The following is a 110,455-nucleotide window of genomic DNA, read 5'->3' as shown; positions in this document are numbered from 1 at the left end:
AATTGACAAGACAAGACAAATGGAATGTTGATATATGGAGCGGCAGTGGCTAGTAAGCCAGTGACGATGAACGCCGAAGCCTGCCCGAACAAGGAGGGGAGGCAGCCTCGGCGGAAGTCGTGACAACGATACCATGGCAAATAAAAGAAATTACATTCATTAGAACTATGATTCTTTATCCATTACAGCTAAATTATTTAATAGTTTAGTTCCAAAACTACATAAAAAACACTTTGACGCTAATTTCAGAATTTTACCCCTTGACATCCAAATGTTGTTGTGTTACAGCCTGAATTCAAAATTGATTACATTGATTTTTTTTCTCACCCATCTACACATAATACCCCATAAAGACAAAGTGAAAACATGTTTTTAGAAATTTTTGCAAATGTATAAATAAAAAAAACAGAAATAACTTATTTAATAAGTATTCAGACCCTTTGCTATGAGACTCAAAATTGAGCTCAGGTGCATCCTGTTTCCATCTTCCGGAACAGCTGGTGCTCTCATGCATGGTTCAGTGTTGCTTGCCTCGAAGCGAGCATAGAAGGAATTTAGCTCGTCTGGTAGGCTTGCATCACTGGGAAGCTCACGGCTGGGTTTCCCTTTATAACATTCCATCATTGGTTACTCTGAGAGTTACTCATATTGACATTGGCTGCGACCTTGGGCCCTATGGTGCTAACCTTGGAAAAGTCATTCCAATTTCTACTCCTTCCTCTATTACTAATAGAGATAGACCAAATGGTGCAGTTATATGCAATCTTATAGCCATACAAACTATATAAATATCAACCATCAGACAGGACCTGCAAATGCCTATTGAACATGGCCTGTTTGAGTTGGAGACTCCATGTGTCTTAAAAAATCATAAAGGACTTGGGTTGATGCTTCGGAACATTAGGAGCTTACTTCCTAAACTGGATTACATCAAGATCTGGGCTATGCAGACAAACGCAGACATTCTGGTATTGACTGAAACTTGGGTCTCTGGGGACATTCTGGACTCTGATATTAATATTGAGGGTTATAATGTGTTCAGAGATGAGGGTAGAGGTGTTCAGAGATGAGGGTAGAGGTGGTGGAGTGGCCATTCTTATTTTGGGACCTGTTCGCTTCACTATTTATATAAATACCATTGGTCAATCTGTTAAAAATTGTAAACTTCATCTATATGCAGATGATACTATACTGAACAAAAATATAAACGCAACATGTAAAGTGTTGGTCCCATGTTTCATGAGCTGAAATAAAACATCCCAGAAATGTTCCCTAAGCACAAAAACCTTATTTCTCTAAAATGTTGTGCACAAATTTGTATACATCCCTGTTAGTGAGCATTTCTCCTTTGTCAAGATAATCCATCCACCCAACAGGTGTAGCATATCAAGAAGTTGTCAGAAACCGTCTCAGGGAAGCTTATCTGCATGTTCGTCGTTCTCACCAGGGTCTTGACCTGACTGCAGTTCGGAGTCGTAACAAATGCAGACATTCAGGAATTGATTGAAACGTGGATCTCTGGGGACATTCTAGATTCTGATATGAATATTGAGCATTACTGTATAATGTGTTCAGAGATGACAGACAGGGAAGAGGTGGTGGCCATTCTTATTAAGATTAATTTCTTTACCAGAAATCAATTTCTCTTGCCCAATTTCTTTTGCTACTATCTTTAAGCCTTTGTCTGGGGAAAATGTATCCATAACTGTTATAGGGGTATTCCATCCTCCCTCATCTAACCTGAGCGCACTCGAGGAGTTAACTAGTTTGTTGTCTTCTTTTATTAAATCAGAAGCTGTTATCCTGGGTGACCTAAATTACGATTGGGAAATGCAGGCTTCGGACAATCTAAAAGACGTGTAATGATCTAAACCTAACCCAGCTGGTGTCTAAGCCTACACGGCCCAACCCTAAAGATCCTTCAGTCAACCCTGTTCGCTTCACTATTTATGTAAATAGCATTGGTCAATCTGTTAAAAATGGTAAACTTCATCTATATGTGGATGATACTATGCTGAACAAAAATATAAAAGCAGCATGTAAAGTGTTGGTCCCATTTTTCATGAGCTGAAATAAAATATCCCAGAAATGTTCTGTAAGCATAAAAACGTATTTCTGTAAAATGTTGTGCACAAATTTGTATACATCCCTGTTAGTGAGCATTTCTCCTTTGTCAATATAATCTGACAGGTGTGGCATATCAAGAAGCTGTCTGAAACCATCTCAGGGAAGCTTATCTGTGTGTTCGTCGTCCTCACCAGGGTCTTGACCTGACTGCAGTTCGGTGTCGTAACCGACTTCAGTGGGCAAATGCTCACCTTTGATGGCCACTGGCACGCTGGAGAAGTGTACTCTTCACGGATTAATCCCGGTTTCAACTGTACCGGGCAGATGGCGTCGTGTGGGCGAGTGGTTTGCTGATGTCAACGTTGTGAACAGAGTGCCCCATGGTGGCGTTGGGGTTATGGTATGAGCAGGCATAAGCTACAGAAAATGAACACAATTGCATTTTATCAATGGAAATTTGAACACAGAGATAACGTGAAGGGATCCTGAGGCCCATTGTAGTGCCATTCATCCACTGCCATCACTTCATGTTTCAGCATGATAATACACGGCCCCATTTCGCAAGGATCTGTACACAATTCCTGGAAGCTGAAAATGTCCCAGTTCTTCCATGACCTGCATACTCACCAGACATGTCACCCTTTGAGCATGTTTGGGATGCTCTGGATGGATGTGTACGACAGCGTGTTCCAGTTCTCGCCAATATCCAGCAACTTCGCACAGTGGGACAACGTTCCACAGGCCACAATCAACAGCCTGATCAACTCTATGCGAAGGAGCTGTGTCGCGCTGCATGAGGCAAATGGTGGTCACACCAGATACTGACTGGTTTTCTGATCCACGCCCCTACCTTTTTTTAAGGTATCTGTGACCAACAGATGCATATCTGTATTCCCATTCATGTGAAATCCATAGATTAGAGCCTAATGAATTCATTTTAATTGACTGATTTCCTTATATGAACTGTAACTCAGTAAAATCTTTGAAATTGCATGTTGCGTTTATATTTCTGTTCAGAGTATTATGTATTCTACTGCCCCGACTGTTGATCTGGCTGTGTCAAAACTACAGTCAGATTTTATAGCTATGCAGGAATCCCTTGCTGATTTCAAAATTGTGCTTTATACAGGCAAAATGAAATACATGTTTTTAAACTCTACATTCACTCATTAGATCGTTCTCCAATCGAACGTGTTCCTGCATATAAATACTTAGGCATTTGATTGATATGGATTTGATATTTAATCAACATATAGATGAGCTGGTTAAGAAGCTAAGATTTAAAGTTGGCTTTTTCTACAGAAACAGATCGTGCCTTTCTCTAAGCAGTAGGAAGCAGATTATTCAGTCAACCTTGTTATACATTTACATTTTAGTCATTTAGCAGACGCTCTTATCCAGAGCAACTTACAGTTAAGTGAGTGCATACATTTTCATACTGGCCCCCCGTGGGAATCGAACCCACAACCAACTGAGCTACATCCCTGCCGGCCATTCCCTCCCCTACCCTGGGTAATTGTGCGGCGCCCCATGGGTCTCCCGGTCGCGGCCGGCTACGACAGAGTCTGGATTAGAACCAGGATCTATAGTGGCACAGCTAGCACTGCGATGCAGTGCCTTACACCACTGCGCCACTCGGGAGACTATCTGTTCTTGAATATAGTGATATTATTTATAAAAGTGCAGCTGCTACTACTCTTAAACCTTTGGATGCCATCTACCATAGTGCCCTTCACTTTGTTACAGGTAACAGTTTTGATACTTATCACTGCGTCCAGTATCAAAAGGTTGGCTGGACTTCGCTAAAGACCCGTAGATCTCTACATTACTCCCTTTTTCATAAACTTCCATCTTATCTAACTTTGCTGTTGAAGTATAGACACCTGAGTTGCCTAACCCGTTCACAGGATTGGTTAACTCTTGAGGTTCCTGGGGTCTCCACCGAGGTAGGTAAATCTGCTTTTAGTTTTAATGCACCATATTGCTGGAACAATATTCTAAATACATTTAATCTTGATGCAACTTTTTTTCTGGGTGATTTGTGATGTTTTATTTTGTGCTTCCCATGACTGTGTTTTTGTATTTGAATGTCTGTATATATATATATATATATATATATATATATATATATATATATTGTAATGAAACTGTAAGGCAACCGAAACTCACACGTTGTTTGTTGACTAGCGTAAACAGTCTTGGATACTGATTTCCCATGAAATAATAATAATCAAGTATTTTATTTGGATGAAAAGACAGTGCACTGACCCACCGCACAAAACGCCTTCCCAAAAATTCTCCCCCAGCATGCCTCCTACATCCTCACATACAGCAACTAATTTGCATAACATTGTGTGATAGGCTGAGAGACTTTCGAATGTGTAAACATTACATTACCCCCTTCTTAAACTGTACACACCCTGTGTTTAATAACCTGGATAAACACACACAAAATAACCTCTGAGAAGTGTACAGTAACCAAACACATTCAGAATGCATTGACCAAGTTCAACACAAAACCCTCTTGCCAAACAGGCCTCCTAATAGTTATTTGGGGTCTATCCCCCAGACCCATGTGATCTTCTGCTGCAATTGACTCAGGTGCTTGACCCGTCTCAAAGGAGACACTTTCTCTTGCACGATAAGGTCCATTACACTGTACTACTTCATACAGCACCTCTGACAGTTTCTTTGCAATTTTGAAAGGGCCCTTGAATTTCTTTCTCAGTTTGAGTGACAACCCCTTTTCCTCTGGTAGTCTCTAAGCCACACGTATTCATTTTCCTCATACCTCTGGGGTGTCACCTTTAGATCAAAGTTTTGCTTTTGTTTATCTGTGGCTTTTAGGTGATTTCTCTTTACAGCTTCCCTTACAGTGCTTAAATACCCTTGCACCTTTTGCACATCCTGAGAAACATACTGTTTCCCTTCATTTTGTTGTGTTCCCATACTGGTATAGTCATTTCAGTACCGAACAGCACCCTGTATGGTGTGAACCCCGTGCAAGATTGAACACTACTCCTGTATTCCATCATCACATATGGCAGTATCTCATCCTAATTTATTTGATTGTGTAGTGTATGGAGAATTATGACTTTGCTAATGTTTTTAAATTGAACCTGAGAGGATGTTTATTCAGTTTCAGAGGGAGCCGTTTCAGAGTGACACCCCATAGAACAGAGAAGTCTGTTTGTTGGAGACAGGTGATTGGACAGTAGAGGGAGCCACCCATATTTTTGTAAAGATTATAAGTATGGGCTAGAGACAAAGAAGATTAGAGCAAACATATTATTTTCGGACACTGCTCTCCGGGTGATCTTGACATCTGTAAACTTATGCTGAAAACTTGTGATATAAATAAAACTTATGATCAAAGCTCAGTATAAGCGGACTCCTTTGTTTCGGAGCATAATTAGCAACATTAACTCGACACTACAAGTGTCATCAACAAAAAGTGACAGCATATTGATCAGAGTTCTGTTCATTCTTTCCATTAAACCATCTGATTGTGTGTTGTACAGAGTGGTTCTTGTTTTGTTCATTTTTGAGGAAAACGCTACCGAAGTTCTATCAACACATTGACTGTAGTAATCGCGCTGCTAAAATGCTCGATCACTGCTACTCCCCTTTTCAAGATGCCTACAAGGCCCTCCCCCGCCCTCCCTTCGGCAAATCAGATCATGACTCCATTTTGCTCCTCCCTTCCTATAGGCAGAAACTCAAACAGGAAGTACCCGTGCTAAGGTCTATTCAACGCTGGTCTGACCAATCGGAATCCATGCTTCAAGATTGTTTTGATCACGCGGACTGGGATATGTTCCAGGTAGCCTCTGAGAATAACATAGTCACCGTATCCGTGTATACGTCAGAGTTCATCAGGAAGTGTATAGGCGATGTTGTTCCCACTGTGACTATTAAAACCTACCCAAACTAGAAACCGTGGATAGACGGCAGCATTCGTGCAAAACTGAAAGCACGAACCACCACATTTAACCATGGCAAGGTGACAGGGAATATGGTTGAATACAAACAGTGTAGTTATTCCCTCCATAAGGCAATCAAACAGGCAAAACTTCAGTACAGAGACAAAGTGGAGCCGCAATTCAACAGCTCAGACATGAGACGTATGTGGCAGGGTCTACAGACAATCACGGATTACAAAGGGAAAACCAGCCACGTCGTGGCTCCCGGACAAGCTAAACACCTTCTTCGCCCGCTTTGAGGATAACACAGTGCCACGGACACTGCCTGCTCCCAAGGACTGTGGGCTCTCGTTCTCCGTAGCCTACGTGAGTAAGACATTTAAGCGTGTTAACACTCGCAAGGCTGCCGGCCCAGACAGCATCCCTAGCCGCGTCCTCAGAGCATGCGCAGACCAGCTGGCTGGAGTGTTTACGGACATATTCAATCTCTCCCTATCCCAGTCTGCTGTCCCCACTTGCTTCAAGATGTCCACCATTGTTCCTGTACCCAAGAAAGCAAAGGTAACTGAACTCAATGACTATCGCCCCGTAGCACTCACTTCTGTCATCATGAAGTGCTTTGAGAGGCTAGTTAAGGATCATATCAACTCTACCTTACCTGACATCCTAGACCCAATTCAATTTGCATACCGCCCCAATAGATCCACCGACGATTCAATCGCCATCACACTGCACACTGCCCAATCCCATCTGGACAAGAGGAATACCTACGTAAGAATGCTGTTCATTGACTATAGCTCAGCCTTCAACACCATAGTACCCTCCAAGCTCATCATTAAACTTGGGGCCCTGGGTCTGAACCCCGCCCTGGGCAACTGGGTCCTGGACTTCCTGACGTGCCGCCCCCAGGTGGTGAAGGTAGGAAACAACACCTCCACTTCGCTGATCCTCAACACAGGGAACCCACAAGGGCGCGTCCTCAGCCCCCTCCTGTACTCCCTGTTCACCCATGACTGCATGGCAACGCAGGCCTCCAACTCAATCGCCAAGTTTGCAGACGACACAACAGTAGTAGGCCTGATTACCAACAATGCCGAGACAGCCTACAGGGAGGAGGTGAGGGCCCTGGCGGAGTGGTGCCAGGAAAAGAACCTCTCCCTCAACGTCAAGAAAACTAAGGAGCTGATCGGGGACTTCAGGAAACTGCAGAGGGAGCACGCCCCTATCCACATCAACGGGACCAAAGTGGAGAAGGTGAAAAGCTTCAAGTTCCTCGGCGTAAACATCACTGACAATCTGAAATGGTCCACCCACACAGACGGTGTGGTGAAGAAGGCGCAACGGCGCCTCTTCAAATTCAGGATGCTGAAGAAATTTGGCTTGGCCCCTAAGACCCTCACAAACATTACAGATGTACAATTGAGAGCATCCTGTCGGGCTGTATCACCGCCTTGTACGGCAACTGCACCTCCCACAACCGCAGGGCTCATCAGAGGGTGGTGCGGTCTGCCCAACACATCACCGGGGGCACACTGCCTGCCCTCCAAGACACCTACAGCACCCGATGTCACAGGAAGGCCAAAAAGATCATCAAGGACATCAACCACCCGAGCCACGGCCTGTTCACCCCGCTACCATCCAGAAGGAGATGTCAGTACAGGTGCATCAAAGCTGGGACCGAGAGACTGAAAAACAGCTTCTATCTCAAGGCCATCAGGCTGTTAAATAGCCATCACTAACCATCTACCACACGGTTACTCAGCCCTGTACCTTAGAGGCTGCTGCCCTATATACAGTACCAGTCAAAAGTTTGGACACACCTACTCGTTCAAGGGTTTTTCTTTATTTTTACTATTTTCTACATTGTAGAATAATAGTGAATACATCAAAACTATGACATAACACATACAGTGGGGAAAAAAAGTATTTAGTCAGCCACCAATTGTGCAAGTTCTCCCACTTAAAAAGATGAGAGAGGCCTGTAATTTTCATCATAGGTACACGTCAACTATGACAGACAAAATGAGAAAAAAAAATCCAGAAAATCACATTGTAGGATTTTTAATGAATTTATTTGCAAATTATGGTGGAAAATAAGTATTTGGTCAATAACAAAAGTTTCTCAATACTTTGTTATATACCCTTTGTTGGCAATGACACAGGTCAAACGTTTTCTGTAAGTCTTCACAAGGTTTTCACACACTGTTGCTGGTATTTTGGCCCATTCCTCCATGCAGATCTCCTCTAGAGCAGTGATGTTTTGGGGCTGTCGCTGGGCAACACAGACTTTCAACTCCCTCCAAAGATTTTCTATGGGGTTGAGATCAGGAGACTGGCTAGGCCACTCCAGGACCTTGAAATGCTTCTTACGAAGCCACTCCTTCATTGCCCGGGCGGTGTGTTTGGGATCATTGTCATGCTGAAAGACCCAGCCACGTTTCATCTTCAATGCCCTTGCTGATGGAAGGAGGTTTTCACTCAAAATCTCACGATACATGGCCCCATTCATTCGTTCCTTTACACGGATCAGTCGTCCTGGTCCCTTTGCAGAAAAACTGCCCCAAAGCATGATGTTTCCACCCCCATACTTCACAGTAGGTATGGTGTTCTTTGGATGCAACTCAGCATTCTTTGTCCTCCAAACACGACGAGTTGAGTTTTTACCAAAAAGTTATATTTTGGTTTCATCTGACCATATGACATTCTCCCAATCCTCTTCTGGATCATCCAAATGCACTCTAGCAAACTTCAGACAGCCCTGGACATGTACTGGCTTAAGCAGGCGGACACGTCTTGCACTGCAGGATTTGAGTCCCTGGCGGCGTAGTGTGTTACTGATGGTAGGCTTTGTTACTTTGGTCCCAGCTCTCTGCAGGTCATTCACTAGGTCCCCCCGTGTGGTTCTGGGATTATTGCTCACCGTTCTTGTGATCATTTTGACCCTACGGGGTGAGATCTTGCGTGGAGCCCCAGATCGAGGGGAGATTATCAGTGGTCTTGTATGTCTTCCATTTCCTAATAATTGCTCCCACAGTTGATTTCTTCAAACCAAGCTGCTTACCTATTGCAGATTCAGTCTTCCCAGCCTGGTGCAGGTCTACAATTTTGTTTCTGGTGTCCTTTGTCAGCTCTTTGGTCTTGGCCATAGTGGAGTTTGGAGTGTGACTGTTTGAGGTTGTGGACAGGTGTCTTTTATACTGATAACAAGTTCAGACAGATGCCATTAATACAGGTAACGAGTGGAGGACAGAGGAGCCTCTTAAAGAAGAAGTTACAAGTCTGTGAGAGCCAGAAATCTTGCTTGTTTGTAGGTGACCAAATACTTATTTTCCCCTATAATTTGCAAATAAATTCATAAAAAATCCTACAATGTGATTTTCTGGAATTTTTTTTCTCAATTTGTCTTTCATAGTTGACGTGTACCTATGATGAAAATTACAGGCCTCTCTCATCTTTTTAAGTGGGAGAACTTGCACAAATAGTGGCTGACTAAATACTTTTTTTCCCCACTGTATGGAATCACGCAGTAACCAAAAAAGTGTTAAACATATCAAAACATATTTTATATTTGAGATTCTTCAAATAGCCACCCTTTATCTTGATGACAGCTTTGCACACTCTTGGCATTCTCTCAACCAGCTTCACCTGGAATGCTTTTCCAACAGTCTTGAAGGAGTTCCCACATACAGTGCCTTGGAAAAGTATTAATCCCCCTTGGCGTTTTTCCTATTTTGTTGCATTACAACCTGTAATTTAAATTGATTTTTATTTGGATTTCATGTAATGGACATACACAATATAGTCCAAATTGGTGAAGTGAAATGAAAAAAATAACTGGGTGTATTGATACTCCATCCAAAGTGTAATTAATAACTTCACCATGCTTAAAGGGTTGAATACTTACTGACTCAAGACATATCAGTTTTCATTTTTAATTAATTTGTAAACATTTCGAAAAACAATTTCCACTTTGACATTATGAGGTATTGTGTGTAGGCCAGTGACCAAAACAATCTTAATTTAATCAATTTTAAATTCAGGCTGTAACACAACAAAATATGGATAACGTCAAGGGGTGTGAATACTTTCTGAAGGTACTGTAGATGGTGCTGCTGAGAGCATGTTAAATGGCCTTGAATACTTATTACATAACTTTTGCTTATTAGCCTCTATTAGGCCTATTCATAGTTATTAAAGCTAGAGTCCTTCATTTTAACAGTAACAAAGATGATTCCCTGCCTCTGTTTTGGTAAAAAGCTAAGGGATGGGCCTGAACAACCACTCTCAAATTCATAGACACAGCTATGGATGCAAGGACTGACCATCCATTATATCAAAATTATAGTTTTAACCATGTTTTGAGGCTATATAGTGTTTGTTAACATTTACATTGTTTGCAAACATTGGAGTAAAACAAGCTTGTATGTTGGGTTCTGATGGGGTACGTCAGTTTAACTAAGCTCATGAGACATTTGTAAGTTATATTCTTCAAGAATCGATGGGTACATACTATTAATTTATACGTCCAAAATGGATGGAGCAACAGCAGATTTCCCCTTTAAGTAGGCAAGCGGGACAATTCAACACACTTTATATTGTTCTTTAGCAGCTATGCCTACATACTAGGCTAATTATGAACAGGATTTATTACTGTGGTGTTACCCTGATAAGCTAATCCTCATCTTTCCATCATCAATGCTTCATCCACTACAATAACCACTCCCACTACGGCTATTACTATACCCAGACATGGGGATGTGTGCCAAAACATGCCACCACAATAATGGGAGGTGGCGAGATGAATACTCCCACACATATCCTGAGACCACCCCAATGTGACAGTCCTGCCTCTCCTGTCTGCACTCTTATCAGTGCATGTATCATGCTCTGGCTGACCAGTTAACAGAGCAGGTGTAAGTGACACACAGAGAGCAGCAGGAGTCAGCTGAGCAAGATGATGATAGAGTCAAAGACAGAGCTCTTCACCGTGGCTGGGACTGACACTGTGGACTCAGGGCCAGGTTCAGAGGTTTTCAACTCCAGAAAGATAGTCACCACCTTTGAGAGATATATCCAGCCGTGCTTGGCTGAGATGGTGGGATGCAGTCTCTTCATCTTCGTGGGATGCAGGTCTGTTATTGAGAATGCCGACGTTCCAGGGAGCATCCAGCCTGCTCTGGCTCATGGACTGGCGCTGGCGAGTGTTATCGCTGTGCTGGGAGAGATCAGGTGAGGACATGCTGACACCTGGTAACATCTCACTCCTCTAAGGTCAGAAAGTATTAGGATGTTTTTATGAATTATTTAAACTTTGGGCTAAAATATAATTTTTTTCCCATGACTTGAGATTTACAGTTATAACGCGTGTATGAATCTCTTTTATCAATGTTTTACTTTTTGCAATGTGATTTTACATCTCCTAATGCATGAGTATCAATATCTAGTATTAAACATGACATGTGTTATTCTGTCTGAATCCAGTGGTGGCCACTTCAACCCAGCTGTGTCTGTAAGTGTGTGCGTCAGTGGAGGACTGGACGTCATGCTACTGGGGCCGTATATACTCTCCCAGATGGTGGGGGGAATGATTGGGGCTAGCTTGGCAAAGGTAAGGGGGCATTCACATCAAGTTTGTTTAGAGCACCTATTAGTAGATGGGTAAAAAAAAAAAAAAAAAAGACTGAACACCTCTTTGATCATGGTGAAGTTATTAATTACACTTTGGATGGTGTATCAATACACCCAGTCACTACAAAGATGCAGGCGTCCTTCCTAACTCAGTTGCCGGAGAGGAAAGAAACTGCTCAGGGATTTCACCATGAGGCCAATGGTGACTTTAAAACAGTTACAGAGTTTAATAATGGCTGTAATAGGAGAAAACTGAGGATGGATCAACAACATTGTAATTACTCCACAATACTAACCTAAATGACAGAGTGAAAAGAAGGAAGCCTGTACAGAATAAAAATATTCCAAAACATGCATCCTTTTTGCAATAAGACACTAAAGTAAAACTGCAAAAAATGTGGCAAAGAAATATGTCCTGAATACAAAGCGTTATGTTTGGTGCAAATCCAATACAACACATCACTGAGTACCACTCTTCATATTTTCAAGCATGGTGGTGGCTGCATCATGTTATGGGTATGCTTGTCATCGGCAAGGACTAGGGTGTTGTTTTTAGGATAAAACGGAATAGAGCTAAGCACAGGCAAAATCCAAGAGGAAAACCTGGTTAAGTCTGCTTTCCAAGAGACACTGGGAGACAAATTCCTCGTTCAGCAGTACAATAACCTAAAACACAAGGCCAAATCTACGCTGGAGTTGCTTACCAAGAAGACATTGAATGTTCCTGAGATATTTCTGTATTTCATTTTCAATACATTTGAAAAAAAGCTATTAACTCCATTTTTAATTAAGGCTGTAACACAGCTTTTAGATGGTTGAAAGCATAGTGATAACTAACTTGTGGCTGTCTTTTTGAGTGGGTGAATATACGTTTGAATCTCATTGATCAACAACTCAACCAAATATTACCCAATTATCCACGTTAAAATGACGTGGTGTGCCGAGTTGGAACGTACTGTGGTTCGCATAAAAGTATAGTCTCGGTCCCGATTCCATTTGTACCATGGTGCAGTTTGCTGCAGGTGAGAACGCAGTCCGGACCAAACACAGGAAAATAACCAGAGGTGCGCAGTAAACTATTGGTTGTTTGACTGTGAGCCTGCATGTAATATCATAACTTCCCACTGGGCACACACTGGTTGAATCAACGTTGTTTCCACATCATTTGACTGAAATTACTTTGAACCAATGTGGAATAGATGTTGAATTGACGTCTGTGCCGAGTGGGTTGATACACTACATGGCCAAAAGTATGTGGACACCCCTTTAAATTAGTGCATTCGGCTATTACTGTTCGTCAAATTTCTGCCCTTCTAGAGCTGCCCTGGTCAACTGTAAGTGCTGTTATTGTGAAGTGGAAACATCTAGGAGCAACAACGGCTCAGCCGCAAAGTGGCCACACAAGCTCACAGAATGGGACCACCGAGTGCTGAAGCGCGTAGCGCATAAAAACCTTCTGTCCTTGGTTGCAACACTCACTACCGAGTTCCAAACTGCCTCTGGAAGCAACTTCAACACAATAACTGTTTGTCGGCAGCTTCAAGAAATGGGTTTCCATCAGTGTGGAAGAACTTGACTGGCCTGCACAGAGCCCTGACCTCAACCCCATCGAACACCTTTGGGATGAATTGGAACGCCGACTGCGAGCCAGGCCTAATCGCCCAACGTCAGTGCCCGACCTCACTAATGCTCTTGTGTCTGAATGGAAGCAAGTCCCCGCAGCAATGTTCCAACACCTAGTGGAAAGCCTTCCCAGAAGAGTGGAGGCTGTTATAGCAGCAGAGGGGGGACCAACTCCATATTAATGCTCATGATTTTGGAATGAGATGTTTGACGAGCAGGTGTCCACATACTTTTGGCCATGTAGTGTATCTCTAAAACATTGTTGTTAGTAGCAGTGCATTTATGAGCACATTCGATGCAAATTACGAGAGACCAGGGGCCAGGGCTGGTTGTCACACTTTTTACTGTGTATATTTCTCAACATCAGTAGGCCTATATTGTATGAGACTATTTTCAACAAGAAAGCAAGGTCTTGGGTTGAAATGGGCACCCGTTTGGACATTGCACATCAAACACACTGTACGTTGGAAATGAATAAATGAATGTGGGCTAGCCTACAGTCTAAGAAATAGTAAAAAATAGACAATAGACAATATTCCTAACAAAATTCAACAGCTTATACTTTGTAAGTATAACTTTTTACATAATCACTCCTAACTAGGCATAAAGGCTATAGTACGGGTGCTGAGGGTGCCGCAGCACTCCCTGAAAAATCAGAATAAAAAAATTATAATATATATACAGTACCAGTCAAATGTTTGGACACACCCACTCATTCAAGGGTTTTTCTTTATTTGTACTATTTTCTACATTGTAGAATAATAGTGAAGACATCAAAACTATGAAATAACACATATGGAATCATGAAGTAACCAAAAAAGTGTTCAACAAATCAAAATATATTTTAGATTTTAGATTCTTCGAAGTAGCCACCCTTTGCCTTGATAAGAGCTTTGCACACTCTTGACATTCTCTGAACCAGCTTCACCTGGAATGTTTTTCCAACAGTCTTGAAGGAGTTCCCGCATATGCTGAGCACTTGTTGGCTGCTTTTCCTTCACTCTGCGGTCCAACTCATCCCATACCATCTCAATTGGGTTGAGGTCTGGGGATTATGGAGGCCAGGTCATCTGATGCAGCACTCCATCATCCTTCTTGGTCAGATAGCCCTTAAACCGCCTGGAGGTGTGTTGGGTCATTGTCCTGTTGAAAAACAAATGATAGTCCCACTAAGTGCAAACCAGATGGGATGGCGTATCGCTGCAGAATGCAGTGGTAGCCATGCTGGTTAAGTGTGGCTACTACAGGTGGGAACCACACATGTGGAGATCATCCGTTCACCTACTCTGCGTCTCACAAAGACACGGCAGTTGGAACCAAAAATCTCAAATTTGGACTCATCAGACCAAAGGACAGATTTCCACCGGTCTAACGTCCATTGCTTGTGTTTCTTGGCACAAGCTAGTCTCTTCTTATTATTGGTGTCCTTTAGTAGTGATTTCTTTGCAGCAATTCGACCATGAAGGTCTGATTCACGCAGTCTCCTCTGAACAGTTAATGTTGAGATGTGTCTGTTACTTGAACTCTGTGAAGCATTTATTTGGGCTGCAATCTGAGGTGCAGTTAACTCTAATGAATTTATCAATTTACATTTACATTTTAGTCATTTAGCAGACGCTCTTATCCAGAGCGACTTACAGTTAGTGAGTGCATACATTTTTTAAAAATATTATTTTCATGGCCCCCCGTGGGAATCAAACCCACAACCCTGGCGTTGCAAACGCCATGCTCTACCAACTGAGCTACATCCCTGCCGGCCATTCCCTCCCCTACCCTGGACGACGCTGGGCCAATTATCCTCTGCAGCAAAGGTAACTCTGGGTCTTCCTTTCCTGTGGCGGTCCTCATGAGAGCCAGTTTCATCATAGAAGGTTTTTGTGAATGTACTTGAAGAAACTTTCAAAGTTCTTGAAACTTCTTGTCTTAAAGTAATGATGGACTGTCGTTTCTCTTTGTTTATTTGAACAGTTCTTGCCATAATATGGAATTGGTCTTTTACCAAATAACTTCTGTATAGCCCCCCTACCTTGTCACAACACAACTGATTTGCTCAAACGCATTAAGAAGGAAAGAAATTCCACATATTAACTTTTAACAAGACACACCTGTTAATTGAAATGTATTCCATGTGACTACCTCATGAAGCTGGTTGAGAGAATGCAAATAGTGTGCAAAGCTGTCATCAAGGCAAAGGGTGGCTACTTTGAAGAATCTCAAATATAACATATATTTTGATTTGTTTAACACTTTTTTGGTTACTAAATGATTCCATATGTGTTATTTCATAGTTTTGATGTCTTCACTATTATTCTACAATGTAGAAAATAGTAAAAATAAAGAAAAACCCTTGAATGAGTAGGTGTGTCCAAACCTTTGACTGGTACTATATGCATTTTTTAATCTCACAACGGTAGTGCACTAGGACTTTATTACTCCTGTATTAGTGGAGTAGTGGCTCCACTAATCTTCCTGTGGCTATGGCCTATGATGCTAATGTCTACATGGCTTGTAGTAGAAACAGTTTAGAAATCAGTTTGAAATATGCTAGCTACAGCTCTTCCTTTCCTCTTTTCAACAATATAAATAATTTTTTCATTGATAGCCTACTCCTATAATTCAAACAATTAAAATACCAAGACATGTATGTTTTACTTTCACCTGATATAAAAACACAGAGTCCCTGCTCCTCAATATTTAGATATGCAAATACGAATTGACCAGATGACCTCCTGCAAAGAGGTCGCACATATTAATCATAAAATTACTGAGTTACACAGCACCCTCTAGATTGGGAGTAATAGGCGAGGTAAGTACCAACCCATGATGAGAGAACCAGCCACAGTCTTCCCTATTCACTGCACTTTGCAGTTATTATAGAGCGGTTATTGCGCTGTTTCCTCTCATGTTACAAAGCGAATGCAATATGAAGATTGGGACACAAAAGTGATGCTCCATATGATCAAAGATGGATTTAACGTGAGCATTTCTGTCCACTAAACAAATTACTTGCATCACACATAGTTTTATATAGCCATTCTCAACATCAGTAGGCCTATATTGTATGAGACTATTTTCAACAAGAAAGCAAGGTCTTGGGTTGAAATGGGCACCCTTTTGGACTTTGCACATCAAACACACTGTACGTTGGAAATGAATAAATGAATGTGGGCTAGCCTACAGTCTAAGAAATAGTCAAAAATAGACAATAGACAATATTCCTAACAAAATTCAACAGCTTATACTTTGTAAGTATAACTTTTTACATAATCACTCCTAACTAGGCATAAAGGCTATAGTACGGGTGCTGAGGGTGCCGCAGCACCCCCTGAAAAATCTGAATAAAAAATGTATAATATATATACAGTACCAGTCAAATGTTTGGACACACCCACTCATTCAAGGGTTTTTCTTTATTTTTACTATTTTCTACATTGTAGAATAATAGTGAAGACATCAAAACTATGAAATAACACATATGGAATCATGAAGTAACCAAAAAAGTGTTCAACTAATCAAAATATATTTTAGATTTTAGATTCTTCAAAGTAGCCACCCTTTGCCTTGATAACAGCTTTGCACACTCTTGACATTCTCTGAACCAGCTTCACCTGGAATGTTTTTCCAACAGTCTTGAAGGAGTTCCCGCATATGCTGAGCACTTGTTGGCTGCTTTCCCTTCACTCTGCGGTCCAACTCATCCCATACCATCTCAATTGGGTTGAGGTCTGGGGATTATGGAGGCCAAGTCATCTGATGAAGCACTCCATCATCCTTCTTGGTCAGATAGCCCTTACACCGCCTGGAGGTGTGTTGGGTCATTGTCCTGTTGAAAAACAAATGATAGTCCCACTAAGCGCAAACCAGATGGGATGGCGTATCGCTGCAGAATGCAGTGGTAGCCATGCTGGTTAAGTGTGGCTACTACAGGTGGGAACCACACATGTGGAGATCATCCGTTCACCTACTCTGCGTCTCACAAAGACACGGCAGTTGGAACCAAAAATCTCAAATTTGGACTCATCAGACCAAAGGACCGATTTCCACCGGTCTAACGTCCATTGCTTGTGTTTCTTGGCACAAGCAAGTCTCTTCTTATTATTGGTGTCCTTTAGTAGTGGTTTCTTTGCAGCAATTCGACCATGAAGGTCTGATTCACGCAGTCTCCTCTGAACAGTTAATGTTGAGATGTGTCTGTTACTTGAACTCTGTGAAGCATTTATTTGGGCTGCAATCTGAGGTGCAGTTAACTCTAATGAATTTATCCATTTACATTTACATTTTAGTCATTTAGCAGATGCTCTTATCCAGAGCGACTTACAGTTAGTGAGTGCATACATTTTTTAAAAATGTTATTTTCATGGCCCCCTGTGGGAATCAAACCCACAACCCTGGCGTTGCAAACGCCATGCTCTACCAACTGAGCTACATCCCTGCCGGCCATTCCCTCCCCTACCCTGGACGACGCTGGGCCAATTATCCTCTGCAGCAAAGGTAACTCTGGGTCTTCCTTTCCTGTGGCGGTCCTCATGAGAGCCAGTTTCATCATAGAAGGTTTTTGCGAATGCACTTGAAGAAACTTTCAAAGTTCTTGAAACTTCTTGTCTTAAAGTAATGATGGACTGTCGTTTCTCTTTGTTTATTTGAACAGTTCTTGCCATAATATGGAATTGGTCTTTTACCAAATAACTTCTGTATAGCCCCCCTACCTTGTCACAACACAACTGATTTGCTCAAACGCATTAAGAAGGAAAGAAATTCCACAAATTAACTTTTAACAAGACACACCTGTTAATTGAAATGTATTCCATGTGACTACCTCATGAAGCTGGTTGAGAGAATGCAAATAGTGTGCAAAGCTGTCATCAAGGCAAAGGGTGGCTACTTTGAAGAATCTCAAATATAACATATATTTTGATTTGTTTAACACTTTTTTGGTTACTAAATGATTCCATATGTGTTATTTCATAGTTTTGATGTCTTCACTATTATTCTACAATGTAGAAAATAGTAAAAATAAAGAAAAACCCTTGAATGAGTAGGTGTGTCCAAACCTTTGACTGGTACTATATGTATTTTTTAATCTCACAACGGTAGTGCACTAGGACTTTATTACTCCTGTATTAGTGGAGTAGTGGCTCCACTAATCTTCCTGTGGCTATGGCCTATGATGCTCATGTCTACATGGCTTGTAGTAGAAACAGTTTAGAAATCAGTTTGAAATATGCTAGCTACAGCTCTTCCTTTCCTCTTTTCAACAATATAAATTATTTTTTCATTGATAGCCTACTCCTATAATTCAAACAATTAAAATACCAAGACATGTATGTTTTACTTTCACCTGATATAAAAACACAGAGTCCCTGCTCCTCAATATTTAGATATGCAAATACGAATTGACCAGATGACCTCCTGCAAAGAGGTCGCACATATTAATCATAAAATTACTGAGTTACACAGCACCCTCTAGATTGGGAGTAATAGGCGAGGTAAGTACCAACCCATGATGAGAGAACCAGCCACAGTCTTCCCTATTCACTGCACTTCGCAGTTATTATAGAGCGGTTATTGCGCTGTTTCCTCTCATGTTACAAAGCGAATGCAATATGAAGATTGGGACACAAAAGTGATGCTCCATATGATCAAAGATGGATTTAACGTGAGCATTTCTGTCCACTAAACAAATTACTTGCATCACACATAGTTTTATATAGCCTACGCATTTTAGTTTGTTCATTTGGCAATGTGAAACCAACCAGACCAAATGACCAAAACAGAATGTAGCAAATAATTAGAATGATAGCAAACAAACTCCATATGCTGTTTTCTTTGTATAAAAATGTGAATTATGTATATCTTAATTCAGCTTGGATATTAAAATAGGCCTAATCATTTTTCACAAGCATTCTGATCTATGAAGAAACAAAAGACTTTCAGATTGTGTTTAATAAATGGAAATAAAACCCAATGTAATCCCAATCTAATCGTACAGATGTTGTGATATTCTACAGGCAGCATCCTCCATCATCAGCTATGCCAGTGCAGCAGGGGGAGCGTTCAACGTGGTTAAAACCAGTGGAGCTATCGGCAGTGCCACCGTAGCAGAGATGGTCATGACCCTCTTCCTGTCCCTGGTGGTCTGTATGGGGGCTGTCAACGGCAGGACCCGTACTCCACTGGCTCCACTCTGCATCGGGCTCACTGTGACTGCTTGCATACTTGCTGGGTAAGGGCTGAGGAAAATCTATGGAGACCGGTGAATGTCAATAGATACAGATGGTTTGGAAACACTTGAGGCCTATGTAATGCATTGTCATGATAGATAGTTTACAATGGCGACAGACAAAATAATATACAATCTACATACATTAACATGTAGTGTGTGTGTGCTTCTATCAGTTACACATACATGTCAGTACATACATACAAGTAGGTCAACAAGTAGGTCACATGGGGGAGCGGCGTTGTGCCATGAGGTGTTGCTTTATTAGTTTTTTGAAACCAGGTTTGCTGTCCACTTGCGCTATATATGATCGAAGGGAGTTCCATGCACTCATGGCTCTGTATGATACTGTACGTTTCCTTAAATTTGTTCTGGACCTGGGGACTGTGAAAAGACCCCTGGTGGCATGTCTGGTGGGGTAAGTGTGTGTGTGTCAGTGCTGTGTGTAAGTTGACTATGCAAATAATTTTGAATTTCCAACACATTAATGTTTCTCATAAAAACAAGAAGTGACGCAATCAGTCTTTCCTCAACTCTTAGCCAAGACAGACAGGCATGCATAGTTTTCATATTAGCCCTCTGATTACAACGAAGAGCAAGACGTGCTGCTCTGTTTTGGGCCAGCTGCAGCTTAACTAGATATTTCTTTGCAGCACTTGACCATACAGTGGCTTGCGAAAGTATTCACCCCCCTTGGAATTTTTCCTATTTTGTTGCCTTACAACATGGAATTAAAATTGATTTTTTGGGGGTCTGTATCATTTGATTTACACAACATGCCTACATCTTTGAAGATGCAAAATATATTTTATTGTGAAACAAACAAGAAATAAGACCAAAAAAACAGAAAACTTGACGTGCATAACTATTCACCCCCCCAAAGTCAATACTTTGTAGAGCCACCTTTTGCAGCAATTACAGCTGCAAGTCTCTTGGGGTATGTCTCTATAAGCTTGGCACATCTAGCCACTGGGATTTCTGCCCATTCTTCAAGGCAAAACTGCTCCAGCTCCTTCAAGTTGGATGGGTTCCGCTGGTGTACAGCAATCTTTAAGTCATACCACAGATTCGCAATTGGATTGAGGTCTGGGCTTTGACTAGGCCATTCCAAGACATTTAAATGTTTCCCCTTAAACCACTCAAGTGTTGCTTTAGCAGTATGCTTAGGGTCATTGTCCTGCTGGAAGGTGAACCTCCGTCCCAGTCTCAAATATCTGGAAGACTGAAACAGGTTTCTCTCAAGAATTTCCCTGTATTTAGCACCATCCATCATTCCTTCAATTCTGACCAGTTTCCCAGTCCCTGCCGATGAAAATAATCCCCACAGCATGATGCAGCCACCACCATGCTTCACTGTAGGGATGGTGTTCTAGGGGTGATGAGAGGTGTTGGGTTTGCGCCAGACATAGCGTTTTCCTTGATGGCCAAAAAGCTCAATTTTAGTCTCATCTGACCAGAGTACCTTTTTCCATATGTTTGGGGAGTCTCCCACATGCCTTTTGGCGAACACCAAACATGTTTGCTTGTTTTTTTCTTTAAGCAATGGCTTTTTTCTGGCCACACTTCCGTAAAGCCCAGCTCTGTGGAGTGTACGGCTTAAAGTGGTCCTATGGACAGATACTCCAATCTCCGCTGTGGTGCTTTGCTGCTCCTTCAGGGTTATCTTTGGTCTCTTTGTTGCCTCTCTGATGAATGCCCTGGTCCGTCAGTTTTGGTGGGTGGCCCTCTCTTGGCAGGTTTGTTGTGGTGCCATATTCTTTACATTTTTTAATAATGTATTTAATGGTGCTCCATTGGATGTTCAAAGTTTCGAATATTTTTCTATAACCCAACCCTGATCTGTACTTCTCCACAACTTTGTCCCTCACCTGTTTGGCGAGCTTGGTGGTGCCCCTTTCTTAGTGATGTTGCAGACTCTGGGTTCTTTCAGAACAGGTGTATATATGCTGAGATCATGTGACAGACCATGTGACACTTAGATTGCACACAGGTGGACTTTATTTAACTAATTATGTGACTTCTGAAGGTAATTCGTTGCACCAGATCTTATTTAGGGGCTTATAGCAAAGGGGGTGAATACATATGCACGCTCCACTTTTCCGTTATTTATTTTTTAGAATTTTTTTAAACAAGTTTATTTTTTCACTTCACCAATTTTGACTATTTTTTATATGTCCATTACATGAAATCTAAATAAAAATCCATTTAAATTACAGGTTGTAATGCAACGAAATAGGAAAAACGCCAAGGGGGGATGAATACTTTTGCAAGGCACTGTATGACTGGACAATAATCAAGATAAGATAAAACTAGAGCCTGCAGGACTTGCTTTGTGGAATGTGGTGTCAAAGGAGCAGAGCATCTCTTTATTACGGGCAGACCTCTCCCCATCTTTACAACCATTGAATCTACAGTATATGTTTTGACCATGACAGTTTACAGTCTAAGGCAGGGGTGTCAAACTCATTTTAGCTCAGGGGGCCACATGGAGGAAAATCTATTCCCAAATGGGCCGACTGGTAAAATCATGGTATATATAACTTAAAAACAACAACTTCAGATTGTTTTCTTTGTTTTAATATGATCAACATACAACATAAAGCTGGAGCCTGAGGACAGTGTGTCCAAAATAGTACAAGCACAACATCACTATTAATCATAAAACACGTCAAGTTTATTTGAAAATTCTAAAGAAAAAGAACACACAAACACACAATGCCTCAGTGATTAACAGAACTGTTTCACAGATCACAGAACTATATCAGGGTGTCATTTCTCAGGCAGAAATGTAGATAAAAATAATGAAATCCTGTTCCCCAAACAAGTGCAAGAACCACAGAGTCAAGAATAGGTTAAATATACAAATAAAATAAAATCAATTAAAAACAATAGCACATCAACATAAAAACATATAAACATAAATCTGAAAGCGTTGCTCAAACTCCCGTAACAGTCCCGTTATTTTATCTTTGAACCGCTTCATGTCTGCCACATGTTGGGTCGCGCACACATTTTTCAGACAGGGGAAGTGAGCTGCATCACCACCGGCAAGTTGCGTCTCCCACAATGACAGCTTCAACTTGAAAGAACGTATGCTGTCATAATACTGCGTGACAACTTTGTTGCGCCCTTGCAGCTGTTTGTTCAAGTTATTCAGGTGCTCTGTAACATCCACCATAAATGCAAGGTCCTGCATCCATCTGCGGAATGAAATTCTAACACTGGTTTGCCCTTTTCTTCCATGAACTGTTCAATTTCTTCTCGTAAATCAAAGAAACGCCTCAGCACAGCACCTCGGCTTAACCATCTTACCTCAGTGTGGTATGGCAGGCCATAGATGTGGTCTTTCTCTCTGAGAAGGCTGTCAAACTGACGGTGATTCAGGCTTCTGGATCGGATGAAATTAACAGTTTGGATGACCACCTTCTGTCACAGTTCCCTCAGCCAGAACCCAGAAGCAGACCAGGACAAGGAGAGTTGAACGAAAGTGAGGGTTTATTCGGATAACAACAAAAAGGTGCAGAGTAATCCAGGGACAGAGCGGGCGGCGTGGATGAGTAGTTGGGGGTGCAGCACTAGGTCCAGTGATGGCTCGGCAGCCGCCGACCATCAGGCAGAGGTGGGGTGAAGGTTCCGGACGTGTGACTGCAGGTGGAACAAAAACGGAGGTAAGGACACAAAAACTCAACAAAGTGCAAAACAACAAAACTCACGCAAGATACTCTGAACTGATACACAGTTACACCTACTGTTCATGGCTAACGATCCGGCAGGAACTGGATGTTGGGCCAGAGCCTAAGAAGGGTGATGATTAGGCCCAGGTGTGCAGATTGCTGATGGGAAGCAGGTGCGGAAACCAGAGCGCTCCCCGGAGCGTTCCCGAACCCTCGGGAACCTGGAGATTACGACCAGGAACACTAGTCACCAAACAGGACCCGACTCAGACAGCCGGGATCGTTACAGTACCCCCCCTCCGACGAACGCCACCGGGCGGACTCCCCGGAGCGCCAGGATGGAGGCGGTAGAAGTCCCTGATGAGATCCGCATCTAGGACCTGTCGCCGCGGAATCCAACTCCTCTCTTCAGGACCATACCCCTCCCAGTCCACGAGATACTGGAAACCCCGGCCCCGCCGTCTGGAATCCATAATGCGACGCACCGTGTAGGCAGGACCACCTCCAATCATCCGAGGAGGAGGAGGAGGAGGCGGAGGAGGCAACAGAGGACTGAGGAAGACAGGCTTGAGGCAGGAGACATGAAAGGTGGGATGGACTCTGAGCGTCCTCGGTAGTTTGAGTCGAACTGCCACTGGATTGATCACCTTCTCCACCACAAACGGACCAATGAACTTCGGTAACAACTTCCTGGACTCAGTCCGTAACGGAAGATCCCGTGTGGCCAACCAAACCCTATCTCCGATGGTATAGGTGGGAGCGGGGATCCGGCGACGATTCGCCTGGAGCTGATACCGGTCCGAACCTCTAAGGAGTGCCTTTCTGGCCCGATGCCAAGTCCGGTGGCAACGACGAATATGGGCCTGAACAGAAGGCACTGAGAGCTCCTTCTCCTGAGAAGGGAACAGGGGAGGTTGGTAGCCATACAGGCACTGGAAGGGAGACATCCCAGTGGCAGATGTAGGGAGAGTATTGTGGGCATACTCAACCCAAGGCAACTGAGAGGCCCAGGAGGTGGGGTTGGAAGAGACCAGACAGCGTAGCGTGGATTCCATCTTCTGGTTGGCTCTCTCCGCCTGACCATTGGATTGGGGGTGAAACCCAGATGTGAGACTGACTGTAGCTCCAATGGCCGAACAGAAGGACTTCCAGACAGCAGAGGTAAACTGAGGGCCACGGTCGGAAACGATATCACTGGGCAAACCGTGGACCCTGAAAACCTCCCTAACCAGGATCTCGGACGTCTCCGAGGCAGAGGGAAGCTTGGCAATAGGCACAAAGTGGGCGAACTTGCTGAACCTGTCCACGATAGTCAGAACGACCGTGTTCCCCTCAGAAGCGGGCAACCCCGTGACAAAGTCCAGGGCCAGATGCGACCATGGACGCCGGGGAATAGGAAGGGGGTGAAGTAGTCCAGAGCTGGGCCGATTGGTACTCTTATTCTGCGCACACACTGGACAGGCAGCAACAAAACCCCGAGTATCCTCGGCCATGGCAGGCCACCAAAAAGCGTCTGCGAAGAAACGCCATTGTCCGAGCCACGCCAGGGTGACAAGCCATCTTACTGGCGTGGGACCATTTGAGAACAGCAGGACGAACCGACTCAGGCACAAACAACCGACCGGATGGACCGTTACCGGGACCGGGCTGAGTCCGAAGGGCCGCCAGCACCTCCTCCTCAATCCTCCACATAACTGCTCCCACGACGCAGTTCCGGGGGAGAATTGTCTCGGTCTTGGACCCACTCTCCTCCGTCTTGGAGAACATCCGGGACAAGGCGTCCGCCTTGCCGTTCTTAGATCCAGGTCGGAACGTCAGGACAAACTTGAATCGTCCGAAAAACAACGCCCACCTGGCCTGACGGGAGTTGAGACGTTTAGCCGATTGCACGTAAGCAAGACTCTTGTGGTCAGTCCAGACAATAAACGGTTGCTCCGCCCCCTCCAACCAGTGGCGCCACTCCTCCAAGGCAAGTTTCACCGCGAGAAGCTCCCGGTTACCCACATCGTAATTCCTCTCCGCAGGTGAAAGGCGACGAGTAGTAGGCGCAGGGATGGAGTTTACTGTCCGTGGAGCATCGCTGCGACAGGATGGCGCCAACTCCCACATCAGACGCGTCCACTTCAACGACGAACTGACGGGCCGTGTCCGGTTGAGAGAGAATCGGTGCGTTGGTGAATCGCCTCTTCAAATCCAGAAACGCTCGATCCGCCTCCGGATTCCACTTGAAGGTCCTGATGCTGGAAGTCAAGGCAGTTAATGGAGCGGCCACACGGCTGTAATCCCGGATGAATCTGCGGTAGAAATTCGCAAACCCCAAAAATCTCTGGAGCTGCAATCTCGTACCGGGCTGGGCCCATTCCAGAACCGCTCTAACCTTCTCCTGGTCCATCCTAATCTCACCCCTGGAGATGATGTACCCGAGAAAGGATGTCGTGTGGGCGTGAAACTCGCACTTCTCGGCCTTCACGAACAGGCGATTCTCCAATAATCGCTGCAGAACCTGCCGGACATGCTGGACGTGGTCGGAAGGCTCCTTCGAGAAGATCAGAATGTCATCCAGGTAAACAAACACGAAGAGACCGATCATATCTCTCAGGACGTCGTTCACCATACTCTGGAATACCGCTGGAGCATTGGTCAGTCCAAACGGCATCACCTGATACTCGAAGTGCCCCATCGGTGTATTGAAACCCGTCAACCACTCGTCCCCCTCTCTGATCCGGACCAGGTGATACGCATTGCGTAGGTCTAACTTGGTGAACACCGTAGCACCCTGTAAGGAGTCGAAGGCAGAACTCATCAAGGGCAGGGGATACTTGTTCTTGACCGTGATGTCATTCAACCCCCGATAATCAATACATGGTCGAAGAGAGCCATCCTTCTTACCCACAAAGAAGAATCCTGCCCCCAGGGGGTGATGACGAGGGACGAACGAGACCAGCAGCTAGGGACTCCTTGATGTAGGTCTCCAACGCCTCACGTTCAGGTCGGGAGATACTGTATAACCTTCCCTTGGGGTAGACAGCTCCAGGAACCAGGTTGATGGCACAATCATATGGTCGGTGGGGGAGGGAGTGACAGAGCCTTCTGCTTACTGAAAACTTCCCCCAAATCGTGATATGTCTCGGGAACCAGGGACAAATCTGGAGGTCTAGCCTCAATCACCTGACTGGGAACCGAATGGGGGCAGGCAGTCTTGAGACAGTTAGCATGACAATCCAGGCTCCAACTCGTTACCTTGCCCGTCACCCAATCGAACGTGGGATTGTGTTCCTTCAGCCAGGGGTATCCAAGGACCAGAGGAACATGGGAAGACGGCAGAATGAAAAATGAAATCATCTCAGAATGATTCCCTGACAACCGCATCTTAACCGGTTCAGTCCTCATCGTGATACGTGCCAGACTACTGCCGTTCAGAGTGGTCGCTTCAATGGCTTCCGGCAATTGCTCCTTGGAAAGCCCCAGCTGTTCCACCAACTCGGCATCAAGAAAGCTTCCATCGGCACCTGAATCGATAAAAGCGTTAAGCGCTAAGCTCTGATTCCTGTTCACAAGGGTAGCCGGGAAGCGGGGTCTGACAGAGGTACTGAGAGATTGAAACTGGCTCGCTAAAAGTCCTCCCAACTTTAGCGAGCCGGGCAGTTTGACGACCGCAGGGAGCAAGTGGAGATGTAATGTCCCGAGCGACCACAGTAGAGGCAGCAGTTGGTCCTTCGTCTATGTTGACGCTCCTCCTTGGTTAACCCGTGCCGCCCCACTTGCATGGGTTCAGAATCGGGAGTGAGGTCCTCTCCACTAATCCTTTGTGGTGGAGAATGATCGACGTGTTCTGTTACAGTTCCCTCAGCCAGAACCCAGAAGCAGACCAGGACAAGGAGAGTTGAACGAAAGTGAGGGTTTATTCGGATAACAACAAAAAGGTGCAGAGTAATCCAGGGACAGAGCGGGCGGCGTGGATGAGTAGTTGGGGGTGCAGCACTAGGTCCAGTGATGGCTCGGCAGCCGCCGACCATCAGGCAGAGGTGGGGTGAAGGTTCCGGACGTGTGACTGCAGGTGGAACAAAAACGGAGGTAAGGACACAAAAACTCAACAAAGTGCAAAACAACAAAACTCACGCAAGATACTCTGAACTGATACACAGTTACACCTACTGTTCATGGCTAACGATCCGGCAGGAACTGGATGTTGGGCCAGAGCCTAAGAAGGGTGATGATTAGGCCCAGGTGTGCAGATTGCTGATGGGAAGCAGGTGCGGAAACCAGAGCGCTCCCCGGAGCGTTCCCGAACCCTCGGGAACCTGGAGATTACGACCAGGAACACTAGTCACCAAACAGGACCCGACTCAGACAGCCGGGATCGTTACACCTTCATGACGTTATCCATCTTTAATGACTTGCAACACAAAGCCTCCTGGTGCAAAATACAGTGAAAAGTCCAAAAATCACGTCCTCCATTTGCAGATTGCACTTTCTCTCTGAACTTTGTCACAACGCCTGCTTTTTTCCCGATCATTGAGGGCGCACCATCTGTAGCCAGGCTGACAGCGCGGGACCAGTCCACTCCGACCCTGTCCAGCGCGCCGACGAGTGCAGTGAAAATATCAGCTGCTGTCGTTGTATCTGTCATCGGCACCAACTCCACGAACTCCTCAGTGACGGTCAATGTGTCATCAACTCCGCGGATGAAAATGGCCAGTTGTGCAACATCTGTAATGTCCGTGCTTTCATCAATTGCAACCGAAAACGCAATAAATTACTTTACTTTTTGCTTCAACTGGCTGTCCAAATCACCTGAAAGATCGGAAATCCTGTCTGCAACTGTGTTTCTTGTCAGGCTGATATTTGCAAAAGCCTGCCGCTTTTCAGGGCACACAATCTCCGCTGCCTTCATCATGCATGTTTTTACAAATTCACCCTCACTAAATGGTTTTGAAGCCACTGCGATTTCATTAGCAATGAGGTAGCTAGCTTTCACTGCAGCGTCACTGATGTCTCGGCTGTGAGTAAACACAGACTGCTGTTTCTTCAGACCTGCCAACAGTTCATTCACCTTCTCTCATCTCCGCTGTCCTTGAAAGTTGTCATATTTGTCGGCATGAAGACTCACATAGTGGCGACGAAGGTTATATTCTTTCAGCACTGCAACATGCTCTGAACACACCAAACATACAGCTTTCCCATTCAATTCCGTGAATAAATAGGATGACAATTTTTCTTGGAACACTCTGCACTCTGCGTCCACTTTTCTCTTTTTGACAGAGACATATTGGGGCAATGAGGGTGCCAAAGCACATAATGTTAAAAGTAGAAGCCATAATAAATATCGCGGGCAAAACAAAGTAGCTCATTGGCTGCACGTGCTTGACCTACTTGCTCTGCCCCGGTATAAACAGTTTGCTTGCTTAACACAATTGCTATTGCGCCATCCAGTGGACGCAATTGGAACAGCAGTTTATTTTATTGAAAAATTGCAGCGCATTTTTATACTTTACAAAAAAAAAAGTTTTTTTTTTTTTAAATCATCTCGCGGGCCGGATTAAACCCGTTTGCGGGCCTGATCCGGCCCGCGGGCCGGACGTTTGACACCCCTGGTCTAAGGTAATACTAAGTAAATTAGTCTCCTCAACTTGTTCAACAGCCACACCATTCATTACCAGATTCAGCTGAGGTCTAGAACTTAGGCAATGATTTGTACCAAATACAATGCTCTTATCTTTAGAAATGTTCAGGACCAGTTTATTACTGGCCACCCATTCCAAAACAGACTGCAACTCTTTGTTAAGGGTTTCAGTGACTTCATTAACTGTGGTTGCTGATGTGTATATGGTTGAATCATCATTATACATGGACACACATGCTTTGTTCAATGCCAGTGTAAGGTCATTGGTAAAAATAGAAAAGAGTCGAGGGCCTAGAGAGCTGCCCTGCGGTACACCACACTTTATATGTTTGACATTAGAAAAGCTTCCATTAAAGAAAACCCTCTGAATTATATTAGATAGATAGCTCTGAATCCACGATATGGCAGAGGTTGAAAAGCCATAGCACATAAGTTTTCTCAACAACAGGTTATGGTCAATAATATCAAAGGCTGCACTGAAATCTAACAGTACAGCTCCCACAATCGTCTTATTATCAATTTCTTTCAACCAATCATCAGTCATTTGTGTCAGTGCAGTACATGTTGAGTGCCCTTCTCTATAAGCATGCTGAAAGTCTGTTGTTAATTTGTTTACAGAGAAGTAGTATTGTATTTGGTCAAACACCATTTTTTCCAACAGTTTGCTAAGAGCTGGCAGCAAGCTGATAGGTCTGCTGTTAGAACCATTAAAGGCTGCTTTACCACTCTTGGGTAGCGGAATTACTTTGGCTTCCCTCCAGACCTGAGGACAAAGACTTTCCTCTATGCTCAGATTAAATATATGACAGATGGGAGTGGCTATATAGTCAGCTACCATCCACAGTAGCTTTCCATCTGTTGTCAATGCCAGGAGGTTTGTCATTATTGATCGATAACAATAGTTTTTCCACCTCTCCCACACTAACTTTACAAAATTCAAACTTGCAATGCTTTTCTTTCATTTTATTATTTTTTGTATACTTGAGTACGATGGCTCGCTGTTCGTTGTTGGCATTTCCTGCCTAAGTTTGCCCACTTTGCCAATGATGAATGGTGTTTTGAAATGACAAGGGTTCGCAGCAGAACAGTTTCAATACTATTTATGCTGTGCTATTTGTTGTTATCGACAAATGTCACAGCAGAAATAAAGAGGGCATTGCCATTGACATCACTGCCTGCCTGATAATGATTAATTATATTAAGACGTATTGATCAGATGTAATGCATTGTTCTATCAATATAGTAACCAGATGTGTTTGTCCCATTGGTCTTTCAGAGGGTCAGTATCTGGAGGGTGCATGAACCCAGCGCGGGCGTTTGGCCCTGCAGTGGTAGCTAACTACTGGGAGTACCACTGGATCTACTGGGTGGGACCGGTTGCAGGGGCCCTTATCACTGGCAGCTTGGTCAGGTAGGATACAGCACACCCAGCTTTCATTACTCACCTATTTATAGATTGTATTACCCTTAGGCCATAGATTGTGTCCTTAAATAGGCACTAAAATGGCACTGCATTTCCAAACGGTTTCAGCATGTTATAGTCATACTGTATACAGTCACTAGGAGAATATTGCTTCATCGCATTGTAATTCATGTATAGTTTACTATTATTTAATTCTATTTTTGTACACAGGTTGTTGTTGGGAGACCAGAAAACTCGTCTTGTTCTGAAATGAATATGTCGTCTCTGAGGAATGGGGGCCTTTTTGACAACGTCTTTGCCATGCTTTTTTCAGAAACAATGTAATTATCTTCCCAAATATTTTATTGCCTTCTATAGCTTGCAGAACTTTTGTATTTCACATCTTGTTGTACACGTCATATTGTTTTGAACCGTAGTGAACTATAAAACAAAAACAATTTGCATAAATATATTACATTCAAACCTGTGATCACTTCTGGCCATTCAGTCCATCAATCATTGTTGATGTGTTTGGTTCAAAGTTCTTTAATGGAAAACATTAATAGTTTATAACTATTTTGGAAAATGTATGCACTCACTAACTGTAAGTCACTCTGGATAAGAGCGTCTGCTAAATGACTAAAATGTAAAAATGTAAATGTATTTTATTACACGATAGGTGGTCTAATAACTTTCTGAACTCAACAGAGGCATTGAACTCACTGATCAGATTTGGTCAAATCACACTTCAACTTGCATGCATATATATTATTTATTGACACTAAATGCATCCCTGACATTAACAGTGTCTCAAATGTAAAATATGTCAATATAGAAAGCATTGTGAGTAGGTAAACTTGTCAATCTCCTCCCATTTAACTTTGAGATTGTGATATAGTGACCTTGATCAAGACACTTCTAACCTCTGGTAGCCTTAGCCAACTTAGAAATTGAAGTTTACCCTTATCGATTTGCAAGGCATGAATTTGACGTTGCCACCCCCTCATGCTGTCTTGTAAAGCTGTTGGGCACACTTCAGGCTAAGAGGTCCTTTGTTGAACTGGTATGAACAGCCTCTATCAGAATGAGGTCAAGGAGCTGAATAAAATATGGCTAGACATTGTCCCTGCCAAGGTTTATGGTCAGTGGGTCAAACAATGAGGCAATATCAATATAGACCGCCAGTGATTATAAATTGTCAAGACACTATCATAAGTCGCTCACTTGTATCTCAGACACTTAGACTAGGCAGTCAGACGGACACAGTCAGAGTTACTCTTACGGTCCAAACAGACACAATGGGAGTTGAGAAAATGGAGCTGGATGAGGGACACTCGACTCTGATGAGTGGCACCAAGAAGCCTCCCATGGTTCGGCCTCCCAACACATTTGAGCGCATCATCCAGCCCTGCCTGGCAGAGGTGGTGGGCACCATGTTCTTCGTCTTCATCGGGTGTGTGTCGTTCATCGAGAACGTTGAGTCTGCAGGCAGGGTACAGCTGGCGCTGGTCCATGGCCTGGCAATGGCCGTCATGGTGGCATGCATGGATGAGATCAGGTAGGACTCACCTGTACTCATCTGCTTGATCTTATCTGTGTGATTTTACCTCACCTGGCTTTTTCATGCAACTTAGAGCTCTGGTTGCAGCAAGCTAGTGGTCTGCTGTGCAGATAAATATTTTGTGTTTTCTCAAGATATAAATTGGAATATAATGTATTTTGGAATAAAAATTATCTGATAAAGTATACAGTACCAGTCAAAAGTTTGGACACACCTACTCATTCAATGGTTTTTCTTTATTTTTACTATTTTCTAAATTGTAGAATAATAGTGAAGACATCAAAACTATAAAATAACACATATGGAATCATGTAGTAACCCCCAAAAAGTGTTAAAGAAATATATAGCGCAAGTGGACATATATAGCGCAAGTGGACAGCAAACCTGGTTTCAAAAAACAAATAAAGCAACACCTCACGGCACAACGCCGCTCCCCCATGTGACCTACTTGTTGTAACACCAAAAAAGTGTTAAACAAATCAAAATATATGTTATATTTGAGATTCTTCAAAGTAGCCACCCTTTGCCTTGATGACAGCTTTGCACACTATTTGCACCGGTTGAGAGAATGCAAATAGTGTGCAAAGCTGTCATCAAGGCAAAGGGTGGCTACTTTGAAGAATCTCAAATATAACATATATTTTGATTTGTTTAACACTTTTTTGGTTACTAAATGATTCCATATGTGTTATTTCATAGTTTTGATGTCTTCACTATTATTCTACAATGTAGAAAATAGTAAAAATAAAGAAAAACCCTTGAATGAGTAGGTGTGTCCAAACCTTTGACTGGTACTATATGCATTTTTTAATCTCACAACGGTAGTGCACTAGGACTTTATTACTCCTGTATTAGTGGAGTAGTGGCTCCACTAATCTTCCTGTGGCTATGGCCTATGATGCTAATGTCTACATGGCTTGTAGTAGAAACAGTTTAGAAATCAGTTTGAAATATGCTAGCTACAGCTCTTCCTTTCCTCTTTTCAACAATATAAATAATTTTTTCATTGATAGCCTACTCCTATAATTCAAACAATTAAAATACCAAGACATGTATGTTTTACTTTCACCTGATATAAAAACACAGAGTCCCTGCTCCTCAATATTTAGATATGCAAATACGAATTGACCAGATGACCTCCTGCAAAGAGGTCGCACATATTAATCATAAAATTACTGAGTTACACAGCACCCTCTAGATTGGGAGTAATAGGCGAGGTAAGTACCAACCCATGATGAGAGAACCAGCCACAGTCTTCCCTATTCACTGCACTTTGCAGTTATTATAGAGCGGTTATTGCGCTGTTTCCTCTCATGTTACAAAGCGAATGCAATATGAAGATTGGGACACAAAAGTGATGCTCCATATGATCAAAGATGGATTTAACGTGAGCATATCTGTCCACTAAACAAATTACTTGCATCACACATAGTTTTATATAGCCATTCTCAACATCAGTAGGCCTATATTGTATGAGACTATTTTCAACAAGAAAGCAAGGTCTTGGGTTGAAATGGGCACCCTTTTGGACTTTGCACATCAAACACACTGTACGTTGGAAATGAATAAATGAATGTGGGCTAGCCTACAGTCTAAGAAATAGTCAAAAATAGACAATAGACAATATTCCTAACAAAATTCAACAGCTTATACTTTGTAAGTATAACTTTTTACATAATCACTCCTAACTAGGCATAAAGGCTATAGTACGGGTGCTGAGGGTGCCGCAGCACCCCCTGAAAAATCTGAATAAAAAATGTATAATATATATACAGTACCAGTCAAATGTTTGGACACACCCACTCATTCAAGGGTTTTTCTTTATTTTTACTATTTTCTACATTGTAGAATAATAGTGAAGACATCAAAACTATGAAATAACACATATGGAATCATGAAGTAACCAAAAAAGTGTTCAACTAATCAAAATATATTTTAGATTTTAGATTCTTCAAAGTAGCCACCCTTTGCCTTGATAACAGCTTTGCACACTCTTGACATTCTCTGAACCAGCTTCACCTGGAATGTTTTTCCAACAGTCTTGAAGGAGTTCCCGCATATGCTGAGCACTTGTTGGCTGCTTTCCCTTCACTCTGCGGTCCAACTCATCCCATACCATCTCAATTGGGTTGAGGTCTGGGGATTATGGAGGCCAAGTCATCTGATGAAGCACTCCATCATCCTTCTTGGTCAGATAGCCCTTACACCGCCTGGAGGTGTGTTGGGTCATTGTCCTGTTGAAAAACAAATGATAGTCCCACTAAGCGCAAACCAGATGGGATGGCGTATCGCTGCAGAATGCAGTGGTAGCCATGCTGGTTAAGTGTGGCTACTACAGGTGGGAACCACACATGTGGAGATCATCCGTTCACCTACTCTGCGTCTCACAAAGACACGGCAGTTGGAACCAAAAATCTCAAATTTGGACTCATCAGACCAAAGGACCGATTTCCACCGGTCTAACGTCCATTGCTTGTGTTTCTTGGCACAAGCAAGTCTCTTCTTATTATTGGTGTCCTTTAGTAGTGGTTTCTTTGCAGCAATTCGACCATGAAGGTCTGATTCACGCAGTCTCCTCTGAACAGTTAATGTTGAGATGTGTCTGTTACTTGAACTCTGTGAAGCATTTATTTGGGCTGCAATCTGAGGTGCAGTTAACTCTAATGAATTTATCCATTTACATTTACATTTTAGTCATTTAGCAGATGCTCTTATCCAGAGCGACTTACAGTTAGTGAGTGCATACATTTTTTAAAAATGTTATTTTCATGGCCCCCCGTGGGAATCAAACCCACAACCCTGGCGTTGCAAACGCCATGCTCTACCAACTGAGCTACATCCCTGCCGGCCATTCCCTCCCCTACCCTGGACGACGCTGGGCCAATTATCCTCTGCAGCAAAGGTAACTCTGGGTCTTCCTTTCCTGTGGCGGTCCTCATGAGAGCCAGTTTCATCATAGAAGGTTTTTGCGAATGCACTTGAAGAAACTTTCAAAGTTCTTGAAACTTCTTGTCTTAAAGTAATGGTGGACTGTCGTTTCTCTTTGTTTATTTGAACAGTTCTTGCCATAATATGGAATTGGTCTTTTACCAAATAACTTCTGTATAGCCCCCCTACCTTGTCACAACACAACTGATTTGCTCAAACGCATTAAGAAGGAAAGAAATTCCACAAATTAACTTTTAACAAGACACACCTGTTAATTGAAATGTATTCCATGTGACTACCTCATGAAGCTGGTTGAGAGAATGCAAATAGTGTGCAAAGCTGTCATCAAGGCAAAGGGTGGCTACTTTGAAGAATCTCAAATATAACATATATTTTGATTTGTTTAACACTTTTTTGGTTACTAAATGATTCCATATGTGTTATTTCATAGTTTTGATGTCTTCACTATTATTCTACAATGTAGAAAATAGTAAAAATAAAGAAAAACCCTTGAATGAGTAGGTGTGTCCAAACCTTTGACTGGTACTATATATATTTTTAAATCTCACAACGGTAGTGCACTAGGACTTTATTACTCCTGTATTAGTGGAGTAGTGGCTCCACTAATCTTCCTGTGGCTATGGCCTATGATGCTCATGTCTACATGGCTTGTAGTAGAAACAGTTTAGAAATCAGTTTGAAATATGCTAGCTACAGCTCTTCCTTTCCTCTTTTCAACAATATAAATTATTTTTTCATTGATAGCCTACTCCTATAATTCAAACAATTAAAATACCAAGACATGTATGTTTTACTTTCACCTGATATAAAAACACAGAGTCCCTGCTCCTCAATATTTAGATATGCAAATACGAATTGACCAGATGACCTCCTGCAAAGAGGTCGCACATATTAATCATAAAATTACTGAGTTACACAGCACCCTCTAGATTGGGAGTAATAGGCGAGGTAAGTACCAACCCATGATGAGAGAACCAGCCACAGTCTTCCCTATTCACTGCACTTCGCAGTTATTATAGAGCGGTTATTGCGCTGTTTCCTCTCATGTTACAAAGCGAATGCAATATGAAGATTGGGACACAAAAGTGATGCTCCATATGATCAAAGATGGATTTAACGTGAGCATTTCTGTCCACTAAACAAATTACTTGCATCACACATAGTTTTATATAGCCTACGCATTTTAGTTTGTTCATTTGGCAATGTGAAACCAACCAGACCAAATGACCAAAACAGAATGTAGCAAATAATTAGAATGATAGCAAACAAACTCCATATGCTGTTTTCTTTGTATAAAAAATGTGAATTATGTATATCTTAATTCAGCTTGGATATTAAAATAGGCCTAATCATTTTTCACAAGCATTCTGATCTATGAAGAAACAAAAGACTTTCAGATTGTGTTTAATAAATGGAAATAAAACCCAATGTAATCCCAATCTAATCGTACAGATGTTGTGATATTCTACAGGCAGCATCCTCCATCATCAGCTATGCCAGTGCAGCAGGGGGAGCGTTCAACGTGGTTAAAACCAGTGGAGCTATCGGCAGTGCCACCGTAGCAGAGATGGTCATGACCCTCTTCCTGTCCCTGGTGGTCTGTATGGGGGCTGTCAACGGCAGGACCCGTACTCCACTGGCTCCACTCTGCATCGGGCTCACTGTGACTGCTTGCATACTTGCTGGGTAAGGGCTGAGGAAAATCTATGGAGACCGGTGAATGTCAATAGATACAGATGGTTTGGAAACACTTGAGGCCTATGTAATGCATTGTCATGATAGATAGTTTACAATGGCGACAGACAAAATAATATACAATTTACATACATTAACATGTAGTGTGTGTGTGCTTCTATCAGTTACACATACATGTCAGTACATACATACAAGTAGGTCAACAAGTAGGTCACATGGGGGAGCGGCGTTGTGCCATGAGGTGTTGCTTTATTAGTTTTTTGAAACCAGGTTTGCTGTCCACTTGCGCTATATATGATCGAAGGGAGTTCCATGCACTCATGGCTCTGTATGATACTGTACGTTTCCTTTAATTTGTTCTGGACCTGGGGACTGTGAAAAGACCCCTGGTGGCATGTCTGGTGGGGTAAGTGTGTGTGTGTCAGTGCTGTGTGTAAGTTGACTATGCAAATAATTTTGAATTTCCAACACATGAATGTTTCTCATAAAAACAAGAAGTGACGCAATCAGTCTTTCCTCAACTCTTAGCCAAGACAGACAGGCATGCATAGTTTTCATATTAGCCCTCTGATTACAACGAAGAGCAAGACGTGCTGCTCTGTTTTGGGCCAGCTGCAGCTTAACTAGATATTTCTTTGCAGCACTTGACCATACAGTGGCTTGCGAAAGTATTCACCCCCCTTGGCATTTTTCCTATTTTGTTGCCTTACAACCTGGAATTAAAATTGATTTTTTGGGGGTCTGTATCATTTGATTTACACAACATGCCTACATCTTTGAAGATGCAAAATATATTTTATTGTGAAACAAACAAGAAATAAGACCAAAAAAACAGAAAACTTGACGTGCATAACTATTCACCCCCCCCAAAGTCAATACTTTGTAGAGCCACCTTTTGCAGCAATTACAGCTGCAAGTATCTTGGGGTATGTCTCTATAAGCTTGGCACATCTAGCCACTGGGATTTCTGCCCATTCTTCAAGGCAAAACTGCTCCAGCTCCTTCAAGTTGGATGGGTTCCGCTGGTGTACAGCAATCTTTAAGTCATACCACAGATTCGCAATTGGATTGAGGTCTGGGCTTTGACTAGGCCATTCCAAGACATTTAAATGTTTCCCCTTAAACCACTCAAGTGTTGCTTTAGCAGTATGCTTAGGGTCATTGTCCTGCTGGAAGGTGAACCTCCGTCCCAGTCTCAAATATCTGGAAGACTGAAACAGGTTTCTCTCAAGAATTTCCCTGTATTTAGCACCATCCATCATTCCTTCAATTCTGACCAGTTTCCCAGTCCCTGCCGATGAAAATAATCCCCACAGCATGATGCAGCCACCACCATGCTTCACTGTAGGGATGGTGTTCTAGGGGTGATGAGAGGTGTTGGGTTTGCGCCAGACATAGCGTTTTCCTTGATGGCCAAAAAGCTCAATTTTAGTCTCATCTGACCAGAGTACCTTTTTCCATATGTTTGGGGAGTCTCCCACATGCCTTTTGGCGAACACCAAACATGTTTGCTTGTTTTTTTCTTTAAGCAATGGCTTTTTTCTGGCCACACTTCCGTAAAGCCCAGCTCTGTGGAGTGTACGGCTTAAAGTGGTCCTATGAACAGATACTCCAATCTCCGCTGTGGTGCTTTGCTGCTCCTTCAGGGTTATCTTTGGTCTCTTTGTTGCCTCTCTGATGAATGCCCTGGTCCGTCAGTTTTGGTGGGTGGCCCTCTCTTGGCAGGTTTGTTGTGGTGCCATATTCTTTACATTTTTTAATAATGTATTTAATGGTGCTCCATTGGATGTTCAAAGTTTCGAATATTTTTCTATAACCCAACCCTGATCTGTACTTCTCCACAACTTTGTCCCTCACCTGTTTGGCGAGCTTGGTGGTGCCCCTTTCTTAGTGATGTTGCAGACTCTGGGTTCTTTCAGAACAGGTGTATATATGCTGAGATCATGTGACAGACCATGTGACACTTAGATTGCACACAGGTGGACTTTATTTAACTAATTATGTGACTTCTGAAGGTAATTCGTTGCACCAGATCTTATTTAGGGGCTTATAGCAAAGGGGGTGAATACATATGCACGCTCCACTTTTCCGTTATTTATTTTTTAGAATTTTTTTAAACAAGTTTATTTTTTCACTTCACCAATTTTGACTATTTTTTATATGTCCATTACATGAAATCCAAATAAAAATCCATTTAAATTACAGGTTGTAATGCAACGAAATAGGAAAAACGCCAAGGGGGATGAATACTTTTGCAAGGCACTGTATGACTGGACAATAATCAAGATAAGATAAAACTAGAGCCTGCAGGACTTGCTTTGTGGAATGTGGTGTCAAAGGAGCAGAGCATCTCTTTATTACGGGCAGACCTCTCCCCATCTTTACAACCATTGAATCTACAGTATATGTTTTGACCATGACAGTTTACAGTCTAAGGCAGGGGTGTCAAACTCATTTTAGCTCAGGGGCCACATGGAGGAAAATCTATTCCCAAATGGGCCGACTGGTAAAATCATGGTATATATAACTTAAAAACAACAACTTCAGATTGTTTTCTTTGTTTTAATATGATCAACATACAACATAAAGCTGGAGCCTGAGGACAGTGTGTCCAAAATAGTACAAGCACAACATCACTATTAATCATAAAACACGTCAAGTTTATTTGAAAATTCTAAAGAAAAAGAACACACAAACACACAATGCCTCAGTGATTAACAGAACTGTTTCACAGATCACAGAACTATATCAGGGTGTCATTTCTCAGGCAGAAATGTAGATAAAAATAATGAAATCCTGTTCCCCAAACAAGTGCAAGAACCACAGAGTCAAGAATAGGTTAAATATACAAATAAAATAAAATCAATTAAAAACAATAGCACATCAACATAAAAACATATAAACATAAATCTGAAAGCGTTGCTCAAACTCCCGTAACAGTCCCGTTATTTTATCTTTGAACCGCTTCATGTCTGCCACATGTTGGGTCGCGCACACATTTTTCAGACAGGGGAAGTGAGCTGCATCACCACCGGCAAGTTGCGTCTCCCACAATGACAGCTTCAACTTGAAAGAACGTATGCTGTCATAATACTGCGTGACAACTTTGTTGCGCCCTTGCAGCTGTTTGTTCAAGTTATTCAGGTGCTCTGTAACATCCACCATAAATGCAAGGTCCTGCATCCATCTGCGGAATGAAATTCTAACACTGGTTTGCCCTTTTCTTCCATGAACTGTTCAATTTCTTCTCGTAAATCAAAGAAACGCCTCAGCACAGCACCTCGGCTTAACCATCTTACCTCAGTGTGGTATGGCAGGCCATAGATGTGGTCTTTCTCTCTGAGAAGGCTGTCAAACTGACGGTGATTCAGGCTTCTGGATCGGATGAAATTAACAGTTTGGATGACCACCTTCATGACGTTATCCATCTTTAATGACTTGCAACACAAAGCCTCCTGGTGCAAAATACAGTGAAAAGTCCAAAAATCACGTCCTCCATTTGCAGATTGCACTTTCTCTCTGAACTTTGTCACAACGCCTGCTTTTTTCCCGATCATTGAGGGCGCACCATCTGTAGCCAGGCTGACAGCGCGGGACCAGTCCACTCCGACCCTGTCCAGCGCGCCGACGAGTGCAGTGAAAATATCAGCTGCTGTCGTTGTATCTGTCATCGGCACCAACTCCACGAACTCCTCAGTGACGGTCAATGTGTCATCAACTCCGCGGATGAAAATGGCCAGTTGTGCAACATCTGTAATGTCCGTGCTTTCATCAATTGCAACCGAAAACGCAATAAATTACTTTACTTTTTGCTTCAACTGGCTGTCCAAATCACCTGAAAGATCGGAAATCCTGTCTGCAACTGTGTTTCTTGTCAGGCTGATATTTGCAAAAGCCTGCCGCTTTTCAGGGCACACAATCTCCGCTGCCTTCATCATGCATGTTTTTACAAATTCACCCTCACTAAATGGTTTTGAAGCCACTGCGATTTCATTAGCAATGAGGTAGCTAGCTTTCACTGCAGCGTCACTGATGTCTCGGCTGTGAGTAAACACAGACTGCTGTTTCTTCAGACCTGCCAACAGTTCATTCACCTTCTCTCATCTCCGCTGTCCTTGAAAGTTGTCATATTTGTCGGCATGAAGACTCACATAGTGGCGACGAAGGTTATATTCTTTCAGCACTGCAACATGCTCTGAACACACCAAACATACAGCTTTCCCATTCAATTCCGTGAATAAATAGGATGACAATTTTTCTTGGAACACTCTGCACTCTGCGTCCACTTTTCTCTTTTTTGACAGAGACATATTGGGGCAATGAGGGTGCCAAAGCACATAATGTTAAAAGTAGAAGCCATAATAAATATCGCGGGCAAAACAAAGTAGCTCATTGGCTGCACGTGCTTGACCTACTTGCTCTGCCCCGGTATAAACAGTTTGCTTGCTTAACACAATTGCTATTGCGCCATCCAGTGGACGCAATTGGAACAGCAGTTTATTTTATTGAAAAATTGCAGCGCATTTTTATACCGGATTAAACCCGTTTGCGGGCCTGATCCGGCCCGCGGGCCGGACGTTTGACACCCCTGGTCTAAGGTAATACTAAGTAAATTAGTCTCCTCAACTTGTTCAACAGCCACACCATTCATTACCAGATTCAGCTGAGGTCTAGAACTTAGGCAATGATTTGTACCAAATACAATGCTCTTATCTTTAGAAATGTTCAGGACCAGTTTATTACTGGCCACCCATTCCAAAACAGACTGCAACTCTTTGTTAAGGGTTTCAGTGACTTCATTAACTGTGGTTGCTGATGTGTATATGGTTGAATCATCATTATACATGGACACACATGCTTTGTTCAATGCCAGTGTAAGGTCATTGGTAAAAATAGAAAAGAGTCGAGGGCCTAGAGAGCTGCCCTGCGGTACACCACACTTTATATGTTTGACATTAGAAAAGCTTCCATTAAAGAAAACCCTCTGAATTATATTAGATAGATAGCTCTGAATCCACGATATGGCAGAGGTTGAGAAGCCATAGCACATAAGTTTTCTCAACAACAGGTTATGGTCAATAATATCAAAGGCTGCACTGAAATCTAACAGTACAGCTCCCACAATCGTCTTATTATCAATTTCTTTCAACCAATCATCAGTCATTTGTGTCAGTGCAGTACATGTTGAGTGCCCTTCTCTATAAGCATGCTGAAAGTCTGTTGTTAATTTGTTTACAGAGAAGTAGTATTGTATTTGGTCAAACACCATTTTTTCCAACAGTTTGCTAAGAGCTGGCAGCAAGCTGATAGGTCTGCTGTTAGAACCATTAAAGGCTGCTTTACCACTCTTGGGTAGCGGAATTACTTTGGCTTCCCTCCAGACCTGAGGACAAAGACTTTCCTCTATGCTCAGATTAAATATATGACAGATGGGAGTGGCTATATAGTCAGCTACCATCCACAGTAGCTTTCCATCTGTTGTCAATGCCAGGAGGTTTGTCATTATTGATCGATAACAATAGTTTTTCCACCTCTCCCACACTAACTTTACAAAATTCAAACTTGCAATGCTTTTCTTTCATTTTATTATTTTTTGTATACTTGAGTACGATGGCTCGCTGTTCGTTGTTGGCATTTCCTGCCTAAGTTTGCCCACTTTGCCAATGATGAATGGTGTTTTGAAATGACAAGGGTTCGCAGCAGAACAGTTTCAATACTATTTATGCTGTGCTATTTGTTGTTATCGACAAATGTCACAGCAGAAATAAAGAGGGCATTGCCATTGACATCACTGCCTGCCTGATAATGATTAATTATATTAAGACGTATTGATCAGATGTAATGCATTGTTCTATCAATATAGTAACCAGATGTGTTTGTCCCATTGGTCTTTCAGAGGGTCAGTATCTGGAGGGTGCATGAACCCAGCGCGGGCGTTTGGCCCTGCAGTGGTAGCTAACTACTGGGAGTACCACTGGATCTACTGGGTGGGACCGGTTGCAGGGGCCCTTATCACTGGCAGCTTGGTCAGGTAGGATACAGCACACCCAGCTTTCATTACTCACCTATTTATAGATTGTATTACCCTTAGGCCATAGATTGTGTCCTTAAATAGGCACTAAAATGGCACTGCATTTCCAAACGGTTTCAGCATGTTATAGTCATACTGTATACAGTCACTAGGAGAATATTGCTTCATCGCATTGTAATTCATGTATAGTTTACTATTATTTAATTCTATTTTTGTACACAGGTTGTTGTTGGGAGACCAGAAAACTCGTCTTGTTCTGAAGTGAATATGTCGTCTCTGAGGAATGGGGGCCTTTTTGACAACGTCTTTGCCATGCTTTTTTTCAGAAACAATGTAATTATCTTCCCAAATATTTTATTGCCTTCTATAGCTTGCAGAACTTTTGTATTTCACATCTTGTTGTACACGTCATATTGTTTTGAACCGTAGTGAACTATAAAACAAAAACAATTTGCATAAATATATTACATTCAAACCTGTGATCACTTCTGGCCATTCAGTCCATCAATCATTGTTGATGTGTTTGGTTCCAAGTTCTTTAATGGAAAACATTAATAGTTTATAACTATTTTGGAAAATGTATGCACTCACTAACTGTAAGTCACTCTGGATAAGAGCGTCTGCTAAATGACTAAAATGTAAAAATGTAAATGTATTTTATTACACGATAGGTGGTCTAATAACTTTCTGAACTCAACAGAGGCATTGAACTCACTGATCAGATTTGGTCAAATCACACTTCAACTTGCATGCATATATATTATTTATTGACACTAAATGCATCCCTGACATTAACAGTGTCTCAAATGTAAAATATGTCAATATAGAAAGCATTGTGAGTAGGTAAACTTGTCAATCTCCTCCCATTTAACTTTGAGATTGTGATATAGTGACCTTGATCAAGACACTTCTAACCTCTGGTAGCCTTAGCCAACTTAGAAATTGAAGTTTACCCTTATCGATTTGCAAGGCATGAATTTGACGTTGCCACCCCCTCATGCTGTCTTGTAAAGCTGTTGGGCACACTTCAGGCTAAGAGGTCCTTTGTTGAACTGGTATGAACAGCCTCTATCAGAATGAGGTCAAGGAGCTGAATAAAATATGGCTAGACATTGTCCCTGCCAAGGTTTATGGTCAGTGGGTCAAACAATGAGGCAATATCAATATAGACCGCCAGTGATTATAAATTGTCAAGACACTATCATAAGTCGCTCACTTGTATCTCAGACACTTAGACTAGGCAGTCAGACGGACACAGTCAGAGTTACTCTTACGGTCCAAACAGACACAATGGGAGTTGAGAAAATGGAGCTGGATGAGGGACACTCGACTCTGATGAGTGGCACCAAGAAGCCTCCCATGGTTCGGCCTCCCAACACATTTGAGCGCATCATCCAGCCCTGCCTGGCAGAGGTGGTGGGCACCATGTTCTTCGTCTTCATCGGGTGTGTGTCGTTCATCGAGAACGTTGAGTCTGCAGGCAGGGTACAGCTGGCGCTGGTCCATGGCCTGGCAATGGCCGTCATGGTGGCATGCATGGATGAGATCAGGTAGGACTCACCTGTACTCATCTGCTTGATCTTATCTGTGTGATTTTACCTCACCTGGCTTTTTCATGCAACTTAGAGCTCTGGTTGCAGCAAGCTAGTGGTCTGCTGTGCAGATAAATATTTTGTGTTTTCTCAAGATATAAATTGGAATATAATGTATTTTGGAATAAAAATTATCTGATAAAGTATACAGTACCAGTCAAAAGTTTGGACACACCTACTCATTCAATGGTTTTTCTTTATTTTTACTATTTTCTAAATTGTAGAATAATAGTGAAGACATCAAAACTATAAAATAACACATATGGAATCATGTAGTAACCCCCAAAAAGTGTTAAAGAAATATATAGCGCAAGTGGACATATATAGCGCAAGTGGACAGCAAACCTGGTTTCAAAAAACAAATAAAGCAACACCTCACGGCACAACGCCGCTCCCCCATGTGACCTATTGAAGTATTTGATACACTGCCGATTTTGCAGGTTTTCCTACTTACAAAGCATGTAGAGGTCTGTCATTTTTATCATAGGTACACTTCAACTGTGAGAGACGGAATCTAAAACAAAAAATCCAGAAAATCACATTGTATGATTTTTAAGTAATTAATTTGCAATTTATTGCATGACATAAGTATTTGATACATCAGAAAAGCAGAACTTAATATTTGGTACAGAAACCTTTCTTTGCAATTACAGATTTCCTGTAGGTCTTGACTAGGTTTGCACACACTGCAGCAGGGATTTTGGCCCACTCCTCCATACAGACCTTCTCCCGTTTCGGGGCTGTCGCTGGGCAATATGGACTTTCAGCTCCCTCCAAAGATTTTCTATTGGGTTCAGGTCTGGAAACTGGCAAGGCCACTCCAGGACCTTGAGATGCTTCTTACGGAGCCACTCCTTAGTTGCCCTGGCTGTGTGTTTCGGGTCGTTGTCATGCTGGAAGACCCAGCCACCACCCATCTTCAATGCTCTTACTGAGGGAAGGAGGTTGTTGGCCAAGATCTCGCAATACATGGCCCCATCCATCCTCCCCTCAATACGGTGCAGTCGTCCTGTCCCCTTTGCAGAAAAGCATCCCCAAAGAATGATGTTTCCACCTCCATGCTTCACGGTTGGGATGGTGTTCTTGGGGTTGTACTCATCCTTCTTCTTCCTCCAAACACGGCGAGTGGAGTTTAGACCAAAAAGCTATATTTTTGTCTCATCAGACCACATGACCTTCTCCCATTCCTCCTCTGGATCATCCAGATGGTCATTGGCAAACTTCAGACGGGCCTGGACATGCGCTGGCTTGAGCAGGGGGACCTTGCGTGCACTGTAGGATATTAATCCATGACGGCGTAGTGTGTTACTAATGGTTTCCTTTGAGACTGTGGTCCCAGCTCTCTTCAGGTCATTGACCAGGTCCTGCCGTGTAGTTCTGGGCTGATCCCTCACCTTCCTCATGATCATTGATGCCCCACGAGGTGAGATCTTGCATGAAGCCCCAGACCGAGGGTGATTGACCGTCATCTTAAACTTCTTCCATTTTCTAATAATTGCGCCAACAGTTGTTGCCTTCTCACCAAGCTGCTTGCCTATTGTCCTGTAGCCCATCCCAGCCTTGTGCAGGTCTACAATTGTATCCCTGATGTCCTTACACAGCTCTCTGGTCTTGGCCATTGTGGAGAGGTTGGAGTCTGTTTGATTGAGTGTGTGGACAGGTGTCTTTTATACAGGTAACGAGTTCAAACAGGTGCAGTTAATACAGGTAATGAGTGGAGAACAGGAGGGCTTCTTAAAGAAAAACTAACAGGTCTGTGAGAGCCGGAATTCTTACTGGTTGGTAGGTGATCAAATAATTATGTCATGCAATAAAATGCAAATTAATTACTTAAAAATCATACAATGTGATTTTCTGGATTTTTTGTTTTAGATTCCGTCTCTCACAGTTGAAGTGTACCTATGATAAAAATTACAGACCTCTACATGCTTTGTAAGTAGGAAAACCTGCAAAATCGGCAGTGTATCAAATACTTGTTCTCCCCACTGTATGTACTGACATGTATGTGTAACTGATAGATGCACACACACACTACATGTTAATGTATGTAAATTGTGTATTATTTTGTCTGTAATGTATTTTTTGTTATATGTCGGACCCCAGTAAGACTAGCTGTTGCCATTGGCGTCTGCTAATGGTGACCCTAATAAATCTACATCTAAACCATCTATCATGACAATGCATTACATAGGCCTTAAGTGTTTCCAAACCATCTGTATCTATTGACATTCACAGGTCTCCATAGATTTTCCCCAGCCCTTACCCAGCAAGTATGCAAGCAGTCACAGTGAGCCCGATGCAGAGTGGAGCCAGTGGGGTACGGGTCCTGCCGTCGACAGCCCCCATACAGACCACCAGGGACAGGAAGAGGGTCATGACCATCTCTGCTACGGTGGCACAGCCGATAGCTCCACTGGTTTTAACCACGTTGAACGCTCCCCCTGCTGCACTGGCATAGCTGATGATGGAGGATGCTGCCTGTAGAATATCACAACATCTGTACGATTAGATTGTGATTGCATTGGGTTTTATTTCCATTTATTAAACACAATCTGAAAGTCTTTTGTTTCTTCATAGATCCGAATGCTTGTGAAAAATGATTAGGCCTATTTTAGTATCCAAGCTGAATTAAGATATACATAATTCACATTTTTTATACCAAGAAAACAGCATATGGAGTTTGTTTGCTATCGTTCTAATCAGAGTTTGATTATTTGCTACATTCTGTTTTGGTCATTTGGTCTGGTTGGTTTCACATTGCCAAATGTCGAACAAACTAAAATGCGTAGGCTATATACAACTATGTGTGATGCAAGTAATTTGTTTAGTGGACAGAAATGCTCACGTTAAATCCATCTATGATCATATGGAGAATCACTTTTATGTCCCAATCTTCATATTGCATTCGCTTTGTAACATGAGAGGAAACAGCGCAATAACCGCTCTATAATAACTGCGAAGTGAATAGGGGAGACTGTGGCTGGTTCTCTCATCATGGGTTGGTACTTACTTCACCTATTACTCACAATCTAGAGGGTGCTGTGTAACTCAGTAATTTTATGATTAATATGTGCGACTTCTTCGCAAGAGGTAATCTGGTCAATTCATATTAGCATATCTAAATATTGAGGAGCAGGAATTCTGTGCTTTTATATGAGGTGAAAGTAAAATATACATGTCTTGGTATTTTAATTGTTTGAATTATAGGAGTAGGCTATCAATGAACAAATCATTTATATTGTTGAAAAGAGGAAAGGAAGAGCTATAGCTAGCATATTTCAAACTGATTTCTAAACTGTTTCTACTACAAGCCATGTAGAAATTAGCATCATAGGCCGTAACCACAGGAAGATTAGTGGAGCCACTACTCCACTAATACAGGAGTAATAAAGTCCTAGTGCACTACTTTTGTGAGATTAAAAAATATCTCATGAGGACCGCCACAAGAAAGGAAGACCCAGAGTTACCTCTGCTGCAGAGGATAAGTTCATTAGAGTTACCAGCCTCAGAAATTGCAGACCAAATAAATGCTTCACAGAGTTCAAGTAACAGACACATCTCAACATCAACTGTTCAGAGGAGACTGCGTGAATCAGGCCTTCATGTTCGAATTGCTGCAAAGAAACCACTGCTAAAGGACACCAATAATAAGAAGAGACTTGCTTGGGCCAAGAAACACAAACAATGGACATTAGACCAGTGGAAATCTGTCCTTTGGTCTGATGAGTCCAAATTTGAGATTTTTGTTTCCAACCGCCGTGTCTTTGTGAGACGCAGAGTAGGTGAATGGATGATCTCCACATGTGTGGTTCCCACCATGAAGCATGGAGGAGGAGGTGTGATGGTGTGTGGGTGCTTTGCTGGTGACACTGTCAGTGATTTATTTTAAATTCAAGGCACACTTAACCAGCATGGCTACCACAGCATTCTGCAGTGATACGCCATCCCATCTGGTTAGCGCTTACTGGGACTATCATTTGTTTTTCAACAGGACAATGACCCAACACACATACAGGATGTGTAAGGGCTATTTGACCAAGAAGGAGAGTGATGGAGTGCTGCATCAGATGACCTGGCCTCCACAATCACCCGACCTCAACCCAAGTGAGATGGTTTGGGATGAGTTGGACCGCAGAGTGAAGGAAAAGCAGCCAACAACTGCTCTGCATATGTGGGAACTCCTTCAAGACTGTTGGAAAAGCATTCCAGGTGAAGCTGGTTCAGAAAATGCCAAGAGTGTGCAAAGTTGTCATCAAGGCAAAGGGTGGCTACTTTGAAGAATCTAAAATCTAAAATATATTTTGATTTGTTTACCACTTTTTTGGTTACTACATGATTCCATATGTGTTATTTCATAGTTTTGATGTTATCACTATTATTGTACAGTATAGAAGATAGTCAAAATAAAGAAAACCCTTGAATGAGTAGGTGTGTCCAAACTTTTGACTGGTACTGTATGTATGAAAAATAGTTTGTTATAGACTAAATTAATTTTATATAATTGAATTTAAATAATTAAATCAGTGTGTAGGCTTTTATTTTTAATGCAACTTAATTTATCCTTCTCTTCATGCAGTGGACCCCATTTCAACCCTCCCTTCACCATTGCCATCTACCTGTGTTGTGGCATGCAACTGTTCATGGTCGTCCCATACCTTATCAGCCAGTTAATAGGAGGGGTGCTGGGAGCTGCCATGTCAAAGGTCAGTTGAGTTATTAATGTTCACCTGTGGTAACCTCTAATGAACAGGTACAGTGGTACAAATGGAGAACAGCTAATAATTCTATAGTGGAAAGGCTAATCTCTTCCACCAGCCGGCTCTCATTGAGCCTGGGGACAAAGTCAGGGAAAGGCATGCTTATAAACTTAAGAACATCAATCAATTAATCAATTATTTGTATAGGCCTAGGCGCTTTTATGAATACATTTGTCACTAATGTGAAGTGGTGTTCTGCTGTGCTTAGCACCTGCAATATGCAGGTCAGCAGCTGACTGATGTATACTGTCCCTCAGATGATGACATCAAAGGAGAACTATGCCAACGCCACCGGAGCGGCGTTTACTATCCTCCAATCAGAGGACCAGCTGGCGGGAGCCATATTTGGAGAGATCGCGATGACGTGCCTAGTTTCCATGGTAGTATTGCTAGGGGCGGTCAACGTAAAGAGCAAAAGCCCCATGGTGCCTTTCCTGGTAGGCTGTACTGTCATCATCAACATTCTGGCAGGGTGAGTTGAGAGAAGATATTCATTGAATTGTATAATATTTAAGAATACAATATTACATTTTTAAGCCTGCTCTATGAAATCTAGACTATTCCAGTACCCACATGCTCAGAATTCACCAATAGTCAGTTTCACTCACATTGTCAAGTTTGTATCATGTGCCAGATAATGTCCCCTTTACCAAATAGCATCTCTGATTGCTCTAAAGTTGGTGATGGCAGTTATCCTAGATATTTTTGCACTTAAGCACTTAACCTGTCTGTGCGCTGGTTCAGGGGAGACGTGTCTGGGACCTGTCTGAACCCAGCCAGGGCTCTGGGGCCAGCGGTAATGGCCAACTACTGGACCTACCATTGGGTTTACTGGGCTGGTCCTATCGCAGGAGGTCTACTGGCAGCAGAACTAGTGAGGTGAGAGATACAGTAGATAGGCCATCACATAAAATTTGTTAAAACCTGTAATGTGCTTTTTTTTAAATTCACATTTACATTTACAAAAATCTATACATCCTTCTACAATGTGCTTGAAATACTGTATAATGAAGATCACATTTTGCAGTAGCAAGTTGACTTTGTAAAAGTAAAAGAGGAGACTTATACAGAGCTTTCTGGATACTGGTGGCTTTGTAAAACTGCAAAGGCTAATAGCACCAGGGGCTAAAAGACCAAAACCAATAGCATGGTGGCTAAAGAGCATGGTTAAAAACGCAAATGGCCAAAAGGCAAAGTATGCTTCTGAGTTTCAAGACCATATAATCATTCTGAATTGCGTAAACATCATTACAGACGTTGGTACGGTGTCTTCCGAAACGATTCACACCCCTTGACTTTTCCACATTTTGTTGTGATACAGCCTATTGTCCAGAATTTAAAATTGATTAAATTGAGATGTTATGTTACTGGCCTACCCACAATACCCTATAATGGCAAAGTGGAATTATGTTTTTACACATTTTTACAATTAAACATGAAAAGCTGAAATGTCTTGTCAACCCCTTTGTTATGGCAAGCCTAAATAAGTTCAGGAGTAAACGGTTGCTTAACAAGTCACATAATAAGTTGCATGGACTCACTGTGTGCAATAATAGTGTTTAACATGATTTTGTAATGACTACCTCATCTCTGTACCCCACAAATACAATTACCTGTAATGTCCCTCAGTAGAGCAGTGCATTTCAAATACAGATTCAACCACAAACACCAGGGAGGTTTTCCAATGCCTCGCAAAGGGCACCTATTGATAGATGGGTAAAAAAATAAAACATTAAACAGACATTGAACATCCCTTCGAGCATGATGAAGTTATTAATTACACTTTGGGTGGTGTATCAATACACCTAGTCACTACAAAGATGCAGGCGTCCTTCCTAACTCAGTTGCCGGAGAGGAAGGAAACCACTCAGGGATTTCACCAAGAGGCCAATGGTGACTTTAAAGTTTAATGGCGCTGATAGGAGAAAACTGAGAATGGTTCAACAACATTATAGTTACTCCACAATACTAACCTAAATGACAGAGTGAAAAGAATGAAACCTGTACAGAATTTAAAAAATCGAAAACCTGCATCTTGTTTGCAATAAGGCACTAAAGTAAAACTGCCAATAATTTGGCAAATAAATATGCTTTATGTCCTGAATACAAAGCGTTATGTTTGGTGCAAATCCAACACAAGAGTACCACTCTTCATATTTTCAAGCATGGTGGTGGCTGCATCATATTATGGGTATGCTTGTCATCGGCAAGGACTAGGGAGTTTTTTTTTTTTTTATGAAACGGAATAGAGCTAAGCACAGGCAAAATCCTAGAGGAAAACCTGGCTAAGTCTGCTTTCTAGCAATGATCAACAACCAACTTGACAGAGCTTGAAGAATTGTAACACAATGCCAAATATACACTGGAGTTGCTTACCAAGACGACATTGGATGTTCCTGCGTGGCCTGGTTACAGTTTCGACTTAAATTGGCATGAAATCTGTGGCAAGATTTAAAAATGGCTGTCTAGCAGTGAACAACCAACTTGACAGAGCTTTAAGAATTTTAAAAAGAACAATGTACAAATATTGTACAATCCAGGTGTGCAAAACTCTTATAGACTTACACAGAAAGATTCACAGCTTTAATCGCTACCAAAGGTGCTTCTACAAAGTATTGACTCATGGGTGTGAATACTTATGTAAATGAGGCATTTCTGCATTTAATTTTCAATAAATTTGCTAACATTTCTAAAAACATATTTTCACTGTGTTAGTATGGTGTATTGTGCGTAGATGGGTGAGAGAAAAAATATCAATTTAATCCATTTTGAATTCAGGCTGTAACACAACAAAATGTGGAATGAGTCAAGGGATATGAATACTTTCTGAAGGCATTGTAGATATAACACTAATACAACTTTAAGTTGAACAATGACAACAGTTAGACTTTGCTACTTTGTCATGTTGTCCAGAACAGAGTGGCGTTCAGCATTTTAGCAAGTTCAAGGTTGGATTGTCAGTTCCTGAGGCCTAGAATTCTGTCCTGACATCTGTGTCAAAGGGATTTATGGAAAACACTATTTTACATTAGACCGTTTTAAGTTATGTGTAAGCAATTAGGCAGGCTATTCAATGTTAGGCAGGCTAATCATATTAAGCAAAAATATGTGAGGATGTGGTCGTCGTCGATCTTGGTCGTCATCTTGGCATCCCGGTCGGCCCCCACAATACCTTATGTTGCTAGGTTGATATCTTTATCAGTGTCTAGTTTCTGTTGTGATTTTGACTAAAAGAACAGCACTTTTCTTTTCCAGACTTGTGCTTGGAGATGAGAAGACACTAATCCTCATGAAGTGACATCCTACTGTACATGTCCTATGCAAGTCACTGTGGAAAACATTTCACCAACTACTTACTACTTTTTGTCATATTAAGCTTTTTTTTATATAAGCAATGTGAATTTAGACTCAGAATGGAATTTCTGTTTAATTTGAAATACTATGAATCTGGTTTGCAAATGTCAGCAGATAGCAGGAGGTGTCATACTGTACTAATATAACTGTTATTGTACTCTCTGTTTCCAGTTTGCTTTCGTGTTTTTCCTTTATATTAAAAGATAAAGATGTGGATGCTCTGTAAAGATGATTGCAACTGCAAGCTGATTTACCGTGATGCAAGAGCGCCCCCCGTTGGGCGTGATGGATACTGGTACATTTGTTGTTTAATTTTGTATTTCTGGATGTATTGGTCTCCGGCTATGGAGGACTAAAAGTGCCACAATTAAATAAATAAATACACCATTAAATAATTACTTAAATGTGTCATTAATTAATTCAAATTAGAATTAAATACATAAATGTGTAATTAAATGTATCATTAATTAATTCAAATACCGATTCATTTTATGTAAAATACATATATAATTATTTCACTATTTACATTTACATTTCATGATCCTGCATTGCAGTGATTCATGAATTACTTAAAACTGTCAAACTGACCCATCAAAGTCAGTGGGCGGGGCTAACGCGAATCTAGTCTGATCCATTGCTTTGGTCTGAAGTAGAGTAGGCCAACCTGGATAGAGACAATGGAGGATCTCCGTGAACTTTCCAGGGAGTTGGTTAGAGACATTTTAAACTTAGCAGAGGATGTAGAAGCAGGACCTGCTGACATTATCCGGAATTGATTTGTCTTGGCTTGATGCAGAGGGTAACCAATCAGGCGTTAGGTTCCGCCTACCAACTTTTGATGGGTCAGTTTGACAGTTTTAAGTAATTCAGGAAGCACTCCAACGCAGGACCATGAAATGTAAATGTAAATAGTGAAATTATTATATATGTATTTTACATAAAATGAATCGGTATTTGAATTAATTAATGACACATTTAATAACACATTTATGTATTTAATTCTAATTTGAATTAATTAATGACACATTTAAGTAATTATTTAATGGTGTATTTATTTATTTAATTGTGGCACTTTTAGTCCTCCATATCCGGCAACAACACAAAAGCAGCGCTAATAGCATTATGCAGATCGGAACCATATGGCGCTGTCGGCGGTGTAGGTGCTGAAATAGCAGCACCGCACGTCAAACTTGACCTAGCTTCTGGGGGGCGCTGTTCCAGCTGCTGAAATTGACCTCTCTTTTAATGATGCATTATAGGCCTACAGTATGGGGTTTAGCATTCATCACCACCAATGTACACCCAAATAAAACATCTAAATATGCGTACTTACGTATTTTATCTTGTATATGATTTGCTTTATGAAACATATCGCGATATTTTCGTTATTTCTCTGTTTTTATTTGCTTCGAAGTAGGTCTATCAAGAGGCACACTTTTGAATATAGTTCAATATCATATAGTTTTATTTACTGATGATAGGCCTAAAGCTATTCATCATAAAACAATTTCGGTATATTCTCACTTCGACTTTTCTTGGCATATCAAGCCTTCTCATCAAACAACATCAACAAAGTAAAAAGAAACCAACAAGTTATTTTAAACGTGTCGTCTATTTTTGATGCTCTTGCGACTGGACAGCTACATCTCTTCAGCCAGTCCCAGTCGAGAGAAGGGAGGGAAGGGGCTTTTAGTGGTACGGCCTGCACAGAGCAGACACGACCACTGACAAGAACCTCTGGAAGGATGCCTGATACTCCGGGGTGAAGTTGTTGCCCATCCTCCCAGCGACCACCACGGTCAGAACATCAGCCAGCAGCTAGAGGACAGAAAAAATATATAGGAGAAAACTGATTAGATCTTTTACATTTTTGACTACATTTCTGACTTCAAGCTAAATGCTACTTTAACTATACATACAATTAACGAATGTTACGGCCTACAGGCCTATGCTATGGCAATTATGAAAATGCTGCCTAAATCAATTTCTGCGCTACCCGGCCTTTTCCTATTTGTGCTGCAGTTGGAACAAATTAGAAACGTAATATTCATTGAATATTGGCTTCTATGTTCAAATCCTACCTTGAAGTTGTCGGGATTCACATGTAGTTTCTTGAGTGCAGCACGGTCAGCTCCGGGTATGTGTTCTTGATGTCATCCATGTTCTTCAGAGCTCTGTCCAGACCTCGCAGCACGGTGACGCTGTGCTTAGCAATCAGAGGGTTGTTGATGATGATGGCCTCTGCGTTGTTCAAGTTGCCGAAGCCCCAGTACCTCTGGGACCAGGGGTACACGACAGACACCTGTCATGTGGAAAATAAAGTCATAGGCCTACTTTAAACTCTCGGAAACCTGCTCAAATCATAGAACGTTGTTGTATGTCAATGTGATAATCCCAAAGACCCCTGAAGTTTTCTCGAGACAATTTTTCGTCAATACTGCATACCGGTAATATAATAGATTACTGTACATTATTGTTTTATGGAATTAAAATTGGGATGTGATAGCAAAGCACTTACCTTTCCAGGGATTCGGCGGTAACTCTATCGTAGTCGAGGTTAGAGAAGATATCAGTGACGGCTGCGCGCCCTTCATTTGTCCACTCGACCATTTTTACTGTTGGTCGGTTTCTTGAGTTGCACAGAAAACTATATGAGACAAACTATTTATGCAACGAGTAACTATGCGTTCTATGGAAAATAATGAACGACGTGGAAGTGGTGTTCCACGACGCGCTAGCGGATTGGTACTGACCTTCCACAGAGTTGCATTATTTTCCATTGAACGCATAGAGCCCCGAGTTGAATATCCCTTTTGTACCATGGCTATAATTTAACACGTTTGCCACCAGAAATGTGTTCATTTGCCGGTAGAAATGTGTATCATCCACTGAAGTAGCTAGAAAGTTTACTAAATAACAGTAGTTGCCGTGGTAACCAAACAAACAGACTTTCTAGTTTAGCTAACCAATCCATAATCCTGGCTTTCTATTATGAAAATCGAATTCAACAATGCCAATACAATAACGTTTTCAATTCGACTTTTGCTTTCAAAAGTAGCTCAAACATAGAAACATGTAAGAATTAACTTCATAGCCATTGAATTCTACCATGCAATTCTACCGGGGTTATTTAAGTGATAATAATGCCCGAGAAGCCAGTGTTTGGAGGATATATTGGCACGGGTGTTGTTCGTCTTGGGCCGGCAAACAGTGCCAATATATCCTCCAAACACCGGCTTCGAGGGCATTATCAGGTTACCAACATATACAAATAATGATTTACATATTTTCATTAAAAACGTTATTTTTATTAATTTATTCATACTATTTCATCCTTCCACAACATATAGTCCCGTCACAAATCTAGGGTTTCTACCCAAGCCTGCTGGTCGTTCCTTCTATCAGTTCGGTTGCCAGAAACGCGACAGTCATTCAGTATTTTTGTTCTGTGTCTATGGAGGCGACCCAGTCGTTCGTTCTAAATGTTCTATTGCCATGCTGGCTGGCAACGTTCTTATCCCTTGCTTGCTAGCTGGCCAACTACGTCTAACAAAGTAGCTGCATTTGCATTTGTTTAAGCTGTTTTCTAGTGATATTTATTTGGATATATCGATAAGAATTAGCTAATTTTGCACGATTTCACCTACCATAAAAAACGTGCACTCTTGTCAGGACACTGTTGTTCAGATGAGCTAGCAAACAACACAGCTAACACAATCACTTCAAACTGAAGCTGGAAAGATTGCAGACTAGTTGCACATCGTTTCGTTTTACCTGTTTTCTATTGATAGTTCTTTGTATATATCCATAAAAATGATGCTGATTAATGATTTCAACTGTCTGAGAAAAGCAGCCTGCCTGTCTCTCTCATCCCGACTCCCAACATGTTCATTACTATGGGACAGTTGGAGATCAAATTTGAATATTGAAACAATGTTGCAAATATAGGAGAGACAGAAAGCAAGGTTATTTTAAATCTCCGCTGTTGAAAACTAAATGTTAGTCTAAAAGAAATGTGAGATAAAGTCTAGATGCTTTTTATAGTGGAGTTTATAAATTGCCTGGCTGGGCTGATGAGACAGTGGATTGCACAGTCAGATGGCACAGAGTAAATAGGCATTTTAACGTCATAGATTTAGCTGGTGGTAACTTGAAGAATAGACACCGGCTGGAATGCGGTTTTAACCAATCAGCATTCAGGATTAGATCCACCTGTTGGATAAATGGCCAATATACACTATGTGGCCAAAAGTATGTGGACACCCCTTCAAATTAGTGGATTCGGCTATTTCAGCCACACCCGTTGCTGACAGGTGTATAAAATCGAGCACATAGCCATGCAATCTCCATAGCATGGCCCGTAGAATGGCCCGTACTGAAGAGCTCAGTGACTTTCAACGTGGCACCGTCATAGGATGCCACCTTTCCAACAAGTCAGAGCGTCATATTTCTGTCCTGCTAGAGCTTACCCTGGTCAACTGTAAGTGCTGTTATTGTGAAGTGGAAACGTCTAGAAGCAACAATGGCTCAGCCGCAAAGTGGTAGGCCACACAAGCTCACAGAAGAGGACCGCCGAGTACTGTCCTCGGTTGCAACACTCGCTACCGAGTTCCAAACTGCCTCTGGAAGCAACGTCAGCGTTGGGAGCAGAAATGGGTTTCCATGGCCTAGCAGCCGCACACAAGCATAAGATCACCATGAGCAATGCCAAGCGTCGGCTGGAGTGGTGTAGAGCTCACCGCCATTGGACTCTGAAACAGTGGAAATGTGTTCTCTGGAGTGATGAATCACACTTCACCATCTGGCAGTCCAACGGACGAATCTGGGTTTGGCGGATGCCAGGAGAACGCTACCTGCCAGAATGCATAGTGCCAACTGTAAAGTTTGGTGGAGCAGGAATAATGGTCTGGGGCTGTTTTTCATGGTTCGGGCTAGGCCCCTTAGTTCCAGTGAAGGGAAATCTTAACTCTACAGCATACAATGACATTCTATATGATTCTGTGCTTCCAATTTTGTGGCAACACTTTGGGGAAGGCCCTTTCCTGTTTCAGCATGATAATGCCCCCATGCACAAAGCGAGGTCCATACAGAAATGGTTTGTCGAGATCGGTGTGGAATAACTTGACTGGCCTGCACAGAGCCCTGACCTCAATCCCATCGAACACCTTTGGAATGAATTGGAACGCCGACTGCGAGCCAGGCATAATTGCCCAACATCAGTGCCCGACCTCACTAATGGTCTTGTGGCTGAATGGAAGCAAGTCCCTGCAGCAATGTTCCAACATCTAGTGGAAAGCCTTCCCAGAAGAGTGGAGGCTGTTATAGGAGCAAAGGGGGGACCAACTCCATATTAATGCCCATGATTTTGGAATGAGGTTTTAGATGAACAAGTGTCCACATACCTTTGGCCATGTAGTGTACCATGGCTAAGGGCTGTCCTTAGCATGATGCAAAGCGGAGTGCCTGGATACAGCCCTTAGCTGTGTTATATTGACCATATACCACAAACCTCTGAGGTGCCTTATTACTATTATAAACTGGTTACCAATGTAATTAGAGCTGTAAAAATAAATGTTTTGTCATACCTGTGGTCTTTTTTTAAATTTTATTTTTATTTAACCTTTATTTAACTAGGCAAGTCAGTTAAGAACAAATTCTTATTTACAATGACGGCCTACACCGGCCAAACCTGGACGACGCTGGGCCATTTGTGCGCTGCCCTATGGGACTCCCAATCACAGCCGGTTGTGATACAGCCTGGAACCAGGGGGTCTGTAGTGACGCCTCAAGCACTGAGATGCAGTGCCTTAGACCGCTGCGCCACTCGGGAGGTCTGATATACCACGGCTGTCAGCCAGTCAGCATTAAGGGCTCGAACCACCCAGTTTATAAATACAGATTATAAACTGGGTGGTTCGAGCCCTGAATGCTGATTGGCTGACAGCTGTGATATATCAGACTGTATACCAGGGGTATGACAAAACATTTGTTTTTACTGCTCTAATTACGTTGGTAACCAGTTTATAATAGCAATAAGGCCCCTTGGGGGTTTGTGGTATATGGCCAATATACCACGGCTAAGGGCTGTATCCAGGCACTCCGCTTTGCGTCGCATAAGAACAGCACTTATCCATGGTATATTGGCCATATACCACACCCCCTCTTATTGCTTAAATACACTCCAGCCAGATGTAGGGAGATGTGTCTGATTGGCTGTCCATGGAGATGTACATGCCTCTCAAGGAAAATGTGTGGATTTTCAGGTGGGTAACTTGGATCTCTGCTTAGTTGAGATCAAAATTAGGGCGTTTTATATTCTTTCAACCAAATTTCATGTTTCTTTTTATAGCCCTCATACATGTTTTTAAGAAGTATGTAGGCTAGGCATACATAAGGAACTAAAATCAATTGCATTAGCCTAAGTTCTAGATACTGTATCGAGACAGCTGAATATTTGTTTTAAATTACTTAGGAAAATACATAGAAACATAAACATGTAATTTATTTATTTCCACTGAATTACCAAACATTTGGGCTCTGTTTCATACAGTTTAATACAAAACAATTTCTCTTTTTCATAGTGTTTATCAGTAGACTATTACCTCCTCTCAAAGTTAGCTTTAAAAAAATATATTAATACATTGTAGATTCATTATATTCATAATTCAATAAATAAGCATATAATAAAAACAAAAATATATATTGAAATACATGTAGTAAATTGTTTAATACAATGTATTAACCCCTTGTGTTTTGTTCAAAAAGGCTATACGGTTGATGTTCTGGGTCAATATGACCCATACAGTAGCCTAAGTACAGTAAGTAGGCTACAGTAAATACAGTACGTTCAGTAAACGTACAGTTACCCTTTTCAAAACGTTGCTAAGAATAGCCTACATCAAAAGCAGACAAGCTTTTATTTCACTTTTCTATTTTAAGGCAACCAATGTGATAGGTTGAAGATATTATATGTATAAAAAACATTTTATGAAAGGCCTGTAGGCCTAATGCTCATAGAAAATTAAATTTCTGCTCGAAATTGTTATCTATTATTTGTATCTAAATACTTTTTTTATTATTTGAATCATTAGTAATAAAAAATATATATTAATCTGAAGGTTTCCACTCATATGAAATATAGCAGTCTAGGCTAAATAGATTTTAATTATTATGAAATACACTTTATTGTAGTAATTTTCATTATATTTAATTAATTTATCTCAGTGTATTTGTTCGTTTCTTAATTGTTGAAGTGACTCCATTACATTTTTACATGAGCTTTAATTCGTTTTGTTTGCTTGGAATTACACACTTCTTTCACCGATATATTTCCTGACATCTTCTTAGCAGTCCTATATTTGAGAAACGGGGGTAGCGGCTGGTAGCCTATTCATGTAGGCCTAGCACAAAAGATGTCTACAACAGAATGGTTTTACAAATCACGTTAATCTACTACAGTCCTAGTGGATGAGGTATAAATGCCCCCTATAAATTATAATGTAAAGCGCTTTAAGCATTGGAAAAGCATCCAGCATGCACTACCAATCAAATTTTCGTTATTAGTATAGCACAGGTATTAATATTGATTATAAGTAATTTTGCGACCATTTCAATTTATTGGGATAAGTAGTATTGTAATTTAATAGTGTCATCATAACATTTTTGCTATTTTGTTTGTTCATTTTCAATGACATAGTTGTCTTTGCTTTAGAGTTTTTGCCTCCAATATTTGAATCTCTAATGGTCGACTAGCGCATCCTCTTTTTACCGCTAGCTACCTCACAAGCATCCCTTTTTTTTTTTTTTGCAATAGTACCAAGAAAGACCATAAAAACTGCACTTTTTATATTTCAATAAAGGACACCATTTATTTCCACACTGAGGACCACAACTGGTGTGAGTGCTGGTGTGTTGGTGTGTGTTGGTGCTGATTGGTCCTATAGCGGTACTTCTCGGCCAGAGCCAGGGCCAGCAGGGCCAGGAACTTGTCCATGGCAACGTGGATCTGAGGGGTGAACTCCTCGGCGAACAGCATTGACAAGACCACCAGGATGCAGTGGGACAGAATCTGACGAGGGACAAACAGAGCAAAGAGTCAGTTTGATTATACTGACAAAAGTGCAACGACACCTTCTGCAAACGTTATAGGTAAGCTAATACATGACCCATACGCCTATAGAGCATATGGCTATGTTGGCTATAGTTCATGATAATTACCTTGAAGTTGACGGGGTGAACTCTAAGCATGAATGCGTGCAGCTCGCTACGGGTCATCGATAAAGTCTCCCAATATTTACCTGGCGAGAGCCTCGGCGCCGATCTCGTCAGACCGGCTGGAGACTTTCGCAAAGAAGTTTTGACAAATACTTTTTCCTTAGCCTTAGCTGACAGGCTCATTTTGGCAAGAGGTTCTGCTGTACCACACAAGCTATTCATAGGATGAATGAAGCTTTAGAAGGGTCTGAAGTTAGACGGATCCTGACACCTATTTTATGGCCCAAGACATACCTGTCACCAAACCCCACCTCTATTTGTTTTCTATTGGCTATGAGGAGATAATTGAGTAAAATTATGAGTGAGATGGAACATGCACCAATTTGTAAGTAGCTCTGGATAAGAGCGTCTGCTAAATGACTTAAATGTAAATGTAAACATCAGTTCTCTGAATTGAGGGTGTTGTCTTGTCTTATCACTTTTGCCTATATATGGTAACACAGCAAATCCTTATGCGTTTGACATAGAGTAACCAAGTCCATTGCCAGGTGTTGCCACCATATCTATTAGAGTTAAATATAGCCTAGAAACACTTCTCTAAAAATGTAGCCAACTTTTTTGAAAATAGGGACTTTGATATCTATTACTATGTAACAGATATGATCTCTTATAATGCAATAATATATCTTACACAATATAACGATGACGAAGACTTACTGCTGCTTGCTATTTGACAATAACCTAAGTATGACAATTGGTCTGTTCTTATTAAAATAGATTATACTTTGCACCAATTTCTACTTTCAAAAAATTGTGCACAATTAAGAAAATAGAAAAGTGACCGTTTTATAATTGATTGAGTTGCTAACAGAGGAGTGGTGACTTGATATTAGCAGATGGGGAACAAACAGAATGAAGACCAACATTCGATAGGTTCTCAACGAATAGAATGATTTCTAGAATGAAGTGCCTGATATTGTGATACTGAAGAAAGGAAATGTTATGTAACTGTCTTTAAGAAGGTGTTATGTATGTGGCAGCTGCCTTCTCCTACACCTGCCTATGTGATGAGGAGGAATAATCTGCTTGGGAACAGTATAGCCACAGTGGAGAGACATATGGTTATACATTTTATTGGGATGCTTTCATTAAATAAATGGAAAACGCATAAATACGCCTTTCACTCATAGACTTTCTGAGATCATGTGTGGGCCTACTGTATGTGCTTAAAGGTAACACTACAAATGTAGGATCTTAATTTGATCACCATGCCTGGAAAATATGACTGTTCACCTGGGAAATGTCAGGGATTTCTGATGCAATGCAGCAAATGCATTGAGCACAACCCCACTAACTTCACCACCAACAAGAGCAGGGTGGATTTTGTTGTGTCTCTACTCACAAGCAAAGCCCTGGATTGGGCCACCACCATATGTACTACCAACAGCGCAGAACTCGGATCCAAGACCCATTTCCACACCCTCTTCAAAGAGGTATTTGATCACTCTCCTTCCGGTCGTCCTATAGGAGACCTCCTCATAGAACTTCAACAAGGACGCAATTCAGCTGCCGAGTATGCCCTCGAGTTCCGCACCATGGCTGCAGGGAGTGGATGGAGTGAGGCTGCTTTGCTTACTGTCTACCGAAGAGGGCTTAACAGGGAACTTCAGGCGGCGCTGGCCTGTAGAGGTGACCTTCAGGATTTAAATCAATACATTTGTATGTCCATCTCCATCGACCACCTCATCGCAGACCGCCGAAGAACTCTGCCACCCAGGAACCAGAAACCTTCTCTTTCCATGATTCCGTCATCCTGTCCGAGTCTTCCAGAGCCCATGCAGTTGGGCCATGCTCCTCTCCCGTGTATCGAACATCAAAGGCGGATCCAAGAAGGGCTCTGCCTATACTGTGGAGGGAAAGATCATCTACTCAGCCATTGCCCTGTTCGCCCCCCACGGAGAGATGAGAAGGGTCCCTCCGCTGCCATGCAGGTAGGCGTGTCCTTATTGCTAAATATCTCCCAGAAGCAATTCTCCATCCCAGTATTGATAACCGTGAAGGGGCTTACTAAGTACGTAGAGGGCTTGGTAGATTAGGGAGCAGCAGGTAATTTTATCGATCACCAGCTAGTACAAGAGCTTGACATTGATCTAACACCTGTCACCCCTCCCTTAAGGATTAACACCCTGGACGGGCAGCCATTGGGCTCAGGCTTCATTACGCACCTGACACTGAGCGTCACCCTCCAGATTGGAGTCTTCCACACCGAAACCATTAAACTCATGGAACTCTCATCCCCCAAACAACCACTCATCCTCGGACACCCCTGGCTTTGTCATCACGACCCTGCAATCTCGTGTCGACAAGGTGAACTACTGTCCTGGTCTTCTACCTGCTTCACCAGTTGTCTCAGCCTACCCTGCAGAGCCACCACCATTAAGGACTCTGCCTCTGCAGTGCCACCCACTATACCATCTGAATACACCCAGTACAGCAATGTCTTCAGCAAAATCAAGGCCTCCACTCTGCCACCACATCGCCCAGGGGACTGTGCTATTAACTTACTCCCTGGAGTGTCCCCACCGAAGGGCCGTGTTAACCCCCTATCTATTCCGGAAAATGAGGCAATGGAGAACTACATAGATGAAACACTCAAACTGTTTCATTCGTCCTTCTTCCCCGGCTGCGTCCAGCTTCTTCTTCGTTGGGAATGTATTGATTACCGTTCCTGTCACGCCCTGACTCAGGGGACGCTTATATGTTGAGTCAGGGTGTGTATATTCCTTGTTGTGCGTTTTCTATGTTTGTGATCTAGTATGTATAGTTCTATGTTGGACGGTGTGGTTCCCAATCAGAGGCAGCTGTCGCTCGTTGTCTCTGATTGGGGACCATACTTAGGCAGCCTATTGGCACTGTCTAGTTGTGGGATCTTGTTCCTTGTAAGGTATGTTGTGTGTGCTACCTTGGACTTCACGTTTCGTTTCGTTTATTGTTTTGTCGTGTGTTTATTTAGTTTAATAAACATGTACGTATATCACGCTGCGCCTTGGTCTGACCCGTCATTCAACGAACGTGACAGTTCCCTGAATGACGTCACGGTCAAGAACCGTTTCCCTCTTCCTCTGATACCTGGGTGACCAGAGGAGGGAGACGTGAGGGTGTATGTCAATAGATCAGACGGTCACGGACAAGAGACGGCACGTACTGCAGCCCAGCTGGACACTGAGGTGGAGATGGCTCTGTGCGTACTGCCCGCTCTATGTCCGTGTCCATCGCCCATACTAGCGGCGCCACAATGCAGGAGGCCGGGAGTATGAGGCTGTTGTCTATGGACCTCTCCTCTGTGTTGTACAGTCGTGACAGCGCGTCTGCCTTCACATTCTTCGTACCCGGGATGTATGACAGAGTAAACTCAAACCGGGTGAAGAATATGGCCCACCTGGCCTGGCGAGGGTTCAGCCTCCTCGCTGCCCGGATGTACTCCAGGTTACGGTGGTCCGTCCAGACAAGGAAAGGGTGTTTCACCCCCTCGAGCCAGTGCCTCCACACTGTCAGGGCTCTGACTACAGCCAACAGCTCCCGATCACCAACGCCGTAGTTCTACTCTGCCGGGCTGAGCTTCTTGGAGAAGAAGGCACATGGGAGGAGCTTGGGTGGTGTGCCCGAGCGTTGAGACAGGACAGCACCTATCCCTACCTCGGACGCATCCACCTCCACTGCGAACGGTAGTGATGTATCGGGATGGGCCAGTACCGGGGCTGAGGTGAACAGAACTCTCAGGTTATTGTAGGCCCTGTCAGCCTCAGCAGACCAGCGGAGCCAGGACGTCCCACCCTTCAACAGAGATGTGATGGGAGCTGCGACCTTGCCAAAGCCCTGGATAAACCTCAGATAGTAGTTGGCAAAGCCAATAAAACGCTGCACCTCCTTTACCGTGGTTGGAGTCTGCCAATTACGCATGGCTGAAATGCGATCTCCCTCCATCTCCACACCTGAGGTGTTAATGCGGTATCCGAGGAAGGAGACGGACTGCTGGAAAAACAAACACTTCTCTGCCTTGGCATGAAGGTCATTTTCCAACAGTCGGCCCAGCACTTTGCGAACCAGGGATACATGCTCGGCACGCGTAGCTGAATACACCAGAATGTCATTGATGTAGACCACTACACTGTGACCAAGCATGTCCCGAAACACCTCGTTCACAAAGGACTGGAAAACGGATGGAGCATTCATCAAACCGTACTGTCACGATCGTCTACGAGAGAGGACCAATGCGCAGCGTTGAAGGTGAACATAATATATATTTATTAACTGATCACACGATCAAAACAATAACCAACGATGCGTGACGTCTAAGGTTACAACACGAACAAACCTTAACGGAACAAGAAACCACAACACAAAGTGAAAAGACCGATAGTAAATATGGCTCCCAATCAGAGACAACCAGCTGACACTCATTGCATCTTATTGGGAGTCACTCAGGCCCACATAGATATACAAACATAGACTTACATACCCTGGCTCAACATAACATAGTCCCCAGAGCCAGGGCGTGACAGTACCCCCCCCCCAAAGGCGCGGACTCCGACCGCGCCAAACAACCACAACAGGGAGGGACCGGGTGGGCACTCCGCCTCGGCGGCGGATCCGGCTCGGACATGACCCAGGCACGGGTTGTGCTGGACTGACGACGCGCACCCCTGGCTTGGTGCGTGGAGGAGGAACGGGCCTTACCAGGCTGACGACGCACACCGTAGGCTTGGTGCGTGGAGCAGGGACAGGCCGGACTGGGCTGACGAAGCACACCACTGACTTGGTGCGGGGAGCAGGAACGGGCCGGACCGGGCTGACGAAGCGCACCCCTGACTTGGTGCGGGGAGCTTGGATGGGCCGGACTGGGCTGGCGACGCGCACCACAGACTTGGTGCGGAGAGCAGGAACGGGCCGGACAGGGCTGACGCAAACGCACCACAGACTTGGTGCGGAGAGCAGGCACGGGCCGTGCCGGACTGACGACGCACACCACTGGCTTGGTGCGGGGAGCTTGGATGGGCCGGACTGGGCTGGCGACGTGCACCACAGACTTGGTGCGGAGAGCAGGAACGGGCCGGGCTGGGCTGTCGACGCACACCGTAGGCTTGGTGCGTGGAGTAGGAACGGGCCGAACCGGGCTGACGATGCGCACCCCTGACTTAGTGCGGGGAGCAGGAATAGACCGGACCGTACTGGGGACACACACCACTGGCCCTACACCGGGATCTGGAACGGGCCGGACCAGACTGGCAACACACGCCAGTACCTCTCGCCGTGCCTCTACATCCTCCATCCCCTCTTCGACCAGTGGCCCCCGTAACCTGGCGGCCTCCTCTGGCAACCCACTGGGCCGCTCTATCGCGGCCTCCTGCTGGTCCGACGTCGTGAGCCCCCCCCTAAAAAATGTCTGGGAGTCTCTCTTCCCCGTGGGCCAGGCCTCGATAATTCTCGCCCACCTCTCGCTCCTCTGCTTCCAATCTCCGTCATTCAGCTCCTCATTCGGCTTGACCCAGTCGAAGCTCTGCCTCCACTGTTGCCAAGTCCACCTACTCTGCTCCTCACTAGGCTGCTTGGTCCAGTTCTGGTGGTTTCTTCTGTCACGATCGTCTACGAGAGAGGACCAATGCGCAGCGTTGAAGGTGAACATAATATATATTTATTAACTGATCACACGATCAAAACAATAACCAACGATGCGTGACGTCTAAGGTTACAACACGAACAAACCTTAACGGAACAAGAAACCACAACACAAAGTGAAAAGACCGATAGTAAATATGGCTCCCAATCAGAGACAACCAGCTGACACTCGTTGCCTCTGATTGGGAGTCACTCAGGCCCACATAGATATACAAACATAGACTTACATACCCTGGCTCAACATAACATAGTCCCCAGAGCCAGGGCGTGACACGTACGGCATCACCAGGTATTCGTAATGCCCCGTGGTTGTGCTGAATGCTGTCTTCCATTCGTACCCCTCTCGGACACACACCAGGTTATACGCACTCCGTAGATTTAATTTTGTGAAAAAGCGCGCCCCATGCATTGACTCAATCACAGATGGGATGAGGGGCAGAGGATAACTATAATGTATTGTCCCCTTGTTCAATGCTAGGTAATCAATGCACGGGCGCAGACCTCAGTCTTTCTTCTTCACAAAAAAGAAACTCGAGGAGGCGGGCGAAGTGGAGGGACGTATGAACCCCTGGCGCAGGGACTCGGAGATATACAGTGGGGGAAAAAAGTATTTAGTCAGCCACCAATTGTGCAAGTTCTCCCACTTAAAAAGATGAGAGAGGCCTGTAATTTTCATCATAAGTACACGTCAACTATGACAGACAAAATGAGAATTATTTTTCCAGAAAGTCACATTGTAGGATTTTTTATGAATTTATTTGCAAATTATGGTGGAAAATAAGTATTTGGTCAATAACAAAAGTTTCTCAATACTTTGTTATATACCCTTTGTTGGCAATGACACAGGTCAAACGTTTTCTGTAAGTCTTCACAAGGTTTTCACACACTGTTGCTGGTATTTTGGCCCATTCCTCCATGCAGATCTCCTCTAGATCAGTGATGTTTTGGGGCTGTCGCTGGGCAACACAGACTTTCAACTCCCTCCAAAAATTTTCTATGGGGTTGAGATCTGGAGACTGGCTAGGCCACTCCAGGACCTTGAAATGCTTCTTACGAAGCCACTCCTTCGTTGCCCGGGCGGTGTGTTTGGGATCACTGTCATGCTGAAAGACCCAGCCACGTTTCATCTTCAATGCCCTTGCTGATGGAAGGAGGTTTTCACTCAAAATCTCACGATACATGGCCCCATTCATTCTTTCCTTTACACGGATCAGTCGTCCTGGTCCCTTTGCAGAAAAACAGCCCCAAAGCATGATGTTTCCACCCCCCATGCTTCACAGTAGGTATGGTGTTCTTTGGATGCAACTCAGCATTCTTTGTCCTCCAAACACGACGAGTTGAGGTTTTACCAAAAAGTTATATTTTGGTTTCATCTGACCATATGACATTCTCCCAATCCTCTTCTGGATCATCCAAATGCACTCTAGCAAACTTCAGACGGGCCTGGACATGTACTGGCTTAAGCAGGGGGACACGTCTGGCACTGCAGGATTTGAGTCCCTGGCGGCGTAGTGTGTTACTGATGGTAGGCTTTGTTACTTTGGTCCCAGCTCTCTGCAGGTCATTCACTAGGTCCCCCCCGTGTGGTTCTGGGATTTTTGCTCACCGTTCTTGTGATCATTTTGACCCCACGGGGTGAGATCTTGCGTGGAGCCCCAGATCGAGGGGAGATTATCAGTGGTCTTGTATGTCTTCCATTTCCTAATAATTGCTCCCACAGTTGATTTCTTCAAACCAAGCTGCTTACCTATTGCAGATTCAGTCTTCCCAGCCTGGTGCAGGTCTACAATTTTGTTTCTGGTGTCCTTTGACAGCTCTTTGGTCTTGGCCATAGTGGAGTTTGGAGTGTGACTGTTTGAGGTTGTGGACAGGTGTCTTTTATACTGATAACAAGTTCAAACAGGTGCCATTAATACAGGTAACGAGTGGAGGACAGAGGAGCCTCTTAAAGAAGAAGTTACAGGTCTGTGAGAGCCAGAAATCTTGCTTGTTTGTAGGTGACCAAATACTTATTTTCCACCATAATTTGCAAATAAATTCATAAAAAATCCTACAATGTGATTTTCTGGATTTATTTTCCGCAATTTGTCTGTCATAGTTGACGTGTACCTATGATGAAAATGACAGGCCTCTCTCATCTTTTTAAGTGGGAGAACATGCACAATTGGTGGCTGACTAAATACTTTTTTCCCCCACTGTATGTCTCCATCGCCTCCGTTTCAGCCTGCGACAGGGGATATACATGACTCCTGGGAGGCACAGCGTCTACTCGTAGGTTTATCAAGCAATCCCCCCCGCCCCGATGAGGTGGTAATTTGGTCGTTTTGGAAAACGCGTGCGCCAAATCGAGGTATTCGGAGGGGATGTGCACGGTGAAGGAAGTGTCTGGACTTTCCACCATGGTTGCACCAACGGAAACAGCTAGGCACATACCCTGACACTCTCGTGAACCACCCTGTGAGAACCCTCTGCGGCCATGAAAAGGTGGGATTGTGTAGTGTTACCAGGGAAGACCCAACACAACAGGGAAATCGGGGGACAAAATAATAAAAAATGTGACATGCTCTCTATGGGTCCTTTGGGTAACCATCGTGACTGGTGCTGTAACTTCCCTAACGAACCCTGACCCTAACTGTCAACTGTCAAGTGCTTTGATGGGCAGTGGAGTGGATAGGGGAACCAATGGAATACCTAGACTTAGAGCTAACGACCTGTCCATAAAGTTCCAAGCTGCGCCTGAATCGACCAGCGCCTTACACTGGGAAACTACAGGGTTGTCAGGGAAGGTGACGTGTATGGTGCAGTGTGCAGCAGAGGGCTCTGACCGAGTGTGGGTTTGCGCTACCTGGGGTGATGCGAGAGTGCCCTGCCTGCCGCCTCCAGACCCGGAAGAACCCTGACAACAGCGTGCAGTATAATGTCCCCTTCTGCCACAAGAGTGACACTGAAGCTGTCCTACTCCGTTCTCCTGGATCGCTGCCCCACCAAGCTCCATCGGAACGGACTCCGAGTTGGGAGGGAGGTGAAACGGGAAAGCCACTCCCAGGATGTCCTCTAGCAGCCAGCAGTTTGGCCAACCGGATGGCCATGTCCACCAGCTGGTCGAAGGTTAACATGGCATCCCGGCAGGCTAGCTCCCTTCGGACGTCCTCTCGCAGGCTGCACCGGAATCCATCGATCAGGGCCCGCTCGTTCCACCCGGACCCAGCCGCTAGGGTCCGAAACTCCAGGGCGAAGTCCTGCGCGGTCCTCGTCCCCTGCCTCAGTTGGACCAGACGCTCGCCCCCCTCAAACGTTAAACTCCCTCGGTCGGGATAGATGAATCCCTCGGGGTGATGGAGTGTGGGTGGCCGGATCCGGTCGCTCAGCTGGTCCCGACGGTTCGGGTCCTCTCCTCTCCAGGTGTTGGACGACCTGGAGAACCTGATCCATCGCTTCTCCCAAGCTGGCTAGCATCCTGGAATGCTCGTGGACCCGTGCCATGACTCCAGGCATGGGCTCTTCTCCTGCTGACTCCATAGCTGAGGTGTGTGATTCTGTGGTGTGTGATTTGGACGGAGTCAGGCGCAGGAGGGTAAATCACAGGTTTATTCTGAATATATGTCAATACATATAGTAGCTCCACCGAGCTCATATAACCTCCACAATAAATAATCACACACAAAGACAAGGGGGCAGAGGGAACACTTATACAGGTACTGATGAGGGGAATTGAAACCAGGTGTGTGTAATAAACAAGACAAAACAAATGGAACCAATTTGTAAGTCGCTCTGGATAAGAGCGTCTGCTAAATGATGTAAATGTAAAATTATGAGATGAGGAGCGGCAGTGGCTACAAGGCCGGTGACGACGAACGCCGAAGCCTGCCCGAACAAGGAGAGGAGGCAGCTTCGGAGGAAGTCGTGACAGTCGAGCAGTGAATTTCGAACAGAGATTCAACCACAAAGTCCAGGGACGTTTTTGCAAAGCAAGGCACCTATTGGTAGATGGGTGAATAAATAAGAAAGCATACATTGAATATTCCTTTGGCATTGGTGAAGTTATTAATTACGCTTTGGATGGTGTATCAATACACCCAGTCACTACAAAGTCCTTCCAAACTCAGTTGCCAGAGAGGAAGGAAACCACTCAGGGATTTCACCATGAGGCCAATGGTGACTTTAAAACAGTTACAGATAGGAGAAAACGGAGGATGGATCAACAACATTGTAGTTACTCCACAATACTAACCTAAATGACAGAGTGAAAAGAATAAATAAAAATATTCCCAAACATGCATCCTGTTTGCAACAAGGCACTAAAGTAATACTGCAAAAAATGTGTCAAAGCAATTAATTTTTTGTCCTGAATACAAAGTGTTATGTTTGGGGAAAATCCAATTCAACTCATTACTGAGTACTACTCTCCATATTTTCAAGCATAGTGGGGGCTGCATCATGTTATGGGTATGCTTGTAATCGTGAAGGACTGGGGAGTTTTTCAGGATAAAAAATTAACTGAATGGAGCTAAGTACAGGCAAAATCCTAGAGGAAAACCTGAATTCACCTTTCAGCAGGACAATAACCTAGAACACAAGGACAAATCTACACTGGATTTGCTTACCAAGAAAACAGTGAATGTTCCTGAGTGGCCTAGTTACAGTTTTGACTTAAATCTGCTTGAAAACCTATGGCAAGACTTGAAAATGGTTGTCTAGCAATGATCAACAACCAATTTGACAGAGCTTGGAGAATTCTGAAAATAATAATGGGTAAATACATTACAATCCAGGTGTGCAAAGCTCTTAGGGACTTACCTAGAAAGATTCAGCTGTAATCGCTGCCAAAGGTGATTCTAACATGTATTGACTCAAGGGGGTGAATACTTACGTAAATAAGATATTTCTGCATTTCATTCTCAATAAATTAGCAAAAATCTCTAAAAACATGTTTTCACTTTGATATTGTGGGGCATTGTGTGTTGATGGGTGAGAAAAAATATATTTAATCCATTTTTAATTCAGGCTGTAAATAAGTGGAATAAGTCAAGGGGTATGAATACTTTCTGAAGGCACTGTATGTATGAAAATACCCTCAAATAAAAGCTGACATTCTGTACTCAAATCTAAAATGCTGGAGTATAGAGCCAAATAATTTAGCTTCACTGTCCAAATGTACACTGAGTGTACAAAACATTAAGGACACATCTTTCCATGACATAGACTGACCAGGTGAATCCAGGTGAAAGCTATGATCGCTTATTGATGTCACTTGTTAAATCCACTTCAATCAGTGTAGATGAAGGGGAGGAGACAGGTTAAATAAAGATTTTTAAGCTTTTAGACAATTGAGGCATGGATTGTGTATGTGTGACATTCAGAATGTGAATTGGCAAGACAAAATATTTAAGTGCCTTTGAATGGGGTTTGGTAGTAGGTGCCAGGCGCACCGGTTTGTGTACTGTACTGAAAGTACTGAAACGCTGCTGGGGTTTTCACACTCAACAGTTTCCAGTGTGTATCAAGAATGGTCCACCACCCAAAGGACATCCAACCAACTTGACACAACTGTGGGAAGCATTGGAGTCAACATGGGCCAGCATCCCTGTGGAAAGCTTTCGACGCCTTGTAGAGTCCATGCCCTGACAAATTGCGGCTGTTCTGAGGGCAAAAAGGGGGGTGCAACTAAATATTAGGAAGGTGTCCTTAATGTTTTGTACACTCTGTGTATATGCAGGGAGTGTACTCTCCATTACCTTTGCCATCATTTTTGGGTTGTGAATCATTTTCATTGCATTTGAATGAGTTTGCATTGCTTATCATTAATAAATCAAGATCTCTCTTATTTATGATTTCAAAAAAAGTATTCAGGCTATAGCATTGGCATGGCATTGGTTTCATTGCAGCCTTGCCTCCTAAGGGTGCACTTGTTCCATAGTTGAAATAACAACGGCATGGGCTGTTGTCACGCCCTGACTTATGGGACTCTAGTATGTTGAGTCAGGGTGTGGAGTTCTATGTTGTTATTTCTATGTTCTCATTCTAGGTTGTGTGTTTCTATGTTTGGCCGGGTGTGATTCCCATTCAGAGGCAGCTGTCGCTCGTTGTCTCTGATTGGGGATTATACTTAAGTAGCCTGTTGGCAATCAGTTGTTGTGGGATCTTGTTCCGTGTGTAGGCTTGTATTGTGTTTAGCCTGAGGACTTCACGTTATGTTGTTTGTTGTTTTTGTTCGTGTGTTTATTTTGAATAATAAACATGTATGCATTTCACGCTGCGCCTTGGTCTGACCCGTCCTTCAACGTACGTGACAGAAGATCCCACCAAACACGGACCAAGCAGCGTGCCCAGGAGCAAACACTCTGGACACAGGTGGGGAAGATTTGGTCTTGGGAGGAGATATTTGCGGGGAAAGGACCATGGGCGAAGGTAGATGCCCAGGCAGGAGAGGAGCAACGGCAACACAGAGGGCGCCGGCCGAGAAGGAAGCCCGAGAGGCAGCCCCAAGAAAATGTTTTGGGGGGGCTAAAGGGGTGGTCGGGGAGCGAGAGAGAAGAGCCCCGACCACTGCACCCGGTGGGTTTCCAGGTTGAGTCCCTACGACCATGGGAACAAGAGTGGGAACAGTTTTATACTGAGGAGTCGGAGGATGACGACGACGACGAGTTTCTGTTCCCTAACTCGTGGGGGCTCCCAGAGGAGTCCTCACTGGAGGAGGATGGCCGTGAGAGAGAGAAGGATCGGATCTGCAGGGTAAGAGAGGAGGCCACCACATTACGGGGGCTGATAGCGAGAATAGAGCGGGAGAGCTCCATTCAAGAGGAGGCACTGCAGGAGGCTCGTAGGGAGAAGGAGGAAGTAGATGCATGGAGAGAGGAGCTGGTCAGGCAACATAAGGAGCGTGGGTTAATTGAGGAACCCATGTATGCGGAGATACGCACTGTATCGCCAGTGCGCATGCACAGCCCAGTGCGTTCTGTGCAGCGCCCTGCACGTGTCGTGCGAAAGTGGACATCCAGCCAGGACGGGTTGTGCCAGCTGTACACTCCAGACCTCCAGTACGCCTCCAAGGTCCAGTATATCCTGCTCCGGTTCTACGCACTGTGTCACCAGTGCACCTCACCAGTCCTGTACGGCCCGTACCTGCTCCCCGTACCAAGCCAGTGGTGTGTGTCACCAGTCCGGCCCGGCCCATTCCTGCTCCTCACACCAGACTAGTGGTGCGTGTTCCCAGTCCGGCCCGGCCGTTCCTGTTCCTCGCACCAGGCCAGTGGTGCGTGTCGCCAGTTCGGCCCGGCCCGTTCCTGCTCCTCGCACCAGACTAGTGGTGCGTGTTCCCAGTCCGGCCCGGCCATTCCTGTTCCTCGCACCAGGCCAGTGGTGCGTTTCGCCAGTCCGGCCCGGCCCATTCCTGCTCCTCGCACCAGACCAGTGGTGCGTGTTCCCAGTCCGGTCCAGCCTGTTCTGGTTCCTCGCACCAAGCCAATGGTGCGTGTTCCCAGTCCGGTACGGCCCGTGCCTGCTCCCCGCACCAAGCCAATGGTGCGTGTCGCCAGTCCGGCCCGGCCCGTCCCTGCTCCTCGCACCAAGCCAGTGTTGTGTGTTCCTAGTCCGGTCCGGCCCGTGCCTGCTCCTCGCACCAGACCAGTGGTGCGTGTGTCCAGTCCGGCACGGCCCGTGCCCGTTCCACCGGTGCCTGGTCCGGCACCGGTCAGCTGCTCCACTCCGGAGCCAGAGCAGTCCGCTCCACCGGTGCCTGATCCAGCTCCGATCAGCAGCTCCACTCCGGACCCAGAGCAGTCCGCTCCACCGGTGCCCAGTCCAGCTCCGGTCAGCAGTTCCACTCCGGAGCCAGAGAATTCCGCTCCACCGGGGTCCATTCCAGCTCCGGTCAGCTGCTCCACTCCGGAGCTAGAGCAGTCCGCTCCACCAGTGCCGAGTCCAGCTCCGGTCAGCGGCTCCATTCCGGAGCCAGAGCAGTCCGTTCCACCGGGGTCCAGTCCAGCTCCGGTCAGCAGCTCCACTCCGGAACCAGAGCAGTCCGCTCCACCGGTGCCAAGTCCAGCTCCGGTCAGCAGCTCCACTCCGGAGCCAGAGCAGTCCGCTCCACCGGTGCCCAGTCCAGCTCCGGTCAGCGGCTCCAGTCCAGACCCAGACGTCAGCCCCTCTCCAGGTTCGGGGTCTCCCACACCAGGGCCCAGACAGGGCTTGGTGCATCGTGGGAGGAAGGAGAGGGGAAGCAGCGCGCCGAGGTCCAGACCAGACCAGGGGCGCAACGGGGAGGCTGAGAGAATGTGGTCGTCACGCCCGGAGCCGGATCCGCCTCCGAGGCGGAATGCCCACCCGGACCCTACCCTGTTATGTCAGGTTTGTGCGGTCAGAGTCCGCACCTTTGGGGGGGTGTCACGCCCTGACTTATGGGACTCTAGTATGTTGAGTCAGCGTGTGGAGTTCTATGTTGTTATTTCTATGTTCTCATTCTAGGTTGTTTGTTTCTATGTTTGGCCGGGTGTGATTCCCAATCAGAGGCAGCTGTCGCTCGTTGTCTCTGATTGGGGATCATACTTAAGTAGCCTGTTGGCAATCAGTTGTTGTGGGATCTTGTTCCGTGTGTAGGCTTGTATTGTGTTTAGCCTGAGGACTTCACGTTACGTTGTTTGTTGTTTTTGTTTGTGTGTTTATTTTGAATAATAAACATGTATGCATTTCACGCTGCGCCTTGGTCTGACCCGTCCTTCAACGTACGTGACAGCTGTAAATTCAGATAAATTTGATGCCATCGTTTGAGATTTCATTAGGCCTAATTAAAAGCATTACAAATTAACTTTTAGTTCCAATCATCAAAATCAGGACCATGTTTTCCGCTGATGTGCTCTCTGAAATAAACACGCATCTGTGTTATCTTCTACAACAAGACCCTCCACCCATTTGTGACTCCAAATGAAGCTCCTTGATGATAGTAAAGTTCTCGAACGTCATTCGTGCCATGAAAAACATGCGTGGTAATTATTTTAATTGATAGGACATTCATTTATTGAATGTGCCAATAATCAACATTTAAATCAGCGTTGAATCAAAAAATTTAGCAGACAGAGACACAAAATGATATCAGGGTTATTTATACTTTGGTAGACTGTATTACATACCTGACCAAAATAAAAACTGAAATTGAGATTTTTCACTTCGAGGTCAAAAAATGGCCTGGACAAAATTATTCAGAACTCAAATTAATTTGGTTGGAGCATGTGATTCTCATTTACTGTGTAATTGAATTATTGAATTGTGGTGGTAATGTTGTCCCTGGACTTTGGCACCATGTAAAACACTAAATTGCAACAACAAAAAAGAGCTGCGAGCAGCAATGAACGGGGTTCACAGGATGACAGAAAGGACATAAAATTAGTTGGATAACAAAGCAAGCACTCTATCATGTAGGAACTATCTTCCTTTATGTGCAGTCAGTGAAAGCATTACATGTTTATCTATAAATACCACAAGAATGACCCAAGTGAAGTTTAGTCTAGTGCTGTAGGTTGGTTATCTTTGAATGCAGCAGGTAATAATTATTGAAGTCATTACCTAATGTATTGAGTTTATATACCAATTCTGGGGGTCAATTTGACTAATTTTAAGATTTGTGAAATATTTTGAGCGTTAGTGTACTGGTACAATATGAAAAAAAAGTATTTGATCCCCTGCTGATTTTGTACGTTTGCCAACTGACAAAGACATGGTCAGTCTATACTTTTAATGGTAGGTTTATTTGAACAGTGAGAGACAGAATAACAACAACAAAATCCAGAAAAACGCATGTCAAAAATGTTATAAATTGATTTGCATTTTAATGAGGGAAATAAGTATTTGACCCTCTCTCAATCAGAAAGATTTCTGGCTCCCAGGTGTCTTTTATACAGGTAACGAGCTGAGATTAGGAGCACACTCTTAAAGGGAGTGCTCCTAATCTCAGCTTGTTACCTGTATAAAAGACGCCTGTCCACAGAAACTCTCCACCATGGCCAAGACCAAAGAGCTCTCCAATGATGTCAGGGATAAGATTGTAGACCTACACAAGGCTGGAATGGGCTACAAGACCATCGCCAAGCAGCTTGGTGAGAAGGTTACAACAGTTGGTGCGATTATTCGCAAATGGAAGAAACACAAAAGAACTGTCAAACTCCCTCGGCCTGGGGCTCCATGCAAGATCTCACCTCGTGGAGTTGCAATGATCATGAGAACGGTGAGGAATCAGCCCAGAACTACACGGGAGGATCTTGTCAAGGATCTCAAGGCAGCTGGGACCATAGTCACCAAGAAAACAATTGGTAACACACTACACCGTGAAGGACTGAAATCCTGCAGCGCCCGCAAGGTCCCCCTGCTCAAGAAAGCACATATACAGGCCCATCTGAAGTTTGCCAATGAACATCTAAATGATTCAGAGGAGAACTGGGTGAAAGTGTTGTGGTCAGATGAGACCAAAATCGAGCTCTTTGCCATCAACTCAACTCGCCGTGTTTGGAGGAGGAGGAATGCTGCCTATGACCCCAAGAACACCATCCCCACCGTCAAACATGGAGGTGGAAACATTATGCTTTGGGGGTGTTTTTCTGCTAAGGGGACAGGACAACTTCACTGCATCAAAGGGACGATGGACGGGGCCATGTACCGTCAAATCTTGGGTGAGAACCTCCTTCCCTCAGCCAGGGCATTGAAAATGGGTTGTGGATGGGTATTCCAGCATGACAATGACCCAAAACACACGGCCAAGGCAACAAAGGAGTGGCTCAAGAAGAAGCACATTAAGGTCCTGGAGTGGCCTAGCCAGTCTCCAGACCTTAATTCCATAGAAAATCTGTGGAGGGAGCTGAAGGTTCGAGTTGCCAAACGTCAGCCTCGAAACCTTAATGACTTGGAGAAGATCTGCAAAGAGGAGTGGGACAAAATGCCTCCTGAGATGTGTGCAAACCTGGTGGCCAACTACAAGAAACATCTGACCTCTGTGATTGCCAACAAGGGTTTTGCCACCAAGTACTAAGTCATGTTTTGCAGAGGGGTCAAATACTTATTTCCCTCATTAAAATGCAAATCAATTTATAATATTTCTGACATGCATTTTTCAGGATTTTGTTGTTGTTATTCTGTCTCTCACTGTTCAAATAAACCTACCATTAAAATTATAGACTGATCATGTCTTTGTCAGTGGGCAAACGTACAAAATCAGCAGGGGATCAAATACTTTTACCCTCACTGTATATGTATTGGTACAGTGGGGAGAACAAGTATTTGATACACTGCCGATTTTGCAGGTTTTCCTACTTACAAAGCATGTCAAATGTAAATGTAAATGTAGAGGTCTGTAATCAGAGAACATATCATAGGTACACTTCAACTGTGAGAGACGGAATCTAATACAAAAATCCAGAAAATCACATTGTATGATTTTTAAGTAATTAATTTGCATTTTATTGCATGACATAAGTATTTGATACATCAGAAAAGCAGAACTTAATATTTGGTACAGAAACCTTTGTTTGCAATTACAGAGATCATACGTTTCCTGTAGGTCTTGACCAGGTTTGCACACACTGCAGCAGGGATTTTGGCCCACTCCTCCATACCTTCTCCAGATCCTTCAGGTTTCGGGGCTGTCGCTGGGCTATACGGACTTTCAGCTCCCTCCAAAGATGTTGTAATGGGTTCAGGTCTGGAGACTGGCTAGGCCACTCCAGGACCTTGAGATGCTTCTTACGGAGCCACTCCTTAGTTGCCCTGGCTGTGTGTTTCGGTCGTTGTCATGCTGGAAGACCCAGCCACGACCCATCTTCAATGCTCTTACTGAGGGAAGGAGGTTGTTGGCCAAGATCTCGCGATACATGGCCCCATCCATCCTCCCCTCAATACGGTGCAGTCGTCCTGTCCCCTTTGCAGAAAAGCATCCCCAAATAATGATGTTTCCACCTCCATGCTTCACGGTTGGGATGGTGTTCTTGGGGTTGTACTCATCCTTCTTCTTCCTCCAAACACGGCGAGTGGAGTTTAGACCAAAAAGCTATATTTTTGTCTCATCAGACCACATGACCTTCTCCCATTCCTCCTCTGGATCATCCAGATGGTCATTGGCAAACTTCAGATGGGCCTGGACATGCGCTGGCTTGAGCAGGGGGACCTTGCGTGCGCTGCAGGATTTTAATCCATGACTGCGTAGTGTGTTACTAATGGTTTTCTTTGAAACTGTGGTCCCAGCTCTCTTCAGGTCATTGACCAGGTCCTGCCGTGTAGTTCTGGGCTGATCCCTCACCTTCCTCATGATCATTGATGCCCCACGAGGTGAGATCTTGCATGGAGCCCCAGACCGAGGGTGATTGACCGTCATCTTGAACTTCTTCCATTTTCTAATAATTGCGCCAACAGTTGTTGCCTTCTCACCAAGCTGCTTGCCTATTGTCCTGTAGCCCATCCCAACCTTGTGCAGGTCTACAATTTTATCCCTGATGTCCTTACACAGCTCTCTGGTCTTGGCCATTATGGAGAGGTTGGAGTCTGTTTGATTGAGTGTGTAGACAGGTGTCTTTTATACAGGTAACAAGTTCAAACAGGTGGAGTTAATATAGGTAATGAGTGCAGAACAGGAGGGCTTCTTAAAGAATAACTAACAGGTCTGTGAGAGCCGGAATTCTTACTGGTTGGTAGGTGATCAAATACTTATGTCATGCAATAAAATGCAAATTAATTACTTAAAAATCATACAATGTGATTTTCTGGATTTTTGTTTTAGATTCCGTCTCTCACAGTTGAAGTGTACCTATGAAAAAAAATTACAGACCTCTACATGCATTGTAAGTAGGAAAACCTGCAAAATCGGCAGTGTATCAAATACTTGTTCTCCCCACTGTATGACATTTTTGCATCTACCTATCAGTTTTGAGATTTGTTGGAATTTTGGTCAATTAATATTAGTTTTTTCAAAAAGTAAACATAAAACTGTCCAAAACTTGACGAAAATGTATATTTCCTTTAGTTTATCATACTACCATCATCAACATTTTAATAAATTTAACCACTTTAAAGGGACATTTCAATTTTATTTTACTTCATATTCATCATCTCCAGCACCACCTCAACACCAACATATGTGAAAATAGCGCATTTCAATGTTTTGTAGTCATAAATAAAATAAAAAATATGCCATTTAGCAGACGCTTTTATCCAAAGCGACTTACAGTCATGTGTGCATACATTTTTGTGTATGGGTGGTCCCGGGGATCGAACCCACTACCTTGGCGTTACAAGCGCCATGCTCTACCAGCTGACCTACAGAGGACCACCATCAAAAATATAGAGGAATGCCTACTCATAATAGGTTAAAATCGCATAATGCACACCTATGATGTCATTGGAAATAACATAGAAACGTGCCATTTTCACATACAGTGGGGAAAAAAAGTATTTAGTCAGCCACCAATTGTGCAAGTTCTCCCACTTAAAAAGATGAGAGAGGCCTGTAATTTTCATCATAGGTACACGTCAACTATGACAGACAAATTGAGGAAAAAAAATCCAGAAAATCACATTGTAGGATTTTTAATGAATTTATTTGCAAATTATGGTGGAAAATAAGTATTTGGTCACCTACAAACAAGCAAGATTTCTCGCTCTCACAGACCTGTAACTTCTTCTTTAAGAGGCTCCTCTGTCCTCCACTCGTTACCTGTATTAATGGCACCTGTTTGACTTGTTATCAGTATAAAAGACACCTGTCCACAACCTCAAACAGTCACACTCCAAACTCCACTATGGCCAAGACCAAAGAGCTGTCAAAGGACACCAGAAACAAAATTGTAGACTTGCACCAGGCTGGGAAGACTGATTCTGCAATAGGTAAGCAGCTTGGTTTGAAGAAATCAACTGTGGGAGCAATTATTAGGAAATGGAAGACATACAAGACCACTGATAATCTCCCTCGATCTGGGGCTCCACGCAAGATCTCACCCCGTGGGGTCAAAATGATCACAAGAACGGTGAGCAAAAATCCCAGAACCACACGGGGGAACCTAGTGAATGACCTGCAGAGAGCTGGGACCAAAGTAACAAAGCCTACCATCAGTAACACACTACGCCGCCAGGGACTCAAATCCTGCAGTGCCAGACGTGTCCCCCTGCTTAACCCAGTACATATCCAGGCCCGTCTGAAGTTTGCTAGAGTGCATTTGGATGATCCAGAAGAGGATTGGGAGAATGTCATATGGTCAGATGAAACCAAAATATAACTTTTTGGTAAAAACTCAACTCGTCGTGTTTGGAGGACAAAGAATGCTGAGTTGCATCCAAAGAACACCATACCTACTGTGAAGCATGGGGGTGGAAACATCATGCTTTGGGGCTGTTTTTCTGCAAAGGGACCAGGACGACTGATCCGTGTAAAGGAAAGAATGAATGGGGCCATGTATCGTGAGATTTTGAGTGAAAACCTCCTTCCATCAGCAAGGGCATTGAAGATGAAACGTGGCTGGGTCTTTCAGCATGACAATGATCCCAAACACACCGCCCGGGCAACGAAGGAGTGGCTTCGTAAGAAGCATTTCAAGGTCCTGGAGTGGCCTAGCCAGTCTCCAGATCTCAACCCCATAGAAAATCTTTGGAGGGAGTTGAAAGTCCGTGTTGCCCAGCGACAGCCCCAAAACATCACTGCTCTAGAGGAGATCTGCATGGAGGAATGGGCCAAAATACCAGCAACAGTGTGTGAAAACCTTGTGAAGACTTACAGAAAACGTTTGACCTGTGTCATTGCCAACAAAGGGTATATAACAAAGTATTGAGAAACGTTTGTTATTGACCAAATACTTAATTTCCACCATAATTTGCAAATAAATTCATAAAAAATCCTACAATGTGATTTTCTGGAATTTTTTTCCTCATTTTGTCTGTCATAGTTGACGTGTACCTATTATGAAAATTACAGGCCTCTCTCATCTTTTTAAGTGGGAGAACTTGCACAATTGGTGGCTGACTAAATACTTTTTTTCCCCACTGTATGTTGATGTTGGGGTGGTGCTTTAGATTATGAATATGAAGTTGGTGAAATGTCCCTTTAAAATTGACTTTTCAAAGATTCAAATTGCATTTAATTTAAAAGCCCATTTCATAGAGAATATTACAAACTGGACTATATTTAGTAACTTACTTTGAAGTGATTGGGTCTAAATAGGCGTTTGGCATTTGGTAGTCTAAATTCAGTGTACTTGTCTTTAACTGCCATTTCCCAAAAGCCAGACTCTTCTCACACACCAACTCATTTTTCTCAGCTTCAGAAGCATCTGCATTCACCACATTTTGTGTGGTTATCCTTAGATATATTCTCCAGACTTGCCCAGAGGGAATTGTTGATATGTTGTAAATGTTTTTTCCCATTGACTGCTTGAAGGAGAGTTCTCCTTGTCAGTGTGTACCCAGAATGCATCGCACCGCCCATTGACAATATGATTCCAATGGAGTTTTCCATGTCCTGAGAAGTGTCTCTGTCTGAGCTCGTGCTGTGTGCAGTTAATGTGCACTCTCAGTAGCGCTGTCTGTCTCTATTGTGGTGCACTATGCATGCAGCTTTGAGCAACAATTTTGAAGGAAAACTTACAGAAAGTTCAATCATAAACACATTCCCAGGCATTTCTTTAGATAACAGCAAAAACATCATTTGTACAAAAGTAGCTGTCTAGTTATGCTAACATTAGCTAGCTAGCTAACCAAAATAATGTTTACTATGCCATGGCTAAATGCCTCTTGATTCAGCTAACTTCCTACAATTATTTTCATCAGAACAGGACATCATTCCATTTAGCTACTGTTTTTGTTGTAGTGCACAGGTCAGAAGATTTAAGCAAATGATCCCAATTCTAGTAGTAGCAGCTTGTGACTAGTTCATGTTGAAGAACATGGATAAGTAGCCTAGGTAGATCTAATAGCTGTATTATATTTGACATGAACTCAGACCTGGCTTATCTGTTGTTATTGTCTTCTGTGGAATCCATAATATTGTTGGACAGGTTTAAAAGCTCTTTGTTCTTTGTATCCATAGAGCCAGTTCTTTTTTCCTATAGTTATTTTCCCCTCCAATCAGAAATTGGGAGAACACTCATTTAAAATGTTTGAAGCTTTAACAGTACTTGAGTGTGTGTGTTTGTGTGTGTGTGCATGCACGTGCAAGTGTTAAACTTCAAGAACATTGATAAGAGGGAGAAGGCCTACTTTAACATTGGGAGCATTCATTGCTAGCTAGCTGTATGTATGTTACAGTGACTTTTGGGTTGTTTATGGTGAAAATGCCATTAAAACTTTCTGATACACATTATTTTGTGTTTTTCCCCTTACAATCAAAACATAGTATGCCTATAACAATGCACTGCTTTTTAAATGGAAAATTGTTTATTTAGGGCCAACTTTGAAAAAAATCTTAAATTTAGATTAACCTTGATTAACTAATGCCAATAACTCGATTAATTATTTGAATCGTTTGACAGCCCTAGTCTACATTCAACTGGTAAAAGTTGATTGTGATATGATTAAGGGGGGAAAAAATACCCTATTAGGATGTGGTGCCTGGCCTTAAGAAATGGTCTGACAAGAACTCTAGCTATAAATGTAGAATAAATATTGTTAATAGTTTCCTTATTGTTTAAGATATCAATGCCAAGCAACATGGTTCATCATGGTAATGTTTTTGATGATCCTAAATAGTTAATAGGCCATTGTGGAGTGGATTTACAAAGGATTTAAATGGACACGAAAAATCTGATTTCCTGAATACTTCAACCATCTCTTAACCAATCGCTTAGCTTTTTCAAACTAAGTTAAGAGATGTACCGTGGGCCTACATACCGAATGGTGTCATTTGGATTTATGGTTCATGTGAATACGTTTTTCAAAGGTTTTCCAAAATGTCCAAGATGGAGGAAAATCTAGCCTTATGGGTCCTTGAGGCAAATTTGTTCAGCATGAGGAAAAACCTTTACAAAGTTTAAAGTCTTCGCTGTGAACCCCTAATGACAAATGATACTTTTTTTTGTTTTATTAAACTGTTATTGAATAGGAAAACATATTATTGCAAAACATCTATTTTTATGAATTGTAGAAAACACTGGGGGCTAGCAAATTGTCTTGTCCCAATGGTGATGTGTGGAGGTGTAGTGACATGTTTTTAGTAATTTAAAAATATATACACCACCGTTCAAAAGTTTGGGGTCACTTAGAAATGTCCTTGTTTTCGAAAGAAAATTAATTTTCTCCGGGATGCTGACCTTCTAGGCAGTGAAGAGGCGACTCTGGGATGCTGACCTTCTAGGCAGAGTTGCAAAGAAAAAGCCATATCTCAGACTGACCAATACAAATAAAAGATTAAGATGGGCAGGCTGAGATATGGCTTTTTCTTTGCAACTCTGCCTAGAAGGTCAGCATCCCGGAGCCGCCTCTTCACTTTTGACGTTGAGACTGGTGTTTTGCGGGTACTATTTAATGAAACTGCCAGTTGAGGACCTGTGAGGTGTCTGTTTCTCAAACTAGACACTCTAATGTATTTGTCCTCTTGCTCAGTTGTGCACCGGGGCCTCCCACTCCTCTTTCTATTCTGGTTAGAGCCAGTTTGCTCTGTTCTGTGAAGGGAGTAGTACACAGCGTTGAACGAGATCTTCAGTTCCTTGGCAATTTCTCGCATGGAATAGCCTTCATTTCTCAGAACAAGAATAGACTGATGAGTTTCAGAAGAAAGTTATTTGTTTCTGGCCATTTTGAGCCTGTAATCGAACCCACAATTGCTGATGCTCCAGATACTCAACTAGTCTCAAGAAGGCCAGTTTTATTGCTTCTTTAATCAGCACAACAGTTTTCAGCTGTACTAACATAATTACAAAAGGGTTTTCTAATGATAAATTAGCCTTTTAAAATGATAAACTGGGATTAGCAAACACAACTTGCCATTGGAACACAGGACTGATGGTTGCTGATAATGGGCCTCTGTACGCCTATGTAGATATTCCATAAAAAATCAGCCGTTTCCAGCTACAATAGCCATTTACAACATTAACAATGTCTACACTGTATTTCTGATCAATTTGATGTTATTTTAATGGACAAAAAAATTGCTTTTCTTTCGAAAACAAGGACATTTCTAAGTGGCCCCAAACATTTGAACGATAGTGTATATATTGTTTTGAATGCCATGAATTAAATAAAAGCATTAGATGTACTGAATAGATAACCAAAAAACTAAAATTATTAGAAAATAGTTTAAATAACTTGTAGGAATACCTGTCCCTCAATTTATTTTCATTGGTGTTATCGCTTCAAATAAATTTCAGTTTTGAAAACACACAACTTCCTTGAGAATTACTTCCTATGGCAAATGGCTCATTGGAGGAGCAGCATTTATGGAAGCACATGGTGGTTCTGCACACTCTTTTCATATTCTCACCAATTTAAAGATATCTTTGGTAAATTCATGTGTTAAATCAAATGTCATTGGTGTTTGTCATTGTTATGCAAAGGGAATATAATTTGTAGGGGGGAAAAATGAAATCACACAATTTATAGATGTTTGTATGATTGATGAATTCTGGTAAGAGTGACTGTGGACTTTATCTTGGTTATCACTGGTGTTACTGCTCCTCACTTTTGTTTCTACTGCTGCTGGTAACACCAGTGACTATCAGTAACACCATTGAACTTTGTGTATATGTAAGTTATTATCAAAGTTCATACAAATATGCTATCAACACAAATAAGCATTCAGTATTGTTACAGTATCTTAACCAAATCCTACTGTGTTACTTTTGTCAGGTATGGCCAACTTAAGTGAAGCAGAGAAGCAGAAGCAGTACAACACAGGGAAACTGCAAAAATCACCCTTTTTATATTTCAATTGAGTGTCTGTAGGGGAATTGCAACATATTCCATGGCATTTTCTGTTTTAAGATGTAATAAATGGTTGAAGTTGCTTTGAATAATCATGTGACAAGTAATTGGTTACATTATGTGCAGTGTAACATTGCTGTTTTCTATATGTTATGGTATTTTTACCAACCTAATTATAACATTATTCAAAAGTAAACATATTAAGGATATAATTATTACATTTTGATGTAACTTTTTATTTCTCAATAAAGAAGACCATTTATTTCCACACTGAGGACCACAGCAGGTGTGAGTGCTGGCGTGTTGGTGTGTGTTGGTGCTGATTGGTCCTTTAGCGGTACTTCTCAGCCAGAGCCAGGGCCAGCAGGGCCAGGAACTTGTCCACGGCAACATGGATCTGAGGGGTGAACTCCTCCGCGAACATCATGGACAAGACCACCAGGATGCAGTGGGACAGAATCTGACGAGGGACAAACAGAGCAAAGAGTCAGTTTGATTATACTGACAAAAGTGCAACGACACCTTCTGCAAACGTTATAGGTAAGCTAATACATGGCCCATACGCCTATAGAGCATATGACTATGTTGGCTATAGTTCGTGATAATTACCTTGAAGTTGACAGGGTCAACTCTAAGCATGAAGGCGTGCAGCTCGCTCAGGGTCAGGAGACCACCAGCCAGGTCATCGATCTTGCTCACGGCCTCGTACACGCCACCCATGACCGTGATGCCGTGCTTCCTAACCGGAGCGCCGTTGGGGCTCAGGTCCTTCCAGTGAGCGAAGTAAGACTTGGTCTGGGGGTACACCACGATCAGCCTGCATGGAGGAAGGAGAGAAAGGATTGGTTAGGGTAAGTGGTAATTGGGTAATTGCTCTGTCGAATATTTTGTATCTGATAAGGGATGCATTGAATCATTATTTTTGCAGTCAGTTTCAGGGATTGGTTTGTATTTTTAGAAATACATATAGGCCCGTTAGATCATATTCTATTAGAGTTATTTAATACAATAACGTCTAATACAATTTCCATAAATCGAATGATTTTCGATAGACTCGACCCCATTGTAGCCTAACTGATGATAAAGTCTCCCAATATTTACCTGGCGAGAGCCTCGGCGCCGATCTCATCCGACCTGCTGGAGACCTTCGCAAAGAAGTCTTTGACGATGACTTTTTCCTTAGCTGATAGGCTCATTTTGGCAAGAGGTTCTGCTATACCACACAAGCTATTCAGAGGATGAATGAAGCTTTAGATGGGTCTGAAGTTAGATGGATCCTGACACCTCTTTTATGGCCCAAGACATATATGTCACCAAGCCCCACCTCTACTCGGTTTCTATTGGCTATGAGGAGATAATTTTGTGAAATGATGAGTGAGATGGAACATCAGTTCGGTGAATTGAGGGTGTTGTCTTTTTTTTTTTTTTTTTGTCTTATCGCTTTTGGCTATATATGGTAACACAGCAAATCCCTATACGTTTGACATAGGCTTCATTACCCAAGTTCATTGCCAGGCGTTGCCAGGCGTTGCCGCCATATCTATTAGAGCTAAATATAGCCTAGAAACATTTATCAAAAAATGTAGCCTCTTTTCATAAAATTGGGACTTCGATATCTTACTATGAAACAGATATGATCTGTTATAATGCAATAATATATCTTACACAATATAATGATGATGAAGACTTACTGCTGCTTGCTATTTGACAATAACCTAAGTATAACGATTGGTCTGTTCTTATGAAAATAGAAAAGTGACCGTTTTATAATTGATTGAGTTGCTAACAGAGGAGTGGTGACTTGATATTAGCAGATGGGGAACAAACAGAATGAAGACCAACATTCGATAGGTTCTCAACGAATAGAATGATTTCTAGAATGAAGTGCCTGATATCGTGATACTGAGGATATGTTATGTAACTTTCTTTATGAAGGTGTTAGTTATGTGGCAGCTGCCTTCTACATCTGCCTGTGTGATGATGAGGAATAATCTGCTTGGGAACAGTATAGCCACAGTGGAGAGACATATGGTTATACATTTTATTGGGATGCTTTCATTAAATAAATGTAAGACGCATATATACGCCTTTCACACATAGACTTTGGCAGATCTTGTCCGGGCCTACTGTATGTGGTTAAAGATAACACTAGGTGTTGCCATTCTTATCTTCTGAAACCCCTCGTAGGTCACAGCTGGAGAGGCCAGGCCAGCTGCTGCAGGGGCCAACATGGAACAGGTTGATGTGGGTCACGTCATGTAGGCTACCTGCTGACCTTAATCATGTATGGATCTGGTATAGGAATCTTGAATCTCATCCCCTTATATAGAGAAAAAAAAACTTTGGCCAATGTGTAAAACTTTTTTTTTTTTTTTAATGAATATGGGGTAGTTTCCTGCACCAAACAAACTAGCTTTTTCTAAATTTAGCCTACAAGTGGAGGTCAATTGTATCAAACAAAACGAAAAACAAACTTAACAGGGGATTAAAAGTTTCTGGAATATACTGTTTTGCATGACGGATATCAATATGACAACAGCTACAGTACACTCATGTAAATTTAAAGTAAATACTTTTGAAAAGTGCATATTAACTGTTAAAGACAAAAACGTTGAAATTGCGCAATCCATCCATGGTGCATTGATGTGCGTTTTATAGCCCACTTTTTCTTCTCAGTCAAGACATAGAGGTGTATCACTTCATAGTTTTGTTTTTGTATGTTTTATGCATTAATAGTCATATTAATGTTTGTCACGTGTTTTACAGCCAGCAACAGTACGATTCAGCCTGGCCAACTCTGTTGGCTTGTAGGCAATGTGCATCCATTCGCTAACTTGTTCATGTTGTCTAATGTATTATTGAATTCAAATGTTTATAATGTGTAGATCTAACATCTATATATGAAATAACCATTGAACCCTTTAAATGTGTCTTATTCTATTAGCTATGCTTAAAGTGTAATTTGTCTAGGCTTACATGGATATAATTACGCACGTGTAAAAGGAACACACATGATCAACAAACAGATGCTTCTATTCTTATTGTATTTCTTCATTGAAGAGTGAAACACATGAGCACACAGGCTGTCTCCTCTGTCAGCTATATGGAGACTGACTCTAGTGGTACTGTTTGCCCAGAGCAGACACCACCACGGACAAGAACTTCTGGAAGGATGCCTGATACTCGGGGGTGAAGGTGTTACCCATCTTCGCGGCAATGACGATGGTCAGACAGTCAGATAACAGCTGTGAAAGAAAACGAACCAAAGCAGAAGTGAGATGTTTAGAATGTATTTGGGGGTAGCTTGATCGAGTGGTGTAATGATATACTTTATACTTTGCACACACAAAAAAAACATTCATTAATTGAACTTCAATGTACTTTTGTATCTTACCTTGAAGTTGTCGGATCCACGTGCAGTTTCTCGGAGTGCAGAATACTCAGCTCGGCGTAGGTGTTCTTGATGTCATCCATATTCTTCAGAGCTCTGTCCAGACCGCGCAGCACCGTGGTGCCGTGCTTAGCAATCAGAGGGTTGTTCATGATGGCCTCTGCGTTGTACAGGTTGCCGAAGCCCCCAAAATACCTCTGGGTCCAGTGGTACACGATCAGACACCTGAGGGGAGCGGAGAGAACAGAGTGAGGCTGAACAACAACAGAAAATGACGAAGAGGATGAAGATTAAGCGGACTAACAATCCAAATTAAAGTAAACCTAAGTTTCTTGTTTTACCTTGACAGGGACTTTGGGCCAACGTCGTCATAGTCTAGAAGAGAAGATGTAGGAGATGGCCGCGCGCTCTTCATCTGTCCACTCAACCATGGTTGCTCATAATGATTTAGCTTAGTTTCTAGTGAGAATCGGAATCATGAACAAATTCGGAAAAATCTTTATTTTTATGGTATTTACGCACTCCACCCCCAAAACGAAAAAGTGAATATGATTGGTTGTAGATAACCCATCATGCTTTAGATAAAACATAATTGAACATTGTTAAATAGGTCCTCATTTTGGTTGATTTCCGTGAAACAGCAAAAAACCTTGACTTTGAAACCAAAAATAGATTCTGAGGGTAACTCTCAGGTTAAAGCCTATACATACAGTGCATTCAGAAAGTATTCACACCCTTTTACTTTTTTCACATTTTGTTGTGTTATAGCCTGAATTTAAAATTGATTAAATTGAGATGTTGTGTCACTGATCTCCACACAATAATGCATAATGTCAAAGTGGAATTTTGTTTGTAGAATTATGTTTAAATTAATACAAAAATAAAAGCTAAAATGTATTGAGTCAATAAGTATTCAACCCCTTTGTTATGGCAACCCTAAATAAGTTCAGGAGTCAAAATCTGCTTAACAAGTCACATAATAAGTTGCATGGACTCATTCCGTGTTTAATAATAGTGGTTAACATGATTTTTAAATGACTACCCCATCTCTGTACCCCACACATACAATTATCTGTTGTAAGGTCCCTCAATTGAGTAGTGAATTTTCACAGATTCAACCACATAGACCAGGGAGGTTTTCCAATGTCTCGCAAAGAAGGGCACCTATTGGTAGATGGGTAAAATATATATATTATTATTAATTACACTTTGGATCGTGTATCAATACACCCAGTCACTACAAAGATACAGGCATCCTTCCTAACTCAGTTGCTGGAGAGGAAGGAAACTGCTCAGGGATTTCACCATGAGGCCAATGATTTTGAGACAGTTACAGAGTTTAATGGTTGTGATTTGAGAAAACTGAGGATGGATGAACAACATTGTAGTTACTCCAATAGTAACCTAAACATCAGAGTGAAAAGAAGGAAGCCTGTACAGAATACAAATATTCCAAAACATGCATTCTGTCTGCAACAAGGCACTTAAGTAATACTGCAAACGAGAAATGCAATTTTTGTCCTGAATACAAAGCATTATGTTTGGGGCAAATCCAACACACATCACTGAGTACCACTCTTCATATTTTCAAGTATGGTGGTGGCTGCATCATGTTATGGGTATGCTTGTCATCGGCAAGGACTAGGGAGATTTTTTGGGTAAAAATAAACGGAATACAGCTATAAGAACAGACAAAATCCTAGAGGAAAACATGGTTTAGTCTGCTTTCCAACAGACAGTGGGAGACAAATTCACCTTTCAGCATGACAATAACCTAAAACACAAGGCCAAATCTACACTGGAGTTGCTTACCAAGACGACATTGAATGTTTCTGAGTGACCGAGTTACAGTTTTGACTTAAATCGGCTTGAAAATCTATGGCAAGACTTGGAAATGGCTGTCTAGCAATGATCAGCAATCAACTTGAAAGATTTTGAATAATTTAAAAAAGAATAATGGGCAAATATTGTACAATCCAGGTGTGCAAAGCTCTTAGAGACTTACCCAAAAAGACTCACAGCTGTAATCGCCGCCAAAAGTGCTTCTACAAAGTATTGACTCAGGGGTGTGAATAATTATGTAAATTATATATTTCTGTTTTTCATTTTTTATACATTTGCAAAAAAATCTAAAAACAAGTTTTCACTTTGTCATAATGGGGTATTGTGTGTAGATGAGTGAGACAAAATATATTTAATCGATTTTGAATTTAGGCTGTAACACAACAAAATGTGGGGTATGAATACTTTCTGAAGGTACTGTATGCAACACTATCGGAAGTATCCATATGGCTGACCTCTTTAATAATATAGGCCTACTCTCCATTACTTTCGCCATCATTTTGTGGTTGTGAATCATTTTCATTGCATTTCAATGAGATCTCTCTTATTTATGATTGCAAAATAAGTATGTAGGCTATGGCATTGGCATAGCATTGGTTTCATTGCAACCCTGCCTCCTGATAGTGTACTTCCATAGTTGAAATAACAAGGGCAATTTGATGCCATTGTTTGAGATTTCATTAGACCTAATTAAAAGCGTTACAAATAATATTTTAGTTACAATCCTCACATTGGGAACAAGTTTCCCCATCCTCTGACTTGTTATTTGCAACAAACATCTGTGTTATCTCCTACAGCAAGACACTTCCATTTTTGACAAATGAAGCTCAAAAAGGAAAACTCTCGAACGTCATTCGTGCCATGATTGACATTCGTGCGTGTACATAAAAAAAAAATGATAGGACATTAATGTATTAAATGTGGCAATAGTCCAAATTTAAATCAGTGATGAATACAACATTTGCCAAACGGAGACACAAATGATAACAAGGTTATTTATTATTTAGATGTACATACATGATGGGCCTCACATAAGCCCGATGCGCCTCAGTTGTGCTGTAATATATTGGCACCCTTGCACGATTCACTATTTCTTCTACAATAAGTTGAAATTGAAAAAATATTGTGGTTATCGTGTGTATTTGTTTGACGTACAACTGCACAGGACCAAAAAACAACAACTGTGATTGAGATTTTCACTTTAAGTAACAAAAAGGGCCTGTACTAAATTATTCAGAATTCAAATTAATTTGGTTGGAGGCAGGTGATTCTCGCTTGATGTGTAATTTATCTCAACTGTGGTAAATTGCAGGTGCCTACACGGTAAAACAATAAAATAAAAAATAACCCATTCAACCAGAACATTCTGGTCCGTTGCACTCCATTGTAAATTGCAAGGGTGCCAATATATAAAAGCACAACTGTATAGCTACAAGAACATCAAAACATTACTTTAAGCAGTGATAGTCCACGTGGAAACATCTCCTTTACGCACTATGCCATTTGACTTTCTGCCAGGGGCACGCGCGTGGCCATGCGCCACAATGATGTCAATAATGACGTGTTTAATAAAACCTCCTAATTAAAATACATTTTTAATACACTTTATGCTTGTAACTTCAACAAATGATATACACTTGGGATCTACTCGGGACGTACTTGTTATTTAGAAATGTATGGTCCACAGCAGACGGTTTAGTTTACACATTTCTATACCCAAAGGGAACTCTGTCACAACTGACCTACATAACTTAATACAGCTGAACAAGTAACGATTTCCTCCTTATTATAGAGTTAACGACACAAGAGCACTCAGATGTGTTTTTGTCAGGTTTTATTACAAAAGAAAAACACACAAATAAAATACACTATAATAAGTTAATGGAACAGCAACATTTGGTTTATATTTTGGGGCTATGATGCTCCTTATCTGTATTTCTCTGCAAGGACGGCTGCGAAGGCCGAGAGGTACTTGTCCATGGCCGCGTGCGCGACAGGATCGAACTCATCACCCATGTGAGCGGCCAAAGTCACGAGGATACAGTGACAAAGAAGCTGTGAGAGAAATAAACAAAACACAAAGGAAAAAATCACAAAATAAACCACAAGTGCACTTGTTCACTTCCCTTCATAGATTTTAAATGAAATGACTGGTATAAGAAATATGGTGGAAACTCCCAGTCTATGCCAACACCAATCCAATGCCTTTACATTTGTGGGGAGTAGTGAATGAGTGCACAATTCAGGGAGGAGTAAAGATTATTAGGCACAATGAGTGTGTTCCAGCAGATGATATAAGTAGGGATAGGGATGTTCTAGGGCTAATATCTGATGGAACAGTTCATCAAGAGAAATAGAGAAGGCACCTTGAAGTTGCAGGGGTCTATTCTCAGTTTGTAGGCATGCAGTGTTTGGAGCGGTGCCAGGGTGACCATCATCGAGCTGATGTCTTTGGAACACTCAGCTATCGCGAGAACTATCTTCTTCCCGTGGGAACGCAGGTGTGGGGACCCGGGTCTGATGTCCAGGTGGGCGAAGTATGTTTTCGTCCCGGGAAATGTCGTCATCATCCTGTGATACAGTGATAAAGTATAGGTCTGGAATTGGGCATCATATTTGTGACTGACAACAGGTCCAAGAGAGACCTCTGTTGTTGGCTTCATTCCCACCAAGTTTGGGTAAATAGACCATAAACCCAATTTAATTGCAGAATTATTGTAACAGGCTAACCATATAATAAACAAAAATGTACCAATACAAAAAACATATACGTTTTGTTTTCATTCTAAATCCATAACACCTTTCACAAATACATTTTCCAATACCAGAAGCAAAGACAGTTTTTGCCAACGAAATGTCCTAGTTGTATCACCTTTTAGCCTACCATGTCGAAAGTGGCATCTTATCAAAAAGGAAGTTATGTTCAGATGTTTGTTATTGCTTTTATGTTATTTACAATTAACTTAGGCCTACCTTAGAAGGCATTCAGCTCCGATGTCGGAAGCCACGGGAATCATTTTGTCCCAAATTTTGGCAATCAGCTCCTTTTCGTGTTTTGTGAGCATATTGTAACCCGTTGCGCTGGTGCTATGCGTAAAAGTTGAATGCCTGGAAGGGCGCACGGCACAGGTCTGCGTAAAGGTGTTAGTCAACCATTTTTTTGCACCACTATAAACCGTCAAAATGCAAGAAAATGACGTTTTCTGGCAATATTAACAACAATTGTCTAAATTAGGTCAACTAAATGGTAATTTGCTGCGGTCGTAGGCCTACTCCTTGCTTCGGGTTGTTTTCCTTCTGAATGCTGCGGAGAGATAACCACGTGAGTGTGGGCAAGTTGCGCAGAAGACCCAACATCTTCTGATATGCGTCATGTAGTCTACTGGGGGCCTCTTTTGACACTACCACACTGTTAATTTGACCAGAAAAAAACCCATAAGAAAATAATGTTGCGTGTGGTTGCTCATCATATAATTTAATGAAGTAAAATGTAGGCCTACTTAAGCCTAATGCATTGTAATAAAATTGACTTAAAATGCACCAAATACAGTGGTTTGGGTGAAAGTGTGAAGTTGCAGTTGGTGTCTCACGAAGTTAACCTACCCCTTAGAAATGCCGTGCTGTGGTTACTGATTTTGACCTCATCCCTGCTCCCCTTATCGTAATCTATACATGCCACCCAGGGCCAGGCAACTGACTTGGCCATGAACCCATATTGTAAACATATTCATGTATATGGGTGATTCTACAGAAGTGGTGTAATTGCTGTCCCACCACCAAAAAACTATATAAAAAACAGTTAACTCTCCAAATGTAGGATTTTGTTTTACATCATGATATGTTCTAATTCATTCCAAGGCAACAACAAACCTATTGTTAAATTAATGTAGTACAAAGTCATTGTTTATACACCTATTTCTATTCAGAGGTGGCTGTCCCACACCGATTCAGAGGTGGCTGTCCCACACCGATTCAGAGGTGGCTGTCCCACACCGATTCAGAGGTGGCTGTCCCACACCGATTCAGAGGTGGCTGTCCCACACCGATTCAGAGGTGGCTGTCCCACACCGATTCAGAGGTGGCTGTCCCCCACCGATTCAGAGGTGGCTGTCCCACACCGATTCAGAGGTGGCTGTCCCACACCGATTCAGAGGTGGCTGTCCCACACCGATTCAGAGGTGGCTGTCCCACACCGATTCAGAGGTGGCTGTCCCACACCGATTCAGAGGTGGCTGTCCCACACCGATTCAGAGGTGGCTGTCCCACACCGATTCAGAGGTGGCTGTCCCACACCGATTCAGAGGTGGCTGTCCCACACCGATTCAGAGGTGGCTGTCCCACACCGACTCCTAAACTTCATGTTTGAAAATAAAGCAATTCATGATTTTCGATTTCAATAAAACATCTTGAGTTGTTCTATTATTACATTGAAAGATACTGATGTAATTAGTGTTTTTGTTTATTTTTAAACATCTTTCTCTGAAAAATGCTGTCCCAACTTTTGATGTCACTACTGAAACACACACTTTAACTGACTGTAGAATGAATGTGCCTTAAGCCCCACCCCTACGAATATCACCAGGTGATGGGATTGCACCCCTCTCCAGAATGGCCACATGGCGAGTAGTCTGTCTGCAAACACTTTGGAGAAAATGAGTGAGCAAGTTGGTCAATCTTCATGTATCTTTAAGAAGTGTTACTACTGAACATCTAATATTTCAAGAAATATGTAAAGTATGGTTTTGGGACCCAAATATATATGTTTGCTGTGATGTACTTCTGTCCAAATGAAAGCTAGTCAGCCATATGCTAGCTATGTGGATTCAATTGTCCAAACCGAAATGGTCACAACCTAAACAATTGACACCATATACAGTGAGGCAAAAAAGTATTTGATCCCCTGCTGATTTTGTACATTTGCCCACTGACAAAGAAATGATCAGTCTATAATTTTAATGGTAGGTTTATTTGAACAGTGAGAGACAGAATAACAACAAAAAAATCCAGAAAGACGCATGTCAAAAATGTTATAAATTGATTTGCTTTTTAATGAGCTAAATAAGTATTTGACCCCCTCTCAATCAGAAAGATTTCTGGCTCCCAGGTGTCTTTTATACAGGTAATGAGCTGAGATTAGGAGCACACTCTTAAAGGGAGTGCTCCTAATCTCAGCTTGTTACCTGTATAAAAGACACCTGTCCACAGAAGCAATCAATCAATCAGATTCCAAACTCTCCACCATGGCCAAGACCAAAGAGCTCTCCAAGGATGTCAGGGACAAGATTGTAGACCTACACAAGGCTGGAATGGGCTACAAGACCATCGCCAAGCAGTTTGGTGAGAAGGTGACAACAGCTGGTGCGATTATTCGCAAATGGAAGAAACACAAAATAACTGTCAATCTCCCTCCGCCTGGGGCTCCATGCAAGATCTCACCTCGTGGAGTTGCAATGATTATGAGAACGGTGAGGAATCAGCCCAGAAATATACAGGAGGATCTTGTCAATGATCTCAAGGCAGCTGGGACCATAGTCACCAAGAAAACAATTGGTAACGCACTACGCCGTGAAGGACTGAAATCCTGCAGCACCTGCAAGGTCCCCCTGCTCAAGAAAGCACATATACAGGCCCGTCTGAAGTTTGCCAATGAACATCTGAATGATTCAGAGGTCCCGTGTAAGTTCAGTTGGTAGAGCATGGCATTTGCAACGCCAGGGTTGTGGGTTCGATTCCCACGAGGGGCCAGTATGAAAAATGTATGCACTCACTAACTGTAAGTTGCTCTGGATAAGAGCGTCTGCTAAATGACTAAAATGATAACTGGGTGAAAGTGTTGTGGTCAGATGAGACCAAAATCGAGCTCTTTGGCATCAACTCAACTTGCCGTGTTTGGAGGAGGAGGAATGCTGCCTATGACCCCAAGAACACCGTTAAACATGGAGGTGGAAACATTATGCTTTGGGGGTGTTTTTCTGCTAAGGGGACAGGACAACTTCACTGCATCAAAGGGACGATGGACGGGGCCATGTACCGTCAAATCTTGGGTGAGAACCTCCTTCCCTCAGCCAGGGCATTGAAAATGGGTTGTGGATGGGTATTCCAGCATGACAATGACCCAAAACACACGGCCAAGGCAACAAAGGAGTGGCTCAAGAAGAAGCACATTAAGGTCCTGGAGTGGCCTAGCCAGTCTCCAGACCTTAATCCCATAGAAAATCTGTGGAGGGAGCTGAAGGTTCGAGTTGCCAAACGTCAGCCTCGAAACCTTCATGACTTGGAGAAGATCTGCAAAGAGGAGTGGGACAAAATGCCTCCTGAGATGTGTGCAAACCTGGTGGCCAACTAAAAGAAACGTCTGACCTCTGTGATTGCCAACAAGGGTTTTGCCACCAAGTACTAAGTCATGTTTTGCAGAGGGGTCAAATACTTATTTCCCTCATTAAAATGCAAATCAATTTATAACATTTTTGACATGGGTTTTTCTGGATTTTGTTGTTGTTATTCTGTCTCTCACTGTTCAAATAAACCTACCATTAAAATTATAGACTGATCATGTCTTTGTCAGTGGGCAAACGTACAAAATCAGCAGGGGATCAAATACTTTTTTCCCTCACTGTATAGAGGTCTCATCTTTGTATCTGTGCCATTATGGCGTCTGTGACAGCACGGGCAGCGCCATCGAGGCTATCTCCATTTTAAAGTTGCAAGAGCCATGAACTACCAACTGAGCTACAAGAGGACCACCATGTGGGCAGTTGACAAGTGCACACTTCAGGAAAAAGTGTAGAGTATTGAGATGCATAGCCAGCAGGGGGCTCCAACCCTCCAAGAGCACAAACATTGATGTCTATTTGGCCCAAACATAGACATCTATAATGTACTGTACTGTACTGTACTGTACTGTACTCTACTTTACTCTACTGTACTGTACTCTGCTGTATAGTACTGTACTGTGCTCTACTGTACTGTACTATACTGTACTGTGCTCTACTGTACTGTACTTACTGAACTATACTTTACTCAACTTGACTGTACTGTACTAAACTATAATCATTAACCCATAGGAATCCCCACCCAGATGACTACTTTAAAATGGTGGATGGCATCAATTGCAACGTCTATAATAAAAAGGGTTATATCCATCAAGAGTCCTCTATCCATCTCTATGATTGACACTTGATTGTTAGTCCACTGTATTTCTTTACATTTATTGAAAAAAACATCTGAAATTATAATCTACATTAAACACATAGATCATTATTTCTATTTTGTATTATTTGTAGAGTTGTCAAAGGACAGGGACATCCATAAGGTGCCAACATGCCGAGAAGTACAGCAGATGGTCAGAGAAAAATAAAATAAAAGGAGCATTTTGGGAGTAAAGCAGGGCACACATTTATTTTCAGCGATAGCCCAGCTTTTGCTTTCTTATTCCACAACTCACCAACCAGAACCAGGTTTCCACGGCAACATCCTACCCCCTCATGTCATGTTAGGAGTAGTTAGAACAGTGGTAAAATATTTATCTGAAAGGGAGAAGAGGTACACAAGACCAAGATCGAGGTCAAGTCAAAAACAACACAGGGCATCAGTGAAAAGGCAGAAAGACATAGACAGAAAGAATTGTGTATTTTATTGATTTTGATAAATATATCAATCACGTGCCCCATTTGATATGGTATTAATTAAGTAAGCAATTAAGTTCAGAATGTATATGTCAGGTCACAACCAAAACAATGTCACTACTAAAACGACTGATATTTTGCTACAATGAAAGATAGGAAAAGTGGCAATTTAAATATCCAACAACATAATTAATTAGATGGATAAGTAATTAAATCAATCAATACGTTTCAGACTAATAAAATCAACATAGAAATGTTGTATGCAAATAAAATGTCTAAAATTAATCTGTAATAAAAGGTTAATCAAAATGATCAATACTGTGCATGGTTCTCCTTTTATTGCAACTTTTTCACTATGTTTCAGTAGTGACAAATTTAGTGGGGTGGTAAGGAATTCAGGACAAAATGTCATATATGCAATACAAACAAAGTGTGTGAGTCTATCTGACATATGTTGGAAGACGTGTGCTGAAAGTTTGGGAGAAATAGGATACAAATTAGCAACATTTTTAAACCCCCTATTTGCAACACTTCTGTAGAATGACCCATATATGAGCCATACTACATGTCTCTATATAGATCTTCAACCCAAGCCAGGTTGAAGTGAAGGTTTGCTTATCTTCTGGATCAACAATGCGCCATCTAGTGGTTAAGATATTTGCCCATGTCAACCCAGGTTTCTCAGAAAGGGAGGGAGGGGGCTGATAAAGGCCTACAGCTGCCCCTATCAGCAGCACCAGACTGGGGCTCGGGTCAGGGCGGGGCGGGGGCCAGGGCGCTGTGACGCACTGTGTAGAAGTAGGTCGAAGTCCCTAAACACAGATCTAGGATCAGATTACCCCTACCTCCAATTCTAACCCTAACTGTTAGGAGTTTAAAACATATCTGACCCTAGACCAGTGGTTAGGGCAACTTATACATACTCTGTGTTTATAGGCGAAGCATGAGTTAGCAGAAAGAGGGATCTCTCTACAGAGCATGGGATGAGCTAGATGAAACAATAATATACTGTTATGTTTCTATTTACTCAATATTTACTTCTAAATTAAATTAAAAGGTTATTACACAATAATTACATAATCCTGACTAAATAAAAACTTCAAAACAACTAAATAATGACTAAATATCCAATGCGATTAGACAGAATATGTAGATGTTTCTGGTTTGTCATCTGTTTAAATGTTTCCTCAGACTGAAAGCACAGTATCCATATTCATGAAAATAGACACCAAATCGCTTGACAAAAATCCATGTTTTCCTGTAACATTGAGCTAAGAAATCCCTTACAAGTTGGAGGAATTGCTGTTCCTGGTCAAAAGGAGAATTCCATTATAAGCTAGTTTTGTCTTTAGCATTGTATCTAGCCGCTCCACACTGGCTGTCTGTCATCATTTCATGCCCACCAATGCCCAGCTGAGCCGGGCCGTGTCTGCATTTAATCAGACCCCACCCACCAACACTCCACTCGCCAGAGTACTTTCCATGCACTGAAAGCCAACCCCAGACTTCATTTCTTTATTTTTATACATTTGAGAGGGGAGGTCTTGAACCTCACCATTTACTGGGTTGTGTGAACTGGATTCTGGTGGAATTTATGATATTATGGCACAGTGCCATCTGAGAGAGAGAGAGATAGCGAGAGAGAGAGAGCGCGAAAGCGAGAGAGAGAGAGAGAGAGAGAGAGAGAGAATCAGGAATCACAGGTAGTGGAAGATAATTCAGACAGATCCCTGATGAAATAAAGAAATGAAGTCCAGAGATGAGTTATACAGATGGTGCAGCTGTCCTTCACACAGACTCTCACTGTTTTCTCATCACAGACTGTCAAAACTAACTCTGGGACACATATAAAGACAGATGCATACAGTGGGGAGAACAAGTATTTGATACACTGCCGATTTTGCAGGTTTTCCTACTTACAAAGCATGTCAAATGTAAATGTAAATGTAGAGGTCTGTAATCAGAGAACATATCATAGGTACACTTCAACTGTGAGAGACGGAATCTAAAACAAAAATCCAGAAAATCACATTGTATGATTTTAAGTAATTAATTTGCATTTTATTGCATGACATAAGTATTTGATACATCAGAAAAGCAGAACTTAATATTTGGTACAGAAACCTTTGTTTGCAATTACAGAGATCATAAGTTTCCTGTAGGTCTTGACCAGGTTTGCACACACTGCAGCAGGGATTTTGGCCCACTCCTCCATACAGACCTTCTCCAGATCCTTCAGGTTTCGGGGCTGTCGCTGGGCAATACGGACATCCAGCTCCCTCCAAAGATTTTCTATTGGGTTCAGGTCTGGAGACTGGCTAGGCCACTCCAGGACCTTGAGATGCTTCTTACGGAGCCACTCCTTAGTTGCCCTGGCTGTGTGTTTCGGGTAGTTGTCATGCTGGAAGACCCAGCCACGACCCATCTTCAATGCTCTTACTGAGGGAAGGAGGTTGTTGGCCAAGATCTCGCGATACATGGCCCCATCCATCCTCCCCTCAATACGGTGCAGTCGTCCTGTCCCCTTTGCAGAAAAGCATCCCCAAAGAATGATGTTTCCACCTCCATGCTTCACGGTTGGGATGGTGTTCTTGGGGTTGTACTCATCCTTCTTCTTCCTCCAAACACGGCGAGTGGAGTTTAGACCAAAAAGCTCTATTTTTGTCTCATCAGACCACATGACCTTCTCCCATTCCTCCTCTGGATCATCCAGATGGTCATTGGCAAACTTCAGACGGGCCTGGACATGCGCTGGCTTGAGCAGGGGGACCTTGCGTGCGCTGCAGGATTTTAATCCATGACGGCGTAGTGTGTTACTAATGGTTTTCTTTGAGACTGTGGTCCCAGCTCTCTTCAGGTCATTGACCAGGTCCTGCCGTGTAGTTCTGGGCTGATCCCTCACCTTCCTCATGATCATTGATGCCCCATGAAGTGAGATCTTGCATGGAGCCCCAGACCGAGGGTGATTGACCGTCATCTTGAACTTCTTCCATTTTCTAATAATTGCGCCAACAGTTGTTGCCTTCTCACCAAGCTGCTTGCCTATTGTCCTGTAGCCCATCCCAGCCTTGTGCAGGTCTACAATTTTATCCCTGATGTCCTTACACAGCTCTCTGGTCTTGGCCATTGTGGAGAGGTTGGAGTCTGTTTGATTGAGTGTGTGGACAGGTGTCTTTTATACAGGTAATGAATTCAAACAGGTGCAGTTAATACAGGTAATGAGTGGAGAACAGGAGGGCTTCTTAAAGAAAAACTAACAGGTCTGTGAGAGACGGAATTCTTACTGGTTGGTAGGTGATCAAATACTTATGTCATGCAATAAAATGCAAATTAATTACTTAAAAATCATACAATGTGATTTTCTGGATTTTTGTTTTAGATTCCGTCTCTCACAGTTGAAGTGTACCTATGATAAAAACTACAGACCTCTACATGCTATGTAAGTAGGAAAACCTGCAAAATCGGCAGTGTATCAAATACTTGTTCTCCCCACTGTAGCTTCTAGATGTTTTAAAATGCATGCTTCAATTGTTGTAATTCACCCATGGTTTTACACCTCATAAAAGTTAGCTAGTTATAGCTAGTGATTTAACTCACGTCCAGCTGATGTTTGCCTGTGTTTTGAATTGTTTGGCACGCAAGCTTTTAGTTTGATTTTAGCCTAATATTATTTTACCCCAATCTACAACCTTTTTATTTAATTGTATCATTTTATTATCTAATCTAAATGTTTAATACTGTGTTTTCATCTAACACTCTGTCATAGCGTTTTTATCCACACCGTTTTAGTTGCAGTGTTAGCCATCTCCTACAGCGGAGTCTGCCTGCTCCTGCCTGTAGCTCGTAGACCCGCCAGGATGGATACAGTCATGAGCCCACTTGACCCATCAACCTGCATGGAGAAAGAGGACAGCCATGAGATGAGTCCTGCAACATGATATTGTTGTTAAGAAACTGTACTTTCATGAAGAAAATGCATCTCACTTTATTTCCCTGCTGATGGAGGTTTCTGTTGTACCTTTCAGGTCAAGGTTTAGCGTTGCAGCTTTAAAAAAAAAAAGGCATTACAATTAGTGCACTTTTTAGGGAATAGGGTGCGATTTGGAATGTAAATACAAAGTGCAATTACAATGAGTATCCAAGAGGTGACACCCTTGTGTTAAAACTTCCAAGTCTTCCGGAGACACTTGAAACCCTACCTCTTTAAGGAATACCTGGAATAGTATAACAGTAATCCTTCTACCCCCCCCCACTCCCTCATAAAAAATATATATATATAAAAAAAGGAGTGGTTGTCCCACTGGCTATCCTAAGTTGAATGTACCAATTTGTAAGTCGCTCTGGATAAGAGCGTCTGCTAAATGACGTAAATGTAAGTCCCTGACAGACCTCTAGGTTCGGCATATGGCTGGTGAATGAGAGTTGTCCTCTCTCCTCCGTCTACATAATTCTATCTGTCTAATTGAATTATAAGAGTTGCAGGTAAACAAGACCTACTACAGGAATGGAGATGGCTCTCTGTCATAAAAACAAACTAACTCTCCCAAGGGGCTATAGCAAACACAAAACAGCAAGTGGAATGTCAGAGAAAAGAAAGAGAGCGTGATGGGACATCTGTGAAGATTTTCAGAATGAGAAGCAGACAGGAAGGATGTTGGTGACTGAACCATAGGAGATTAACCCTGACATCTGTCATGCAGCGGGACACAGAACAATCAATGTGCACAGCAAATTGGCCAGTGTTGATTTTTCAGTGTAACATTTCTAGTGTTGATTCAGGAGTTAAATGCACTCTGTAAGAGTGAAATTAACACTCAGTGGTGTAATAGAACCCCCAGAGTTGGTGTTAGCAGCCAGAGTTATTTTTTTACACTGTGGAGAGTAAAACAGTCCCATCAAAACCACATCCATCATTATAATATTTCCCAGCATGCTCTACTGCAGGTTGACTTTTCAGGATTGTTTTTAATATCTGTGTTTTTGCATGCACGTTGATTGATTGATTAATCTTATGCTACACAAAGATAAATAACATTGTTAACTAATCCAATCAGTTAGTTCGATTTATTGACCCCGTTACTGAAATGGTTGTTCTGGTTTAAATGGTTTAGGTAGTGTTTTTTTAATCAGGTTTCCTAACCCTGACAGTCATTCTGAATGCAGGTTGCAGGTGAATACAAATTCCAATTGTTGGATATCCTAACTTTGTCTGGATTCCAATAGGAATTACACATCATTTTGCAAGCCAGCATAATGTGACTTGCAAGCCTGATGTGGCCTGCAAACCAGAGGTTTCCTAACACCACTGTGCTTTATCCAGGTAACCGGATAGTAGAGCATTGCAGTAGTCTAATCTAGAAGTGACAAAAGCATGGATTAGCTTTTCTGCATCATTGCTGGACAAAAGGTTTCTAATTTTTGCAATGTTACGAAGATGGAAAAAAGCTGTCCTTGAAATATTCTTGATATGTTAGTCAAAAGAGAGATCAGGTTCCAGAGTAACAGCGAGGTCCTTCACAGTTTTCTTTTAGACGACTGTAGAACCATCAAGATTAATTGTCAGATCCAACAGAAGATCTCTTTGTTTCTTGGGACCTAGAACTAGCATTTCTGTTTTGTCCGAGTTTAAAAGTAAAACATTTTCCGCCATCCACTTCCTTATGTTTCACCATGTTTCATTGGAATGTACAGCTGTGTGTCGTCTGCATAGCAATGAAAGTTAACATTGTGTTTCCGATGACATCACCAAGAGGTAAAATATATAGTGAAAACAATAGTGGTCCTAAAACGGAACCTTGAGGAAAACCGAAACTTACAATTGATTTGTCAGAGGACAAACCATCCACAGAGACGAACTGATATCTTTCCTACAGATAAGATCTAAACCAGGTAAGAACTTGTCAGTGTAGACCAATTAGGGTTTCCAATCTCTCCAAAATAATGTGGTGATCGATGGTGTCGAAAGCAGCCCTAAGGTCTAGGAGCACGAGGACAGATGCAGAGCCTTGGTCTGATGCCATTGAAAGGTCATTTACCACCTTCACGAGTGCAGTCTCAGTACTATGATGGGGTCTAAAACCAGACTGAAGCGTTTCGTATACATTATTTTTCTTCAGGAAGGCAGTGAGTTGCTACACAACAGCTTTTTCTAAAATGTTGGAGAGGAATGGGAGATTCGATAGGCCGATAGTTGTTTTTACATTTTCTGGGTCAAGGTTAGGCTTTTTCAAGAGAGGCTATATTACTACCACTTTTAGTGAGTTTTGTACACATCCAGTGGATAGGGAGCCATTTATTATGTTCAACATAGGAGGGCCAAGCACAGGAAGTAGCTCTTTCAGTAGCCATGACTATTTTCATGAATGTGTCAAGAGATATAGAGTTAAAAAACTTAAGTGTCTCCATCGATCCTAGGTCCTGGCAGTTTTGTGCAGACTCAGGACAGCTGAGCTTTGGAGAAATATGCAGATTCAAAGAGGAGTCCATAATTTGCTTTCTAATAAACATGATCTTTTCATCGAAGAAGTTAATAAATTCATCACTGCTGAAGTGAAAGGCATCCTCTCTTGGGGAATGCTTATTTTTAGTTAACTTTGCGACAGTATCAAATATACATTTAGGATTGTTCTTATTCTCCTCAATTAGGTTGGAAAAATAGGATGATCGAGCAGCAGTGAGGGCTCTTCGATATTGCACTGTACTTTCTTTCCAAGCTAGTAGGAAGAACGCCATTACCGTTCCAATTTTCTGGAAGCTTACTTCAGGGCTCTGGTATTTTCTGTATACCAGGGAGCTAGTTTCTTGTGACAAATGTTTTTTTGTTTTTAGGGGTGGGACTGCATCTAGGGTATTATGCAAGGTTAAATTTAGATCCTCAGTTAGGTCGTTAACTGATTTTTGTACTCCGACGTCCTTGAGTAGGTGGAGGGAGTCTGGAAGGGCCTCTAGGAATTTTTGGGTTGTCCAAGAATTTATAGCACATCTTTTGATGATCCTTGGTTGGGGTCTGAGCAGATTATTTGTTGTGATTGCAAACGTAATAAGATGGTGGTCCGATAGTCCAGGATTATGAGGAAAAACATTTGGATCCACAATATTTATTACACGGGACAAAACTAGATCCAGGGTATGACTGTGGCAATGAGTAGGTCCAGAGACATGTTGGACAAAACCCACTGAGTCGATGATGGCTCCGAAAGCCTTTTGTAGTGGGTCTGTGGACTTTTCCATGAGAATATTAAAGTCACCAAAAATTAGAATATTATCTGCCATGACTACAAGGTCCAATAGGAATTCAGGGAATTCAGTGAGGAACTCTGTATACGGCCCAGGAGGCCTGTAAACAGTAGCTGTAAAAAGTGATTGAGTAGGCTGCATAGATTTCATGACTGTAAATTCAAAAGATGAAAAAGCTGTCATTTTCTTGGGGGTAAATTGAAATTTGCTGTCGTAAATGGTAGCAACACCTCTGCCTTTGCGGGATGCTCGGGGGATATGGTCACTAGCGTAACCAGGAGGAGAGGCCTCATTTAACACAGTAAATTAATCAGGCTTAAGCCATGTTTCAGTCAGGCCAATCACGTCAAGATTATGATCAGTGATTAGTTAATTGACCATAACTGCCTTGGAAGTGAGGGATCTAACATTAAGTAGCCCTATTTTGAGATGTGAGATATCACAATCTCTTTCAATAATGACAGGAATGGAGGAGGTCTTTATTCCAGTGAGATTGCTAAGGCGAACACCGCCATGTTAAGTTTTGCTCAAACTAGATCGAGGCACAGACACGGTCTCAATGGGGATAGCTGAGCTCATATTGCCAAAGCTTACTTTGGATATTTACAATATTAACATAATTAAAATAATAATAATCAATATTGTCAACGGGACAACAGTAACAACAATAACCAAGGGTCAAAATAACCATTGAACAATAACAATATAGAGGACATGTGCAGGTTGGTTGGTCTGTCAGACACTGTCCCTCATCTTATAGCAGGCAGCAATGTAGTGCGCTGCTAACCCACGGCCTTTCTCTCTCCTTCTCTCTCTCTTTATCTCATTTTCTCTCCCCTCTCTTTCTTTCTCTCCTCTCCCTCTCTCTAATTAGCTCTCTCTGTAACTGTGTCCTATGCCTGGTCTCTCCTCCTAGTTTTCTGTGTCACCTGGTGACCTCAGTATCTGTCAGGTGATGACTCATCTCAGGGTCCACCCATGTGCGACTAAATGTGTTAGTCATGCATCGAAAACACAAACCCACACAACCCACTTTGAAAGCTAAAAATAGACTTTGAACATTAAGATAGGTGGAACCTAGCCCATTCATAGACGCTAAGTACCTTTACCGTCTATTCATGAAGGTATCGTCTGGCTGGGGGAGTTTTGTTAAGAGCCCCAACACTCGTTCTGAACGTTAACATGCATCGCTTGCGGAAAGGTTTTGGAAAGATAAGGAACGTATCTTTCATATCAAAGAGAAATACAAATAAATAAATTCAAGGTTAAATTACTACACACCTTTAAAGGGTTAGGGTAAGTGTTCAAGTGTTCCCAAACGGCCATATCTCCATGTTACAGCGCTTGTTTACGGAAGACATACTGAAGACAGAGATGACCACCTGTGCTAATTAGCTATCTAGCGTTCTCCAACAGCTGTGTGTAAGCGTAACTGGGGAGGAAGTGTAGCGGAAGTGTAGTTCGTCGGCTGGAGGCACACAGCCATATGGATCTGATCTGCAAGTGTATATATTTTTTTGGAAAGATTATTTCTCACTGATATGAAACATAATTCCATATGTTTTGAAAACCGTATCACAAGCGATGATTACTGACGCTTCTAAACGTTAAAACAGAAAGTCGGGTTGTAGTTCACATCGTCCACCTGGTAAGCAGGGCTTATAGCTGAGAACCCTTGGGATAAGGCAGAATGCCTTGTTAACGCCTTGGGATCTCGAGAGCAATGTAGGACCCACAAACAAATAACAGGAATTTAGATTCCGTAATTGGTGGCTCATACTTGGTGGTTCGGTCCACCTCTTTCTTATTGGATTAACCCTTTAGTTTTTAGATGTTATACTGCATAGGAGCACTGAGGAGAAGTGTCTAGGAAGCTATAGCAAACGTTTCTCTGTACAGTAACTTGTAGAATGGAAGAATTATAGTCTCAATGTGTTTTCCTCCACTATATCCTGTAAACCTTCACTCCATCCTGACCGACATAGATTGGACTGAAAGCTCATTTGTGCTGGCTGTGCATTGTAATCAGCCTATTCAAAAGGGAAGTGGCTTTCTGAATTTCCTGCACGTAGTTTAGGGCTCACACAGGCTACAAAACAATTAAAGGGGAGGGGAAAGGCCTGCATGCCTTATAAAAGCTATTACACGGTTAATTTGCTCTCTTTCTCTCTGGCATTCTCTCTCTCACTGTCCCTCACTTTCCTTAATGTGTCTATACAGAGAGAGAGAAAAAGTGAGGGAGAGAAAGAAAGAAAGAAAGAAAGAAAGAAAGAAAGAAAGAAAGAAAGAAAGAAAGAAAGAAAGAAAGAAAGAAAGAAAGAAAGAAAGAAAGAAAGAAAGAAAGAAAGAAAGAAAGAAAGAAAGAAAGAAAGAGACAGAGAATGTGAGGGAGAGATAAATGGAGAGATAAAAAGAGAAAGATACGTTTTTAAAAGAACTAAACGAGTTGGCGTCCCTTGAGGATCATTGACTCTGGGTAATACATTTACATTTTAGTAATTTAGCAGACACTCTTATCCAGAGAGACTTACAGTTGGTGCATTCATCTTAAGACATCTAGGTAAGACAACCACATATCACAGTTGTAGCAAGTACATTTTTGCTCAATAAAGAAGTCAGTGCTAGTCAGAAAAGACAAGTGCACACTTTCTTTTTTGGGGGGGGGGTTCTGCTCTGTTAGGTTTTAATGAAGTCTTGTAAGTCTCTCAGACCCTAACTACTGTCTACCCTGCAGCCATAATACCTCTTACATAAGCTTTTCATTAACATCTGAAGCTGCACTTTATAATAAGGAAATAGTGTAGGCTAGTATTAGGCCATAATGTATTTTAAATTATCTAATAATAAATGGATGTGAGTGTGTAAAATCTGACTTGTAGAATACATTATGGTAGTGCCTTCTGGTTGGTTTCATCTCGTCCCTTCTGTCACCACTGGCCCCAGTATTTTATGGGTCTGACAGTAGGCAGTTAGGCCACGAATCTGGCTGCTTGTGATGACATGACCATAACTATTAAAAAAACCAGACCAGAGACCCCCTGGTTACAGTGTGTTGACCAGAGGTGTGTGTGTGTGTGTGTGTGTGTGTGTGTGTGTGTGTGTGTGTGTGTGTGTGTGTGTGTGTGTGTGTGTGTGTGTGTGTGTGTGTGTGTGTGTGTGTGTGTGTGTGTGTGTGCGCGAGCCTGTGTGCGAATGCGTGTGTGTGTGGGTCACACACAACGACAACCGCTGAGAAACAGGTACCATAAAGCATGACAAAGCCCCCCTCTGCTCCCTCTCTCTGACCTCTGTGAGTCTTTGTTATTCCAGTTTCAGCTGCGCTCCACTGGGACTGACTGGCCTGTCCAAAGGTAAAAGTGGCTCTGTCTCGTACTTCACAGACATGGCCCTCCAACCACCAGAGAGCCATAAACCATCAGAAACTAGAGATCTCTCTCTGTTCTGGCCAATTATCTGAGCAGCAGAGGTTCCCAGTAAATCTACTGTATGATAACAGGACATACACTACAGACAGCGGAAGGCTCTGGTTAATTATGGTATGTCTGTGTTTGTATATACAGTATCTGTGTGTGCATTTGTATGTATACTGAACAACAATATAAACGCAACATGCAACAATTACATTTATTTTACTGAGTTACAGTTCATATGAGGAAATCAGTCAAATGAAATAAATTCATTAGGCCCTAATCTATGGATTTCACATGACTGGGAATACAGAAATGCATCTGTTGGTCATTGTGTTCGTTGTCCGTAGCTTATTCCTGCCCATACCATAACCCCACCGCCACCATGGGTCACCTTGTTCACAACGTTGACATCAGCAAACCGCTCGCCCACCTGACGCCATACACGTACGTGGTCTGCGGTTGTGAGGCCGGTTGGACGTACTGCCAAATTCTCTAAAATGATGTTGGAGGTGGCTTATGGTAGAGAAATGAACATTCAATTATCTGGCAACAGCTCTGGTGGACATTCCTGCAGTCAACATGCCAATTGCACGCTCCCTCAAAACTTGAGAAATCTGTGGCATTGTGTTGTGTGACAAAACTGCACATTTTAGAGTGGCCTTTTATTGTCCCAGCACAAGGTGAATCTGTGTAATGATCATGCTGTTAAATCAGTTTATGGTGGATGGATTATCTTGGCAAAGGAGAAATGCTCACTAACAGGGATGTAAACAAATTTGTGCACAAAAGTTGAGAGAAATAAGCTTTTTGTGTGTATGGAACATTTCTGGGATCTTTTATTTCAGCTCATGAAACATGGGACCAACACTTTACATGTTGCGTTTATATTTTTGTTCAGTGTATATTTGTAGTGGTTGGTGGTGTGTGTGTCTGTGTAGCCACACTGCAGCAGCCCCAGTTCCCCAGCTCTTTGACCCTGTATTTTGTGAAGTGCTGCCAGAGCTGTTTCCTGCTCAGAGCCTCAGAGCACCGGCAGGAGGAAGGGAGCTTTGAAGCGTCGCACAGCGGTGTGTTACCGAGCAACAGGCATCCCAAAACAGGTCTGCAGGGAGGAAGTAGAATGCACACACACACACACACACACACACACACACACAAGCACACACACAAGCACACACACTCAGCAGTCCTGGGGGTATAGATGCTAGGATTGAAAGATGTTTAAATCATCTGTTGTAAGTCTCCCTGGTCCTTTATATTTAGGTTCTGACAGAGTTCACAAGGTCAACCTGACAACAGGATTGGTTGGGCCTGTCTCCATAGGGTAATACTATAACAACCTGTTATGAGAGTTATTTTACTCTATAACTATTCTATTCTTTGACTGTCCCACAGTCTCAGTGGTTGTCAGAGCAAATTGCTTGAAAGGCTCAATGTATTTTACTTTTCTCTAGAAATGGGTCTGCGCTGTATTCAATATGACTGTATCACCCTGTCAGTGGATGTTAAAGGAAATGGTTGGAGAGGCTCTTGAAGTATTTATACAGTGAATAATTAAAATATTTATACTGGGAGCTATTGATTTACTACTGTATGGGGTCAAGCGCATTCCACAAGCCTACTATTAGAACACAAGTATGGTTATTCGGACACGGCCACTCTTTTAGATACAACATCTGTGTTACAATGCAGTATCATGCTACAGAGCATTTGGAGACGGTCTCTGGCTGATGTTTATAATTTTCCGTCTCTTCATGCCATATCCATGTTTTCTCTCTCAGAAACATTCTCTGACACCTGCTCCAAAAGCAGTCATGCACCAATGTACCTGACAGGCCTGTAGAGACATATTTAAACAGATGTTATTCTAAACAAGCAGATGTTAGTTTTCCCGATGACACAAACAGATTTTTTGAATTGGATCAAGTCCCTGCTTTGCCTCTGTTCTTTACTTTCTTTATTTCTCTTTCTTTCTTTCTTTCTTTCACCCATTATTTCACCCATTCTATCCACTCATGAGGAAGTAGCTTATTAATGCGTGTGACTTGATGTCAGACAAATGCTTATTTCTTCCTCAAACTTATGC

At 42.6% G+C, this 110,455-nt stretch overlaps 5 protein-coding genes and 2 pseudogenes across 5 annotated transcripts; 3 read left to right on the top strand and 4 right to left on the bottom strand.

The window, feature by feature from the left end:
* The first annotated feature begins 10,830 nt into the window (after window positions 1-10,830).
* LOC121547495 (aquaporin-8) lies at window positions 10,831-30,648 on the top strand. Its single transcript, XM_041858811.2, has 5 exons — window positions 10,831-11,219; window positions 11,472-11,598; window positions 19,250-19,464; window positions 30,035-30,169; window positions 30,392-30,648. The coding sequence occupies exons 1-5, from the start codon at window positions 10,945-10,947 to the stop codon at window positions 30,432-30,434; spliced, it is 795 nt and encodes a 264-aa protein (XP_041714745.1). The 5' UTR covers window positions 10,831-10,944; the 3' UTR covers window positions 30,435-30,648.
* Window positions 30,649-30,740: 92 nt separating this feature from the next.
* LOC121547036 (aquaporin-8-like) lies at window positions 30,741-42,876 on the top strand. Its single transcript, XM_045209921.1, has 4 exons — window positions 30,741-31,718; window positions 36,114-36,356; window positions 42,262-42,396; window positions 42,619-42,876. The coding sequence occupies exons 1-4, from the start codon at window positions 31,270-31,272 to the stop codon at window positions 42,659-42,661; spliced, it is 870 nt and encodes a 289-aa protein (XP_045065856.1). The 5' UTR covers window positions 30,741-31,269; the 3' UTR covers window positions 42,662-42,876.
* Window positions 42,877-42,992: 116 nt separating this feature from the next.
* On the top strand, window positions 42,993-52,444 carry LOC121548002 (aquaporin-8-like). The gene is made up of 5 exons (XM_041859404.2): window positions 42,993-43,946; window positions 48,565-48,691; window positions 49,003-49,217; window positions 49,490-49,624; window positions 52,001-52,444. Exons 1-5 carry the CDS (start codon window positions 43,498-43,500, stop codon window positions 52,041-52,043), a joined length of 969 nt encoding a protein of 322 aa, XP_041715338.1. The 5' UTR covers window positions 42,993-43,497; the 3' UTR covers window positions 52,044-52,444.
* A 761-nt stretch (window positions 52,445-53,205) lies between these two features.
* LOC121548001 lies at window positions 53,206-54,834 on the bottom strand (annotated as a pseudogene).
* Window positions 54,835-85,065: 30,231 nt separating this feature from the next.
* Window positions 85,066-86,149, bottom strand: LOC121547493 (hemoglobin subunit alpha-2-like). Its single transcript, XM_041858810.1, has 3 exons — window positions 85,967-86,149; window positions 85,475-85,682; window positions 85,066-85,325 (listed from the first exon to the last, which is right to left on the bottom strand). The coding sequence occupies exons 1-3, from the start codon at window positions 86,059-86,061 to the stop codon at window positions 85,197-85,199; spliced, it is 432 nt and encodes a 143-aa protein (XP_041714744.1). The 5' UTR covers window positions 86,062-86,149; the 3' UTR covers window positions 85,066-85,196.
* A 1,109-nt stretch (window positions 86,150-87,258) lies between these two features.
* On the bottom strand, window positions 87,259-88,932 carry LOC121547494 (annotated as a pseudogene).
* A 2,147-nt stretch (window positions 88,933-91,079) lies between these two features.
* zgc:163057 (Hemoglobin subunit alpha-D-like) lies at window positions 91,080-93,446 on the bottom strand. Its single transcript, XM_041859403.2, has 3 exons — window positions 93,072-93,446; window positions 92,465-92,669; window positions 91,080-92,153 (listed from the first exon to the last, which is right to left on the bottom strand). Exons 1-3 carry the CDS (start codon window positions 93,161-93,163, stop codon window positions 92,025-92,027), a joined length of 426 nt encoding a protein of 141 aa, XP_041715337.1. The 5' UTR covers window positions 93,164-93,446; the 3' UTR covers window positions 91,080-92,024.
* Window positions 93,447-110,455: the final 17,009 nt, after the last annotated feature.

This window comes from Coregonus clupeaformis, chromosome 31 (genome assembly GCF_020615455.1).
Source record: "Coregonus clupeaformis isolate EN_2021a chromosome 31, ASM2061545v1, whole genome shotgun sequence".
Classification (NCBI taxonomy): domain Eukaryota; kingdom Metazoa; phylum Chordata; class Actinopteri; order Salmoniformes; family Salmonidae; genus Coregonus; species Coregonus clupeaformis.
The sequence above is the reverse complement of the archived record's forward strand: the minus strand, read 5'-3'. Positions and strand labels throughout refer to the sequence as shown.

Excerpts from the sequence above, each read along its gene's own strand:
- LOC121547036 (XM_045209921.1), top strand. The coding sequence starts at position 31,270 with ATGGCTAGACATTGTCCCTGCCAAGGTTTATGGTCAGTGGGTCAAACA. Across the intron at positions 31,719-36,113 it reads GCATGCATGGATGAGATCAG|ATCGTACAGATGTTGTGATA; the intron begins GTAGGACTCACC and ends AATCCCAATCTA. Across the intron at positions 36,357-42,261 it reads ACTGCTTGCATACTTGCTGG|AGGGTCAGTATCTGGAGGGT; the intron begins GTAAGGGCTGAG and ends TTGGTCTTTCAG.
- zgc:163057 (XM_041859403.2), bottom strand. The coding sequence starts at position 93,163 with ATGCTCACAAAACACGAAAAGGAGCTGATTGCCAAAATTTGGGACAAA. Across the intron at positions 92,670-93,071 it reads GGAGCTGAATGCCTTCTAAG|GATGATGACGACATTTCCCG; the intron begins GTAGGCCTAAGT and ends ACTGTATCACAG. Across the intron at positions 92,154-92,464 it reads TAGACCCCTGCAACTTCAAG|CTTCTTTGTCACTGTATCCT; the intron begins GTGCCTTCTCTA and ends TTTCTCTCACAG.
- LOC121547493 (XM_041858810.1), bottom strand. The coding sequence starts at position 86,061 with ATGAGCCTATCAGCTAAGGAAAAAGTCATCGTCAAAGACTTCTTTGCG. Across the intron at positions 85,683-85,966 it reads GGCGCCGAGGCTCTCGCCAG|GCTGATCGTGGTGTACCCCC; the intron begins GTAAATATTGGG and ends TCCTCCATGCAG. Across the intron at positions 85,326-85,474 it reads TTGACCCTGTCAACTTCAAG|ATTCTGTCCCACTGCATCCT; the intron begins GTAATTATCACG and ends GTCCCTCGTCAG.
- LOC121547495 (XM_041858811.2), top strand. The coding sequence starts at position 10,945 with ATGATGATAGAGTCAAAGACAGAGCTCTTCACCGTGGCTGGGACTGAC. Across the intron at positions 11,599-19,249 it reads TTGGGGCTAGCTTGGCAAAG|GCAGCATCCTCCATCATCAG; the intron begins GTAAGGGGGCAT and ends GATATTCTACAG. Across the intron at positions 19,465-30,034 it reads ACTGCTTGCATACTTGCTGG|AGGGTCAGTATCTGGAGGGT; the intron begins GTAAGGGCTGAG and ends TTGGTCTTTCAG.
- LOC121548002 (XM_041859404.2), top strand. The coding sequence starts at position 43,498 with ATGGCTAGACATTGTCCCTGCCAAGGTTTATGGTCAGTGGGTCAAACA. Across the intron at positions 43,947-48,564 it reads GCATGCATGGATGAGATCAG|TGGACCCCATTTCAACCCTC; the intron begins GTAGGACTCACC and ends CTCTTCATGCAG. Across the intron at positions 49,625-52,000 it reads CTGGCAGCAGAACTAGTGAG|ACTTGTGCTTGGAGATGAGA; the intron begins GTGAGAGATACA and ends TTTCTTTTCCAG.